The 126681-nt window shown below is 45.0% G+C and overlaps 6 protein-coding genes, 1 long non-coding RNA gene and 1 pseudogene across 11 annotated transcripts; 4 read left to right on the top strand and 4 right to left on the bottom strand.

Annotated features, from left to right (window-relative positions):
- The first annotated feature begins 24355 nt into the window (after positions 1 to 24355).
- LOC147333561 (uncharacterized) lies at positions 24356 to 34269 on the top strand. Its single transcript, XM_086285807.1, has 6 exons — positions 24356 to 24392; positions 30116 to 30157; positions 30750 to 31031; positions 31106 to 31339; positions 31435 to 31671; positions 34184 to 34269. Exons 1-6 carry the CDS (start codon positions 24356 to 24358, stop codon positions 34267 to 34269), a joined length of 918 nt encoding a protein of 305 aa, XP_086141933.1.
- A 905-nt stretch (positions 34270 to 35174) lies between these two features.
- LOC147333560 (CST complex subunit CTC1-like) lies at positions 35175 to 42796 on the top strand. Its single transcript, XM_086285806.1, has 19 exons — positions 35175 to 35258; positions 35940 to 35984; positions 36071 to 36300; positions 36421 to 36565; positions 36639 to 36841; positions 36914 to 37083; positions 37160 to 37274; positions 37420 to 37825; positions 37939 to 38028; positions 38353 to 38490; positions 39515 to 39561; positions 39724 to 39809; positions 39982 to 40117; positions 40393 to 40461; positions 40535 to 40697; positions 40900 to 40955; positions 41062 to 41218; positions 41926 to 42046; positions 42118 to 42796. Exons 1-19 carry the CDS (start codon positions 35175 to 35177, stop codon positions 42207 to 42209), a joined length of 2553 nt encoding a protein of 850 aa, XP_086141932.1. The 3' UTR covers positions 42210 to 42796.
- A 7570-nt stretch (positions 42797 to 50366) lies between these two features.
- On the bottom strand, positions 50367 to 53035 carry LOC147333559 (E3 ubiquitin-protein ligase TRIM21-like). Its single transcript, XM_086286368.1, has one exon. The coding sequence runs from the start codon at positions 52201 to 52203 to the stop codon at positions 50503 to 50505; it is 1701 nt and encodes a 566-aa protein (XP_086142494.1). The 5' UTR covers positions 52204 to 53035; the 3' UTR covers positions 50367 to 50502.
- Positions 53036 to 77048: 24013 nt separating this feature from the next.
- LOC147333558 (uncharacterized) lies at positions 77049 to 82892 on the top strand. Of its 2 annotated transcripts, XR_015128377.1 has the most exons (3): positions 77049 to 77187; positions 82235 to 82288; positions 82404 to 82892. It is a non-coding gene; the product is annotated as an uncharacterized LOC147333558 (long non-coding RNA). The 2 variants fall into 2 exon arrangements; XR_015128378.1 differs by lacking the exon at positions 82235 to 82288.
- A 10683-nt stretch (positions 82893 to 93575) lies between these two features.
- Positions 93576 to 118046, top strand: LOC147333554 (CST complex subunit CTC1-like). 4 transcript variants are annotated; one of them, XM_086286324.1, is made up of 24 exons: positions 93576 to 93876; positions 98321 to 98405; positions 98790 to 98889; positions 98965 to 99187; positions 100864 to 101093; positions 101170 to 101299; positions 101369 to 101665; positions 101746 to 101868; positions 101955 to 102184; positions 102305 to 102449; positions 102523 to 102725; positions 102798 to 102967; positions 103050 to 103164; positions 103310 to 103718; positions 103798 to 103887; positions 104203 to 104340; positions 109696 to 109742; positions 109855 to 109940; positions 110112 to 110247; positions 110523 to 110591; positions 110665 to 110827; positions 111029 to 111084; positions 111190 to 111346; positions 117424 to 118046. In XM_086286324.1, the coding sequence occupies exons 1-24, from the start codon at positions 93691 to 93693 to the stop codon at positions 117652 to 117654; spliced, it is 3819 nt and encodes a 1272-aa protein (XP_086142450.1). In that variant the 5' UTR covers positions 93576 to 93690; the 3' UTR covers positions 117655 to 118046. The 4 variants fall into 4 exon arrangements, with proteins under 4 accessions (XP_086142450.1, XP_086142448.1, XP_086142447.1 ...); XM_086286322.1 differs by lacking the exon at positions 93576 to 93876 and adding an exon at positions 98551 to 98679 and having other exon boundaries at positions 98228 to 98405; XM_086286321.1 differs by lacking the exon at positions 93576 to 93876 and adding an exon at positions 98523 to 98679 and having other exon boundaries at positions 98228 to 98405.
- On the bottom strand, positions 96848 to 98176 carry LOC147333557 (uncharacterized). The gene has a single exon (XM_086286406.1). It carries the CDS (start codon positions 98115 to 98117, stop codon positions 97443 to 97445), a length of 675 nt encoding a protein of 224 aa, XP_086142532.1. The 5' UTR covers positions 98118 to 98176; the 3' UTR covers positions 96848 to 97442.
- Positions 107694 to 108773, bottom strand: LOC147333556 (uncharacterized; annotated as a pseudogene).
- Positions 114926 to 117710, bottom strand: LOC147333555 (E3 ubiquitin-protein ligase TRIM21-like). Its single transcript, XM_086286354.1, has one exon. The coding sequence runs from the start codon at positions 116776 to 116778 to the stop codon at positions 115048 to 115050; it is 1731 nt and encodes a 576-aa protein (XP_086142480.1). The 5' UTR covers positions 116779 to 117710; the 3' UTR covers positions 114926 to 115047.
- Positions 118047 to 126681: the final 8635 nt, after the last annotated feature.

The following is a 126681-nucleotide window of genomic DNA, read 5'->3' as shown; positions in this document are numbered from 1 at the left end:
GGATACAACTTTTGTTTTTTCAATAGGAAGAGGGTCATGTGACACATCAAACATATTGGTAATGTCACAAGAAAAACAATGGTGTGCTTGGTTTCAACATAACTTTATTCTTTCATGAGTTATTTACAAGTTTCTCTTTGTTCACAGCCATTGACATGTCGAAGAGTTTAACACGTGAGGAGTGAAATCATGTTGATATCTGGTGAACGCAGTAACCGGGTCATTGCAGCAGATTTCAATGCAAGACACCCTACGAGACCACCCATCTCCCATGCTACAGTTAGCAAACTGCTTGCTAAGTTTCGTGAAACTGGTTCACTGTTGGATTTGCCAAAATGTGGACGCAAGAAAACTGTGACTAATGAAGAAACATCAGTGGCTGTCCTAGCTTCATTCAGCAAGAGCCCACAGCGTAGCACTCGCCGCATGTCACTGGAGAGTGGCATTAGTCGAACATCCCTTCGGCGGATATTAGCTACTCACAAATGGCACCCTTACAAACTCCAGCTACTGCAGCATCTCAACGAGGATGACCCAGATCGGTGCAGAGTTTGCAGAATGGGCAAAACAAAAACTGGAACAGGACCCTCAGTTCACGCAGAAGATTTTGTTCAGTGATGAGGCAAACTTTTATGTGAATGGTGTTAACAAACAAAACCACCGCTATTGGTCTGACACTAACCCACATTGGATGGATCCCTCCAAGACTGTTGGACCAACAAAAGTGATGGTTTGGTGTGGTATATGGGGCACAACGATAGTGGGTCCATTCTTCATCAATGGAAACCTCAAGGCCTCTGGATATTTGAAATTGCTACATGATGATGTGTTTCCCTCTTTGTGCACTGAAGCTGGCACGTTCCCTGAGTTTTTCCAGCAAGATGGTGCACCACCACATTATGGGTGCAGGTCCGAGCATTCCTAGATGAACAGTTTCCTGGAAAGTGGATTGGTTGTTGTGGACCAGTTGCATGGCCCCCAAGGTCTCCGAATCTGACCCCCTTAGACTTTTATCTTTGGGGTCATCTGAAGGCAATTGTCTATGGTGTGAAGATACGAGATGTGCAGCACCTGAAACTACGGATACTGGATGCCTGTGCTGGCATTTCTCCTGCGGTGTTGCTATCAGTGTGTGAAGAGTGGGAGAAGAGGGTTGCATTGACAATCCAACACAATGGGCAGCACATTGAACATGTTTTATAAATGGTCAGAAACTTGTAAATAACTCATGAAAGAATAAAGTTACGTTGAAACCAAGCACACCATTGTTTTTCTTGTGACATTACCAATAAGTGTGATGTGTCACATGGCCCTCTTCCTATTGCAAAAACAAAAGTTGTATCCAAGATGGCCGACTTCTAAATGGCCACCATGGTCACCGCCCATCTTGAGGAGTTTGCCCCTCACATATACTAATGTGCCACAAACAGGACTTTAATATCACCAACCATTCCCATGTTATTGCGGTGTATCCATAGAAATGGCCCACCCTCTACATACAAATCTGGGGACCAGGACATGTACAGCAGAGCAAGAGCAGCAAAACTGGACTATTCAAACAAGTTATCAGATCTCCTCTCTGAATACGACTCCAGAATGGTATGGGAGGGCCTGAAACACATCACCAACTACAAAGGTAATGGGACAAATACAGATAACATGGACATCTCATTAGCAGAGGAACTCCCCGCTTCAAGAGAACTGCAGACATCCCCACCATGCACACTGCCCACAGCCTCCTGTCAGCACAGCCCCCACACATTTAGCCTCCAAGAACACCAGGTTCACTGTGTGTTCAGAGCAGTGGCGTGTCTAGAAAATTTTTGTTGGGGGGGCCAGGTAGGGGCACAGATTTGGAGAAGGGTGGCAGATGTAATTGGCAGATAATGTTAAAAACAATTCTACCAACCATTAACCATAATTCAATAACCCTGTAAACCTAATAACCGAATGCGCTTTTAACTCTTATTAGAATGAGATTTTAACCACTACGGTGCAAAGTTTTTAGATACTGCGTTGATAAAGTACAAGAGATACAATCAGTGCTTTGTCAGTGTTTACTCAGCATTCAAGGACAGCAATATTTGCATAGTATTTTTACTGACATGTAGTGCACATATGTTTTGGGCAAAAACATTTTTGAATATTAAAATACGAACATTTGTAACAAACAATTGACAAATTAGCCAATGCAAAACTTTATCTGCCTGTTAAAAAAAGAAGATAATCTTCTTACAAACTGGTGTTTGATTTTGAAACAGGAAAAAAGTGGAGAAACAACTGAAAAGACTAACATTTGAATAAAACCTGAAAGCAAGTAAATACTTTCTATGCTGCCTTATGGTAAACTTTGGTAATATTGATAAAGAACAACACTGGCTGATGATGAAATACAGTCAGCTGGCACGGTGACACTGCCAGTATTAACCTGCAGGGCTGGACTGGGACAGAAAATCGGGCATTTTGACTACAGACCGACCCACCAGGTATTAAAGCCATAAAGACTTTGAATGAAAACAAACCCTGTTGTGACAGTGATGTACAGTCTTGTTGGTATATGTATGATTTCTATACATTTTACGTCAGATAAAAACTTTGGTTGTAAGATTTAGATAATTATTTAATAAAAGCTAGATATTTTAAATGAGAATAAGAAAGAAAAGTATTTCTTTGTGCCCCCCTCTCCCTGTTAATGCCCTACCTGGCCCCCTGACAACACTTTGCTAGACCCGCCCCTGCACAGTTACCAGCTGTCAGCTACATAGAAAAGGATCCTGGTGTTATTTGTCTCTCAGAAACAGTTCATAACTTCCCTTCAACTCATTCATGTCACCTAAAAGGTAAACCTGTTTCTCCATCACAGCTCTGATGGTTCAGTAAGGACATCTCCTGGTTTCATCTTCATGTTTCCCTCTCACCAGATAACCAAACCATATCATGACCAGCAGCTTTACAGCTGTGGCTCCAGCAAACATCAGCTGATACTAGAAATTAATATTAAATCAATTCTAACAACAGCTGATCAAGCTTAAACGTGCTGCTGTTGTTTAGCGCGACATCTGCTGGTTTCCTGTTTCTGGCGCAAAGTGGGCGATAAATAAACGAGAGAAAAGCCGATCAGCTGATCACTGATCAGTTTCATGATTGAAGTAGAAACAGGAGAGGCAGGGGAGAGAATGAGAGAAGAAGAGGCAGCTGTGCCGCATAACGACAGAATAAATCCAGCTTTGTGTCTTTTTCCATTCTAGCTAAAGTCCGGGACAAACTGCGTCTCTTCTCAGCTCAATACCAAACGTGTAATATTTTCTCTGATTGAGGGACCATTCCATTTTTTAAGGAGCCGTTGGCAACTCTACTAACTAACCTTATGAATAAAATAAAGTTCACTATCAGTAACATCATAGCACCCACCCAGCTGTATAAAAACTCCGTCAAACTGGCTAGAACGCAGTATGAGTTATTGCAACTGACAGTAAAAAGTCAGCAACATGAAAATAAACTCCACCTAAACTTAGTTTATATCTGACCCAGATAGACTGCAGGTCATAACTTCTTACCTGAAGTTCAGTTCACCTGACACTCGGACTGGTGGCTGCTTCGGGGCTCTCCTCCTGCCTCCCCTTCCCTCATCCACCTGCTGCCTCTGTGGAAGCTCCGTCATAGCCACCACCAAACAACTGAGTTATTTTTACACATCGACCTGCATCTGGCCAATCCACCACCTCTCATTGTTCATGCCGTTACAAAAAAATAAAAAATAAGTCAAATAAGCCCGATGGCCAGTCCAGCTATGTTAACCTGCAACCAAATCTGCAGCTCCATACAGCAATGTTACGACTTAGATTACATCTTATAACTCATAACTCTTATGTTAGCTCCCCTCAGTAGCATACTGTCTGAAATATTCCACGGCTGCAATAATTCTTTAAGTGTTATTTTTTCCTTGGTATTCTAATTACACCGAAGTTTACTAAACTCAACAAACTTGATATTACTTACCGGGACATTTATTCTGTCCTCATTTTCTTTCACCGAAAAATTGTTTCCTGCAGTGCCATCTTTCGTGCTTGGCTCTCCTACCTTTGCTAAAGTGATGCACATAGCGCAGAAGCCGATGCTGCATTCACTTACACTCGGATATCTGAGCGTCACCGTGAAAACATAATCGGACATTTGATATTTGATTGAATTTTATTGTTTTGCCTTTGGGGTGGCACCTGGGGTGGCCAGTCTGGTTGGGGGGGTGGCCTGTGCCCCCCCAGGCCACCCCGCTGGACACGCCATTGACTAAAGGCAGCTTGGAAATAGGCCTATAGTTCGCTAAAACTGTGTGATCAAGGCCAGGTTTCTTAAGCAGTGGCTGTACTACTGCATGTTTAAAATTAGCAAGAACCACACCAGAAGACAGACTGCTGTTAATAATGTCAAGGACATACTGCCGTATGCTAGAAAAACATTCTTTAAAGAATTGTGGAGGGACAGGATCCCGAGGGGAGCCTATGGGCTTAATATGGCGAACCACATCCTCTAACGTGGAGAGCGTCACAAGATCAAACTAAGTAAAAACAGCAGTGCAAGGGACAGAGGCAGAGGGTCAGAGTCAGGAGCTGTGATGAGAGCCCTGGTGGAGACAACCTTTTCAATAAAAAAGTCCAGAAAATGATTGCAAATCTCAGGAGAAACTTCCAAACAGACATTCAAAGGAGTACTAAGAACAGTGTCAATGGTCCTAAATAACACACATGGGTTATGACAGTTGGAAGAAATAATATTTGCAAAATATTCCCTTTTATCCTCTTTAACGGTGTTCTGGTAGCGATGCCAGCAATCTTTGAGAATTTGACATGCAGTTTATCCTTTTTCCATCTCCGTTCTGCTCGATGACATTCCCTCTTAACAGCACGAGTGCTCTCATTCACACAAGGCTCAGGTTTGGCCTTGGGCTGCCTGGTTTTTAAAGGAGCCACAGAGTCCAAGACGGTTTGACAGCAAGAATAAAACCAGGAATTAAGCTCTTCTGTGTCAGAGGAGACCAAGTCAGAGCGGCCACCGAGCTGATTAAAATCAGCAGAAAACTGCACAACAGTGGAGGGGTTAATAACCCGACAGCGCCGAGCAGAAGCGCGAGATTTAACTGCATTATGTTTAAAACCAACGTTGAATAACACAGCCATAGGATCTGAGAGTCCACAGTCACAAATCTCCAAGTTAGTGACAGGCAGACCGTATGACAGAACAAGATCCAGTGTTTGTCTGTGCTCATGTGTAGGGCCAGGCACGGACTGTATGACGGACTGTAAACAGTCGCTGTGCCTCCACCTCTGCCTGACGTCCATGGCGAGTTAAAAGAGCAACAATCCACAGGTAAAAGTTCAGATAGAGTCTTGGACTCACCAACACTCAGTCACGTCTCAGTCGCACACAGAAAATCCAGATCACGGGAACTGAAGAAGTCCCAAAGAATAAAAGTTTTGATTAAAAGTGATCTGGCGTTCACCAGGCCAATCCTGGCAGAAGCTGGAGCCGGAGCACCAGTTTCAGCAAGTCGAGAAAACCAACGCAGCGACCTCAGGTTTCGATCATGTTGACGGCGGAGGTTTAGCCTGGGAGGGCATGGGCAGCGAGGCCGAGGAGCATCATCAACGCCGACCACAGGCTCCAAGAAGGCATCAATAGGATCCAGGAAACGCAGAGACACAAAAAATCCTGGAAGTAATCCAATTAACACAATTCCTTAGTAATTCCTTAGATCAACCTTTAGCTTCACCAGCCCACCGCTTTGTTTACCCCGGCGACTGTGACGCCTTTGCCGGGAAGGTAGCGTGGAAACCCAGTACAGGTAACCCGAGATACAACTGGGGGCAGGGTTGCTGCCCACCAGCTCCAAAGGACACAATATTTTCAGGTTGGAGGTCCAGTAGTGTCTGGTGATGATGCCCCAGCAGAGACTTTTTTTTGTTGATCACACAAATTAGAAATAATATAAACATGAACAAGCTTGACAACGACAGATGAGCAGCCACACACACCGGCGCCATCTTGTCATCAAGTATAATGCAGATTATACAGATACAGATTTAATCTCTCAGCTGGCCCCCGTGACCTGGCCCTGGATAAGTGGAAGAAGACAGATGGATGGAAATCAAAAAAATGATTTTCATAAATTTGTTAAACACAGTTAAGAACAGAGAAATAAATAAAAAAATTTAAAAACCTTTGTGTCTGACATTTAAATTCCTCATTCATTCCTCACTACTTTTGTCTTTCCTGTTCGCTCACTGATTAGCACATACACATTATATTAGCAATGAGATTACCTTTGGGTTAACAATTGGATTAGCTCCTGGATTAGCTATCAGATTAGCTCTGATTATGTAAATAAACCACACTGTGTGATGTAAGGAGCCCTCTGATTAGTTGGACACACTGGGATTTTTCTACCCTGCTGTTTGTGCTCATAGCTTTGTCCTCCTGTGTGAAGACCCTCCAGGTGAGTTCCCACTGAAACGCTCCAGAGTAGCAGTAAAACAGCTGTATGAACATCTGCAGAGGGATGGTTTATTAAAGAGTGTCAGTCACATTCAGAGCTCAGCAGCATCGGTGAGCTGAACTTTTAGGCTGCTGTCCCTGTGAGCTGGAAATTTTTACAGATTTAGGACATTCAAGTCTGTGAAGATCTTTTCAACTTTAAAGTCAGGGCTCACAGAAGAGTCAAAGATCCAGGGAGATGGAGTTAAAACACACAGGAAACCTGGGAGTGTGGGCTGTTTATAAGAGAAACATTCACTTTGTACTGACCACAAACTGAAATGATTATGAATATTATAAACAGCTAGATGGAGCCACAGGACTGAGAGACGGGGCCTTTACTCTGACATGTGACTGATGCGACAATCGGGTCAGTGTGGAGAAACCACAGATATGTTTGTTAGTGACCTCAACAGTGGATCCTGTTGTGGATCCAACAGGAGTGTTTTAAAGACCTGTGTAAACATGTGATGAAATCAGCTATGATTCCCTTGATGTTAAATCCATCCATCCATCCATTCGCTTCCACTTATCCTTTTCAGGGTCGCGGGGGCGCTGGAGCCTATCCCAGCTGTCATAGGGCGAGAGGCGGGGTACACCCTGGACAGGTCACCAGTCTGTCGCAGGGCCAACACACAGAGACAGACAACCATTCACACTCACATTCAAACCTATGGGCAATTTGGATTAACCAATTAACCTATCCCAACAAGCTGGACGGTGGGAGGAAGCCGGAGTACCCGGAGAGAACCCACGCAAACACGGGGAGAACATGCAAACTCCACACAGAAAGACCCCGGCCTGATGGTGGAACTGAACTAGGGACCTTCTTGCTGTGCGGCAACAGTGCTAACCACCGTGCTGCCCATGTTAAATATAATCGTGTTTAATCCCTGACATCTGTCACAATCTGAAGAGGAACCAGGAGAGCCCACAGAGCCGAAACTCACAGTTAAAATAAGGACAGCTGTCCTCAGATCAGCAGGAAACCACACAAAGAAGAAGTGATGCAGAGGGGAGATGGGAGGCTAAAAATACTGCAGGGCTGATAGAGAGGAAGCTGATGAGGCTGACAAATGTTCTTAAAGACGTTTTCACACTGCAAACATCAGCTTTATGACTCTGTACATAGATCAGTGATCAGGTCCATGGTTGGACACAGTCTGAGTGTTTAAAAGAAGAAACCTAAGATGACGAGTAAACATTTATCCTTCACACTTTATCACCTTTGAGTCAAAGGCAGAGGCTGAAACCTGAATCTGTAAATATACCTGCTGCACCATTATGACACACATGTAGTCATTTATACACACTGTTAGCATCCTACAACATAGGAGAATATGACAGGACGCACAAAGATACAAGAGTTAAGAAGTGCACGACCGACCCATGGGCCACCAGCAACATGGTGAGCATAAAATCAGCCTCACAGGGGCTCTGAGAGGCAAACAGACTGGAAGAGGAAAAAAGAAAAGGACTAGTCCTCATCAAACCAGACCCCAAGACATTATTTTAATTGTTTCACTCTTGATTATATAACTTTAGTTTAGTTTTATTCTTTTCCCTGTAAAAACACAGCCTTGGTCTGATCCAATGAAAATTTAAACCCCCACTCATGTGACCATCCTTCAGCTTCAAAATCACTTCCTGTATCTTTGCAGTAATAAACTCTAAGTTCCTTCCTCTCTTCCACACACAGCACCATCATCTGCACGAGGGGAAAATCCCATCCCACTGTCTATATTATGAAACACATCACTGATCATCAGTGAAAATAATCAATAATAAAGGACTGACTCTACTCCATATTCTACTGAACACTTATTTCCTTTCTGTCTTCTGTAGAGAAACTCCTTTCTCCATGTGTACAGTTGCCCTGTGATACCTGTGATCTTCCCCACTTTAATAATAAACACTGTCCACATCATCTCATATATGCTTTATCATTATCATAAAACACTGCTACAACACTTTCTGTGTTCACTTGGGCTTTTCTCATTTCAACACTTCAAACTGCATCTATGGCACTGCAGTGTTTTATACATTAGCATTACCATGTTAAGATGTCACACAGTGGAAATTTGTATTTATACTTTATCTTGGTTTTATTCAGATGTTTAGTGCATGGTTTCATTCTGTGTGTATTGCATGTTTTTAGTGTGTTATTTGACATTTTTTTAATCCACTGTGGACTGGTAGGGCATGGGACAATTAGCTGATCACCTGCTGAGGCATGGGCGTGTCCAGAGGTGGCCTATCAGCTGTTTAAAGACCTATTGAAAGGAAGCACTGGAAGAAAGAGGTCCCAGAATAATGAACAGGCCGATAAGTTTGCAAAAGGTGCAACAAGAGGAAGTCATGTAGGTTTGACTATAAATACAGTAAAAGTGAGGTGAAAAGTATAATCAAGGTAAGGAGAAGTGGCAGGCACAATGGGACAGGGATGGGAAAGGCAGTTATCATTATAGCATGCAGAAAACAGTCAGGCAATGTAGAAGAAGCTTTAGAAGTAGAAGAGACGAAGATATAATCTCGAGAGTAAGATTTGGTCACACAGGCTTGAATAGCACACTTAAAAAGATGGGCAAACATGACACAGGGAATTGTGACTTCTGTGGACAAGAGGAGACATTTGAGCATGTAGTGTTGGAGTGTGATAAGTACAAGCGAGAAAGGGAAATATTGAAATCTGAATTGCAAGGTTATAGTGTTCACCTAATGTTCACCTAAGGGTGAGGGACATATTTCAAAGGGATGCAGGGGATGTTATTTATAGGGCAGTGTTTGGCTTTTTAAGATCGACAGGTGTGTATCCGAGGCTGTAGATTGTGTGTAGATTATTTATTTATTTATTTATTTATTTTTGTCTGTCCCATTTGGTTCTTTAGTCGTCAGAATTGTTGTCTGAAGACCAACAAGGATACCCAATGGATTTACTTTGCCAAATGGATCATCGTGGCATTGCCGTATTTAGGGATGGGTACTGGTGTCCGGTGCCATGATGGCACCGGTTCTGACATAAACGGTAGTAACCAGACCGAAAAGCAGCGCACATTTCGGTGCTTTATTTCGGTGCTTTATTTTCCTGAGCTGTGATACACTTCTAGCCAATCATTTTACGTTTCCGAGGATAGTAGGCGGGTCCAGGTACGTACGTTCTTTTATGCAGAGCTACAGATTAAAAATGCCCAAGGCAAAGCGGTCAAAAGTCTGGCTGTACTTCACAGCAAAAGATGCAAACTCAGCAGCCTGCAACAAGTGCTTTAAGCTGATACTGTGATACTGTCAAAGGAGGTAACACCTCGAATCCGATGAAACACCTGGCGACGCATAGCGTTTTTTTTTTTTAAAAGCCGAGAAATGCGCCGTATTTGATGGCAGCAGCAGCCGCTCTTCTCTGCGTGAGTAGCTTAATGTTGTTCGTGTGTAATTTACGTTGAGTAGGCTTATTACATTAATGCATGTAAGGTGAACTAGCAAACATCATCATAGCTACATGCGGCTGTCTTCTTGTTTGATGGCAGATGCTCCCTTCACCCTGGCCAAAAAGGCTAAAATGACCAAAGAAAAAGTGGAAAACAGTTAAACATGAGAGGTTTTTGGACAAAGTTTGTGTTTTTTCCATTGTTTAAGCACTGCTTCCAGCTAAGAGTGATACCATATATGCCCCATAGCTGCAGAAAAGGCTAACATTGTTATCTTTTTACAAAAAACCAGCTGAATATGAGAGGTTTTTGGACCAATTTTGTGTTCTCCATTCTTTAAGCACCGGTTCGAGCACCGTTTGAGCACCGGCACCGTTTCAAAAGTACCGATTTGGCACCGGTATCGGATAAAACCTAAACGATACCCATCCCTAGCCGTATTGGTCCATTTGATCGACCTTTGTTTTTATTATTTATTTTATTTTATTTTCAGATGTTACAGACGGGACAGACATGAGTGAGGGATAGGAAAGGGAGAAAGCAAGAGGAAGGAAAAGAAAAACAGAAGGGGAGAGGGACAGTGAGAAAGGGGGGGAGAAAGAAAAAATCTCCTGGATCACCTGTTGAGAGAAGAATAGAAAACAAGCAAAAAAAACCAAAGCAACATACTAAACACAACACCATCGCATTAATCTAGCTAAGTGTAAACAGCAGTAAATACTAAATATCCAATGTTGTTGTGCAGCACGCAGGACAGACAGCGCACAATGTGCTTCGAAGAAGCAGCCAAGAAAGGTGTAATTTAAGTCTACGAGCAGTGAACACCCGTGTGCACACCTGTGTGGATCAGCGCGCTTGTATTCAAATGGTTTCCACATGTAATGGTCTGCAAGAGGATGTAGCGAGCCATAGCCCCGTCCCCCAGGGCATGAAGCAGGCATGGAGGAGATCCACGCCCAAGACATCCAGAGGCCCCAGAGTGCGAGAGCCCAAGGAGGACCACCGGAGGGGCATCCGTGCCACCCTCATTGGAAGGGCTGAGGATCCCCAGACGAGGCGTCACCCAGTAGCCACCGAGCAGAAGCTAGAGGGGGCTGCACCGGCGTGCCCGCCGGCTCTGCCGGCAGCCAGCTGTGCCAGAGTGAACCGAGCCGCAGGCCCAGAGGCCGGAGGACCGAGGGCCCCCCGCACCCCGGAGGAGGCCTGACCGAGCAACAGGCGCCAGGCCCCGCCAGGTAGCCACCTGGAGTGAGCTGGTACATACCCGAGCGCCCAGCCCCGGACACCAAGAACCACCAATGCACCGACCCCTGAGGGCATCAGTCAGCGGCAGGGAGTGTGGTGAGGGGAGATAGGCCTTGGAGGGCCTGGGAGTTCCCAGAGAGGTGGCGTCTAAGACCCGACCTGACATATAGACACAGACAAACAGGCACACACTCAGCACTCACCCAACGTAAGGATTGACATAAATGGACATGTACACACAATCACACTCCCCAAACATACTCTATACCCCGGGTCCAGGTACCCTCGCCCCCAGAGGGGGAAACAGAACCCAGACCCAAGAGATGTTACCCTTCCCCCCGGGGTGGAGGCAAGCAGACCGTCCCAGGCTCCGCAGCAGCAGGGAGGCCAATCAGACCGCCAACATCTCCTCCCAGCCCCCCCGCCCCGATGGCTACCAGAGAACGGGGGGGTGTGAAGACCCCATACCTCCCTCCTCCCGCTCATGTGTAGTGTTGCTGCGTGTTGTTCTAAAGTGCATTTAAAACAAGGGAGAGCATGGTGCTGCTGCCAGAGAGCAGCAGGTGTTAGCACCGTCCCTCCCGAGAACCCTCAATGTCTACATGGATTTAAAATTGAGAGGTGGGCACCAGCGCTAGAGGTAGGTTTGAATACACAGACCGTCCACTGGACGCCGTTAACGTGCCCACCCTCAAGGCCCTATATATATGTGTGTGTTATGAGAGTGTAAGTAATGTGGATGTCTAAGTTGTGAGATAAAATTGAGGCACAGGTGGCCAGAAGGGGACAGAGGGGAGGGGGGGATGTCTCCCCTGCACCCTGGTGACACACCCGCACCCCAAGGCCCTACCTGTGTGGGTGAGTGTGGTGGAGCGGGGAGAGGGAGGTAGCCGGGGATGGGGAGGAAAAGGAGGGAGGGGAGGATGCCCCTCCCTAGGGCCAGCTCCCCCGCTGACCCCAGTAGGCACCCCCGTCCTCTGGTACCCACCAAGGCAAGGGAGCCCAGGTCCATCCAGACCGGGGCCTACGGTAGCACTGCCAAGCCCCACAGGACCCAGGGCAGCCCACCCTACCCCACCGCAGAGGAAACTGTACCCACCCCAACATTCAATCGTCTCCCAGACTACACAAGACAACAGACACCCAGGTTAAGTTTATTCTCCACCTCTCCTATGTCTCTCCCCCACCTGCAGAGTGGACTCCTGCAAGGATGGAACAACCTCCCCGCCGGTTGAAGAGCCCCCCAGTTAGGCCGATGCACAAGAGGCCCCCTGCGTCAGGGCTGAGCCCCCGTGCACCCACCCGCTCACAACCTCGGTGACACACCAACGAGGACCAAAGCCCCCAAGGCCCAGCCAGAGCCCCAGCACGGAGGTGAAGCACCCCCGAACCCCAAACCCCCACGCCTGCCCCGGATCCACTCAGGGGCAGCCAGGCCACCAGGCCAGTAACCTACGTCCACCAGTACAGACCATCCTCCAGCCCCGCTGCACGCAGCCACGAGGAGAACAACCTCTAAGAGCGACCAGAGCCACTAACCAGGTTATGAACACAACCCCCGGGTTAAGCCCTCCAGGGATAACGTCTCTAGGGGTCCTCCAGGCGCCCTAAGCCCGTCCCAACTCCACATCAACCACAGTAGCTAAGGCGGGACCAAACCACGGCCACCTACCCCCGCTAGGTGATGGAGCCGATCAAAGGAGCCCAGAGGGATTGATCTAATGTGGTGGCAGAGGCTATATCGAGACTAATGTGATCTATTAGAAGGTTTCTATATTGGCTAGAATTAAGATTATTTTTATTTTTCCAGTTCATGAGGACCGTTTTCTTGGCGATGCATAGGGCAGTAAAAACCATGTGGACTGTATTAGTTTCTGTAGTGACCTCATCCAACAAGCATACTAAAGGGGAGGTTGGAATGTTACATTTCAGACACTTTGATAAGTCTTCACATATCTCGTGCCAAAACTTCTGCACTGGTGGACAGAACCAAAGAGCGTGGATGTAATTGTCTGGTGTATTGCCTTGACAGTGTGAGCAGTTGTTGGAAGATGTAAAGCCCATCTTGAACATCCGATGACCTGTATAGTGCACTCTATGTAGTATTTTGTATTGTATTAATTGCAGACTGGGATTTTTAATCAATTTAACGGTTTTTAAGCATACCTGAGACCAGAAGTTTTGGTCTAAGCTGACTGATAAATCTGCTTCCCACTTTGCAATAGGAAGGGATATTGATTCATCTAATTTAGAAAGTGTTCTGTATATTTTAGATAATAATTTGGGGGATTTAAGAGTAAGGAAATGTGCCGCACTTGGTGGTGTTTGTAATTCAACTTGACTGAGGTTAAATTTCTTTTTTACTATGGATTTAATTTGTTGATATTCTAAAAATCTTTTCTTGTTGATCCCATATTGTGCAACTAGTCTGTCAAACGGAATAAATTCTGTTCCCTCTAATATATGTTCCAAGTATTTAATTCCTTTACAACTCCATTCTGGGAAATTAATCATATTATTGTTTTGTAATATGTCAGGGTTATTCCAGATAGGTGTACGTTTGCATGGGATTAATTCAATTCAATTTTATTTATATAGCGCCAAATCACAACGAAAGTCGCCTCAAGGCGCTTCATAGATACAGAGAAAAACCCAACAATCATATGACCCCCTATGAGCAGCACTTTGGCAACAGTGGGAAGGAAAAACTCCCTTTTAACAGGAAGAAACCTCCGGCAGAACCAGGCTCAGGGAGGGGCGGGGTCATCTGCTGTGATTGGTTGGGGTGAGAGAAGGAAGACAGGATAAAGACATGCTGTGGAAGAGAGACAGAGGTTAATAACAGATATGATTCAATGCAGAGAGGTCTATTAATACATAGTGAGTGAGAAAGGTGACTGGAAAGGAAAAACTCAATGCATCATGGGAATCCCCCGGCAGCCTACGTCTATTGTAGCATAACTAAGGGAGGATTCAGGGTCACCTGGTCCAGCCCTAACTATATGCTTTAGCAAAAAGGAAAGTTTGAAGCCTAATCTTGAAAGTAGAGATAGTGTCTGTCTCCCGAATCCAAACTGGAAGCTGGTTCCACAGAAGAGGGGCCTGAAAACTGAAGGCTCTGCCTCCCATTCTACTTTTAAATACTCTAGGAACAACAAGTAGGCCTGCAGAGCGAGAGCGAAGTGCTCTAATAGGGTGATATGGTACTACAAGGTCATTAAGATAAGATGGGGCCTGATTATTTAAGACCTTGTATGTGAGGAGCAGGATTTTGAATTCAATTCTGGATTTAACAGGAAGCCAATGAAGGGAAGCCAAAACAGGAGAAATCTGCTCTCTCTTTCTAGTCCCTGTCAGGACTCTTGCTGCAGCATTCTGCAGATCCATCAGGACCTGGGTGGTGTCAGACCACAGGTCCTGTTCTTTGTTTTTCAGTGTAAATGTTTAAATGCTGAGATGTTTTGCTGATTTCAGTTTAAAAACAGTTTAAATGAGGTGACAGCTGCAGGTTGTTTTTATCTCTTCCTTTCAGTTTAAGACACAGTATCTTGTTCCTGTTTTTCTCTTTGGTCACGGAGTTGAAGAGATAAAAATGTGCAAACAATGAATTTATTCACAGTAAAGAAAAGCAGAAGTCCTGTGAAGGACAGTTTGACACCTCAGCTGTGAGTGAGCTGTTTCCACATTAAAAACAGAAGTAACCATCATGATAAGATCAGCTCTGTGTCTGTGAGGACTCGTCTTTCTTGGAGGTGTGATGTTTGTCTTTATTCTGTTTGTTCCTGTTTCCATTACAGCTTATTGATGCACACACTTTAAGGTCCACCGTAGGTCCACACGTCCACCCTAGCCTGGATAGATTTGTTTTCAAAACACTGGCTTTCTTTGAGCAAAACCCCTGTCTCAGTGTGGAAGGGAGGCCAAAACGGAGAGAAAAAGATACGTTTCCAAACACATCTTTTTCTCTCCGCCAGAGGAGCCTCTGGCTTTTTAAGCTATCTGGAGCATGTACAGACTGATATTAATCTTTAATAGGGCTGTCAAAATTGAGAGCAAACCCCGTCTCAGTGTGGATGGAAGGCCAAAAGGGAGAGAAAAAGATACATTTTCCTTAGAAAATGTGTTAGTGTGGAGATGGCCTCAGCCTTACCTCATCAGCATAGAATAAACCATAATAAATAAGTAATCCTCTTATATCAGCCATAGTTCACTGTGGCGTGGGTGTGGTCTCTGGCCAGCTGCAGAGGAGGGGTGACGCAGTGAGCTCCCGGGGCGGCGCAGGGGCGGGGTGAACAGGTGTGCTGTGATCTGACAGTGATTGTGTCTCTTTATATGTTGGCAGTGACAGTCAGAGAGAGAGAGAGCGGGAGTGTCTGTGTCCCAGTAAAAAACCACAGTATTAAACAAAAGTTCTGCTGTCATCATATTCGCTCCAGCGTATGTTTCTTGGGTCCAACGTTACATTCACATTCCTGAATCCCTTCAATCCTGTTTTTGTGAGGATGACTCTGATTTTCGGTGTCCGTATCTGGTCTGTAATGTCTGAATGTTTATTGTTGCTCAAAGCCGTTAAAGCAGAAACAATCAGAGAAACTAGTCACCAGTGTTGGTCAAGTCAAAAAAGTAATCAGAAACTAATTACTGATTACTTCTCCAAAAAAGTAATCCCATTACTTTACTGATTACTTATTTTCAAAAGTAATTAATTACTTAGTTACTTAGTTACTTTTTAAAAACACGATTTACAACCTGAATAGGTGATAAAGCGACAGATCTTTCAGCCCAATTCTACTTTTTCTACATAATCCACAAGGCTGGACTGGGACAAAAAATCGGCCCGGGCATTTTGACTAGAGACCGGCCCACCAGGATAAAGATTGAAAATGTGACGTCATTCAGGGGTAAAACCGCAAAGGATTATGGGAACTTGTGGCAAGAGGTACTAGCGCACGCAGGCTTTCAATTGAACTCAGTTACACAGCGATAAAAAGAAACACAAAAAATGTCAAGAAGCTGTTGTATTATTAACTGCAATAGCCGGTCGCATGACAGCCACAGGAAGCCGACGGGTAAAGAGATCTTTTTTTTTATCGGATTACGTCGTTGAAGAGAAATTTTTTTAAGCCATGTTTCCGAAGTAAGAGCCGACGGATGGTCTGGATATACCAAATATAACATCTCAGAACACTCCAGCTCACATGTTAGTCTGATCCAAGCATTCCCACAAAGGTCAGAGTTTTGTTGTAGTTAATGCGTCATTTTTCTTAACATAATTGGTGATATAGGTTACAAGCAAGTCTGGCGCTGAACAGAAATTGTCGCGCTATGCTCCTTTGTTTATTGTGCATAAATAGTGAATTGTCCTGACACAATGTTGCGTTTCGCTTCTGTTATTATGGTACATTGACAAAAACATATACTTTTATTCACAGGGTAAAACAGTTGTTTTGTATCACTAATTGCCCAGTACGATTACAGCATACAGTATTATTGTCACTGCTACATTTCTGTGATGCTACCAGAAATTATTTCCACTGCTAATTAATTACCGTTGAGCTCAAAGGTTATATTAATAAACGGTTAACGAATGTGTATTTATGACGACAATTTGTGGGACTGGTAAACTTATGATACGTACGATGGTCTTTGTTCTACATGGTGCGTTTCAAGGTCCTGTACCCATCCGTCGGTAAACTGTACCTGGGCTTGTTGCAGTGACCTGAAGTTACTAAACTTCAGGAGTGTATGCACTCACTCCAAGAACCGTATAATTATAAATCTGAGCGTGGTGAAAGTTGGGCAGCACGCTAACGTCTTTTGTCCCTCTGTGTGCTCGTAAGGGTCTGACCCTTTCACTCCTTTGATTTTTTCCTCGTATCTTTTCTTTGACTTTTCATCAAGTCTGTCTTTGTACGGACCGGCATTGTTCTCCTTCGTTTTGTACATTCCTTTTTTGTGCGGCAAAGAAAAAACAAGAAGGTATTGGAACCGGAGAATGAACGTTTTGCGGTGCTGCAAATGCTTGCGTTTGATGCGGTACTTGGATTGTTTCCCGGCATGCAATGCACGAAAATCACGTGATTGCTAAACAAGGGGGAGGGTGCATCCGGCCTCTTCGGCTGTAATTGGTCCAGCCCAGAGTCGATCATGACCAATTGGCCAATCCAACACCTTTCATTATATATACCCTTCCTAAAAAAAAAAAATCCATCGGCCCATAAAAACAAAAAATCGCCAGTGGCCCACCGGGCAAATGCCCGGTATGCCCGATGGCCAAACCAGCTATGATAATCCATCATACAAAATGTAATCAAATGGAAACGTCTGTTTTTAAAACTTGTTTTATTAGTTTTAATCTTTTAACTTTATGCATCAAGCAAAAAATTTTAATTATATGCAACATTCTCTGACTGGAAGAAATTAGTTTAACATTTAAACCTATTTTCTGCACATTCCAGCACATAAAATAAAATATTTTTTGTGTTTACACTCAGTCTTTCAAACAGATGCAAGTAAAACACAGCAGAAAATAAATAAAGTCAAAGACTCAGCGGTCCTGTTGCTCTATTTTCACCTGTAAAGCAGGAGTGGGGTAGGCGGAGGTTTACCCTGGTGCAGGTGTGCCGCAGCGGTCAGTGGAAGAATCCACGAGTTTCTCTGTGAGTTTCCCATCACGTCGTAGCTACTCGGTGCTTGCTCTGAAGTTTAGGGGTTTTTTTCGCTGTAAAAAGAAGTTTTCTTCCCACGCACAGCGGACACTAATGTTTTTGTCACTTTTTATGGAATCAAACTCAAAGTAAGGTCAGTACTTCCACGCTTTAAACGCTGCACGCTCATACTCTCTCCCACACTCCATATATGATCCATTGTTGATCTGCACACAGCTGTTGTCACTAACGGCGCACTCGCTTACGTCACTGTCATGAGACATTCTCGCAAAAAATCACGGTTTGAGTAACGCAGTAACGCAGCGTTCCCACGGGAAAGTAACGGTAATCTAATTACCGTTTTTGCAATGGTAATCCCTTACTTTACTCGTTACTTGAAAAAAGTAACCGGATTACAGTAACGCGTTACAAGTAGCGCGTTACTGCCCATCTCTGCTAGTCACTAAGATACTCAGACAGTTCCTGCTCCAGCTCCACAATCTGAGATCCATCAGGTCAGCAGTGATGTTCAGTGGTGACATCAGCAGTGACATCATCCTGTACAGCAGGTTGGCTCATTTCCATGGAAACGACAGGTGTGTTACCTGTTAAGACATCAGGATGGAGCACTGAAGTGAGTGATCGGAGAGAGTTTGTTCATATCTACCTGAGCAGGTGGAGAAGATGGACAGCAGCAGAGCAGTGCAGACCACGTATGGACAGAAGACCACCAGGTGGAAGACAAGTCTGAGCACTGACATAGAGGGAGGGGGAGATGATGATGAACACAATGGCGTGTCCAGCGGGGTGGCCTGGGGGGCACAGGCCACCCCAGGTGCCACCCCAAAGGCAAAACAATAAAATTCAATCAAATATCAAATGTCCGATTATGTTTTCACGGTGAAGCTCAGATATCCGAGTGTAAGTGAATGCAGCATCGGCTTCTGCACTATGTGCATCAGGTTAGCAAAGGTAGGAGAGCCAAGCACGAAAGAACTGCAGGAAACTATTCTTCGGTGAAAGAAAACGAGGACAGAATAAATGTCCCGGTAAGTAATATTAAGTTTGTTGAGTTTAGTAAACTTCGGTGAAATTAGAATACCAAGGAAAAAATAACACTTAAAGAATTATTGCAGCCGTGGAATATTTCAGACAGTATGCTACTGAGGGCAGCTAACATAAGAGTTATGAGTTATAAGATATAATCTAAGTCGTAACATTGCTGTATGGAGCTGCAGATTTGGTTGCAGGTTAACATAGCTGGACTGGCCATCAGGCATACCGGGCATATGGCCAGTGACTTATTTTTTATTTTTTTTGTAACGGCATGAACAATGAGAGGTGGTGGATTGGCCAGATGCAGGTCGATGTGTAGAAATAAGTCAGTTGTTTGGTGGTGGCTATGGCGGGGCTTCCACAGAGGCCAGCAGGTGGATGAGGGAAGGGGAGGCAGGAGGAGAGACCCGAGGCAGCCGCCAGTCCGAGTGTCAGGTGAACTGAACTTCAGGTAAGAAGTTATGAGCTGCAGTCTATCTGGGTCAGATATGAACCAAGTTTAGGTGGAGTTTATTTTCGTTGTGCTGACTTTTTACTGTCAGTTGCAATAACTCGTACTGCGTTCTAGCTAGCATGATGGAGTTTTTATACAGCTGGGTGGGAAGAGGAAACCAGCAGATGTCGCGCTAAACAACAGCAGCACGTTTAATGGTCATGATGTCGGTTTGGATATGTGGTGAGAGGGAAACATGAAGATGAAACCAGGAGATGTCCTTACTGAATCATCAGAGCTGTGATGGAGAAACAGGTTTACCTTTTAGGTCACATGGATGAGTTGAAGTTATCAACTGTTTCTGAGAGACAAATAACACCAGGATCCTTTTCTAAGTAGCTGACAGCTGGTAACTGTGCAGGGGCGGGTCTAGCAAAGTGTTGCCAGGGGGCCAGGTAGGGCATTAACGGGGAGAGGGGGGCACAAAGAAATACTTTTCTTTCTTATTCTCATTTAAAATATCTAGCTTTTATTAAATAATTATCTAAATCTTACAACCAAAGTTTTTATCTGACGTAAAATGTATAGAAATCATACATATACCAACAAGACTGTACATCACTGTCACAACAGGGTTTGTTTTCATTCAAAGTCTTTATGGCTTTAATACCTGGTGGGTCGGTCTGTAGTCAAAATGCCCGATTTTCTGTCCCAGTCCAGCCCTGCAGGTTATACTGGCAGTGTCACCATGCCAGCTGACTGTATTTCATCATCAGCCAGTGCTGTTCTTTATCAATATTACCAAAGTTTACCATAAGGCAGCATAGAAAGTATTTACTTGCTTTCAGGTTTTATTCAAATGTTAGTCTTTTCATTTGTTTCCCCACTTTTTCCTGTTTCAAAATCAAACACCAGTTTGTGAGAAGATTATCTTCTTTTTTTAACAGGCAGATAAAGTTTTGCATTGGCATTGGCTAATTTGTCAATTGTTTGTTACAAATGTTCGTATTTTAATATTCAAAAATGTTTTTGCCCAAAACATATGTGCACTACATGTCAGTAAAAATACTATGCAAATACTGCTGTCCTTGAATGCTGAGTAAACACTGACAAAGCACTGATTGTATCTCTTGTACTTTATCAACGCAGTATCTAAAAACTTTGCACCGTAGTGGTTAAAATCTCATTCTAATAAGAGTTAAAAGCTCATTTGGTTATTAGGTTTACAGGGTTATTGAATTATGGTGAACGGTTGGTAGAATTGTTTTTAACATTATCTGCCAATTACATCTGCCACCCCTCTCCAAATCTGTGCCCCTACCTGGCCCCCCCAACAAAAATTTTCTAGACACGCCACTGCACACACACACACACACAGAGTAAATGTATTTGTGTTCTTGTTGGAGTCTCACTAATTGTTTTCACTTCATCAACTCACCTGCAGAAACAGTCAGTGCAGATAGCAGCAGCACACACACACCTGTAACAGGAGGACAGAGGTCATTAAAGGTCAGAGGTCACTAAGTCATTAAGTCTTCTCTTCACAGTTGAAACTGAGACTTGCTTACTACGACCACTATTCTGTTGTGAAGTGATGACGTGATGAACCCTGCTTCTGGGTCCAAAGCACTCTGTAGTTTACTGCTGAGTAGCAGTCTTATTGTAGGGTCTACCTTACAATATAAAGCATCATGAAGCAACTGTTGATGTGATTTGGTGCAATATAAATAAAATTGAATTGAACTGTATGTGTTGCTGTGGCAGGCAGTCACTCAGAGTCAAAGAGACTTTATTTATCCCCAAGGGGCAATTAAGATAGATGTAGATGTACATAGAATACACAAACATCACATTGGGGAGACAGGTCAGGCTAGGTAGCACTGGCCGGTCAACCGCACGAGCAGCAACCTGGAACCGAAACAATGGAAAATGCACAACATGAGGAAAGACGAGGAGAAAGAAAAAGTCCCCCCAGACTGAGCTCCAACAGGGAGATCAGTATGAGAACAGAAAAAAAACACCTCCAGCTCGATAGTCGACCCGAAGGTCGAGACTCACTAGAGCCGGCGAGAACAGCAACCTCCTGGCACATCGTTTTCAGATCCCTGTGGTGTTTCACTGCTTAGGTTAAACATGACATATAAGTCACTTAAATAACTCATATTTCATATAACACTTGGATACACTGTGAAAAAATTGTAATATAAAAGTATTGTACTGAGTATTTTACAGTTTTGTACTGTTTTTCTAGAATATCATTAAATTTATATAAATAGACTGATTTCACATCTCAAATGTAAAATAACATAAAATCACTGTAATGTAATAAAACATAATTTTCTTGTTTTTTAAATGTATCTGTCTGTACATATGCATATTTAGATTTAAAATACATTCACAAATGTATCATAATTTCATAAATATTTGTCTGTTATTTAAAAGATTGAGCTGTTACATTCAAATGTAATACTATGGAAAAATACATCAAATGATTCTTATAAACTTTTTTTTACATCAAATATTTAGGGCGATCGTGGAGTTGGCAGTTCGTCTTGTAATCTTGTAATCAGAAGGTTGCCAGTTCGAGCCTCGGCTCGGACCGGCAACCGGTCGTTATGTCCTTGGGCAAGACACGTCGCCTACTGGTGTTGGCCAGAGGGGCCGATGGTGCGATATGGCAGCCTTGCTTCTGTCAGTCTGCCCCAGGGCAGCTGTGGCTGCACCTGCAGCTGCCTCCACCAGTGTATGAATGTGAGAGTGACTGAATAGTGGCATTGTAAAGCGCTTTGAGGGCCCCGAAAAGCGCTCTATAAATCCAATCCATTATTATTATTTAAACCAACTGTTAACTGTATATTTCTGTACATTTAAGTATTATTATTCATATTGCCGCATTCATTGACCTTGTTTATAGATAATTTCATCGTTTAATCACTTTAAAATTTTCCTAATTTAATGTTTAAAAGCACTTGAAAAAGGCAAAATCCCATGTAAAATTAGGGAAACAAACTGTATTGTCATTACTGAAAATAACCGTATTTTTATGATAAAGTTATTTTCTGTTATTATTTTGGCGCCCAGCTGCTGGAAAATTACTGGGGTTTTTTTAGGATTTTTTTTTAACAGTGTAACTTACATACTGTACCATCGTGCTGCCCCACGGCAAGAAGGTCCTGAGTTCAATTCCACCAACAGGCTGGGGTCTCTGTGTGGAGTTTGCATGCACATAGCTGACTGGGGAGAGAGAAAGGGAACACAGAAAGCAGACATGGTAGATAAGCAAACACAAAGACAATGGAGACATACCATACCATACCATACCATACCAACTTTATTTCTAAAGCACTTTAACATAAAACCAGAGTTTCACAAAGTGCTGTACATGTTAATAGCATACGTAAAGAAAATTAAAATGAGATACGATAAAATAAATAGATACAATAAATTGAAACATGAAACATGGAATACAGCAGAGGCACAGTAACAGAAAGCGAGGGACTAGAAACTACCAAAGCACAACCAAGAGAAGCAGAACCACGAGTCACAATAAATCAAACAGTATTAATTAACCAAAGCACAAACACTGGGTCACCTGAGGACCATGACATTAACTCTGATGATGCAGCCTGTCAGTGTCATACTGTGTTGTACTCCGGTTGTTGGGTGTGTGTCTGTGATGTGAGGTTGCTGTGGCCTGCTGCTGCTGCCTGAGTTAAAGTGTTTAAACACAGTGCTGGTCATGTTCTGTGCATGAAGACAGCAGCAGCTTATTTTAAGCACAGCACAGAGCTGAGCTGATCTTATCTGCAGTCTGACTTCTGCTTTAAATGGTGTGAAAACAGCTTGTTGACATCTATACTTCCAGGTTATACTCGGCACAGATGTTCCTGTACACTATGCCGGCCACCTGGTTATGGCGTTCCATGTATGCCTTGCCTGCTAGCATCTTGCACCCTGCTGTTATGTGCTGGATTGTCTCTGGGGCATCTTTACACAGCCTGCACCTGGGGTCTTGCCTGGTGTGATAGACCCCAGCCTCTATGGATCTTGAGCTCAGAGCTTGTTCTTGTGCTGCCATGATTAGTGCCTCTGTGCTGTCTTTCAGTCCAGCTTTGTCCAGCCACTATATATATATATATATATATATATATATATATATATATATATATATATATAATAAAAATACACGTAACATATAATGTAATTGCAAGGAGGTATTTCTGTGGTCTGTTGATTACTAGATAGTGGAAAAGGGGTGGGATTAAATAAGCTTATGCTTCTTCCTGCTCCTTTTAGAACATGAAAGTTATTTGTGGGCGATCGTGGCTCAAGAGTTGGGAGTTCGCCTTGTAATCGGAAGGTTGCCGGTTCGAGCCCCGGCTCGGACAGTCTCGGTCGTTGTGTCCTTGGCAAGACACTTCACCCGTTGCCTACTGGTGGTGGCGCCAGTGTCCGGCAGCCTCGCCTCTGTCAGTGCGCCCCAGGGTGGCTGTGGCTACAATGTAGCTGCCATCACCAGTGTGTGAATGACTGGATATGTAAAGCGCTTTGGGGTCCTTAGGGACTAGTAAAGCGCTATATAAATACAGGCCATTTACCAGTTGTGGTTGCTCGTTTTCCTTTTGAGTTGTTTGTTTGTTTCGTTTTGTTGTTGTACTTTTTCTATGTTGTTGTACTTTTTCAACATGTTCAAAATAAAGATTCAATCGATCAATCAGTTGTTGGGTTTGCTCTGGTAGGGTGTTGCTGTGATTTGATGCTGTAAAAAAAACAAAACGAAGTTAATGCTGTGGGACCAACATGTTGATGATAATGAGCAGAGTCATAGTCAGCCTGTGCTCTCTGAGGTGCTGCTTTCACACACTGAGCTGTGATGGACTGAGAAGGACAGCTGGGACACTTCATGAAGGACCTTTGTGAGCCGGACACACAGCAGCACGCTGACGTGAGAACAGGAAGTGATGAAAGCGGGTATCTCTCCGTAGCTCAGAGCCCACGTGCTCAGTCTACATCCAGACACCATGAAGCCAGCAGCCACCCCTCTGCTCCTCCTCCTCGGTGAGTCCCTCACTCATTTATTTCCAGCAGAGACTCTGACAGCAGCTCACAGTCTGTATATTATAACATAATATAATATAGGTTATACAAGGTTGCACTGCCAAATATCAGCTATTCCACTAATTAGGAGTTTGTACAGCTTAAGACAGTTTGTGCTGTCAGAACAAACCGTACATTGATTTTAATTACAAGTGCATAAACAGTATATTTGTTTTGGTTTGTTACAACGATGTGTCATATTACTTTTAGAAGTAACTGTGTTACATGGCTGGCCTGATCTGAACCTGAGTGATAGTCTGTTATTGGATTACTATGTCCAGAATCAGTTTGTCCATAACAAACACCATGTCCATAAGTGCACATGGGACCAGGACACCATTCGTTTCAAATGCACAGCCATGATTTTGTAATGGTGTCATCAGATGTTCAGCTGTATGTCTTCAACATTCAAGTGAAGACAGGAGCTGAGCTGTCAACTGCTGACTAGGGCTGGGTATCGTCACTGATTTCTAGAATCGATTCAATTCCGATTCACAAGGTCCCGATTCGATTTAATTCGATTTGATTTAAATCTGGGAAATTTTGACAGTCAGAAATATAATTCAGATCAGTACATTTACATATTTTTGTATCTATAAAAAGGAAGCTGACACACGCAAGACTTTATCACAGGTGTGAGCGTCACAGCAGAGGCCTTTGTGTCAAAGCAGCTGAAGATAAAACACAGAAAAACATGAAGGTGATTTTCCTGGCCTGGGATTTTATAAAAATAATCTGCAGTACATCAAAAACGAAAGAAAACCATTAATTAATGAACATTACCTCTGACATTACAGCGGTTTTATTAGAGACACGGCGTTTTGCATTTTGAATAATTTTAAAAAGTTTAAATTTGTTCAGTATTGAACGGCAGAAATTAGGTTTTCTTTTCGGAAGAATGTAAAAGGGAAAAAAACAGCGGCCGACAGCCTGTAAGCAACAGTAGACTTGTGCGTAACAAGCAAGCGAATAATGAAGAAAGGGAGAGAGAGAGAGAGAGAGAGAGAGAGAGGGGGAGGGAGAGAGGGAGAGAGAGAGGGAGAGGGAGGGAGAGAGAGAGAGAGCTGTGCATCGCGATGGAAGCAAAACAGTAAAAGTCAGAGTGAATTCATGACGATGTTTATGTGAAGCGTTTGGATCTTCTTTTGCTGCTGGTTCGGTCAATATTGTTTGGAGAGACATCAAACTAACAGCTTTAGAATCGGCTCATAAAGGGCGTGAACACAAAGCGCCGACCCACCCACAGATCAGAATCAGCGAGCTGTCGGCTTTCAGCCCCGACCGTGAGAAAGGCGACATCTAACTGATTCTGATCCGCGGGTCGCGCTGTGTGTTTAAGTCTATGTGCAGAATCCCTGTACCTGCTCTCATTTACTGTCTTAACTGTTTGGTGGTTCTTGAAATTTTGTGAGATGTCACCTGAGATTCTGGCATTTCGGGCAAAATAAATTTATATTAAAAAATCGATTCAGGATTTTAATGAATCGATTTTACGTTATCCAAGCCAGAATCGATTTTAATCGATGAATCGATTATAAAAACCCACCCCTACTGCTGACCACTGGGTGGTGAGTTGGATCAGGTGGTGGGGGAGGATGTTGAGCAGGCCTGGTGCACCTCGCCTCTGTCAGTGCGCCCCAGGGCAGCTGTGGCTACAATGTAGCTGCCATCGCCAGTGTGTGAATGTGTGTGTGAATGTGTGGATGACTGAATGTAGTGTGAAGCGCTTTGGGGTCCTTGGGGACTAGAAAAGCGCTGTACAAATGCAGGACATTCACCTAACCAGATAGTGAGGGTGTGCTGGAAATGCCTAGCAAAGGCCACATTCCATGACATCTTCAACTCCCACCTCCAGCAGAACCACATCATCATCATTTCAAACGAGGCTGAGAACACTGAGTTTGAAAGGGCCATGTTCTGCACCTTAGCTGTTAAGTATACTTCATGGGGCTGCAGCTGGAGAGTTAGTAAAGTAAAAAGATAACAAAAGATGGCTCTTTACTGTCATTGCACATTCATACTTGGTACAATAGTACATTGAAACTGGAAACTGTCCTACGTCAGCACTACACACAACTAAACACAACACAACACAGTATCTTTAAAGTAGATTTTTGTTTAAGTGCAAGAAAGGTATGAGCAAAAAAGGAATGACTTTCAATGGAGCAACGGTGGACATTTGGTCTGACAAAGCTAGATGTGGTAGAGGGGTTGCTCTGTAGCTTTTTGGATGTTGCTGTAGGCTTTATCCAGAAACCCTCTTTTGTTCTTACTGGAGTGGCCATTCCTGTTGTGATAGTGGACCATGCTTGTTTCTTTAGCTGTGCCATTTTTGCCTCCTTTGTTTACGTTGCCTGTTGGGTTTGCCCCTGGCAAGAACCATCCACGGAGACCCTGGAGTTCTTATTATAGCCTATTACTGGGGGCGAGGTTGCTGAAGTAGTTCTACAACTCTTTGGTGGCCAGGCCCCTAAGGTGGATGAGGTTCACCCTGAGTTTCTTAAGGGCCAATTGGCTCTTTGTATGATCACGTGCACGAGGGAGATGTCTGAGACAAGTGCCGTTCCTGCAGCTCGAACCCCACTCACTCTCAGTTAGCTCCCCCGTAGCACTGCTCTTTATTGTGGTTAGATGAGTATACATAGGTTCATTAACATATGACATCTTATACAGGCATACATGTGAACAAAGAGTACCAGTATGTGTGTGTGTGTGTGTGTGTACATGTGCGTGTGTTTGTATGTCAAGTGTATGTCACTTTTGATAGTGTTATATGTTTAAAAGTAACCTAGTCAGTTTTGAAGATTAACAATTGCTAACACTGAGCAGTGCTGATTTTCTAACACTGGAAAATAACTCAAAATGTTAGAAATATTCCAGTGTTAGAAAATCAGCACTGCTCAGTGTTAGCAATTGTTAATCTTCAAAACTGACTAGGTTACTTTTAAACATATAACACTGTCAAACGTGTTAATTTAACACTCAACAGTGTTGTATTTAACACTCAGAGGTGTGGACCCATATAGACACTCTCCAGTGTTAATTTAACACTGGAGATTTTGCTGTGTACTCTTTCAAGGATGTTTGATATGAAAGGAAGGTTGGAGATTGGCCTATAATTAGCTAAGACTGCTGGGTCTAGAGATGCTTTTTGAGTAAAGGTTTAACTACAGCCAGCTTGAAGGCCTGTGGTACATAGCTGATCATTAGAGATAGGTTGATCATATTTAAGATTGAAGAATTAATTAATGGCAGGACTTCTTTGAGCAGTTTTGTAGGAATGGGGTCTAAAAGACACGTTGATGGTTTGGAGGAAGTAATTATTGAAGTTAACTCAGAAAGATCAATTGAAGAAAAAGAGTCTAACTTAACATCAATGGTACTAAGAGTAGCTGTAGATAATATTACATCTGTGGGATGATTATTGGTAATTTTTTCTCTAATGATAAAAATTTTATTTGTGAAGAAGTTCATGAAGTCATTACTAGTTAACGTTAAAGGGATGGTTGGCTCAAAAGAGCTCTGACTGTTTGTCAGCCTGGCTACAGTGCTGAAGAGAAACCTGGGGTTGTTCTTATTTTCTTCAATCAGTGATGAATAGTAAGATGTTCTGGCTTTGCGGAGGGCTTTCTTATAAAGCAGCAAACTATTTCTCCAGGCTAAATGATGATCCTCTAAATTTGTGACACGCCATTTCCTCTCCAGATTACGAGTCATCTGCTTTAGGGTACGTGTTTGAGAATTATACCACGGAGTCAGGTACTTCTGATTAGAGACCTTAGTTTTCACAGGAGCTACAGTATCCAGAGTCGTACGTAGTGAGGAGGTGAAATTATTAACAAGAAAATCGACCTCTGTTGGAGCAGCGTTCAGATAGCTGCTTTGCTCTGTGTTGGTACAGGGCATTGGAGATGATAACAGTGGGTGGATTATATTCTTAAACTTAGTTACAGCCCTTTCAGAAAGACATCTACTTTGATAAAGTCTACTCTCCACCGCTGGGTAATCAATTATTGTAAATGTAAATGTTATCAGGAAATGATCAGACAGGGGAGAGTTTTCAGGAAACACTGTTAAATGTTCAGTTTCTATGCCATATGTTAAAACAAGATCTAGAGTGTGATTAAAGTGGTGGGTGGGTTCTTTTACATTTTGAGAGAAGCCAATTGAGTCTAATAACAGATTAAATGCCATGTTGAGGCTGTCATTTTTAGCATCTACATGGATGTTAAAATCACCCACAATAATTATTTTATCTGAGCTCAGAACTAAATTAGATATAAAGTCTGAGAAATCAGACAGAAACTCTGTGTAAGGCCCAGGTGGACGATAGATGATAACAAGTAAGACTGGTTTCTGAGTTTCACAGCTGGGGTGGACGAGGCTAAGCATCATTGGAAGCTGACACAGTCTCTATGGAGATGGGTTTTTGGGGGGGTAGCAGGAGGAGAGAAGCTGCAGAGAGGCGTGTAAGACTGCAACTCTGCTTCCTGGTCCCAACTCTGGATAGTCATATTTTGGGGGGTTTAATAAATTTGTCCATATTTCTAGAAATGAGAGCTGCTCCATCCAAAGTGGGATGGATGCCGTCTCTCCTAACAAGACCAGGTTTCCTCCAGAAGGTTTGCCAATTTTCTATGAAGCCCACATCGTTTCTGGGACACCACTCAGACAGCCAGCAATTTAAGGAGAACATGCGGCTAAACATGTCACTCCTGGTCTGATTGGGGAGGGGACCAGAGAAAACTACAGAGTCCGACATTGTTTTAGCAAAGTTGCACACCGATTCAATATTGATTTTAGTGACCTCCGATTGGCGTAACCGGGTGTCATTACTGCCGACGTGAATTATGATTTTACTGAATTTACGTTTACCCTTAGCCAGCAGTTTTAAATTTCCTTCAATGTCGCCTGCTCTGGCCCCTGGAAGACAATTGACTATGGTTGCCGGTGTCTCTAGCTTCACATGTCTGAGAACAGAATCATTACCAGAGGATGACGTGTATGAAGTGAGATTAATTTCAGCTTGGTCATGTGACGTTCAGCAGAGATGGAGGAGCTCTGCTTACTAAGCTGACTAATGTTTGAAGGAAATTAAATCATGTGGTGCTGCTGTCAGGTACTTTACAGAGCACCAGACGGTATCTTCTCCTTTTTCCCTTTGAGAAACATAACTGCTCTTTATTGCTACTGGCTGCCATAAAGTAATCATGTTTAATTAAACAGAGTCATAAAGGCCACTCTAAGTGGGAGTGGGTGGAGTCAGGTGGAGCTCCTCGATCAACTCTTGAGCTGGAGCTTGTGTGAGTTCTTGTGTATAAACAAAGCTGAACTGAATAGTGCAGAATGTACTGAGGTAAATCCACAAAGAGCAGAAACCTGATAACCAGCAGAGGTCAGCTGATCACAGCCTGTGTCGTTGATATGTGTTACAGGTGTGTGTGTGTGTGTGTGGGTTTTATAATGATATGATGTGTTGCAGGTGTGTGTGTGTGTGTGTGGGTTTTATAATGATATGATGTGTTGCAGGTGTGTGTGTGTGTGTGTGTTGCAGGTGTGTGTGTGTGTGTGTGGGTTTTATAATGATATGATGTGTTGCAGGTGTGTGTGTGTGTGTGCGTGTGCGTGTGTGTGTGTGTGTGTGTGTGTGTGTGTGTGTGTTATAATGATGTGATGTGTTGCAGGTGTGTGTGTGCTGCTGCTGTCTGCACCGACTGTTTCTGCAGGTGAGTTGATGGAAGTTAAACAATCAGTGAGACTCCAAAAGAACACAAATACACTTACTGTGTGTGTGTGTGTGTGTGTGTGTGTGTGTGTGTGTGTGTGTCTGTGTGTGTGTCTGTGTGTGTGTTTGTGTGTGTGTGTGTGTTTGTCTGTATGTTTGTGTGTGTGTGTGTGTGTTTATATGTATGTGTGTGTGTGTGTGTGTTTGTGTGTGTGTTTGTCTGTATGTTTGTGTGTGTGTGTTTATATGTATGTGTGTGTGTGTGTTTATATGTATGTGTGTGTGTGTGTTTGTGTGTGTGTGTTTATATGTATGTGTGTGTGTGTTTATATGTATGTGTGTGTGTGTTTATATGTATGTGTGTGTGTGTGTGTGTGTTTGTCTGTATGTTTGTGTGTGTGTGTTTATATGTATGTGTGTGTGTGTTTATATGTATGTGTGTGTGTGTGTTTGTGTGTGTGTGTTTATATGTATGTGTGTGTTTATATGTATGTGTGTATGTGTGTGTGTGTGTGTGTGTGTATGTGTGTATGTGTGTGTGTGTTTGTGTGTTTGTGTGTGTGTGCGTGTGTGCGTGTGTGTGTGTCCTCCAGTGTCTCTGTCTGTCAGTCCAAACCTTCAGCAGGTCTTCAGAGGATCTTCTTCAGTGGATCTGAGTTGTGTTGATGATGGACAGACAGCTGAAGGATGGACAGTGAAGGGGACCAGAGGAGGACCCACTGAGGACTGTGGAGCAGCTGTTTTGGGCTTTGGGAGGCTTCTTGGTTCCTACTGTGTTGTGGATCTTTCTGCTCCCAGTGAAACCTTCTGGTGTGAGGACTCCTCTGGACAGCAGAGTGACAACGTCTCCCTCAGTGTCCAATCAGACACTACAGGTGAGATGTTCCAGCTGTGTCTCTGTCTCTGTGTGACTCTGCTCTCATTAACTCTGTTTGTCTCTGATGGTCAGATAAAGATGTCATCCTGGAGATCCCTGCACTTCCTGTGACGACAGGAAGTGATGTCATTCTGCGCTGCAGGAAAAGGAATGGTGCCACAGTCAAAGCTTATTTCTACATCAAAGGAAGTTCTGTTGGTCCTAAACCAGAGCACATCATCACTAACATCACGCAGGCTGATGAAGGTCTCTACTGTTCTACTGATCAGGGTGCAAAGTCTCCTCAGAGCTCTCTGAGGGTCAGAGGTCAGAACATTGACATCACTTCCTGTTTAAAAAATGATGTAACATTGTGACCTGATAATAAACTAACTGAACCATCTTCATCATCTCTCCTGCAGATCCTCCCAAAATCATCCATCCTCCTCCTCCTCACTGTCCTCCTCCTTCAAGCACCTCCACAAACTTTGCTCCTCCAGTAAAAACTCCTCTCACTTGTCCTCCCTCCCCTCCTCTCTCAGCATCCACCTGTCCTCCTCCTCCCTCTCTCCTGGTCCCAGTTGTAGCAGGTCTGGTCTCTGGGGTTCTCTTGGTTCTGGTTCTGTGTTTGGTTCTGTTCCTCTGCTGGAAACTTAAAGGTATGCAAGCTCTCACTTACCTGATATGAACAGTTGTAATCCGATTACTGTGTTGACCTTCTGACCCTACATAAATTAAATGACTGGGTCACCTCTGTCCAGATCAGTGGGTTTTACTCATCCAAACATGCAGTTATGGTGGGTTTGAATGTATACTCCAGTGATGCTGCTCAGTGATTCTTCAATTTCCTCTGTGACCTTTCCAAATAAAGTGTGCATTTTATTAAACATTTTATGTGTCTAACCTCTGACACATAAAGCTATGTTGTGCCACAATTTGTTCTTTTAGTTTGGAAGATGTCACTATGTAGTATAAAAAGAATAAATTAAATTAATTAATCCAACTTTATTTATATAGCACTTTTAAAAACAACAAAGTTGACCAAAGTGCTTTCCAATAATAAAACAGAGATAGCAGTTAAAAACCATACTATAAGCATACAATAAAATCAATAAACAAAATAAATATATAATTGAAAAATAAGATAAAAATAAATCAACATGAGTAGAATAAACAATAAGATATACAATGTATAAGATTAGCAAAGTAAAAAGATTAAGAATGACCAACAGCTGACTAAAAACTGACTACAAACTGACTCTGATAATACTCCTAGAAAGCCTTTGAAAAAAAGTGTGTTTTTAAAAGTGATTTAAACATTTCAAGTGTTGAGGCCAGCCTAATATGGAGGGGCAGTTTGTTCCATAGTTTGGGGGCCACAACAGCGAAAGCTCGGTCCCCTCGGTGTTTCAGTCTCCACATGGGGACAGCAAGGAGTGACTGGTCAGATGATCTGAGAGACCTTTGTGGAGTGTATTGGTGTAAAAGGTCTGACAGGTAAGAAGGAGCCAGGCCATTTAAGACTTTAAAAGCAAGCAATAAAATTTTAAAATGAATTCTAAAATGGACAGGCAACCAGTGTAAGGAGGCAAGAACAGGGGTAGTGTGCTCATGTTTGCGTGTCCCTGTCAGCAGGCGAGCAGCAGCATTCTGGACCATTTGCAAGCGTGATAGTGAAGCCTGATCAATGCCAATATATAAAGTCCATTACAATAATCAAGGCGAGTGGTCACAAATGCGTGCAACACTCTCTCCAAGTCACAAAAAGAAATAAAAGGTTTAACTTCAGAGAGCTGCCTCAACTGAAAAAAGCTTTTCCTCACCACTGTATTTACTTGTTTGTCCATTTTAAGAGCTGTGTCAAATTTTACTCCAAGGTTGGTGACAATTGATTTGACACACGATGTAAGAGGACCCAAGTCAGATGGAGGGACACCAGGTCCATTCGGCCCAAATATAATGACTTCAGTCTTCTTTTCGTTAAAGTTTAAAAAATTCAGAGCCAACCATGCTCTGATATCCTTAAGACATTCTAAAATAGGCCTGAGGGGGTTAAGGTCATTGTGTTTCATCGGTAGATAAATTTGACAATCATCTGCATAAAAATGAAATGAGACTTTATGTTTTTTAATAATATGGCCAAGGGGAAGTAAATAAATACTAAAAAGAAGGGGCCCAAGGATGGATCCTTGAGGTACACCACATGGGAGGGGGGCGGAAGATGAATGAAACTTACCAAGTGAGACAAAAACTTCTGTCAGACAGGTCTGACTTGAACCACTTCAAGGCAGTGCCTCTAATTCCAACATGATGTTCTAGACGATAAATCAAAATATTGTGATCTACTGTATCAAAAGCTGCTGTGAGATCCAAAAGCACAAGTAAGACAGACTTCCCAGAGTCAGCAGTTAGTAAGATATCATTAAAAACTCTCAAAAGTGCAGTCTCTGTGCTGTGAAGGGCTTTAAAACCAGATTGAAATACCTCAAAAATGTTTTGACTCTCTAAAAAAGTCTGCAGCTGTGAGCACACTTCTTTTTCTAAAATTAGAACCAAAGGGAAGCTTGGAAATAGGCCTGAAATTACTCAACAAAGAGGCATCCAAGCCAGGGCGTTTCAGCAGAGGCTGGACCCCTGCCTGTTTAAAAATTACAGGTACATTGCCTAAAGTCAGGCTGCTGTTTATAAGCCTTTGAATATAAGGTCCAATAGTGCCCCAAACTTCTTTAAAAAAGCGAGGGGGAAGAACATCACTGGGAGAGCCAGACTTGATTTGGGTGACAATTTTACCCAGTTTAAATAGAGACACAGGTTCAAAATGGCTAAAAATTGCTAAAGGCGTAAAAATAACAGAAGGGTCATAAGAAGGGGGTAAAATATGTGCTCTAATAGATAAAATCTTCTCCACAAAGAAATTTAAAAAAGCTTCACAAGTTTCAGCAGAAGCTTCTGTACAGTTGGATTGGGGAGGGTTAAGAACAGAGCTTAAAATACTAAATAAGACACGGGGCTTATGGCAGTTGTCATTAATAACACCTGCAAAATAGGCGGATTTCTGGTTCTTGACAATTTTCTGATATCTATGCCAGCTATCTCTTAAGATATCATAAGACACTTGTAGCTTGTCTTTTTCCCATTTGTGTTCTGCTTTTCTGCACTCTCTTCGAGCAGCCCGAGTGATGTCGTTCAGCCACGGCTCAGACTTCAATTTAGGCCGCCTGAACTTCAGAGGAGCAACAGTATCCAGAATGATTTGACAAGTAGATAAGAATTTTGCAGTCAGCACCTCAGTGTCAGCACAGACTGAGAGCTCTGAGTCAACATTAAAGGCCTTATTAAAGGAGGTAGAAAACTAGACGGCACTTGATGGTTTAAACATGCGAGAAGCAGTAGGAGGGCCACAGGTAGTGATATTACAGGGAAGAGAAGTTTCAAACAATACAGGCATATGATCAGAAAAGACGAAATCATAAATTTGAATATTATAAAAAGGTTAACCATAAGACAAAACCAGATCCAGAGTGTGTCCATATTTATGAGTGGGACCAGTGACAGACTGCAAAACATTAAAAGCATCAAGTAGGTTTAAAAAGTCCTTTGCCAAAGGTTTAGTAGGACAACACAAATGAATATTCATATCACCCAAGATTAAAACCTTGTCATACTTTGGCATTATTTCAGCCAAGAACTCAGAGAAGTCGTTAACAAAGTTCCTATTATATTTTGGTGGACGGTAGATCACCGCACAAAGAACAGGATGACTGCTACCAAGCTCAAACATATTCAGTTCAAAACTGGAGAAAGTGACAGGTGACAGCTGGCGACAGTGAAAAGTAGATTTATAAACTGTGGCCACTCCTCCACCTCGGCCCGTAGTCCTTGGTGAGTTAAAATACAAACAATTTGGCGGTAATAGTTCTGAGAAAGAGCTTAACTCACCGTCACTTAGCCAGGTTTCTGTCACACAGAGGAAATCCAGATTATGAGAGGTGAAGAAATCCTTCAATATGAACGTTTTATTTGCTAGCGACCTAGCATTAACAAGGGCAAACCTGGTAGGGTCCGTCAGACCGGTGACAGCCATCCAGGGAACCTGTTTCAGTTGCCGAAGATTCCGCGGATTCACTCCACCGCAGCGAAGATGAGGTAAGAGAAGGCGGGGATGCTGGATCTCTTCAGCCAAGCCGACAACAGGTACCAGCCAGGTGCCAATAGGTTCCAGGAAGCGACAGGAGACAAAACGCCAGTGCAAAGGTCTGAATTCAGTCAGAGTGCATTCGGAAACTAATCTGTTACTGCCAGATGAAAGAGCCAAATACGATTTTAGTTTCACGAGTGGCCCGCTGCGTTTTCCCCGACGTTTAAATCGCTTCCTCTTATGAGATGTGGTAGGGGTGTAATCCAGGTGATGCGGTACTCCAGATAGTAGCGGAGGTAGAAAAGAGTCCTGTCTATCAGCGTTAGTCCTTCCCAAATTCTCTGTGGCAAATCGAATATTTAACAGAGCTTCACGATCGTAGGTCAATAGAGAGTCAGCGTTGTTCAATAAAAGTGACAAAAACAATAGAAACACGCAGAGCAAAAGTGGATCCGACAACCGTGGACGGCGAGCCATGCACACCGGCGCCATCTTACACGTCATCAAAGTCATCCAGATAGTCAACCCATGACTACAGTGGGGCAAAAAAGTATTTAGTCAGCCACCGATTGTGCAAGTTCCCCCACTTAAAATGATGACAGAGGTCAGTAATTTGCACCAGAGGTACACGTCAACTTTGAGAGACAGAATGTGAAAAAAAAATCCATGAATTCACATGGTAGGATTTGTAAAGAATTTATCCGTAAATCAGGGTGGCAAATAAGTATTTGGTCAATAACAAAAATACAACTCAATACTTTGTAACATAACCTTTGTTGGCAATAACAGAGGAGAGGAGGGAAGAGGAAGCTGAGGGCGGGAGACAGAGTGGAGGTGAGTCACATGATGTGACATCATCATGCCCGTTTGTGTTCGTGGCAGCCACGACTAATAAAGTTTGATGGTTCCTCCTCCTGCAGTTGCATCACGCCCACTTCCTGTATCGGCCCTGCCCGGACTTCCCTCCCAGCATGCTTTGCACCTGCCTGCGCTCCAGCCTGAGGTTGACGACCTTCAGCAGGGCGGGAGGCTCGCCACCCGACAACCGCTGCCCGGGAGATGGGGCGTTACCACGGTTACTGCTGCAGAGAAACACAGATGTGTCCGATTACCTGTGGACCTGTCACCTAAGCTCGCAGCTGGCACACAGGTGAGGCTCCACCCACCACCACCTGTCCACAGTCAGAGACAGCAGAGCATAACCTTTGTCCTCCTGTCCTCCGCTGGCTCTGGCTTGTTTCCTGGTCCTGGTTCTGGTCTTGGTCCTCAGTCTGGTCCAAGGTGTGTGGAGGCAGCAGTGTGTGTGCTTGCTGTCCTGGAGGCTGATGGAGACTCTGAGCAGAGCTGGAGGACGAGGACGCAGAGACATCTACGCTGAGATGCTGGACGAGCCTCACACCTGTCCTGTGACGCAGGTAGGTCCCACTCTCACCTGTCTTCCTTACAGGTGAGTGTGGAGCATGCTCAGTGTGCTCTGTGTCCCTGCAGTACCGCGTGTCCTCGGCGGTCCGGCAGTACCTCGGTGTGTCGGAGCTCCTGGAGTCCCTGCAGACTGGCTGCTGGTCTTCGGCCCCTCTGAGCTCTCTGCTGCCCCCTGATGGCTCCAACCTGACCTCCGCCCAGATCAACGGGTTCCTGTCCTGGTCTTGCAGGACTCTGTCCTCCGAGCCTCGGGGTGGAGACGCTGTCAGGTAAGGTGACAGCAGCTCCCACATGAAGTCGTGTGATTACGTACCAATGGTTTTTGCCGGTTTGTGTGTCAGGCAGCGCCCCCTGCTGCTGGTCGGCGTGCTGGAGCTGCCGTCACAGACGTCTGAGTTCAAACACTCGATGCAGCTCAGAGACGCCGCGGGAGCTGCAGCCTGCGTGCTGACGGAGAGCAGCGAGGAGGAGGAGGGAGCGCAGAGGGCGGTCTTTAACAGCGCCTGGATCGGTACAATGCACGCACACAGACACACACACAGGGACACACAGCTTTATTCTTTAATGTGTGTGTGTGTGTGCTGCAGGTTGTCTGGTGGGTGTGGTGCAGTTCACCATGGTGACAGAGAGATTCCTCCAATCAGATTTCCCCTCCTACCAACACCTGGACCAGGACAGGTTCATCACACACAAACACTGCAGGTACACACACGCACAACCTGCAGCATGCTGACTGCTCATTGGTCCACTCTCTGTGATGTAAGAGGGCGTCTGATTGGTTCAGGGTGTGAGCTTCCTTCCTGGTTGTAAACATTATGAGTTAAATAAAGCTGGGTTCAATTCACAGGGTTTACCTGCAGTTCTCTCTGGACCACCTGCACATCCTGAGTCCATCTGTTGCCATGGAGACACACCTGAGACACAAGGGGGAGGAGCCAGGAGGGGATGTCACTGCCAGGAAGCAGACAGTAGAAGAAGAAGAAGAGACTGCTGGGAGTAAAAGGAGGAGAAGAGAAGAAGAAGAAGCCAACTCCGGCAACCCCTGGCCCTGTGTCTCCATGGTGATCAGGGTGGAGCAGAAGGAGGGTGTGTCCTGGAGGAATACAGGGGCGGAGGCAGAGGATCAGGAGGCAGGGCTGAGACTGTGCTTCTCAGTGAAAGCTGCTGTGATTGGTCCAGTGGTCAGCTGGAGGCGGGACCCAAAGAATGAGCCAATGACAGAGAAAGAAAGTGAACAAAAGCAGGAGAGAAAGGTGAGAGACGCACCTGTGTGTGTTTACCTGAGCTCACCTGGATACACAGTTACGTGTGTGTGTGTGTGTGTGTGTGTGTGTGTGTGTGTGTGTGCGTGCGTGCGTGCGTGCAGGTGGTGCTGGTGTTCTCAGGTGTGTGTACGCGGTGGTTTCCTGTCCTCCAGCCTGGATGTTTCTACAGACTCATCGCCGCTAACACTCAGGTATCAACCCAGCTTTGATGATGTCACTAAGGGGCGTGGTCAGAGGTTGGCCTCATCGGTCTCTGCTCTCTGATATTAGTACACATGAACACGTTTTTCAGCTTTAACTGTAGTTGTTCACACACTGAGGTTAATTATGGAGTTCCACAGGGTTCAATGCTTGGACCAGTTCTGTTTACATTATACATGCTTCCCTTAGGCAGCATCATCAAAACACAGCTTACATTTTTACTGCTATGCAGATGACTCCCACCATTCCTGTTTGTGGGGAGTTGATCTGACCTGAATCCTTGCAGCTGATTGGCCCATGTGTCTGTCAATCAGGATCCCAGTGTTCTGATTGGCTGTGGAGTTTCTGAGCGCAGTGGGGTGGATCTCCACGCTGAGTCGACCCTACAAGTCAGACGTGGTTGGAGATTCCACACTCTGACACGCCCACTGCTGCTGCCCACCTGCAGACAGGTAACACTCGGTTTGCTCCCCGTCTTCCTCCAGGACCCTTAAACTTTTTTTTTTAGAGATTGACAGACCATGTGACTTTCACGCATTGCATTGTGGGTACAAGTGGCAACAAAATCAAAACACTGCATTAAGCGCTAGCATTTCCAGCACTTTGGGGTCCTTCGGGACTAAGTAAAGAATACAAATACAGGCCATTTACCGTTTATTTAGCTGTTGTTAAATATTTTATCTCCTGTACAGGCCAACACAATCTGTTTGTTGTTTCAGGTTGTAGTGTTACACAACATTTTCAGATCTAATATAAATAAAATGAGTGTTTCGTAATTCATTCAATTTATTGTCTTTATTTATAACTGGCATCATTGTTTCATTCTATTATAGAATCTTACAAGAAAGAGGCAACATTGTAAAAATCCATCAGCTTTATTAGCTGCTTCCTGAAAAACAAATCAACAATGCAAAGAAAAAAAACTTTGCTAACAACAAACTGGAAAACAGTTATTCATCACTTGCTTGCTTCAATACAACCCTTGGGCACATATATGCAGACGTTTCGTGGCTGTTTCGATATCGCTCTCTCTCTTAACCAATCAGATCTGGCTGTGGTAGCAGCTTTAAACTCGGTATGACCCAGGCTGATAGAGGGGCCAGTCTGGATCACATTCCTGCATTTTGTTTCTGGTTTTCCTACAAAACACAACAAACATTAGCCCGCAAAGCCACAGTGAACAAAGCAGCATAGCAACGAATTCAATTCAAATCAATATAAGACTTATTTGTAACCTACATCATCAATCATGTTGTGATAAATTACGTAATAACTCCAACAGAAGACTTAATAATACAACACAGTTAATAATACAGCAGCTTCTTGCCATTTTTGTGTTTCTTTTTATTACTGTGTGACTGTTTTCGTGTGAAAGCCTGCGTGCGCTAGTACCGCTTGCCACTCGTTCCCACAATCCTTTGCGGTTTTACCCCAGAATGACGTCATATTTTTAATGTCTCTTCTCTGTGTTTTCAGGCCGTCCCACCCACAGTCTTGTCCGTCTCAGAGGTCTTAGACTGCAGGTAAACTGCTCGTCCCTCACTGAGTCGCCCCCTGTGGCCATCCGAGGAACTGCAGCTGCAGCCTGCTTTAAACTCTTACTGGTGTGTGTGTGTGTGTGTGTGTGTGTGTGTGTGTGTGTGTGTGTGTGTGTGTGTGTGTGTGTGTGTGTGTGTGTGTTTCAGCTCAGAGCTGGTGTGTTTTCAGGGTGTGGTGTCTGAAAGGATCAGTGTGAACAACAGGACCGCCCACTCTGGACACACACACTCAGGTACAAACACACAGGTGGTTTGTGTATCAGGCTTTTTCTGCTGTGAAGTTGTAACATGGGGGTCTATGGGGGCGACTCACTGCTGCCTCTGCTGGACACTAGAGGAACTGCAGGCATCAGTGCTTCAGGTCTGAGTCTCAGGTCTGACTGTTAGCTGAATGTGTGTGTGCAGGTGTGCGTCTCACTCTTTGTGACCAAGCTGGGAGGAGTCTGCAGGTGTACCTGGACTTAAGCCACACCCCCTACCCACCTGGCCTGTTGCCGGGTAACACTCTGCTGTTGTCTGGTTTCCAGAGGAGGCTGTCCAGGTGAGACACACATAGACAGGCTTATAAAAGTTTGGACTCTTTATTTGGACTCATTTCCAACAATGTCAGCCCCAATAAAGTTATGGATCATCTTGCATCAATAGGCTGCTGGTTTTCTTTACTGGTTTCAGGTGTTACCAGCAAAATAGTTGTTTGATCATCTGGAATGTACCCAGATTTATTTATTTAGACAGAGATCTTGACCCCCCAATGTTCAATACAAAGTCACGCCCATGGTTACGTACCTGTGCGGTTTACCTGTGTGTGTGTTTCAGGACAGGAAGTGTGTACTGCACGTACTTACCTGTCAGCTCCATAACTGTGGTCTCCCTGGGAGACACCAGGTAAGTTTACAGGTAAAGTCTGGTTCACGTGTTTGTCGTGCTGTTGTTTATTTGTTTGTTTGGTTTCTATCAGCTCGGCCCAGCCTCCTCCTCCTGCTCCCATCATGCACCTGGGTGAGTGGGCTCTGAGCAGCAAGCAGAGGTGCGCTGTGGGACAGGTCAAAGGTCACGTGGTGTGTTTCCTGTTCCTGCAACTGCAGTGGAGCTGCTCGCTGTGTGGCAGCGTGTACACACAGGTACTGCATAAAATACACACAGTGTGTACAGGATGTGTTTAGTGTCAGTTTCTCGGGTGCAGTGAAAGTACTCAGAGTGCTTCATGTGTTGTTAGCGTGTTGGTGGCGTGTTAGTGTTGGTGCAGTAAGTAAAGTGTCGTTTTGGAGGAAACTGCTCACGATTTCAGGTGTGTGTGTTTACCTGTTGCTCTCTCTCTCTCAGGGCTGCAGCAGCTCTCAGTGTCACTCGACCTCGTCAGTGTTTCAGTCCAAAGCAAAGTAAGAGCAGCTTCCTGTTGAGCTCACCTGCTGATACGTGTTAATCACCTGGATGAGTCAGGTGACAGTCACATGATCAAACCATGTGGCTCTGCTCTTCCATCAGGCTGGTGATCGATGACGGGACAGGTGAGGCTCACGTCTGGTTCTCAGCTGCTCTGGTTCCTGCTCTGCTGGGATTGGCTGATGCTCAGTGGGAGGGGCTTCAGAGAGCACTCAGGGTCAGAGGTCACATCAGAGTCTTCCCTCGTGGGCAGAGCCAGGTCAGTAGCACCTGTCAGGTGTATATGTTTACCTGTCACAGGTGAGTCACGTGCTCATCGTCGTCTTTAGACTTTATTTTGTCTTTAAAATTTAAGATGAGGCTTTAACTGTGAAAGGGCACATCCTGTTTGCATCCTGGTAACAGCTCCGTCTGCTCACACCTTACTGCTGAACTGGTTTGGGGGAGTGGCCACTTCCACCTTTAAAAGTCTGTAGGTGTGACGGACCCACGCTGGGCTCACGTGAACAGGAGGGAGGGGCCTTACAGCCGTGTGTTTCAGCGAGACTCAGGTCGTGCCCCTGACTCCACCCACTCGACCTGATGAAGCAGCAGGTGGTGTAGTTCTGAGGGTAATCAGGGCTGACTGTGAATGCCACACCTCCCACATGGAGGGTGGAGACCACAGGGGAGGGGCAGGACAGCGAGAGGCATTTAGGACTCGGGTCACACCAGGAGAACCCACAGGGCCCCTCCACCCACAGGTGGAGCTGTGTTAAAAGACCCTGCAGACTGAAACGTCCTGTGGTCAGAGGAGGTGAAACGAGAAGAAGATGCAGCTACAACCCAAAGAACAGCGTCCACACAGTGAAGCACGGTGGGGACGCTGTGGGGGGGCCACCACAGAGAGAAACAGGCGTCCTGCAGGACGTTTCCACAGGGCCGAGCCGTGAGTCTGCAGAGACATAACCTCTGTGTCTGTCTCAGGTGTGTGACGGGGACGCTGACGACTTCCTCCTCCACTTCCTGTTGTGTCTGTGCAGCAGTGATGTCATGATTCGGCCGCTCAGCCTCACCTGCAGGAAACACACCAACCAGAGACCAGAAGGTAACCCCACCCTCACACACCACCCTCACCACCCTGACTGCAACCTTCAGAGTCGTGTGTGTGTGTTTCAGAGGTGAGGAGGTTCACTCGAGGAGACAGAGAGTTCCTGACCAGACTGGCTCCTCCCCTTCAGCTCACCTGTCTGCACCTCCACCCTGACTGAGCTCCACCTGCTTCGTTCTGACTTCATCTGTTCTACGTGTTCGTACAAATAAAACTTTATAGTTCCTCCTCCTGTCACACGGTATCTCACCTTCACTGACCCTGACGCTGGTGATCAGGGTCAGAGGTCACACGAAGCTCTCTGGGTTTAACAGGTCATGTGACCCTTCTACAGGAAGTGATCCCTGTGAGTGGCGCCCACATCGGAGACGTTCTCAGATGGTGATTCATGAAACCTAATTGGTAAAACTAAACACTGAACGTGTTTCGGTTTGTTTACAGAGGTCAGACGGTGAAAGCTTCAGCCTGACCAGGAAAGAATCAGTCCTCTTTAAATCACACTTACTTTAAATGAATTCCTCCTCACCTTCATGTGTTTTGTATTATTGCATCTTATACTGAAAGAGTTCATCCATCGACACATTTGAATCCTGCAACATTTCACCGTGTCAGTTTGTCATGAATTGGACTATTTTAGGATTTCAGTTCATCTTTCCAATAAAGCTGGCAGCTCTGAAACAGCTGTTCTCTCTGAGGCTGTTTTGCATGTAAATAAAAGTGAAATAATTAAATGTTCTGTGAACAGACCGTCCAGTGGAGCTCCTCAGGGCTCTGTGCTTTCACCACTTTGTTTTCTATGCTAATGAGTGTCAGAGCACGTCAGCATCAGTCCTTCAACATGGTCACAGCCTCTGATGAAGGTGTTCAAATGTGGCTTTTAATCCAGGTTTACACTTAAACAGTCTCCATGAAACGGGCCTCTGCCCTCATTCATCCTGGAGATCACTCGTCTAAACCAACCAACATAAAGAACGTGATGTTTTCAAAGCGAACACGTACACACAGTTGTTATGGATACGATTAAATTTAGGAGCGATGATTTGTGAAATCCTACATGTGTGTTCTTTTTTTTTTTTTTTCATGGAAGTGACATCAGAAACAGCAGCATGTGACATCACGTGATGGCGGAGCTTCAGTTCATCCTTTGTCATCCTTTTTTTTTTTTTTTTTTTTTTTAATAGGACAGGGGGAAAGAATGAAAGAAAGAGGGGGAGAGGAAGAAAGAAAACCAAAGGGGAGAAGAGACGGTGAGAAGGGGGGGAAGAGAGAAAAAAAAAAAAAACTCCTGGGTCACCTGTATGGAGAGAAAGAAAAACAAAAAAAACAGGGGAGACAGCAAACAACAAAGAGCAACATAATAATAAAAAAAAAAAAAAGCACCATCACAATAAACTAGCTAGTCATAGATATCAATAGTTACTAAATAATAAACGATATTGTTCAGCACGCAAGATAGACAGCGCACAGTGTGCTTTGAGGCAGCAGCCAAGAAAGCTGTAGTCCGCATCTGTGAATACCCATGTGTACACCTGTGTGCATACCTGTGTGGATCAGCATGCTTGTATTCCAAAGGTTTCTCCATGTAATGATCTGCTAGAGAGTGTGGGGGGGCCACAGCCCTGTCCTCTATGGTATCAAGCAGGTATGGAGGAGATCAAAACTCCAGACATCCAGAGGCACCCAGAACACAAGAGACCAAGGAAGACCCACAGAGGGGCAGCCGCGCCACTGTCCCAGTAAGAGCTAAGGAGAGTCCCAGATGAGAGCTCATTCAGCAGCCGCGGAGCAGAAGCCAGGGGGAGTTGCAGTGACGCGCCCGTGAGCTCCGCCGGCAGCCAGCTGTGCCTGAGTGACCGAGCCCCAGGCCGAGAGGCCGGGGGCACCCCACCTCCAAAGTGGCCCGAGCGAGCCCCAATAAGCGGCCGCCAAGGAGTGAGCCGGTGTGTACCCGGACACCCACCCCCAGATACAAAGAACCACCAACGCACCGATACCTGAGGGAGTCCGCCACCGGCAGGGGAAGTGGTGGTGGGTGGAGATAGGCCTCCAAACCTTGGAGGGCCCGAGATGTCCCCAGAGAGGTGGCGTCTGATACCCAACCTGACATATAGACACAGACATACAGGCACACACAGACACAAACATCCATTCCCACCCTCATGCTCTCATATGTACTTCACACTCAACCGACGTGGAGACAGACATAAAGGGACGCTGTATACACGATCACACTCCCCAAGCGTACTCTACTAACCGGGTCTAGGTACCCTTGCCCCTGGAGGGGGGAACTGCACCCAGACCCAGGTGGTGTTACCCTTTTCCCTGCGGTGGGGAGAGGCAGACCGCCCCGACTCCGCAGCAGCAGGGAGGCCCCAGACCGCAGTCGGATGGCCCACTCCTCCTAGCCCCCCCGCTCCAGTAGGCCGCAGAGAATGGGGGTGAGAGAAGACTCCAAACCTCCCTCCACCCGCTCATTGTAGTGTTGATGCATGTGTGTTCTAAGGTGCAATTAAAACCCAGGAGGGCATAGAGCTACCTGCCAGAGAGCAGCAGGTAAGCGCATAGTCCCTCCTGCTAGCCCTCAATGTCTACATGTATTTAAAATTGAGAGGTGGGCAACGACGCCAGGGGTGAGGCGTACACCCTGATGGTAACTTGGACTCCGTGTATCGTGCCCACCCCCAAGATCCTATATGTATGTGTAATGAGGGTGTGAGTAATGTGAATGTCTAAGTTGTGGGATAAAATTGAGGCAGAGGCAGCCAGAAGGGGACAGAGGGGGGGGGTAGCCTCCTCTGCATCCTGGTGACATACCCCTACTCCAAGGCCCTGCATGTGTGGGTGGTTGTGGTGGAGCGGGAAGAGGGAGGCAGCTGGAGATGGGGAGGGAAGGAAGGGAGGGGCAGGTGACCCCTCCCTGGGGCCAGCTCCCCCACTGACCCCAGTAGGCACTCCCATACTCCGCGACCCGCCAGGGAAAGGGGGCCCAGGCCCATCCAGACCGGGGCCCAGCGCAGCAGCGCCCCCCGGCCCCACAGAGCCCGGGACAGTCCACCCAACCCCACCACAGAGAAAACTGCACCCACCCCACCATCCACTCGTCTTCCAGACTACATGAGACAATAGACGCCCAGGCTGAGATCTTCCTCCACCTCTCCTGTATCTCCCCCTCCTGCAGAGAGTTCCTGAGGGGAAGAAAGCTCCTGCAAGGTGTAACAATCTCCCCCACCGGTTGAAGAGCCCCACAGGCGACTCGACACGCCGGCGGCACCCTGCGCCAGGGATGGGCTCCCATGCACCCACCCGCCCACAACCCCGGCAACACACAAACCAGGACCCAAGGCCCCGAGGCCCAGCCAGGGCCCCGGCCCAGAGATGGAGCGCCCCCAGACCCTCACGCCCATCCCGGACCCACCCAGGGGCAGACAGGCTACCAGGTCAGTAACCCACGTCCATCACCACAGACCCTCCCCTAGCCCCGCTGCACGCAGCCACGAGGAAATGGTCAGAAAAGAGCCCCCAACCGGACATGACCGCTACCCCGGGTTGAGCCCCCCAAGGAAGATGCCTCCGGGGAACCCCCCGACGCCCTAAGCCTGTCCCTGCCCCCACACCAATCACAACATTGAAGGCGGGACCAAACTATGACCCCCCACCCCCACTAGGTGTTGGAGCCGATCAAAGGAGCCCAGAGCAATTGATCTGATGTGGTGGCAGAGGCTGTGTCAAGACTAATGTAATCTAATAGATAATTTCTATATTGGTTAGAATTAAGATTGTTTTTATTTTTCCAGTTCATGAGGACTGTTTTCTTGGCTATGCATAGGGCAGTGAAAACCATATGGGCTAAATTGTTTTCTGAGGTGACATTATCTAAGCTGCCCAGTAGACACACTAAGGGGGAAGTTGGAATGTTACATTTCAGACACTTTGATAAGTCTTCACATATCTCGTGCCAAAACTTCTGCACTGGTGGACAGAACCAAAGAGCGTGGATGTAATTGTCTGGTGTATTGTTTTGACAGTGTGAGCAGTTGTTGGAAGATGTAAAGCCCATCTTGAACATCCGATGACCTGTATAGTGCACTCTATGTAGTATTTTGTATTGTATTAATTGCAGACTGGGATTTTTAATCAATTTAAAAGTTTTTAAGCATACCTGAGACCAGAAGTTTTGGTCTAAACTGACTGATAAATCTGCTTCCCACTTTGCAATAGGAAGGGATATTGATTCATCTAATTTAGAGAATGTTCTATATATTTTAGATAATAATTTGGGGGATTTAAGAGTAAGGAAATGTGCCGCACTTGGTGGTATTTGTAATTCAACTTGACTGAGGTTAAATTTCTTTTTTATTATGGATTTAATTTGTTGATATTCTAAAAAAATTTTCTTGTTGATCCCATATTGTGCAACTAGTCTGTCGAATGGGATCAATTCTGTTCCCTCCAATATATGTTCTAAGTATTTAATTCCTTTACAACTCCATTCTGGGAAGTTAATCATATTATTGTTTTGTAATATGTCAGGGTTATTCCAGATAGGAGTACGTTTGCATGGGATTAGTGAAGACTCCGTTATTTTTAGATACTCCCACCATGCTGTCAGAGAGAAGCTGATGTTGATACTTTTAAAGCATTCATGTTTTTTGATGTTTGAGCTGATAAATGGTAGGTCTGAAATCTCTAGATCCTTGCATAGTGCCTGTTCAACATCTAGCCAGGGCTCATCTAGGAAGGTATGTTTTGACCATTCTGAGATGAACTGAAGCCTGTTGGCTAAGAAGTATTGGTGAAAATTAGGCAGATCTAATCCTCCTCTATCCTTGGTTCTTTGTAGCGTTTTTAAGCTGATACGCGGGGGTTTATCTTTCCAAAGGAATTTGGAAATATATGAATCCAGAGATCTGAACCAATCTTGTGATGGTTTGTTAGGGATCATCAAAAATAAGTAATTTATCTTTGGCAAGATCATCATTTTTATAGTGGCGACCCTTCCCATGAGTGATATGGGTAAAGATTTCCATCTAGTCAGATCGCCTTCTACTTTCTTTAGAAGTGGGATGTGATTTAATTTAGTTAAGTCTGAAAGCTTAGGAGAAACATTAATACCTAAATATTTAATATTTCCGGATTGCAGTGGGGCAGAGGAAGAATTATGGAAGGAGCAGTTAATGGGGAGAACTGTAGATTTTGGCCAGTTAATTGAATAATCTGAAACTCTTGAAAACCAGTTTATTAGAGTAATTACCTCAGAGAGGTTGGTTTGTGTGTTTTGCAGAAAAAGCAACACATCATCCGCATAGAGACTGATTTTATGTTCTATGTTCTTACATTTTATGCCCTTAATTGTTGTAGCCTGTCTAAATGCTGCTGCTAGAGGTTCGATAAAAATTGCAAAAAGTGAAGGGGAGAGTGGGCATCCCTGTCTGGTGCCCCTCAGGAGACAGAAGCTGGGGGATGTCTGGTCATTTGTTCTGATACGAGCTGTTGGGGAATTGTATAATATTCTTATCCAGTTTATGAAAGAGTTTCCGAAACCAAATTTGTGTAAAGTTGCGAATAAAAATTTCCAGTTAACTCTGTCAAATGCTTTTTCTGCATCTAGAGATAATATTATGGTTTCAATGTTTTTATTGTATGAGTAGTCTATTAAATTAAGTAATCTACGAGTGTTTGTTGAGGAGTGCCGACCTTTTATGAAACCAGTTTGGTCAGGATGAATTAAGAGGGGGGTTATTTTCTCTAATCTCTTTGAGAGAGCTTTGCAGATTATTTTAAGGTCTACATTTAAAAGAGAAATTGGACGATAGCTTGAGGGAAATAAAGGGTCTTTGCCTGCCTACATGTGTGTTCTAACATGCTTTAATGATGGCACGAGCTGACAATGAATAACATAAAGTTAATAGTTAATCTGCAACAAAACTTTTTCACCGCTTCAGTTTTTGGTCTTTTCCACATACGGTTGTTGTTGTCATGGAAACAGAAACCAATCGGGCCTTGGAAGGACGTCGGGAGTTCTTAACAGCAGCTCGTTGTTCATTCTGATGTTGTTTTTTAATTATATTTTATATTTAATATCATATATTGGCCTTTTTCAGCTTTATCTGAAGGGCCACGGGTCAGACTCCACCTGGGCCTGCCGCTCTCAGCCTCACTCTGAGGAAGCCCACAGTCTGTCACAGTGGAAACTACACCGGGGGACCCCATCCTTGGGGTGGACCCATTTTTGTTAGCGCGTGTTTTGGGGTTTAAAAGCCACAGAGACGCGGTGCTTAGAAAAAATGCATTTCAGCTGTGCTGATGCTCCTGACATGTTGTAACGTTGGGTTGTGTTGCGTGGTTGAGAGGAGGCGGCAAAACACCTAGCAGGCTAGTCGGAAGAACACACACCCACGCTGGTATCGGTAATCCACGGTGGTTCTTTAATACGCCTTCTTCAACAACCATATAAAAGCCCGGCTGAACGGCTGCGGCTCAACAACATAACGCCCAGCGTTCATACAACCCAAGCGTTGCAAACAAAACAAGAAGAAAACGTAAATCCGTCCCTCGTTAAGCAGAAGCGTGCAGGCACGTGTCCTCATAATCCCAGAGAGAGAGAGCAGCGGCACAAACTGATGACACCATCAACCCTCGACTTGGGTGTTTTAAAGGGACACCGCACCATAGTGGCTGTCACAACGTATAAGACTGGGGAAACCTGCATTCAGCTGGACCTGAAAAACACTATATCCAGATAAACACAATCAACTTTTGGAGAAAAATAAAAGATTCTTCATCAGACTAACAACTAAAAACATGACACTTACCTTAACAGTATGGGCTACATCAAATATATTCAAGACCGACAACAACACTTCTCACTGCTGCTAATTTTAACAAAACTAAACAAAAAGTAGAAAAAGGCAATTCACCAAGTCTTGAAAAGTAAAACTGAAAATAGAAACACAGAATAAAGTAAAACATCCATCCAGATCTTTACCACCAACAACATAAAATCTATCTTGATTAAATGGCCTAATTCTCCAATAAATGAGCAATAATAAAGTAAGAAAAAATAAGACATTCAATTTATGGACGCTCAAATTAACAGAGCGACATTAAACGCACCTCATTGCCTGCCGTAGCGTTCTTCGCAGCTGCACTTCACCTCAAAGGTCGGTTAATACATCGGATTGAACTTAACCAAAGTCCAATTAAAGGAAAATAAATGTTTCTAACAAATACAATGAAGAAGATTAAAATAATTCACTGTCAGTTACTGTCGCTGTGAGTTTGACGAGGTCAGCTGCTTCATTTGGTTCTGCCTAAAGTTCTCTCAGTGATCCAGTGTTTATATGATAAGATACGTGTTTAATGCAGAGAGTTGGAATTACAAGTTGGTAAGAAGCTTTTTAACAAAGGTTTGATTTAAGCTTTAAGTTCAAAGGTGAAAGAAATTTCACGTTTGATGAAGGAAGATCAAGGCTAACAAGGACATAGGTCAAAGGTCAAAATAAGGTGAGAAAATATAATAGATATATATAATCAATCAATAAGGTGAAAATATCAGATAAAAGGGTTTTTTTGGTTATAAGGAATAAAGAGGTCAAAGGTCAAAACAAGAGACACTGGTAGAGACCTCAAATCATTGTTACTGAAGAAGGAGGAGTTCTTTAACAGTACGACATTGATAGAGTTTGTTTGTGTGTTTGAGAGTTCAGACTGAAAGGGAGCGCACAATCGTGTGTGTGTCTGCAGCTGTTGTGTTGTTGCTGCATCGTTGCCTCAGGGGGAAAGTTGTGTGTGTGTTATGCAGACTAGCAGAGACTGCAGCTGTCAGCAGCCACACACACTTTCTATTCTTCAAATCAAATCACAGTGAAACATGTTCACTGACAGCTCAGCTTCAGCATCGTCTTCATGCTGTGACTGCAGCCGTTCAACTCTGTTTGTCTTTAACCCAAATCATCACAACATGCAAATATAATCATCAAAATGATGTGACTGGAAGGATGCAGCAGTCTGTGCTCCACCTTTCTCCTCCACACCTGCAGGTGGAGAACATGGATGCATGAATCTCTACAGAGTTCTTTGAATATTATCCGTCTCATCAGTTTTCAGTGAACAAAACTCCTCACAGAGCCAAAATAAGCAGTTTGTATCCAACATAACTCAGCTGGACTCTGATGCTCCGTATAACAGCCACACATGAGTCTGGATTCACTCAAAGCATTGAACAAACTTTATTGGAAATGAAGCTTTTGGACATTTGTTCTCTGATATTTGCTCTTCAGCTCGAGTCTCCATCAGTGGGAACATTTCCTGATTCAACTTTTCTTCTGTTCAAATCAAACTCCATGAGAATCAAAGTGTGAATCAGAGTCCTGATGATCAGATTCTATAGAAACATGGAGACTGTAGAGGATTTACACTCAATATGTTCATTTGTTCCCTTCAAGAAAAATCAATCATTCATCCAATAAAATCAGTCGTTGATCAGTTTGATTGACAGGACAGATGATCAGAGGTGCAGCGTTTTTACCTCCATCATTCAAACTGGGACAGAAGAATGGGTGGAGTTTGTGAGTGAAGGCGCAGCCAGTAAAGGAGTAGATCAGAGCTGCAGCACCTACATCATAAAAGGAGACCAGACCCTCCTCATAATCCACAAACACCCCCACCTTCTCAGGACCAGGATGGAGACAGAGGGGGACTGAAGGGTCAGCAGCAGCTTTGTACTCATTTCCATTTCTCAGCACTACAGTCCAGAAACCATCCTGAGGTCTCAGTGTGATTCGTCCCTTCCTGTTGATCGACTCTGTGGCCATTCCTAATTCCCACTCAGTCTTTCCTTTAACCTGAACCTCAAAGTAAAATCTGCCTGAAGAGAAACTCTTCTCTCCTAAAACATTAACACAGTAAGAAAATCTCTCTGAGTTTTCTGGAAGTTTCTTCTCCACATCAGTATCATACACTTGTTTTCCATCATCAGACAGGATGAGATTAGGATGAGCTGTATCAGGATCCAGAGTCACATCCACCTCATGCTGCTGCACCCTCTGCAGCTCAGCCTCTAACAGCTTCTTCTTCATGGGTTTCCAGACTGTCTCCTCCAGCTGAGCCACAGCTCTCCCCACAGTCCCCTCATATGATGGTGGATGAACTCTGACCTCTGTCCAGTCCTTGCTGGGTGGAGCTTTCAGGGAGGAGAAGCTTTGGAGGAGGTGGAGGTGGTCTTCAGAGCGTGAGAGCTGCTCCACCTCAGAGCTTCTCTCCATCAGCTCAGAGATTTCCTGTTCCAGATCTTTGATGAGACCTTGAGCCTGTTTCTCTGTAGCTTCCTGTTTGTCTTCGATCTCCTTCATGAGCTCCTTCAGGCGTCTCTCAACAGACTCCATCAGAGCCGTGAGGACCTGAACACCTTCTGCTTTCTGTCTGTCTGCAGCATCTTTACTCATCTTCACCGACTCTGTGATCTCCTGAATCTTCAGTCGTCTCTTCTGGATCATCTGCTGAATCTCAGCCTCTGTCTTCTCCAGCTCTGCCTTCTTTCCTTCATATTCTTCTCTCAGAGGAACAAACTCGTGGTTCTTGTGGTCTAAAACAGGGCAGAACACGCAGACACATGTCTGGTCGGTCTTACAGAACAGCTGCAGAAGGTTATCGTGCTTCGTGCACATCCTGCCTTCCAGGTTCTCCACAGCATCAACCAGCTGATGTCTATTCAGACGTTTCACTGTCAGATGAGGCTCCAGGTGAGTCTGGCAGTAGGAGGTCTGACACACCAGGCAGGACTTCAGGGCCTTCAGTCTGGTTCCAGTGCAGACGTCACAGGGAACTTCTCCTGGTTTGGCAGCTTGTTGCTCTGAGCTGCTGCTGCTGGCTTTCTGCTGAGCTTCACGTCTGAACTGAGCAACCATCTCAGAGATGAAGGTGTTGACCCTCAGCTGAGGTCGAGTGTAGAAAGTCTCTTTACACATGGGACACTGACAGCTCTGATTCATGTCCCAGTGCTGACTGATGCAGGTTTTGCAGAAGTTGTGTCCACATGGTGTAGAGACTGGATCAGTGAACACATCCAGACAGATGGAGCACAGAAACTGATCTTCAGATCGCAGATTGCTGGCAGCAGACATGTCTGCACTCTGAGGGAGAAAGAAGAGAAACATTTGATTCAAAATTCACTTTAAATTTCATTTTACAAAGAGAGAAACAAGCGTCAGTAGTCTGAGGAGCTTGGAGAGAAAAGCGTCTGGACTTCTTTGAGTTTCTTGAAGACGTTTCATCAGAGAAGCTTCTTCAGTTCTCAGAGTAACTGGTGGAGACCCAGCAACACACTCAGACACAAACTGGTTCATCCAAACACAAACCTAACATCGTAGTGTCTGCTGTACAGTGCAGCGTCCAGATGGACAGGATCAACGTTTGGGGATGAAGATAAATACAGTCGTTACAAAGATGTGAAATTGTTTCTCTGTTTTACAGAAGGTCCAAGATTCATCCAGATCATTTGTATACTTGAATAAATCAGTTTGTTGGATATTTTCCATCAATCACTGTGAAGTAAACTTCGACCTTGTTGGTGACTGAATACTTCTTATTGTACGTCCAGATCAACGAGCCATTAATATTAAACAGTGACTGTTCCAGTAGAGCTGACAGTGAGGAGGACGATGAATCACAAACCTCAGAAATGTGTTATTAACTGTTGATCCAGTATTTTAATGGCATTGATGAGAACATGTTTATTCAGAGGTGTCTGTATATTTGGTCCATTTGTGCGTCAGTAAAAACTGTCCTGTTTTCTCTCACAGATACTGGAACATCCTCACAAACTCAGGATGTGGAAGAAGATGAACTTTTCCAGTAACTCGCTGGGATACATCATTCAGAATCAGAATCAGAATCAGAATGGGGTTTATTGCCAGATGTTGAGGTTTACAACATTAGGAAATTGCTGCGGTGCTTCAGTGCAAACATAGTGTCATAAATAGCACTTAAATAGACATGAAAAAAATAAATAAATAAATAAAAGTAAGAATAAGAATTAAAAGTGCTGCGTAGAAAGATATATACATGAGTGCAGGTGGTGATCAGTGCCAAACATGAAATGATGCAGTGACACAGCGTAGGGTCATGTGTTAGTGGTGGGAACAGTCATATGGTTATTGTTCATGTGTCCAACAGCAGAGGGGAAGAAACTGTTCTTATGGCGAGAGGTTCTGGTGCGAATGGACCGGAGCCTCCTGCCTGAGGGGAGCAGGTCAAACAGACTGTGTCCAGGGTGAGAAGGGTCAGCTGAGATCCGAGCTGCACGCCCCAGTGTCCTGGAGGTGTACAGGTCCTGCAGAGATGGGAGTCTGCAGCCAATCACCTTCTCAGCAGAGCGCACAACACGCTGCAGTCTCTGTTTGTCCCTGATAGTGGCTCCAGCGTACCACACGGTGATGGAGGAGGTGAGGATGGACTCGATGATTGCAGTGTAGAATTGCATCATCGTCCGTGTTGGCAGGTTGAATTTCTTCAGCTGCCTCAGGAAGTACATCCTCTGCTGGGCTTTCTTGATGACGGAGGTGATGGTGGGCTCCCACTTCAGGTCCTGGGTGATGGTGGTACCCAGGAAGCGGAATGAGTCCACAGAGGTGATGGGGGTGTCAGTCAGGATGATGGGGGGGAGTGGGGCTGTGTGCTTCCTGAAGTCCACAATAATCTCCACTGTCTTCTGGGAATTCAGCACCAGGTTGTTGTGGCTGCACCAGGTCACCAGACGTTCAACCTCCCTCCTGTAGGAAGACTCATCCCCGTCCGAGATGAGCCCAATAACGGTGGTGTCATCTGCGAACTTGATTAGCTTGACAGACTGGTTGGTGTACAGGGAGAAGAGCAGAGGAGAAAGAACACAGCCCTGAGGGGAGCCGGTGCTGATGGTCCGGGAGTCCGAGACATTCTTTCCCAGCCTCACATGCTGCTTCCTGTCCGTCAGGAAGTCAGTGATCCACCGGCAGATGGGATCAGGCACATTCATCTGGGAAAGCTTGCCTCGGAGATGGTCTGGAAGGATGGTGTTGAAGGCAGAGCTGAAGTCCACAAACAGGATCCTGGCGTAGGTTCCTGGGGAGTCCAGATGCTGCAGGATGAAGTGTAGGGCCATGTTGATGGCGTCGTCTACAGACCTGTTGGCTCTATATGCAAACTGCAGGGGGTCCAGGAGGGGGGCCGTGAGGGTCTTGAGATAGGAGAGAACCAGGCGCTCAAATGACTTCATGACCACAGATGTCAGAGCCACGGGTCTGTAGTCATTTAGTCCAGTGATCCTAGGTTTCTTGGGGATAGGGATTATGGTAGAGGACTTGAAGCAGGCAGGCACATGACATGCCTGCAGTGAGGAGTTGAAAATGCCAGAAAACACTGGGGCCAGCTCGTTTGCACAGTGTCTGAGGGTGGCAGGAGACACGAAGTCTGGGCCGGGAGCTTTCCGAGCATTCAGACTCCTAAACTGCTTCCTCACATCTGCTTCATGAATATGAAGAGTTGTGGTGGGAGGAGGTGGTGTGAAATCCTCTTTTGTGTGGGGTGAGGAGGGGGGTGTTGTAGGTGAAGTGTTTGAAGGTGGTGATGGCTCTATGGAGGGGGGAGAGGTGGGGGAATGAGTGTCCAAAGTGCCTCTATTGTTGGGGTCGTTGGAGGTGTGAAGGCTGCCTGATGGCTCGTCAAAACGGCAGTAGAAGTCGTTAAGGGTGTTGGCCAAGTGCAAGTCATCAGTGGAGTGGGGGGTTTTAGGCTTGTAGTTTGTGATATTCCTAAAACCTTTCCACACAGAGGCCGAGTCATTCTCTGAGATCTGCTGCTGCATCTTCTCAGAGTGCTGATGTTTAGCAATGTCCACTTCTTTAGTGAACCTGTACTTGGCCTCTCTGTAGCAGTCCCTGTCTCCGCTTCTGAACGCCTTTCTCTTTTCCAGCCACAGCTTTTTGAGTTTAGGAGTAAACCAGGGTTTGTCATTGTTACAACTCACCCTGGTGCGTGATGGCACAATGCTGTCCTCACAGAAGTGGATGTAGGAGGTGACAGTGTCCGTAAACTCGTCCAAGCTGTTAGAAGCAGCCTTCATTGTGTCCCAGTCTGTGGTCTCCAAACACATGCGAAGCTCCTCCACAGCCTCGTTGCTCCACAGTTTTTTGGTCCTCACGACAGGTTTGGAGAGCTTCAGCCTCTGTCTGTACGCGGGGATTAGGTGGATCATGACGTGGTCAGAAAGTCCGAGTGAAGCGCGGGGCACCGCGCGATAGGCCCCGCTGATCGTGCTGTAACAGTGGTCCAATGTCCTCTCCTCTCTGGTCGGGCCTTTAATATACTGCTTATATTTTGGAAGCTCATGGCTCAGATTGGCTTTGTTAAAGTCCCCAAGAGCAATGATGAGAGAGTCCGGGTATGTCCGCTCCATGTGGAGAATCTGCTCTGCGAGTGCGCACTGAGCTGCTCGCGCATCCGCGTCTGGCGGGATGTAAACAGCGGCCAGGATGAATGAAGCAAACTCCCGCGGAGAATAAAACGGTTTGCAGTGAATAAAAAGGTATTCCAGAGAGGAAGAGCAGTGCTGAGCAATCACTGTCACATCTGTGCACCAGCCACTATTGATGTAGAAGCAGACACCTCCACCTTTGGTTTTACCGGAGAGAGCGGCCTGCCGGTCCACGCGCAGCAGATGAAAGCCCTCCAGCTTGAGCGCGCAGTCCGGGATGTCCTCGCAGAGCCACGACTCCGTAAAACATAAGACACAGGAGGAGGCAAAGTCTCTGTTCATGCTTCTCATCAGGGCCAGTTCGTCTATCTTATTCCCGAGTGAGCGTACATTGGAAAGGAAGATCCCAGGAAGGGCCGTTCGCAGTCCGCGTCTCCTCAAACGCACGAGTACGCCGGCTCGCTTACCTCTCTTTCGACGTCTCACTTTCCTGATCAGAGTCTGCAGTAAATCTGCCGCGGATGCGACAAATATTGGAAATAAATCCACAGGCGTTGTAGTCCTGCAGTTAAGGAGCTCTTCTCTGGTGTAAGAGTATCCAGAGGAGTGCCCAGACACAGAAGAAATGCACAAAATCAAAACAAAAGTAACGCACTGAAGCACCAGGGCATCCATACGCGGCGCCATCTTGGTTGGAATCAACTTGGTTGGAATTCATGTTATTCTGGATCCTCAGAAAACATTGATTTATTTTTGTGTTTCACATATTTGTTTGTCCAAATCAAAGATTGATGTTAGTAGAGAAGAAGCCACCATGATAAAGCCTGTGTGTGAAAACGAGATCAGTGGATTTGATCAGAATCCCATTTAAGGAGGAATTCTGTCCTCCAGTTTGTTTAAATAAGCTTTGGGATTAAACAGCATCATCTATGTTTGTGTCTGATGATATGTTTGATCCAGGTCAGCTTGAATATCACAGCTGATGTGTGGAACTCTGACATGTTTAAAGCCTGATTATCAGGATGATTCAAACACATCTGTCTAAATAATGAGATTCATGTTTCCACACAAAGTTATAAAGTGCAGCATCGACTGTTTTCTGAATGATTGAGGATCATCTGTGACTCTTACAGGATACACTAAGTCAGATAATCTTTGTAAAATGTGTGAATGACTTTTTGAAGTACTGACCAAAATCTGCTGGTTTACAGTATCAAAGGCTTTATATCAATAAAGAATAAATAGGTGTTTTCACGTCTGTAATCCTTATGATCAATCAGATCCAGAATCAATCTAAGAGGAACAGGAAGTGATGAATAACCAGGAAGTGTGGAGTCAGTCTGAAGTCCAGAGCACAGCCTGAGTCCACAGTCCTGAGCAGAGCCACAGTGAGACTGAAGCAGCAGCTCGATGCTCCTACAGTGGATCTGTGGTTACATGAGCAGATTTCTATGGATCCAGTGTGACTGTGATGAGTCCTGATGAAGTGAACAGAGTGAAGATTTGTGTAGAAGCAGGAAGTGTGATCAGCTGCACTCACCACTGTTGCTGAGAGGAACCTGATGGACTCCAGTGAATCTTCTTTTAGAGACAAACAGGACTCGACTGCAGCTCTGCTGCTGCTCTCTCACACTTTCACTTCTGCAAAATGACGTTGGGCTTCTTGTTTTTCAGGTGTTGCTCCGCCTCTTCCTGCCTCTCCCTTTACAGGAATCAGCCGGTCTGTACTCAGTGACTGTGTGCAGCGGGTGGGAGGAGTGAGGAGTGGTGTGTGGGTTCACACAGTAATGACGGCCTCAGGTGATCAGGAGAAACTCACCTGGATTTCCTCTTTCCACAGCAGACTGAGAGCTTCAGGTGGACCCTGAAGGAGGTCTCAGACACAGGTGGTAAAAGTACACACAGTGTGTACTGAAGTAGAAGTACTACTGTTAAAAATACTCCAAGTACTGTTTCAACTTCTTTACTCAAGTAAAAGTAAAAAGTAGTGGCTGTGAAATGAGAGTAAAAAGAGCTGATTGAAGAACATTTCTAACACGTGTTTATACAAAGCTAACTGAACCATGTGCTGCATCAACGTGATAATAAAATAATATTATTCACTTTGTTTCTAATAAATATTCCCAGCTTGAATCAGACAAGTTGAACATGAGCAGAGAAAAAGAAGCAAATCCAAATATTCCTGTGTTCAGTTTTCTCCATTTACAGGCCGACTGTGCCTCTAAACAGGAACATGAGCAGGAAGAGGCTGAAGTGGATTCAGCAGGTGGAGGATGCCTAACATCAGCTGGAAAGATTTACTGTGACGTTTGTTTGCTGTTTTCGCCTCGTGCACGAGAACATCACCAAATAAACTCCAGACAGTTTTTAATATTTCACTGTTCAAGAGCAAAAAGACTGACGGACTGTGTTTAAGGCCACCTCACAAATGTCACACATGAAATATTCAGTGTTTATTTGCTGGTTTGTTGGCAGCAGCTCCTTAAAGTCTGTCACACATCTGTTTGACCATCTCCAGTTAATCTGAGACACCAGTTAATCTGCAACAGCAGCATCAGGCGGCTCAGCTGATCTCTGGTGTGTAGCTGCTGTGCTGTGGTCCCATTCCTCAGTGAAAGCAACAGCAGAACAAAAACTCTCTCGATCCACATGTTTGAAAAGAAAGCTTTTAAACAGATGAACACACTCAGTAAAGGACAAAGAAATAAGTAAGAAAAAATTAGAGTAAAGAGTAAAAGCAGGAGCAACTGAAACAGGCTGCATGCTAGCTGACGCATGCTAGCTGACGCATGAGCACTAGAACTGTTCAACTTCATTGTTATGATTTTAGCACCGAGTTACATGAAATCCTGCATCAAAAAGAACAACACAGCGATCACAGACATGTTTCTGCCAACAAACCAACATTAACCCAGAAAAGCCTCTAAAACAACCTGCTGTGGTTTGGAGTAGAGATTCCTGAATTTACCAGGTGCACCTGAAGGCAGCACAATTTAAACCGTAAATAATGATGTAGGTGCGCAAATCCTTTTCAAGCGTAACACCATCAAATGAGCCGGCTTATGTTTGTTGCACATCTACACCAAGTTTTACGCTAACGTTTCTTCGTTGCTGATTTTTGTTCCACAAACCAAAAGAACAAAGATTCAACCTTTAATATATTTTCATGTGTGTTTCAAGCACTGTGACATATCACACACACACATGCTGAGTGTGTCACTGATAAAGCTGTGACACAGCAGCTCACTCAGTCCAGTCCAGGTAACAGACTCACCTGTTAGCAGCAGCTCTGCCCTCACAGAGCTCAGCTGCTTATTTCAGTCAGCAGGAAACATTAATATTATGGACTACAGCCGTCTGTCAGGGCCGTTCAAGGACACAACGTCACACACAGGTTTAAACTGTTAGACTCATGAATACCCACAACGTTCGATGCACATTTATCTTTAACAGGAGCAAACGGCCTGATCAGATAATATAAGAACTCATAAAAGAAGATCTAGTTCATGCATTTATTACTTCCAGGCTGGACGACCATAATTCATTATTATCAGGACGTCCTAAAAACTCGCTGAAAAGCCTTCAGCTGATCCAGAGAGAGTTTGTTTCACACTGGTTCCTGTTCTACCCGCTCTACTGTGGCGTCAGCTCCCAGTCTGCAGTCAGGAGACCTTCTAGCTTTGACATCATGCTTTAAACTCTGAAAGATTTCATTCTGTTTCCTCCAGAGAACTCCCCAAACCAGCACAACAAGAAGAACCACCGAAACCAGACCTGCTACAACCAGCACGAGGGTGGAGGAGGAGGGAGGAGCGGAGGAGTCTGTTACAGGCCAAACAAGAGCAGGAGAGTTCACAGGATTAGAGGAGGTGCAGGTGTGGAGATGAGGAGGAGGATCTGCAGGAGACATGGTGAAGATGGTTCAGTCAGCTTATTTTTACTTCAGGTGAGTTCAGGTCTTTATACAGGATGTGATGTCATTGTCCGACCTCTGACCCTCAGAAAGCCCTGAGGAGATTCTCCAAACACATCAGTAGCACAGGAGTAGAGACCTTCATCAGACTGCTGGACGTTTGTGATGATGAACTCTGATTTATTTCCAACATGACTTCCATTAAAGAAGAAATGAGCTGTGATGATGTCACCATTGCTCTGTCTGCAGCGCAGTGACATCACCTCCTGCTGGCACAGGATCTGGAGGGATCTCCAGGATCAGAGCTTTATTGGATCAGCAGACACAAACAGAGTGATGCATAAATCTGTGACTGGCATCAAATGTGTTTGTGTTCTTGTTGGAGCCTCACTGATGGTTTGACTTCATCAACTCACCTGCAGACAGCAGCAGCACACACACCTGCAACAGGAGGTCAGAGGTCAGTGAGAGTCAGAGGACACTGATGGTCAGAGGTCAGTGAGAGTCAGAGGACACTGAGGGTCAGAGGTCAGTGAGAGTCAGAGGACACTGAGGGTCAGAGGACACTGAGGGTCAGAGGTCAGTGAGAGTCAGAGGACACTGAGGGTCAGAGGTCAGTGAGAGTCAGAGGACACTGAGGGTCAGAGGACACTGAGGGTCAGAGGTCAGTGAAGGTCAGAGGTCACTGAGGGTCAGAGGACACTGAGGGTCAGAGGTCACAGAGTGACACAGCCTGAGTGTATCATCACCATCATAGTTTATTTATATAGCACTTTAAAAACACACAAGGCTGACCAAAGTGCTGAACAATAGAAACATAATAGATACAATAAGAATAATAAATAGGATAAAATTACAAACATAGCAAAAACAATAAAATGTAAGTAAATACAAGTCAGTTAACCACTGAGTCAAAAACAAGCAAATAAAAATGTGTTTCTCTGGATTTAAAAGCAGCACTGATGTCGACTGCCTCGTGTGAAGAGGAAGATTATTCCAGAGGAGCCACGATGGAGAACGCTCCGTCTCCTCAGTTTCAGCCCTGATTTGGGGACTGAGAGCAACGGCCGCTCAGCTGACCGGAGCGAACGAAGAACACGGTGAAGAACAGTTCCTGTTCTGTCAGTGACATACAGGAAAGACAGACGATGTCAGAGGAAACATGGACTGGTTTAGGAGGAAGTAGCACCAGTTTAGTGTGATGGTTTAGTCAGAGTGGGAGCTAAAAGTGACCCTATAGACAGAGCTCAGAGGAGTGTGATGGTCCCCAGTTCCAGAAACGGTGGCAGAGCCGAGATTAATAACAACTAAGAGGATATTTGCACAAATGGAAGAACGCAGTCTTACATATTTGTTTAATATGTGCGTTGAAGGACATGTCCTGGTCAAAAATGACTCCAAGGTTCCTCACAGCGTTACTGGAGGCCAAGGTAATGCCATCCAGAGTAAGAATCTGCTTAGATACCATATTTCTAAGATTTTCAGGGCCGAGTACAATAACCTCAGTTTGATCTGAAGTAAGAAGCAGAAAGTTAGCGGCCATCCAGGTCTTTATGTCTTTAAGACATTCCTGCAGTTTAACTCATTGATTGTATGAAATCTCCCAGAATAGATGGTTGGAGTGTTTTCTAATCATATTGTGTTGGGGAAACATGCACATGTAAAAAGTTCCAGCACATCGAGCTCTGTGACCAACACTTGTGCGTTAAGAAGAACACTTGTATAACAATATGGTGTGAAATGAAAACTCTGACGTTCAACACAGCATTGTTTCAGTCATCAACACATTCCTGCACTTTAGCTGATGTGTATCATGTGGCTTGATGGAAACCTTTTGAACACAAGCTCACACACACAGGTGTACACAGACACACACTGTGTCGTCCTGGGCTGCTGACACTAAACACATCGTGCATTATCAGTCCAGTGTGCTGCTCAGTAGGATTCAGTGTTTATTAGTTACTGTTACTGGTGCACATGATGCTGCTGCTGTGGTTTGCTGTGGTTTACCAACAACACGGCACCGAGCTACCCTAAGGAACTGCTTAAATCGTACGTTCCTGCCTGATCATCTACTCAGTTACTCTTGGTGCAGCCTGGATCTCGGCTGAAGTCTAGAGGTGACCGGGCGTTTGCCCTGGCTGCACCAGAGTTGTGGAATAACCTTCTGATCGTGATTCTTTTAAATCACGGTTAAAAACCTGTTTGTTTAATCTCGCCTTTCCTGCTCGTTCATGCTCGCACCTTAGACTTACTCTATTTTCCCTTATACATATTTTTAATGCCTTGTGCTTTCATTATGTTTTATATTACCCCTGTGTATTAGTGCCATTGACCTGTGAGTATATTTGATACTTTGCTGAGGCCTTCTCTGTGTCTTATGTTAAGCACTTTGGTGTACCGCTGGTTTTTAAATGTGCTCTATAAATAAAGTTGTTGTTGTTTCCTTGGTGTGCTGGTTTCTTTTTGCTTCTTTTTGCTTCTTTTTGTTTCTTTTTGTTTCTTTTTGCTTCTTTTTGTTTCTTTTTGTTTCTTTTTGCTTCTTTTTGTTTCTTTTTGTTTCTTTTTGCTTCTTTTTGTTTCTTTTTGCTTCTTTTTGTTTCTTTTTGCTTCTTTTTGTTTCTTTTTGTTTCTTTTTGCTTCTTTTTGTTTCTTTTTGCTTCTTTTTGTTTCTTTTTGCTTCTTTTTGTTTCTTTTTGCTTCTTTTTGCCTGTTTTTCTGCAGGATGGGATCAAACAGATTTTAGTCTTTTCTCTCTGTCCCTCTTCTCCTCTATGTTTCTCTCCTTATCTTTACTTTGTCTTTCTTCTGTCTCGGCCCAGTCCTGTCTGTTCTGAGTGTAATAACTCAAAAGTAAAACAAATCTATTACATTTAGCATAGCAAAGCCATAATGATCCCTTTGGGAAATAACTGTGGGGGCGTTTTTCTTGGCTTTCAGATTGTTCTGATTATTCTGATGGTTACAGGTCAGGACAGGCAAAAGAAAAATGGTGTCAGCTGCATGTCAGTGAAACTGTACACTTACCTCCTACTGATGACATCAATGAGATATGATACCAACCACTGCACCTGCGACACCTACAGCCTGCTCTAATGGCTCTAACAGCACATCATGATCACAGCATTGAACACATCATACATTTGGGCAGGTTTGTAGAAATGAGAGCTGCTCAGTCCAAACTGGCTGAAAGCCTCCTGTCCTGTTGGAGTCTGTGCTGTGATTGGTTCTCATGTAGTGCTCTTCTACACCACCTGAACTCTCACTTTACTCAATATTTACTGGCTGTATGAAACTCGCCTCACACAAACACTTCTTTCTGTGCTTTTTCTATCAAAGTGCTTTCTGTCTAACGCACACACATCCACAGTCCAATGCATCTAACTTTGTGTTCGCGTCCCGCCCGAGGATGTTTAGCATGCAGCCTGGAGCCGCCAGGAGTCAAACTACCAACCTCCAGGGTCTTAACAGGTGCCCGCTCGACCTCCTGAGCTGTGAGAGTGAAAGGATGAAGGTGGGACTCAGGAGCAGGAGCAGGGAGGCAGCTGCAGCCTTCATGCTGTCTGCACTGACTGAGAGACGCCTCCAGCTTCCCTTTGATCTCATCGGGTGTGTGCTCTCTGTGTGAGTATGTTGCTGTGTTACTCTGATGAGTTGCTGAGGCTGTGATGATTAAATGAGCTGTTATCATCATGAAGAATCCCCTCCACCCTCTGCACCACCTACTGGACAGTCTAACAGGTAACTTTGCTGCCTGACACTCTACAGCGCACGCATCGCCTGCATCCACCAGTGAGACAAACGTCTAAATCTAAACTCTCGTACAGAACTTAAACCCTTTGCTTTACTATTGAATTGTTCTTGTCAAGTTCAGATTGTGGTGCGTATTAAAGAGTCTCCTTTACTGTCTGAAACTGTCCAAAGCTTCCTGATCAACACTTCCTGCTGCACTTTCAGATCCTCTCTCTGCTCACAGGCGAATCAAACCACTGACCTTTGACCTCTGACTCCTCAGCGTGTTTGCTCTGCAGCTTGTAAACGATGACATAATGAAACATGTCGTTACAATAATGTCAGATGTTGGTGTCGCTGACGTTAAAGTCACAGTTGTAGATCACGAGAGCAGAAGTGTCGTGTTCAGGTGTGACGCAGCTGCTGTCATTAGATTTAAATAGAAGCGAGCGTCCAGCCAATGAGATCAGTCCTGCTCTGTGTGCTCTCTCCTGGTTGGTCTGTGGATGTTGTCATTACAGGTTATTTCAGTGCGGTTGGGGGTGTAGCGTCCTGATGGTGTTCCTCCTTCAGCTCGGCTCTGTCGGGGTCGTAGGTCCAGTGTTTGAGTTTCTGTAACTTCTTCATGTTTTTGGTGAAATGTTCCTGGTTCCTGTTACCATGACGTCTCAGTGTTGTGTCTCTGGGCTTCTTGTAGGTGACGTCTGGTTCTTTTGTCCTCCTGGTCCTCTGTGAGTTTTGTCCTTTGGTGTCCCTGTTATGAAGTCAGTCAGGTGTCTCTGTTTGGGCACCTGTGTGAGGTTAGTCTCTGTGTTATTGTGAGTCTCTGGTCTCGTGCACTTTGTGTTTGTGTTGATTCTCTCCTGCTGTGTGTTTATTGTCTCCTGTTGTTCATTTCATGCTTCACACTCGTGCTGTATGATCTCTCACACAGCATGAGTGTGCTCTGTGTTTCTGTTACACGTCCCTAGTTTCTTCATTTAGTGCATGTTGTTGTATTGAGACTAGTTTGAGTTTATCAGGCAGTCGCATTCATGTTTCCACACTTTCATTCATTCATTCACCTCAAAAATGAATTGGAGATTACTGATGGATGAGTGAACAGATCAGAGACTCTGTAGAGTTTAACGTTTTTAACCTTTCGAGTCATCGAGAGGCTCCATCAGCTCAGTGGTGAGGTTGTTGTCAAAGCCCTCAAAGCCCTTTTAACCAATAGAGCTCATCCAGGTCTTTAACAGAAGCTGCAGGTTAACTCTACAGATCCAACAGCAGCATGATAAAGAACGATACATTCGTTCAGACTACAATAAACACATTCAGTTACAGAGTCACAGGTAAGGGTCTCATACTGTGATGTAGTGCAGGAACTTTTATATTTACAGTAAAGTAGAAATGAAGCTGGTTAAAGACAAAGTCAGACTGACATTGTGTGAGAGAGGAGTGCAGACTGCATTAATAACTAACATGTACACTATAAACACAACTGCATGAAGGTGAAATACAAACCATGTTTGGGCTCTTGTGGCTCACAGGTGAGTTCAGGCTGAAGACTCGTCATCCAGACTGATGGAGAGCAGCAGGAAGCACTTCCTGAAGTAGCACTAAAGCTTGTGAATGAATTGTTTCACAGCACGTGCAGTCCCATTAAGAGATTAAAGACAAATAAAAGACTTTAAACGAGCCTCACATGTACAGGTAGGGAGTGGAGTGAAATTAAAATGGGCTAATGTGCTCAGACTTGTTGCAGTTAAAGACGTGCTGCAGCACAAGCTGCAGACTCATAATGGATGCATCAGTAACCCCACAATAAAGTGCGTTACAACAATCCAGCCTAGATGCAACAAAGGCGGGTTACTGTCTCAAAAAGCTGTTTGGATCAAACAGGAACTTTTCTCTCCATCATGCTTGTAAAATGACGCCTAGACGGCAGAGTGTATCCTGGTTGGAAAGTGGTCAGCATTTCTTTGAATCCCTCACCCTCAACCACAGCAAGTGGTCTCATGTCTTTTAAAATCACAGCTAAGACGCTCTCAGTAAGTACAGCCACCTCCTGGGGGGTGCATGGTGTACTTCTTCTCTGACAGTAGTCCTCCAGACTTTTCTGTTTGTTCCTGAAATCATAAATCACACATAGCACACAGATGAATTCGAATAATTACAAAATAATTATATGGAAAGCATAATATCAAAATAATTAGATAAGGATCTGGTTGATATATATAGATATATATAAACCATGTATGTGCCTTACTGTTATGCCATGTGCTATCATAGCATAACAGTAAGAGATTAATGATAATCACCAATGTTGAACATATGATATGGCTGCAAAAAATAACTGCAAAAAATAGCGTTTAAACAGCCATAGCTGATGGCACCTTTACTGGTGCACTGCTTTCTAGCCATTAGATGGCATAACTTTGACCTATAAGATCAAGCTGGAGAAGCATTATGTATAAAAACAGCGTTCAAATAGGATGAAAGACATTAAACTTGACAAATCAAGAGTTCGTTGTCATTTTGCTTTTGCAAGCACTTTAACAATGTTGTAATAGTGTCCACGACGGCTACGTTTAGCAGGTGGTGCATTATCCTTGTTAACATTTCTCCTGCGGCCAATTCGCTGTCTCACATTTTCGTCTTTCGCCGATTCTGATAATCAGCCTGCGCGCATTCAGACTCATTTTGCCAGCATGGGCCACAAATAAAAAAAACAACAACTAAACAGCAGCTGCTATATGTTACTGCTAAGCAGCTTAAATTAGTTTTGCATTTATGGAGGTTGGGTGTTTATCTCTGTCTATGAGTGAGTGTATGTCTGGGGGGGGGGGGTCTGGATGAATTAACGGGTAAAAACTAGCGTTAGTAAAAAAGTTGAAAACTTACGGTGGTTTGTCCTTTGCAGAAGCTGCTCCTGGATGTCGTCGTTTGAGGTGCTGGTGCATAGCCGTCGTGCTTTTATGATAGGCCATTTCCACCTCACAAAGCCGGCAAACGACTGAATCACTTCCTTTTCGGTTAAAATATCCCCATACTGTAGAGCTGCGTGTTCGGGTGCAGTGGTTTAAGTCGACTGCGACTGCCTCACTCATGTTACCGCTACTCGCTGCCGCCATGTCTGTTTTTGAAAGTGACGACGCATCGAGGGAAATTGTTTTATGTCGACGTATTTTACGCGTCGACGTAATCGATTACGTCGACGCGTTGTCCCAGCCCCAATTAGGAGTACTCGATCCCTCCTCTGTGATGTCCATCACAGCGACTAGAATAAAACAAAAATGCTATATTTGTTCCTTTAAAAAAGATGTGTCAGAAAGAACAACAATAAATCACAAATGTGCAGCGTTGAAACTGGCCCCACGTGGCTGAGAGGAGTCGACCGTCCAAACAGATGATTGACGGCTCACGGCACCAATGTAACCCCCCTCAGTCTCCATGTCCGGTGCTGTATGAGTAAAACTCGCTGGACTTCAGATGGGTAGAGCTCAGGCGTGGTTTATTCCCCTTTAGTGGGTCTCTGCAATAACATGGGACATGAATAACCATGGGTTTCCAGCAACAGGACTCCGCCCAAACACAGCAAAAGCTTCATTGCTACTCACGGATAAACAAATGATCGTATAGTGGAACTCTTAGTTTTCTTAAAATAAATAAAAAAAACAAATATTGATTGAAAAATAAAATGGCAACAAAACTTATTGCGGAAAATAAAATAAAAATATTACTTCATTGTGGTTTAGGTAAAAAAAGAGAAATTAATTCTCTTAAATGCACATTCATGTAAATATAAATAAACTTCCAGACCAAATCCAAAATTTCCTTTCATGTACAATAGTAAATGAAACGATGCTGCCATCTACTGGGCAAAACTTAATAAGCAGTATTTCTTAAACAGAATTAGCCTGCAGCTCAACCAAATACATGTTTCAAATACACATACCTGCAATAACATGGGACATGAATAACCATGGGTTTCCAGCAACAGGATCCCGCCCAAACTATCAAGAGAAGTTTCACAGTATTAGACACGACAGCCTCCTCTAGCTGTTAGCCGCTAGCTCAGCGTGTCCATTTTTCCTACCGCCTAACCAATTAATTGCAAAACAAGGTCATAAAACTGAATCTACTCAGATGCTACTGGAGGGGCAGTTCATGCTGTTAATGCACTGTCATGTTAACCTCAATGAGGATCTTCAAATATGTTTTAAACTCATGTTGAGTCAGGGCGGACTGAGGAAGAACTTACCACAGCAAAAGCTTCATTGCTACTAACGGATAAGCTTAGGAAAGACCCGTTTACCAGTAGCAGACTTCCGCTGCGGATTTTCAAAATAAAAGTTTCAAAATAAACCCATGGTTGAGATCCCAAGTTTAACAGGAATTTAACAACAACAAAACCATATCCATTCTTTTACATCGTTACAAAAGCATACAGTACTTAATTGAGATGGAACATTTTAACAACAAAAGTATAGATAACCCCTCCCCCCTCCCAAAATGGTTTGTTCCAGCTGGCCTCTCCCCTGCTCTGGCTCTGGCGCAGAGGCTGAGACCTGAGACGCAGCGGAGCGGAGACATAAGTGTCTGGTTTAAAACAGGACATATTAGCTGCATTTAACCTTCAGTTACTCTTTATATAGTTGGTAGGAGTCAGACCATGTTTCTGTTTACCTGAAAAACATTACACCAGGTAACCTGCTGGTAGTGATGGCCAAATGAAGCTTTCCGAAGCACTGAAGCTTGTATTGAAAAACGGTTCATTACTCGAAGCTTTTCAACACAGTCCTCTCCGGTGACATCTGGTGGCGAATATTTTGAAGAGCAGCTTGAATCTGCAAAATAAAACGGACTGCTCAATCATCACTGCTCACTCAAGAGTGGAGTTCTCTCTGATATTGGGCCACCGTTCCGTTGCTTTGAACATGTAATTGGTTTTGTTTACTCGATTGGGGGGCTGAAAAAAATGTAATGCGTATCTGCGTAATACATTTTGATCAATAAACTTTCCCTATTTAAACATGCACTATGGTGTGGCCTTTCTTTGCTCATAACTCCTTGATGTTGGTAAATACAATAAGTGAGCAATATATATAATATACATATGAGCATGCACAGCACATTATGCAGTATGCCCCTGCTGTGGAGTCCTGCCTCCATCTACTTGTCATTTAATCACTGGACAGCTGGACAGGTTCATACAAAATATTAGATTAGGCCAATTGTCCTATACATATTTTTGACCTAGGGGTGGGATTGATTGTGAACTGGAAAGGGAAAATGCTTAGGAAGCTGAGTACGGCTGCATCGTCACTGATTTGTAGAATCATTTTGATTCGATACAGGATCCGATTCAATTTGATTGGAATCTGGAAAGTTTTGCCTCAGTCAGAAATATTACAAGTCTGATCATTTAACAGTATATATCCATAATTTCGTATCTATTAAAAGAAAGCTGACACATGTGAGACTTAATTAGAGATGTAAACAGAGAGTTATGAAATTTAGCATGGATTGTAATCAGAAAAGCGATAATCAAAACCCACCCCTAATCAAGAACTTGCAAAGTAAAAACATGATCTATGTCAGGTAGCCCTTTTGTTATTTACAGTTAAAAAGAGGATTAGTGTTACTGTGCGCTGGCTGAGTCTGTTTCTTTTCTTAGAAATAGTTTCTCCTGCCCTGGAGAAAATCCACTTGCATGGAACAGAAGAGGCTGTGGAGTGCAGGAACTACACTGCAAGCTGGCAGATATGCAGGTATTCCTGGGTCCTGCAGACTATCACCTAACAACAATAAACAAAATGATTTTCTAAACTGTAGCAATGTAATGTACGTATAGTGTCAAATACATTTTTGTAGTCTTCATCAGCTTTAATTCACATGGAAGTGTTCCTAAAGTCATATGCTGTAATGATATTTACATTATGAAAACATGATTTTGGACATTTCAAGTTTTTCACTTCGGCAGATAAAATGAATTGAGCAAAATCAACTCAAAATATTCCCACACGCCAGAACGTCCTCTCTTCCTCGCTGGCTCCATATCTGTCAGTGGAATGATCACCTCTTCGCTATCTGTCACCATCAACACACTCCACGAATCCCGTGGATGATTCACTTCCTTATATCCGTTTGAATCAGGTACCGAAGCAGTTACGTGCGTAATGAAGCTTCGGACGTCACTGGTCACGTGACTTTTGCCAAATGAAGCAAGCCTCGACACAGTGCTTCTGAACCAGTGTGTTGTTTTTTTCGACACACGCTCCGGAGCGCCAGCTTCAAGCGGGCCATCACTACCTGCTGGGTTAAAAACGTGTTTCCCGACTATGTTTGCTGCCCTACAATCCGTCCTGCTCTGTAGTAAAATCAGCCATATTTGACCGTCCTGTTGCTCCCATTGAAATTTATACAGCCTATTTAAAATCTAAAACTTAACATGCTGCTGCTGTTACCACTGTCCTGTTTGAAGTGTAATCAGAGAAACTGGTTATTTTGTCATATGTGCATTAACCTTATAACTCCTGTTGTGTGCGTGTGTGTTTGTGTACAGAGAGACAGCCAGGTTCATAATGGATATGAGGAAGTTTTTTCAAAAACAGGAGCCACATTCAGGTAAAAGTGTTGGATCAGTGTTTCAGTATTTATATCCTTTATTAGATGTACATGTGTAGTAGTAGTAGTATTATTTATTGTCATTGTCAAGAACAATGAAATTGCGTTTGGGGCTTCCATACAACCCCAAAAAAAGAAGAAAATAATAAATACCCCTTAAAACCCAAGTGTACATATTTAACCCAGTGTGACTCCAATGCAATAAGACAATCCTTAGCAATAATGTTCGTAGAAATTCAGACAAAGACCTGAGAAACATGACAAAATACAACAATGCAACCCATTCAATATTATTGTACTGTGAGATATGATATCAGATATGATAGTTATCTATTTAAGAAAGAGGGGGGGGGGGGGGGCAGGAGGGGGAAGAGAATAAAGATATGATGCACCAATGCAGACCAGTTCATTGCTATTAAGAAGTTGGATATGGTTATTGTCCGTGAGAGGGGGGCAGAGAGTTCAGGAGCCTCACAGCCTGTGGATACAGGCTGTTGGCCAGTCTGGATGTTCTGGCCTGTATAGACCTGTACCTTCTCCCTGAGGGCAGCAGATGGAAAAGGTGGCGCGCAGGGTGATGTTGGTCCCGCAGGATACTGTGCACCCTCCTCAGACAGCGAGTGGGGAAGATATTACTGATCTCTGGCAGACTTGTTCCAATAATTCTGCCAGCTTCTTTCACCACCCGCTGGAGTGCTTGCTGATCGGCCTTGGTGCAGCTGGGGAACCACACTAGAAATCCATACGTCAGAACGCTGCTGATGGCACAGTTGTAGAAGTTCAACATCAGAGATCTGGGAATGTGTGCGCTCTGCAGTCTCCTCAGGTAGTAGAGGCGCTGTTGGGCCTTCCGTACAACTGAGGTGATATGGTTGCCCCAGGACAGGTCCTCGGTCACAGTTACCCCCAAGAATTTAAAACTGCTCACCCTCTCCACCGCCTCACTGCCAATGAAGAGAGGCAGATGATTGTTATGACCCCTCTTCCGGAAATCTACAATGATCTCCTTGGTCTTTTTGGTGTTTAAGACCAAGTTATTGTCGTGGCACCATGACTCTAGTTGTTGCACCTCTGTCCTATAGTTTGTCTCATCATTGTTGGATATAAGTCCGAGCACTGTAGTGTCATCTGCAAACTTAACAATGAGATTGGACGCGCAGGAGGAAATACAGTCATGGGTGAAGAGAGTGTATAGCAGAGGGCTCAGAACACACCCCTGAGGGGCACCGGTGTTGACCACAAGGGTGGAAGAGGTGTTCTTACCCACTCTGACACTCTGTCTACGGTTAGTGAGGAAGTCCACAATCCAGTTGCACAGAGAGGAGTTAAGTCCCAGTTGGTGGAGTTTGGGACGGAGTTTGTATGGCCGGATGGTATTAAAAGCCGAGCTGTAGTCTACAAAGAGGAGCCGTGCATAGGTGTTCCTGTGTTCCAGGTGCTCCAGTAATGTGTGCAGCACTGTGGCGATCGCATCCTCGGTTGACCGGTTCTCCCTGTATGCAAACTGCTGCGAGTCCAGGGATGGTGGAAAAGCAGCTCTGATGTGTTTAATGACCAGTCTCTCCAGGCATTTGGCGGGAATGGGGGTGAGTGCCACAGGTCTGAAATCGTTCAGACATGTGACATTTGACTGTTTTGGGATGGGAACGATGGTTGCTGCTTTGAAACAGGATGGTACCAGTGAACAGGACAACGAGGTGTTATATATAGAGGTGAAGACGTCCGCCAGGTCCGCAGCACAGTCTTTTAGCACCCGGCCCAGCACTCCATCTGGCCCGGCCGCCTTCCTGCTTTGGTTATTTGCCTTTTGGTTGAAAGTAAACTGAGAGAGGACTTTTTTTATTAGTGATCTTAATAATACTTTTTTTAATCTAATTGAATACAACCTATTTGTGTTTGATTGTCAGTCCAAAGAGGGAGAGAGGAAAGAGGAGAACATGAGGAGAAAGTACAAGGTCAGGAAGAACCAGGTAAGAAAACAGACAGGAAACAGTGACAGGCACAACAGAAACTGTTAAACTGGCAAAGAAAAAACCCCAACTAAGTTTACTCATACAATCTGGAAGTTGTGTTCTCCCTATATTAAAGCTGCTATACCGAGTCTGCTAAACAAACTGGGCTGTCAGCCCTGGCACTGCATTACCATGTTGAGCTTCAGTCAGAGGAAGTCACGGTTGCCAAAAACGTTTTGAAGCTCAAGAGTGAGGCTGGTGCCATCCCAGATATGTTAACATTGTGCAATCTTCTGGATAATCAGATCTTCCCCACACTGAAAACTGTTATTCAGGTTGCCCTAACAAACCCAGTTAGCAGCTGTAGCTGAGTAGCTGCGTGAGTCAGCTCCATACCTGGCTGAGAAGGACCATGGGTCAAAGCAGACTCCAGCACCTGGCTGTGATGTCAGTTGAGAAAGAGATGCTTGAGAGACTTGACCACCAAAATGTGACAGACAGATTTACCAACCTCAAGCTGAGGCGACATAGGATAAAAGAAAAGAAAAGATCTGCAGGGCCATAGAAGTATCTGCAGTAAACATCTTTTCATACCATAGGCCAAGGTGTCTCAGGTTTTCTAACGTATTAATAATATTTTGCACATTTCAAGGACTCGGAGTCTTTTTTCATATATCTGTATTGTATTATACAAACACATTAAAAGTGAATCTCTGTCCAAAAAATGCCCTCAGTTTACTTTTTACTCACTGTGAGCATCACTCATTATTCTCCCGCAGTAATTAAGGTTAGGATATTTATTTAAATTCCAATCCATTCTTCTTTAGCAGCATTTAAATAACCTTTATCAGATTTGATGGTTTTGTTACAGACTTTAAAATAGTGTTTTGCTTTTCTTTCACAAATGTGGGGATTCAATTGTGTTAAAATGTACAAAGCAGTGATGTCATGTTTTGTGACGAGGACTCAGGCACAGAGAGACTTGGTGCATTTAAGAATCTTACGATTTAATAAAGAAATTTGCAGACTTGCACAGAGATGGTAAAATTATTATGACTGAAAATGGAGATGAAGACAACAGACGATGAGGAACAGAGGGAACTCAGGACAACTGGAGACATTTAAGGATGCAGGGACTGACAGAGACGGGGAGGACGTCTCATTGTGATGAGTAAAGTTTATCTTGCCTGGATGGGCAGCTCTCTGGGTGCTCAGCACCCCCAAAGCTCTGATCCTAGAATCGCCCCTGGTGGGAACTAGTGCGTTAGCGCAGTTAGCTCGTTAACGTGTTGACGCCGTCCAGCCGTATGGAGGACCACAAGAGCCACGCGCACCGAAATAAAGAAATTCTGTACTTAATTAATGAATTGTAGAATAAAATCTGTATTTGTAAATTCATTTTTGAATTCCAATTTAATAAACTGGTTTTTAAAACGCTTTTTAAGTCTTCATTTCAAAAAAAATTTTCGAATTGCCCTTTAATAAACTGCACACACTCTAACAACATAACAATATAATACTATAACAACATAAAGACAGAAGAAGCAGAAGGATAGAAATAAAGTCAGGAATGGGGCAATGGCAATATTTTCTATATACAAGGGGAAAAACTGTACAGCGTTTGTAGTTCTCTTATAGTATTGCACATTTTTCACGGACCTGTTACAGAAGTCTGTTGTGAGTATGTTGCACATTAGTCAGTGAATCGATCGTACATTCAAAATGAGGTGAAGTAGTGCAGTGTTTATTTTAAGTGTTCTGTGTTTTTGTTTGCCATCAGTCTGACTGTGGCATATTCAGTGTTGTGTTATCAGGGGTTCTTCCAAAAGTGCAGTATTCATTCCTTGGTTCTGTCCGTGTTGAGGATGAGGTGAAGAAGCTTCTGTGATGAAAAGAAACTCAAAGAAGTCCAGACGCTTTTCTCTCCATCCAGACAGATGGAGCACAGAAACTGATCTTCAGATCGCAGATTGCTGGCAGCAGACATGTCTGCACTCTGAGGGAGAAAGAAGAGAAACATTTGATTCAAAATTCACTTTAAATTTCATTTTTACAAAGAGAGAAACAAGCGTCAGTAGTCTGAGGAGCTTGTGTTCACTGATCCAGTCTCTACACCATGTGGACACAACTTCTGCAAAACCTGCATCAGTCAGCACTGGGACATGAGTCAGAGCTGTCAGTGTCCCATGTGTAAAGAGACTTTCTACACTCGACCTCAGCTGAGGGTCAACACCTTCATCTCTGAGATGGTTGCTCAGTTCAGACGTGAAGCTCAGCAGAAAGCCAGCAGCAGCAGCTCAGAGCAACAAGCTGCCAAACCAGGAGAAGTTCCCTGTGGACTTTTTGGTCGACTCCTTTGCTGTCTTTTACTTACTTACTTAATTAATTAAGAACTAATTTGTGCTGTGTGTGTGTGTGTGTGTGTGTGTGTGTGTGTGTGTGTGTGTGTGTGTGTGTGTGTGTGTGTGCGTGCTGTCATTCACTTGCAGGTGTTTGTACCATTAAGCTGTAATAACAAGAACAATAAATAAGAGATTAGGAACAATATTGAATCTATATATATATAATATAATAAATAATATATATAATTATATATAACAATAAAAAATGCTATGATTCACATAAATAAAAATAAAATGTATGATGGATGAAACCTTATCAAGGCTCTCAGCGCCTCCTTTGTTCTTGTTGTAGTCCTGGATCATCAGAGGCTTCCTGTCCTCTGTGGTGCTGACAGCGGCGTCTTTGTGTAGGACGACAAGATGTCAGGATGACATTTCTATTCTTCTTGGGAACTTATGACACAAGAGTGTGTGTGTCAGTGAAAGCACATTTGGATGAGAGTCCTTCCTCTGGTTGATACCAGCTGAGGGGGAAGTTCAGGCTTGTTCTTCCTCACTGTCCCTACCATGGTGAGCTTTCTTTTCAGCAGCTCCTGACCACCTGTCTCCTGAAGCACCGTGCACTTGTGGATTACCAGCTTCTGCAGTCTTTTCCTCAACACTAACCCTCATATAGTGTGAATGATGTTGTGAAGCTGGTTAGGGTTTAGAATGTACGTGGTTAATGATGTGCTTTTGAACACACCATGTGTGAAATAGTCCCATGTGACCCCGTGGGGAGCTGTTTATCTTGTGCCTTGTTTCTCTCCTGTTCCCACCTGTGTTTTTCCCTCTGAAGAACTGGTAACCAGTGTGAAACGTCAGGGATGCTCGATCAGACCAGTGAGAGCAAACAAACCCAGCCCTCCCAGCTTATGGTTTAATCTTTATTGGGGGAGAAAACTTTTTAAGCCCTAATTTTGACAGGGAGTAGAGTCTTTGAAGCCTTTTCTGGATCCTCAGAGGGGATGAAGGAGGCAGAGGAGGAAGCAGAGATCGGTCTGTGTTTCATTGTAAGATAGAGACCTGGACCATTCTGGGAATGACAGCCGACTTTGGCCCATCGGTGGAGGATCTCATGAAGAGAGACGGCAGGGAGAAGGACAGTGTTTCATCGATAACAGCTCCAACACCTACAGTGTATATAATATATACATCAAAGTATATTTGCTATACTTAATGTATATAACATCATGTTCTTCTGTCCCCTTCACAGTGCAGGAGCGTGTCAGGATAGATTTCACTGCGTGTTGTATTTGTATAACTGTGCATGTGACAAATAAAGAAACTTGACTCTAATCAGCACAAACGAGGCTCTGACACATGGATTGTTTTTATAGTTTATTTAAAAGGATTAACTCCAAAATGTGAAAACAAGACCATTAACAGGCAAGACAGAGCTGACAATGTTACTGATGTCTGTCTGTAAATAAAGGGTGAGTGGAAACTAAAACTGGGGTTGGGAAACTTGCTGTGATCACTAACAGCTGCACGAGTTCTGGAGTCACCAATAAAACAAAAAGTATAAAAAAGGTTTAGCAAGCTCAGCATTACATAGATAAGGGATTAGGTGGGGAACACTTTCAATGCAAACCCAGGATGAGAGCACGAGGTGAGGCAGAGGAGGAGCAGGGAAGTGATGAAGGAGGACCAAAAGGATTCTTCTGTATCTTTGGGTTTGCAGCAATAAGCAGGTGGATTTTTAATGTTTCTAACTGTTTGCACAGTTTCCGTGCTGTTATTCTTTAGCTTTGGGGCCGTTTTATAATAGTTTTGTCTGAGGTGTTTAAGCTTCTATTTGTTCATCCACAATATTGTTTAGCTGATTCTATACGAGCTCGTTCCAGTTCTTTCAGTCAGTCTGTTGCTTCTCTCCCGATCATTTTCCCTGTTCCTCATAAATCCCAAGGGTGGGGCCCGTGGGTCCATGTTAGAGTCTGGACACATTTCCACCCTGAAAAGAAGAAATGACATTCAGTTACCTTTGTGTGCAGCAGAAATGCCTCCTGGGTGCACTGGAGATAGAAAAGCACATCCCTCACTTATTTTAAAGCTAATGCATTCAACAGCATTTCTATAAAATCAGACCTGATTTTTATTCCATCATATTAAGCCCATCTCTCAGCATAAACATTACTGTCATGGGTTACTTTGATAACTCCAAACTACAGGAGGTCAGAGGTCGTTAGAAGCTCCCTGGCTGTGCAGAGGCAGGAGGCGAGCTGTAGGAAACCCTTTGACGGCTGATGAGGAATTGTAAATGCTTTTTGTTGGAAGACGGCAGCTCGTGAAAGGCAAATGTGCAATGCTTTTGTGCTGCACGACCATCGTTGAACATCTATAATCCAGTTTTAAGATCCCTTTTTGTCAGGTGTGACTGCACTTAAAGAGGCCTGGAGGCCTTTTCAGAGGCGTCTCTCTTCGTGCATGAGAGACAAAGGTGCCACTCTGCCTGCTGGCTTTGTTATCTTCACACCTCGGCTCATATGATTAGGTAGAGGATGATTAGGGGTCCATGACCCTCTTGGGGACTCTCCCATATGGCTAAATGTGGGACTCTCCATCAGCAGCTCCTTACACTATGCTGAGCTGGATGACTGAGAACCGACATACTTCCAGGTGAATGTAACGCTACGGAGAAACTACAGCGAGAGTAAACCTGCTAACTTTGGTGTTTTTTCAAGTATCGGGTAATTTTATATGTGACTTTTTCTATCAGGTGAACAAAGTGTGCATGCATATTCACGCTAAAGGTAAATGCAGAGAAAGCGCAGAGTCTCTGCTTTCAGAAACAATTGGATTAGTTTCAATTGAGCGAACGGTTCAAAAGTTACAGTGATTTAAAAACGTTGCAGAAACCTGTTGGATTGTGAGTTTCAGGCATTAAATGCAATTCTACATCCGGACACTAGAGGGCGCAGAGCGCGATGGTGGTACCGAGCAGTGTTTTGGGGCGCAGAAGAAGAATTTCACAGAAAGAACTTCCTGTTGTGAAGCTAACGCCAGCACAGCATGTGTGTCGTTTGTGTTCACGGTTTACAGAAGATTATTGTGTTTTCGTCTACTTGTTACCCAGGCTGACAGCAGCTTCACTGCCTCAGGTTAGTAAACATTACAATGAATGTGCACGGCGCACCTCACAGTACAGGCTGTTGTTCGGTCATTCGCACATCAGGATGCGGGTCATTGTGTATACACTGTGGCTTTAGGCTGCAGGTTGATGGATGCTAATGCTAGCTGACTTGGCTAATGCAGAATACAGTGGAGCCCCGACTTACGAAAAGTTCAAGTTACGAAGGCACTGAACGGCAATACTTCTGCCCGTGTTACGGCAAAATGCCCGCGTAACGAAATCCGCTGGCTCTGATTGGCTGAGCCTTCAATGCCCACAGTGCCTTCCAAATCATGTGACAACCCCTTGGCTTCCGTACTTGCTGTCACTACCCGATCCGTACCGGAAACCCGATCGGTACCCCGCATGCGCAAATCTTACGTCACTTCCTCTCTTTGCCAACATTGCGACATTCAATATATTTGAATGATACGGTTAGCGCCCAGTTAGTTCCTAGCATTTCTCAGCAGCTCTGCCTCCTTTTCGACTACCAGGACATTTAAACAATGAATAATCCGTATCCGCAACAAATTTTTGCTTTTCTCCTCAACAGAAGGCGTTCCCCGATTGAACAACAGCGCCGTAAAATAAGAAGAATGGCGCCTAATGACAGAGTTAATAATACAGACTTTATAATATGTCACGTGAAGATTCAGCAGCCAGATGAAGTGTTTACTGGCAATTGACAGTGATAGCAGACATTATCATCACTTTTCCAACAATCCTCTCCACACAGACAAGCATAAACACACTCGATTATCACTAAATCAAATTTAACACACGTTTGTAATGACGCTAATTCAGTTTACAATAGGGTTCATTCGCTCAGTCAGCAGGTGGCGGTATCCTCGTACACTGGGGAGTACACTGCCATTAAAGGAACAGAAGAAGAAGAAAACCCCTGCACATGCGCGGTACGGATCGGGTAGAACCGATTTGTACGGTCTGACTTTGCACATGCGCAGTAAGGATCGGGAGTCCCGATCCGTCACTATCTTTTAATTTTTTTATTTTTGTCTACATTATATTAAATGTTTCATTAGCGGAAACATGTTAAGAGATACTTGTTATTCTTAACATCTTAACAGATACTCTGACCTGTAACTATCGTAAAATGCTTCGACCGGAAGTAGACACCTTTCGCGCATGCGGGGTACCGATCGGGTTTCCGGTACGGATCGGGTAGTGACACCTGCGCTTCGCTGTTCCACTTGAACCACGCAGCTAGCAAAATGAAGCGTAAAGTAGGGCTGGGTATCGTCACTGATTTCTAGAATCGATTCAATTCCGATTCACAAGGTCCCGAATCGATTCGATTTAGTTCGATTCGATTTAAATCTGGGAAATTTTGACAGTCAGAAATATAATTCAGATCAGTACATTTACATATTTTTGTATCAATAAAAAGGAAGCTGACACACGCAAGACTTTATCACAGGTGTGAGCGTCACAGCAGATGCCTTTGTGTCAAAGTAGCTGAGGATAAAACACAGAAAAACATGAAGGTGATTTTCCTGGCCTGGGATTTTATAAAAATATTCTGCAGTACGTCAAAAACGAAAGAAAACCATTAATCAACATATGAACATTACCTCTGACGTTACAGCGGTTTTATTACAGACACAGCGTTTTGCATTTTGAATAATTTTAAAAAGTTTAAATTTGTTCAGTATTGAACGGCAGAAATGAGGTTTTCTTTTCGGAAGAATGTAAAAGGGAAAAAAACAGCGGCCGACAGCGCTGTAAGCAACAGTAGACTTGTGCGTAACAAGCAAGCGAATAATGAAGAAAGGGAAACTGTTCCTGAAGTATAGAGAGAGAGAGAGAGAGCTAGCTGCGCATCGCGATGGAAGCAAAACAGTAAAAGTGAATTCATGACGATGTTTATGTGAAGCGTTTGGATCTTCTTTTGCTGCTGGTTCGATCAATATTGTTTGGAGAGAGATCAAACTAACAGCTTTAGAATCTGCTCATAAAGGGCGTGAACACAAAGCGCCGACCCGCCGACAGATCAGAATCAGCGAGCTGTCGGCTTTCAGCCCCGACCGTGAGAAAGGCGCCATCTAACTGATTCTGATCCGCGGGTCGCGCTGTGTGTTTAAGTCTATGTGCAGAGTCCCTGTTCCTGCTCTCATTTACTGTTTGGTGGTTCTTGAAATTTTGTGAGATGTCACCTGAGATTCTGGCATTTCGGGCAAAATAAATTTATATTAAAAATCGATTCAGGATTTTAATGAATCGATTTTACGTTATCCAAGCCAGAATCAATTTTAATCGATGAATCGATTATAAAAACCCAGCCCTAGCGTAAAGTACTGTCGATGAAAACAAAGAGAGAAATTATTGATAAATATGAGCGAGGTGGGAAACTTAGTGCTATTGCACGCGAGTATGGCCGAAATCCTTCGACCATAGGAACAATTCTAAAACAAAAAGAAGTCATCAAAGCAGGTAAACCTTCAAAGGGCACCACCATCATGTCCAAAAGGAGGACCCCCATACACGACGAGATGGAAAGGCTTCTCCTTGTTTGGATTAAAGACAAGGGAGAGACTGGCAATACCCCCACAGAGACTGTCATTTGCGAGAAGGCGTCCTCAATTTATAATGATTTAGTAAGTAAGGCAGCTTCCGATGAGCAGCCAACGGCATCGACGTCCTCGCAGGAGGCACCCCTAACCTCCCCAGAGTTCAGGGCATCGCATGGGTGGTTTTATCGGTTCAAGAAGAGGACTGGCAACCACTCCGTTGTGCGTCACGGCGAGGCAGCAAGTTCCAATCACAAGGCTGCCGAAGAATTTGTTAAAAAATTTGAACTTATAAATCAAGAAGGCTACATCCCCCAGCAGGTATTCAACTGTGACGAGACTGGCCTCTTCTGGAAAAAGATGCCGCGGCGTACGTACATCACCGCAGAGGAAATAAAGATGCCAGGCCACAAGCCCATGAAGGACCGTCTCCACCCTCGCCCTGTGTGCTAATGCCAGTGGGACTGTAAGGTCAAGCCACTCCTAGTGTACCACTCAGAAAATCCGCGTGCCTTCAAGAAACACAAAAACTTTAAAGGAGAGGCTCGAGGTTATGTGGAGGTCCAACCCCAAGGCCTGGGTGACCCGACAGTTCTTTGTCGAATGGGTCAACTTGGTCTTTGGCCCTGCTGTCAAGAAGTTCCTCGAGGAGAACGAGCTCCCCATGAAGTGCCCTCTGATCATCGATAACGCCCACCCCTCTGGCCTCGAGGACGATATCCTGGAGGAGTTCTCGTTCATCAAGGTTCTCTTCCTCCCTCCCAACACGACCCCTCTCCTCCAGCCCATGGACCAGCAAGTGACCTCTAATTTAAAGAGACTGTACACGAAACACATGTTCAAACGGTGTTCGGACATAACAGAGAGTACGCAGCTCAGCCTCAGGGAGTTTTGGAAAAATCCTTTCGACATCGCTGCATGCCTCAAGTTGATTTCTTTGGCATGGCGGGAGGTGAGTCGTCGAACGCTAAATTCTGCTTGGAGGAAGCTATGGTCTGATGCTGTTGCCCCTCGAGATTTTGAAGGCTTTGAGGGGGAACCTCAACCTGAAGTCAAGGTTGAGGAGATCGTAAATCTCGGCACCGCCCTGGGACTGCAGGTTGACGAGGAGGACCTTGTGCATGAACATCGAGAGGAGCTGTCAACGGCAGAGCTGCAAGAGTTGGAGGCGATGCTGCACTCATCAGTACAGCAACAATTCAGCGAGGAGGAGGCCGTCATACCATCGGCCGATATCAAGGACAATCACCCTGAAAAGAACTTTACCGCTCATGCTATAGAGCATTTTGTTGACATCTCCCACTTCAGATCCATTTTGAAAAGTAGACAGAGACAGACGTCGTTGGATAGATTTTTCACAAAGAGGCCAGCAACAAGTCAACCTTCAGGTGAAAGTGTGCCTACATGCAGCATATGTATGCATGCATACAGCTGACACATATATACACTTATTCCTCTAATTTTGAGTTATTGGTAATGTTTTTACCCAAATGCGATACTTCTTAAAATACAAGCAGACATTACAAAGAAAGCTGAAGTGTTACTAATTGTGTAAAAATGTCTGAATTGTTTTTTGTTGCCTTTCTTTTTTACTTGTAGTGTTTTAGATGTCAGGGCTGTTGGTGGATTAAAACTTTTTGTTAATAAAAATAATGTTCTCTCTGGTCTTTAATGTGCACTTCAGTGTCTGTTGCACTACCTCCTGATGTTTAAAGCCTGATTAATCTTTGAATTAAAAAATCAACAACTTTACACCTTAATGTTATGCCAGTTTCCCCCGTGGTGGTGCTGTATGTATGCATGCATACGTATGCTTTCTTCAGCCTCCACCACCTCTGCCACCAAGAACTCCGTCTCCAGCCAGCATCTTCTCACTCAAAAGGCGCGATGGCTGCTTCGATTTACGAAAAACCGTCGGGAACAGATTAATTTCGTAAGCCGGGGTTCCACTGCAGTGTGTTGCTGTGACATTTGTGAGGTTCCCTCAGACACACTCTGCCAGTCTTGTTGCTGTTAACAACAAAATATTAAAAAATCCACCATCTGTTCCACCGTCACCAGTTAATCTGGAACACCGGGTGATTTAACGCTACTCTGTGTTCATACTTGGAAGTATTAGCATGTTATTGACTTGGATACTATATTGTTTTAAGCCTTTGTGAATGTTTGTTCATTTTAAAGTGAAAACGCCATCTGCTTTTGGCACAAAACTATCGAATTTGCAGCTTCGGTTAAGTGGGATGGTTTGTCAGACATCACTGTAACATCATCCTACAGTAGGACCGTTTGTCAAACAGTGGTTACATGATGTCTGGAGACTTTCTGGTTCAGTTTTGTTTGTTTAGCAACTTCTGCTCATTTACGTAACTGCTGTTTTAGTCATGGCTTGTTTTCTTTGCGTTTGCTGGTTGTAGAAATGGTTTCTATGAAGCGTTTCTTTTAGCTGAACGAACTGCTCGTGTGCGTGCATGTTTTATACATGTGCTAAAGTTAAATGTCTTTGTGCAGAACATTGTGTGCTTTGGAGAAACAGCAGAGGATCAACAAAGGTTCAGTTTTAAAGTAGGTACTGCTCTGTGTCCAGTGTAGCGACATAGCTAGCTTTGCATCATACCGAGACACGCTACTGGTGCTATAAAGTGATGTGCAGAGTTTGTCTCTCTCTTTGTATTTGCAGTCCAAACAACATGGAGAAAAACATTGTGTACTGCCTGCTGTGCAACAAGCCCCAGCTGTTCATTTGGAATCACCTGAGCGGAGTGTGCCTGAAACACGGCACAGCACAGGAGAGGGAGCAAGAAGCTTCCAGAGCTAAAGCCTCCCAGAAGCTGTTTTCCAGGGAAGGTCGACTCTGGAGCTTCTCGGAGCTGCAGGAGTTTTGCAAGGACGCAACATCTTGCACCAAACTCTGCAGTCGTCTTCAGAGTCGTGGCTTTATCATCACAGACACTCCCCAAACCTGCCCAACACAGAGGTCTGATGAGCTTGTTGCCACTCTGGCCAGTCCAGCTGTGGCTCCGGTTGACTCGATCCATCCCTGATGGAGTCTCCCATAAATCCTTTGGCTGGACATTTGACTTGTCTTTATTTTTCCTTTGTTTGATGCTTTGCTTGGCTTTTGTTGTGTCTGACCTTTTCTGATTAAAAGGAAATTGAGCTCACAGGACACCATGTTGCCTCAGCTGATGCAGTCCTCTTTGCAATAATGTTTATTTCCAAAGGAATATCTAGAAATTGAGAACAGTAAAATTCACAGAATGAATTAGAAGATAACTCTTATGTAGTTAAACTAAAATCCTCTGTGGGGGTTAGTATATAAACTCTTAACACCTAGTTAGCATGAATAAGTGTTGAATGATCAACTCCAGACAGATTTGGTATTCAACACTAAGTCAGAGTTAACGTTCCAACTCTCCAATAAGAGTTAAATTAACTTATAAAGACACTTTAAAAGAGCTGAAATCAAATCTGACAGTCTTCATTTGGACATGTTGGATTTGCTGTGTGGTAAGGCACCTGGGCCAGATGGCTTTCTGACTTTACAAAACCTTCCCAGAAGAAAGAATATTTCCACTTTTTAACATGTATGTAGAGGCATATCACACGGAGGCTCTCCACCCACTGTGAGACAGGCAGTGAGTACTGAGAAACCTGCTAAACCTGCAGAACACTCATCATTTAGAGTCTGACGGGGGTTGACACTAAAATACTTTAAATGTTTAGCATGAAGATCAGAGTCTTGGATCCCACATTTGATTCACTTTGTACCAAAGCATCAAGGGTTTCACAATATAAGAAGGGTTCTCATATAATTCATGAGAGATGTGATGCTAACGATGCAGCTTTATTATCACTGGACGCTCGTCAGGCCTCGGACAGAATAGACTGGTCAGATTTATTTAACCTTCTCCCAAGATATGGATTTGGAAATCATTTTCTCAGATGGGTTCAACTTTTGTAACAAACAATAGTTTCTAAACCCGTCACATTGGAGCGTTCCACTCATCAGGGGTGCCCGTTATCTCCAATGCTATTCATTCTGACTATGGAACCTCTGGTGATGACACTTACAATGAGAGCTGTACTATTTGGTTTCCAGTTAGGAGATCGAGAGCAGAGATTGGCCCTAGGCCCTAGACTGGCTGTCTGTTAGCCAAGTTGCAAAATTAATGCTACAAATGGAGCTATTTAGACGATTTTCTGGCTATAAATGATTCAAAATCCTCCTCCGTCCTATTCCTGAACAAGGATGAAAGGTTATGCAGAGTTTTTATATTGAGTCACGTCCTCTGCCTCCTCCAAAAGAATCCTTTCAGAAGTTAAACGATATCTTTAATTGGTTAATTTGGAATAACAAAGGTCCTAGATGAAGACTTGGCTTGTTGTACCTGCCATATGAAAGAGGGGGTTACAATTCTCTGATCTTAAACTGTATCACTGGTCTGCACAGGTGCGCTCAGCCACGCTCTATTTTTCCACTGAGACACCTGCAGCCTGGATAAAAAGTGAACAAAAAACGGTGACAAACCTTCAGTTTGATCTGCATCTATGCTCTGCAAGCTCAAAAAATAAAAAAATAAAATTATATATATATATATATATATATATATATATATATATATATAATTTTATTTTATTTTAAAGTTTCCACTTGACAGAAATGTGTTTTTGTTGGAGATTCCCGAGGTTCGCACGGTGTCATCCTCCTGAAAAGGAAACACCTTGTGGCGTCAGGTGAGCTGCAAAAGGTGCTGTCAGTCACATGACCCTGAGCCTCAGCAGGAAGTCTGACCCCTTCATAATAAAAGCATGTTCTTCACCTGCACTAATCAGGCTGAGAACACGCTGGGCTGGAGTCACGTGATCGACTTGTAGTTCAAACACAGCTGTTTCCTTTCCCGAGTTCTTATCACATCTCCTAAACACATTTCCTCCACCTCAGAACGTTTCTATCAAGGAAAAGTGCTTAGGAAAGGAGGTAGGAGACCACTGAGTGTATGTGAACGTGAAGGGCTTTTATTGTGAAATGCAGGGTAGGGAAAAGTTGTTCCGCATGTAACAGAGTTAATAATACATATGAAAAACATGCACTTACCTGTTCTTAATTATCATTTTAAGTGTGAATTTTATCATTTTTTTTAAATTGTATTTTATTTTGAAAACCCAGATACCGGATCTCACCCTAACGTTTAGAAGCTGCTAAGGCTTCCGCTCCTCACAGCGCGCGCTTGCACTGTGAGGGTAAGTCCGGTAATGAAAGGCTCTGGCATTTTTATGGTTTCTGGTGTGAATGTTGTTACATAAGTTATATATGTCGATGTATATAGGTTCATATTGATATTAGAAAGTTTCTGTGTAACTGAAACAAAGGCGGGTTGCTGTTAAATAGTGTTTCTGCCGTATTTATGCTCTTTGGCAGTTAGTCTTTGTCAGCCCCCTAGTGGTTGCTGCGCATAGCAGGAAATGTGTTTGGATTTACCGTTTTTCTGTGCTTTTTGTGATGTTGCTTTACATTGTAGGAGCTACAATTGCCAGTACCACCAGAAGACACCTGTTGAATGTGTTTTATGTCTTCTGCAGGTATGTGAGCTTGTTAACAGCCATTTTGTCTGTAAAGCACAAGCAAGTGAAGATGTAATGCGCTATTGTTAATTTGTCCACTAGAGGGAAATGTTTAGTCGGTGGTATTTATGTTTATCCTGTTATTTTGTTTTATACGATTGTGGAATGTATTTTATTAGTCATAAGATTTCTTTTGTATACAAGCTCAGTATGACAGACTGTAAAATGGGAGAAATTATTATTTTCCACCTTTTCTTTATTAAAAAGTTAATTGTAAGTCTGTTCACACAGCGCGCGCTTGCACTGTGAGGGAGCTACAATTGCCAGTACCACCAGAAGACACCTGTTGAATGTGTTTTATGTCTTCTGCAGAAGTAAACTGTGAAAAGCCAACCCTTCTGAGCGTCTGTGATTCTTGAAGAGCTGGAAGTGTTACACTGGTGCCGTGACCATTCGGATCTTCAGATCAGCTTGATGCTCATCGCCGTGGCTGCTGTTCTGCTCCCCTGCTGTTCACAAGTTGAATGTGGGTTGTTGTAACCAAGTGAGTTTAGACAAAAGAAAAACCCAAACAAGCGAAACCCCCCCCCCCCCCCCCCCCCCAAAAAAAAAAAAACAAACAAAAAGGTGAGGGGTGTGACTGAAATAAGACAAGGGTGAAAGTGTCTGTGTTTTGATATACAACGTGTGGTTATACACTCAAATTATTTGGACATTATTATTATAAATTTTTTTTTTTTCCCTCGTTTTGCTACTGTTATACTGTTATTTTTCTTATTTTTATCTCTGGGTTTGTTTGTTTTTCTCTCCCTAACGGAGTGCACATGCAGTTATTATCTTAAGTGTGTGATTTGACGATGGATAAATTTGTCACTCCAGTACTACCTAAGGGTAGAGGTGCCGGACTAGTTCATGCAGTTGACGCCAGTAATGTCACACAGTTTGGTCCTGTGAGCAGTGACACTGGGCTAGGCCAAAGCCCGAGTTTTATTCCCATCGGTAGGGGTGTGGGTGATATGCCCCAGGTTTCCACTCCAATTAGAGACAGTGATACTGTACACAGTTTTACTGACATGGTTGAGCAAATAGGAGCCCAGATTGGTGAATCCATTGTTACTAAACTGTTGTCAGCTGGCGTTGTGAACCTGATTGGTGACTCTAAGACTCAAACTGAGCAATGTAACAGTACCGCTCGAGATGTACCACATGTAACTGTCCATGTTAAGCCCAATAGGGAGCTTCAAATTTTTAGGGGTGATGGCACAGACAGATGTTCTGTTCAGGACTGGATTGACATGGCAACAACCTACCTGTGGAAGCAAGAGGTCCCCATTCATGGCCAGGCTGACGAAATTATTAGCCACTTAATGGGGAAGGCCAGAGATGTGGTCAGAGTGGCTCTTCGTAGTGACCCAGGTCTTGATGTCAAACAGAAACCTGATCTGGTCTTTGGTGTCCTTCGCCATTACTTCAGTGATTCTTCATCGTGCCTCCCTCTTGCTGACTTTTATGCAACGCTCCCTACCAGGGGTGAAAACCCGGTAGATTATTGGATAAGACTGAACAAGGCTGCTGAACTAGCCATAGAGGGGCTACGCAGACAGGGGCAGACAGCGACCCCTTTAACTCATGAAGTAGCATGTATGTTTGTGAAACATTGTCCTGACCCCGAGTTGTCTTATGTCTTCAAGTGCAAGCCTGTCCATGAGTGGACTGCTCGAGACGTACAACAAAGGATTGATGATTATCAAAGGGAGGTGAGTGCTAATGGTAGAGCCAGCGGCGCTGCACAGTTGAAGGGCTATAATTCTACGATCACCACCGTACACCCGAACGCCTCACCTGCAGCTGCTGTGCCGGAGGGACGCTCCCGAAGCTTCTCGCCCCCATCCTCAGGTTTTCAGGGGTTAGTGGACTCGTTCCCCTCCACCACTGCAACACGAGATCCCCTCGTCGGAAGTCTGAGTTTCTCCCCTTCGACTGCGGTGAGTCAAAATCTTCAACAGTCAGAGGAAAGGCTCATGGGTCAGATGGTGGATATGTTTCAGGCCATGATGGAGAGAATGCAGCACCACAACACTCAGACACCAAGGAGAGGGGCGTTTAATCAGTTCTCGCGAAATAGACGGAGGAGGGAGGATGCCTGCAAAGTCTGCAGTGATCCAAGACATACCACAGTATCACACTGCCTATCTGACAAACTGTGCTTTTCATGCTTTGCTCCTGGCCATGTTCGGTTGTCTTGCCCGGCTAGTACGTCTACCCAGGTCCAGCCGGAGGGAAACTAACCGACCTGTATTCGGTGGGAGGCAGTGCAGGTCTTACAGGAAACTCCCAAACTGCTGATACCTGTGATGCGGAGTCAGTGTATGAGGAGGCAAGACAAAAATGCAAAGATTCTGAAGTTATCTTCCAAAACGTTCACAAAGTCGGCAATAGTGACAGTCTTTTCTACACTCCCGTCACTTTCGGTGGGCTTTTGAAAATGGGTGGTATGCTGGACAGTGGATCCATGGCCTGCAGCATGAATGAAGCAGCCGAGGTGACTCTGCGTGAGTCTGGACTGATATCTGATCAAGATGTTATCAAAGTGGATGTGACCCTTATTGGGTGTGGAGGACTACGTGTGAAGCCTAAGTATGCCCTCAATGTGGAGATGGAGGTGTATGGCTGCAGAATGATAGTTCCCATCCTGGTGGTTCAAGGGCAGCTTGATGACCTGATACTGGGGACGAACGTCATTAAGCACATATTACACCAGTCTAAACGTTGTGAGCCCTACTGGAACACGGTCTTCAGTAATTGCTCTAAGACCAACCTTGAGACTGAAAACTTTCTGTCTATGCTTTCTGGTTTGACCCCATGGAAAGATTCGGACGTCCCGGACAAAGTGGGCACGGTTAGGTGTAACTCAGCTGTGTCCCTTGAACCGGGTCGCGAATATCTGGTATGGGGAAAACTACCAAAGAACATCAATGTCTCCCCTGGCAGTACAGTGATGACAGAGCCCTCGTCATCCCGCTCAGCACCCAGAGGGATTTTGGTTGCTAGATTGGTTACTCCCTTGTGGGGTGATAGATGGGTCCCATTGAAACTGATCAATATGTCTGAGCAGCCTGTACATCTGCGACGTAACGCCAAACTAGCAGATGTGTACTCCTGTGTGGCGCTCGAGGACTTTGATGCTTCAGCGCTCCAGGAGACAACTCTGGCTAGCAGCCATCAGTCGGCCATGTCGCCACAAGTCACGCCCACCTCCATGACGGAGAAACTCAAACTTGTTGGGCTTGGTGATGTTGACATAGAGTCCTGTGAGACATCGGGACAGTGTAAAGAGAGGATGGCTGACCTGGTTTTGCAGTACGAGGATGTCTTTTCCCGCCATCATCTCGACTGTGGGGAAGCCAAAAACTTTGTGCATCGCATCCGCCTCTCAGATAACAGACCTTTCAGACTTCCCTACAGGCGTGTGCCCCCAAGCCAGTACCAGAAGCTGAGACAAGTGTTGACTGAGATGGAGGAGAGGGATATCATCAGGAAATCGACCAGTGAGTATGCATCACCATTGGTGCTCGTGTGGAAGAAGAATGGCGATCTACGCATTTGCAACGATTTCCGGTGGCTCAACAAGAGAACCCTGAAGGATGCCCATCCGCTTCCACATCAAGCAGATTGTCTGGCTGCTTTGGGGGGAAACAGCCTGTTCAGTACCATGGACTTGACATCTGGCTTCTACAACATGACGCTGCATGAAGATGATAAGAAATATTCTGCCTTCACCACGCCCATGGGTCTATATGAGTATAATCGGCTGCCGCAGGGTCTGTGCAACAGCCCTGCAAGCTTCATGCGCATGATGACCAGCATCTTTGGTGACCAGAATTATTTGAGCCTGTTGTGTTACCTGGACGATCTCCTGGTGTTTGCTCCAGATGAGGACACTGCCTTGCAGCGCCTGGAAATGGTGTTTGAGAGGCTGCGCGGGCATAACTTGAAGCTGGCCCCCAGAAAGTGCTTCTTCCTGAGGAAATCCGTGAAGTTCCTCGGTCACATCATCGATCAAAATGGGGTATCAACAGACCCATCCAAAGTCGAAGTTATCGCAAGCATGAGGAGCGTGGACCTCATGGACACTGATGGAGTGACTCCTTCCCAACGAAAGGTCAGATCATTTTTGGGGATGATTAATTACTACCAACACTTTGTCCCCATGTACTCTGCTGTTGCCAGACCTCTGTTTGAGCTCCTGAGAGGTGCTGTGAAGAAGGGCAAGGGAACAACTAAGGTGAGGCGGCCATGCAGGAAGTTGAGTGCTTCGGATTGGACATCCAGAGAAGAGGAGGCTTTTGAGAAGCTCAAGAGCTTGATGTTAAATACAGTCGTTTTGGCTCACCCAGACTTCTCTCGCCCCTTCTTGCTTTCGACAGACGCATCACTGGATGGCATTGGAGCAGTGTTGGCTCAAATCCAGGACGGTGGAACCAAGCCCAGACCGATTGCTTTTGCCAGCAAATCCCTGTCTCAGTCTCAAAGAAACTATCCAGCACACAGGTTGGAGTTTCTGGCGTTAAAGTGGTCGGTCTGCGACAAGTTCAGTCATTGGCTCAAAGGTCACAAGTTCACCGTCTGGACTGATAACAACCCCTTGACCCACATTTTAACCAAGCCAAAGCTGGACTGTTGTGAGCAACGCTGGGTGGCTAAACTTGCAAGCTATGACTTTGACATTAAATATGTCCCAGGCCGTCAGAACATTGTGGCAGATGCCCTGAGCCGATTGCCTTTTGTGAAGGATAATGTAAGTGACAGACTGCTGGCTGAGAGATATGCAGACTTCCTTAATGAGGCAAAAGATGTTTCACATGCATCAATCCAGGGGGCGTTTCGGTGGTCCACCGACTGCAAGGTGAATGGTGGATCCGGTGGTGGAGCTTCCATCATGTCCCAAGGCACGCAGAGTCTGCATCCCTTGGTTCTGGCTGAAGATGCTGTCACAGCTGTTTTGCAGTCACATGTCGAGTGGGATGTCGGCCCGAGAGGGAGAGCAATAGAGGCTTTACATCACCTGCCACAGATGGTGTCCCCCGGTCTGGAGGCCTTACCTGCCCATTCAGAGAGAGAACTTAGGGACGCACAGCTGCAGGATGCAGTGCTTTCCCGCGTCGTCTTCTACGTTGAGAGACACAGGAGACCCTCGAGGAGAGAGCGGGTAGGGGACCTAATCCTTGTTAAAAGATACCTGAGCCACTGGGAGAAGCTGGTCCTCAACAACGGCGTGTTGTACAGAGTTTCCAGAGACCAGATATCAGGTAACAGACGACTGCAGTTCGTGGTTCCTGACTCGTTGAAGGCTGAGGTCCTCTGAGGAATCCATGATGATGCCGGTCACCAGGGCCAGTTCAGGAGTTTAGACCTGGCTAGAAAGAGATTTTTCTGGTTGAACCTTGGGCGTGATGTGAGAGACCATGTACGGGGATGCCAGCGCTGCGTAGTCAGTAAAACTATCGAACCGGAGGGACGTGCTCCTTTGGTCAGCGTGTCCTCGTCCAGACCGTTGGAGTTGGTCTGCATCGACTTTTGGTCGGCTGAGGCCTCACACAACAAGTCCGTCGACGTCTTGGTCATCACAGACCACTTCACTGGCTGGGCGCAGGCCTTCCCATGCAAGGACCAGTCGGCCAAACAGGTTGCAAGGCTTCTCTGGGACAGGTACTTCTGTGTGTTCGGGTTTCCGGAAAGGATACACAGCGACCAGGGTGCTAATTTTGAGAGCCAATTGATAAGTGAGCTCCTCAGAGTCTCTGGTGTGAAGAAGACACACACGACACCTTACCACCCGATGGGGAACGGCAGTGTGGAGCGCTTCAACCGGACTCTGGGTGGAATGATTCGTGCCCTACCACCAGACTCGAAAGTGGACTGGCCACGTCGGCTACAGACTCTGACGTTCATGTACAACTGCACCGCACATGAGACAACTGGATTCGCACCCTTTTACCTAATGTTTGGTCGCACGCCCCGGTTGCCTGTTGACATTCTGTTCCGCTCTGTCCTGAGCGATCCTGCTGTTACCTGTTATGACAGGTATGTGGTTTCCCTCAGGGAAGATGTGAAGGAAGCAATGGTCATTGCACGCACCCGAGCTACGCAGGAGAAGCGTCGTCACTCGCAACTCTATAACAGGAGAGTGAAGGGTTCCAGGATTGAGGTTGGTGACAGAGTCCTGGTTGCTAACAAGAAAGAGAGGGGAAAGAAGAAGGTTGCTGATCGGTGGGAGTCAACGGTCTACACCGTGATCGATGTGAACCATGATACTCACACTTTCAAGATCCGTGATTCTGTTTCCGGACGAGAGAGAGTGGTCCACCGGAATCTGCTGTTGGTGGCGAATTTCCTGCCCCTGGAGGATGATGCTGGAACCTCGGATCACGTCTCCTCTACGTGGGATGTAAACACGGCGCCTGAAGATGATGATGGGGCTGCGTCTGGGGAGGGGGATTTGAATGCCCCTGCTGTGAGCTGTGTTGGTGCTCATGGTAACCGCTCACCCAATGCCATGGGTGGGACAGCTGACCTGGAGGTTATCTCTGAACCTCTGGACCCTGGAGAGAGGACAGTTGCATGGGTGTCGCAGTTGACGGAGTCCAGCCAGTCTCAGGGAGATGTTACTGATGTTTCAAGCGTGGATTCAGTCTTGCCAGCCGCATCGGCCTTGTCTGTTGAAGTGAACTTTGACCAAACCGGTTCTAGCATGGCGTCCCAGGAGGTCAATATTGCTACGAGCTGTGGGGAGGGTGTACAAGTATGCTCTACTACACCTGACGTAGTGGTGGATGTAGTTGCTCCTGCCATTGCTGCTCAGTCCCCAATGGTTGACTATAGCCAAACCGGGAATGGTTCCCAGATCAGAACCAGACTTGGGCGACTTGTCAAACCTGTGAATAGACTGATCCAGACAATGTCAAATCAAGTCGTGGTTCGTGACAGGTTTGATGTGAAGTCAGTTTGTAAGTCCTTGATCCCGTCCTTCTCTAACTAAATGTTCTGTTTATATGCCTACCTGAATGATGGGATTTGTACTTGCTGTTATGTACTCTACATTTTTTTTTTTCTTTCTGTTGAGCCATGGTACACACCTTGTGAGGGGTTATTAGTAGGGTGTATTTCGGGCACCCTGCTGCCAGTTGCTGGGTTGGGAGTTTGGCGCTGCTCCCACCCCACTTCATCCTTAGGGATACGTTTAGTTGGTGTTTGTGATTTTTGACCTCTGGTTGGTTGGTGCATACTAGTGTGGGTACCTGGGGCTCAAATTTGATAAAATTCAGTGGGGGTGAGTGTAACAGAGTTAATAATACATATGAAAAACATGCACTTACCTGTTCTTAATTATCATTTTAAGTGTGAATTTTATCATTTTTTTTTAATTGTATTTTATTTTGAAAACCCAGATACCGGATCTCACCCTAACGTTTAGAAGCTGCTAAGGCTTCCGCTCCTCACAGCGCGCGCTTGCACTGTGAGGGTAAGTCCGGTAATGAAAGGCTCTGGCATTTTTATGGTTTCTGGTGTGAATGTTGTTACATAAGTTATATATGTCGATGTATATAGGTTCATATTGATATTAGAAAGTTTCTGTGTAACTGAAACAAAGGCGGGTTGCTGTTAAATAGTGTTTCTGCCGTATTTATGCTCTTTGGCAGTTAGTCTTTGTCAGCCCCCTAGTGGTTGCTGCGCATAGCAGGAAATGTGTTTGGATTTACCGTTTTTCTGTGCTTTTTGTGATGTTGCTTTACATTGTAGGAGCTACAATTGCCAGTACCACCAGAAGACACCTGTTGAATGTGTTTTATGTCTTCTGCAGGTATGTGAGCTTGTTAACAGCCATTTTGTCTGTAAAGCACAAGCAAGTGAAGATGTAATGCGCTATTGTTAATTTGTCCACTAGAGGGAAATGTTTAGTCGGTGGTATTTATGTTTATCCTGTTATTTTGTTTTATACGATTGTGGAATGTATTTTATTAGTCATAAGATTTCTTTTGTATACAAGCTCAGTATGACAGACTGTAAAATGGGAGAAATTATTATTTTCCACCTTTTCTTTATTAAAAAGTTAATTGTAAGTCTGTTCACACAGCGCGCGCTTGCACTGTGAGGGAGCTACAATTGCCAGTACCACCAGAAGACACCTGTTGAATGTGTTTTATGTCTTCTGCAGAAGTAAACTGTGAAAAGCCAACCCTTCTGAGCGTCTGTGATTCTTGAAGAGCTGGAAGTGTTACACGCACATGCGCGGTAGAGATCCTGCGTGAGCAGAGACTAGTCAGTTTAATAAGTTTGATGATTTGTTTAAAATACAGAACAAAAGTAAACAAAGTAGGACGGTAGGGCATCATGGCGGCTTTATGAACGGTAAGAGGCGGGAACACGGGGGCGACGGTCAGAGGGAGGACATCAACAGGAGGAGGACCGGAAGCTGTTTGAAAGCCGTGAGCGGGAGTTTGTCAGCAGGGGGAGAAACCGGCACCCGGAGCGAAGACATGGACCCCCTGCAGGAGCTCCTGGACCGGGTCAAGCCCAGCACCGAGGCGGTGAGTCCCAGACTGACCCTGTTTGCCCGAACTGAGCGATAAATAACAGTCTACGTACACGCACAGCCCTGCGTACGTAGACTGCGTCATGACGTAGGCAGAGTTCAGTTCAGTTCATTTTTATTTCAAACATTTCAAACATGTGCCTTCACAATCATTACAAAATATCATTCCAGTATTTGTTTGAAAAGGAGTAGGCTGAAGTATTTACTTATTTGTCCCTACCCCTTCAAGTTTTACCTCTCATTCATTTAATTTTTTTTTGTCTTAAATTAAACAAACAACATATGAAACATATGAAGTAAAACAAAACATAACATACATAAATCAAAAACAAGAAATTAGCAAGCCCCACCACAGTATAGTTTCTTTCATATGAAAAATACAGAATGTGTATATTTGCAGATACACAAGTTATGGAAAAACAACAAACCAAAACAAACAAACAAACAAAAAAAAGAACCACAACACCATTACCAGCAACATTACCGTCCTGGGTTAACCCTGTTTTCTTCATTCTTATACTTATTTAAAATTAGGTTTTTATATTTTACTTTAAACTGTTTTATGTTTTGACTGTCTTTTATTTCTTCTGTTTGACTGTTCCATAATTTAACTCCTGCAATTGACATAGTTCTTAAAGTTGTTCTAGCACTTTGTATTTTTAAATTCCACTTCCCTCTTAAGTTATACCCACCTTCTCTTTCTATGAACAATTTACAGATTTCTTTGGGAAGCAATTTATTTCTGACTTTATACATTATTTGCGCTGTTTTAAGCTTCACCAAGTCTTGGAATTTAATAGCTTGCATTTTGACAAAGAGTGCATTTGTATGGTCCCTGTACCCCACATTATTTATTAATCTAATGGCCCTTTTCTGTATTATAGTTATTGTTTGTGTGTTACTTTTGTATGTGTTTCCCCAGACCTCTACACAGTAGCTCATATATGGCAGTAGTAAAGCACAGTATAAAATGTGCAGTGCTTTCTGATCCAACATATGCTTTGCTTTTCCCAGGACGGCAATGCCCCGTGCCAATTTCCCCCAAACATAAGTAATGTGTGGCTTCCAACAGAGCTTGTGGTCAATGATCACCCCAAGAAATTTTATTTCATTGACTCTTTCTAAATATACATTGTCAACACATATTTCTACTTCGATGTTTTTCTTTTGGTTTCCAAACAACATGAATTTGGTTTTATCGAGATTCAATGATAATTTATTTATATCAAACCACTTCTTTAATATCGTTAATTCCTGTGTGATCATCTCCAAAACCTGTGGCAATTCCTCTCCTGAACACAGTATGTTTGTGTCATCTGCAAATATTACAAACTTTAAAATCTCCGATACTCTGCAGATATCATTTAAGTACATAATAAACATTTTTGGACCCAGTACTGAACCTTGAGGTACTCCACAAGCTATATCCATCAAATTAGATTTATATTCATTTATTTGTACATATTGTTGCCTATTCCCTACATAGCTTTTTAACCATTCCAGAACCACTCCCCTAAACCCGTACTTTTCCAGTTTTTTTAATAGAATTTCATGATTAACAGTATCAAACGCCTTCTTTAGATCTAAGAAAACTCCGAGCGCATACCTCTTATTATCCATACATTCCGTTATCTTTTCCATTAAATCTATCAGTGCCAAAGCTGTTGATCTGTTGTTTCTGAACCCATACTGACTATCTGTCATTAATTCATATTTTTCCACAAAACTGTCAAATCTTTTTATGAAGAGTTGTTCCAGTATCTTAGAGAACTGGGAGAGTATTGACACTGGTCTATAGTTTGTAAAATGATGTCTTTCACCGGTTTTGTAAATGGGAATAACTTTAGCAACTTTCATTTTTTGTGGAAAAACTCCTTTTTGAAACGACAAGTTGAATATATATTTTAATGGTTTTACGATACCATCAATAACTGTCTTTACTGTTACCATATCAATATCATTCCAGTCTGTACTGGTTTTGTTCTTAAGTCCTCTAACCATGTCATAAATCTCTTTCTCTTCCACTGCTCTTAAAAACATTGAGCTACTATTCCTTTCAATATTTTCACCAGTGTCCCTTTCTATTCCATCAACCTTTATTTCTTCTGCCAGTTTTGGCCCTATGTTTACGAAGAATTCATTAAAGCCATTTACTATCTCCTCCATGTTATTAATACTTCTTGTCCCTTCTATAAAGTACCCAGGGTAATCATTATTCCTTGATTCATTTTTGATTATTCTGTTTAATACATTCCATATATCTCTTGTGTTATCTTTATTGTGTTCTAACCTTTTAATGTAATACTCTCTTTTACAGGATCTCATTATATTAGTTAATTTATTTTTGTAAGTTTTATACTTCATTTCAGTTTCTATTGTTCTCTTTTTTATGAATTCTCGATATAAGGTATTCTTTTTTTTGCTGGCATTTTGTAGTCCTTTTGTCATCCATGGTCTTCCTGCATAGTTGTGTTTCCTATTGATTTCAATTACTGGGCAGTTTTTATCAAGTAATGTGTTAAATGTTCTTAAAAATCCTTCGTAAGCTTTATTAACTTCTGTTTGTTCATATACAATATTCCAATCTTGCTTTAAAAGTTCATTTCTAAGACAATTTAAGGTCTTCTCTGTTCTTATTCTTTTGTAAATAATCTTATGTCCATCGTTGTTCACTTTATAATGGCAATTATAAGATGCAAAGACTGGTAAATGGTCACTTATATCATTGATTAACAGCCCACTTTTTATCTTTCCTTCTATTATATTTGTAAATATATTATCTAATAGAGTTGCACAATGAGATGTTATTCTGGTCGGTCTTGTTATCAGTGGAAATAAACCGATGCTGTACATGGAATCAATAAATTCTTCTGTACTCTTATTATGATTTGGATTCAATAAGTCAATATTAAAGTCCCCACAGATAAACATTCTCTTCTGATTTATATTTGTAAATAAGTCCTCCATATTATCCTTAAATATCTCAATCTTAGATCCTGGTGTTCTATATATACAACTGACAATTAGGTTTTTCCTTTTTTCTATACTTATTTCCACTGATAAACATTCCATCACTCCATCAATAACAGTCGTCATTCTTCCCATTCTTTTGTACTTTAGGTTTTTATCAATGTAAAGTGCCACCCCACCTCCTTTCTTGTTGATCCTGTCTACATGAAGGAATTCATATCCATTTATTTTAAAGTCTTCTTCTTTTCCAGGAGTTATCCAGGTCTCCGATATGGCTATCACATTGAATGGCTGTTCAAACTGTTATGTAGTCTTTGATGGATTGAAAGTTTGCATATAAGCTTCGACTATTAAAGTGAACCATTGTTATACCCTGTTCTACCTTGAATTCCTTTTTAAGTTGCTCATTTGTATAATAATTGCATTCATTTGTCTTATTGTTAAAGAAATTACAATCAGGATCTATGTTGCTGTCATACATCAATGTCTTATTTTCAATATCTATATGAGTTGTTAGTTGAAAATTGTCAGACATCTGCGTTGGTTGTGCACTTGGACGGTCCCATCATATTTAGCACTGCTTTGCATTTATCAGTTATATTTTTCTAGTTCCGTCATCTCTTTGATGACTAGAACCTTAGCCTGCTCTGGTGTTCCATTTAACTTAATGAATATTTTACAGTCTGACGTCCAAGTTGACTGTATTTTCTTCTGTTTTCTTAATATTCTTGCTTGTCTTGCAATGTCTGCATTTTTCTTGATTAGGTGTTCATTTAAATAAACATTTGTACCTTTTAGCTTTCTTCCTTGCTTGAGCAGTTCTTTTTTCTGTTTTCTATTAACAAAATGAATGATAATGGCAGGAAGAGGATGGCATCCCTCAATATTTTTACTGTCCATTTCTATACCTTTGCTTTTAAAGAAGGCCATTACCTGCTCTTCCAAAGAGCGTAGCTCTTGCTCGGGTGGCTCCCCTCTCTCTGATGCTGCTACCCGTGCGTATGTCTGATGCTTGGTTTCCAGTCCTGTCACTATCACATCATTTACTCTTGAATATTGTTCCAGATCTGACACCCGTCCTTCCAGCATAGCAATCTTCTTGTCCTTTTCCTCGCTCTGCCTTCTTAGTTCTTTAATATCATCCATTAAATTGAGTATCAGATTTTGTTGTTTTGAAATTGTTGTTATTTCTTCAGACATAAAGTTTAGGGATTTCTTTATGTCCTCCAGTTCCTCCTCATTAACGTTGCTCCTCTTAGGCGGCATCTTAACGGCGTTAAGGCCCGCTGGTTGCGAAGCACCCTTGAGGGTTGCCGAAACCCGGCCTGTCCTGGCAATTAAGAGCAGCAGCCGATCGCTGTTTCGAGCTAATTCTATAGCAGAAATCCACACAGAAAAGAGAATATAAGGATGTGAGCCTGTTCTACATTTATTATTGTGACCTCCGACCTGCTGCTTTGTTTCTTTAGGAGTCCCTGTGGTTAAAGAACATCTTCACCTCCATCTCTGAACACCTGAGTCCTGTGGTGTGTAGCTCCGCCCCCTCGCAGACAGGTGAGTTCCTGTTTGTTTGAAACAGCTGGCTGATAAATCAGCTGTACTTTAAATCCTTAATGACGATGTCCATGTCTTTTATGAAACCAAATACTATTTAAACCATTATTTAAACAGTGAAAGCAGGGCTCACCTGCCCTCACAGGTGTCATCAGAGCAGTCCAGTGTGTAGATGTGAGTGTGGTTCAAAGGTCAGAGCCATGAAGGTGACCGACTGTCAGTGAGGAACAGGGAGGACTAAGAGTGTGAGGATGAAGAGCAGCTGCTTCCTCAGGTGGTCCCACCTGTTGACACACCAGCTCTGGTGTCCACTTCAGGTGTTCTCAGTGGGCGGGGCTTCAGTTGTTTATGTTTGTGTTTACCCTTTAAACTTTGTTTTCCCAGGTAACCACGGTGACCTCAGCCTCTTCGATCTGAGCATGTGTGCGGTGCAGACGATCCAGCAGCAGATGTGTGTGGCCCACAGCTTACCTGTCAGCTACAGGTAACGCCCGCTGACATCATCGCTGTCGCAGGTCACGTGACCTGGCCTTACCGCTGTCCTCCCGTCTGTCCGCAGGCTGCTGTCCGTCTCCCAGCTCGTCTCCCAGCAGCACCTGGCCTGCGTCAGCAACCTGTCCTGGAGCACCAATCAGCAGAGAGCCTGGGCCAGGGAGGCGGAGCTCGCCGTGCCGGGTCAGAGGGCGCTGTCGAGGGTCAACCTGCTGCTGATTGGCTGTCTGAGAGAAGGCCCTGACGGAGAGTACAGGCTGACGGACGCCAGCGGCAGCGTCATGTGTGAGGTGAGTCAGAGGGGGAGGAGCCTAACCTTAACCCATCGTCCATCAGCTGGTTAGTTCTCAGGAGCTTCTTCACAGCAGCGTCACTAAACCGGATCTGGTCAGAACTGATGGTAACGAGGTCACAACAAACTGCAGGTGTTCATGTGCAACGTGAATGAAATCGAATTCCTCTTTAATTCAGCTCATTCTCTGTGCAGGGACACAAGTGCTGATAGAGTCTGGTCATCACACGCTTCTCTGCTGATGTTTACATCAGCATGAAACAAGCAAACAAGCTCAACAGCTGACTTTCATTTCTGTAACTCAGAAACATCAGGACTTGTTAAATGTGAGCTGTGTTTATATGGATTCACTTAGCTGATCGATAAGTAAGGATGTAAAGACAGAGTCTGTCAGCAAGTGAGTAACTGTGCTGGCACAGACGTGATGACAGCAGAGCTTTATAAAGATGTGGAGCCTCCTCCTCACATAAAGTATACAGATAGCATCACCTGCAGTAACCTGACAGATTACAGTCAGACAGCTGCAGCAGGCTCAGTGTGGTCCTAGCATCACCGCACGGATTAATGACTCACAGGTAGGGCTGCTCGATTATGGCAAAAATGATCATCACGATTATTTTCACTGACATTGAGATCTCGATTATTTGACGATATTTATTTAACAATAACAATGTGTTGAATAATGACTTTAAAGTTTGTCAAAAAATAATATAAAATAGTGCAAATACTGATAACAGTGCAAATGTTTGCAATATAAAAATGAATGAAAAATGTAAACATCTGTGTTTAGTGAACTTTGCAGTGTTGCTCTGTGGTGCAGCTACACTGTAGCAACGTTTACACACTGTGTCCACTTGATCCACGTCTGACTGAACCCATAATGTTTCCACACCACTGAAGTTTTTTACCTCTCTTTTCAACCAACGGCAGTCACTCTCCTCTCCAAATAACTTCTGCTGAGCTTTCCGAGCTTCCCTCGGTCCTCTTAATCAGCGGTCCCCAACCCCCCGGGCCTCGGACCGGTACCGGTCCGTGAGTCGTTTGGTACCTCTTTTTGTTGTGACATGTGTTCGAAATGCAGAGAGGTGCGCTCGATTTACCACATGGAGCAGCGCGAGAGTAAAGCACGAGGGAGGGGCTAATAATCGGCTCAGTAATTTTTAATGATCGTTGAAAGCCCAGATCGTAATCGTGATTAAAATTCGATTAATTGAGCAGCCCTACTCACAGTACTTGAAATGTGCAATTCTCTTGTGTTCTTATTTCTATTTATTCTATTCTTCCCTTTTCTATACTCTGTATTTGTATATGTGTATATTTCTGCTCACCTTCTGTAACTTCTGTCAGTGCTGGGCTGCTGGAAACCGAATTTCCTGGAGGAACGCAGCCGAGGGATCAATAAAGTTTCATCTAATCAGATCAGATTAGATTAGATCTGATCTAATCTAATCTAATCTAATCTAATCTAATCTGATCTAATCTGATCTAATCTAATCTGATCTAATCTGATCTGATCTGATCTAATCTAATCTAATCTGATCTACTGCAGCTATTAAACAAACGGCATCACTGCAGATCAGAGCTGATGAAGCTGTCATCATCAGTACAGGCTTCCAGCATCCACCCAGGACACACTCCGCCACTCTCTCACCCGCGTCTCTCTCTCTCATCCAGTGCCTGTCTCTCTCGCCCCTGTGGCTCCATCGTCCCGTTTTCCTCCCTCACTGGAACTACATCCCCCACAATGCATCGGGCCAGGAAGAGGCCGCAGGCTTCTTGGAGCTGATTGGCTCCCCTGTCCTGTTGTGTCCTGGTGCTGAGCAGGGATTGGCTGCTGCTCCTGGAAGGGTGGAGCTAAGCGGAGCGGTGGGAGTCGGAGAGGCCGGCAGGCTGCTGAGGCACAGGTGGGTCACATGACCTCTGAACTGCAGCGGAGTTTCTGAGCAGTGTGTGTGACAGATGTGTGTGTGTGTGCTCCAGGGTCAAAGGTCAGCGGCTGAGCGTGTTCGGAGAGGTGGGCTCAGTCTGCCCTCTGCTGGCCGTGGCAGGAACGACCTTCTTTTGCTTCACGCTGACGGATGAGTCGCGCTCGCTGCCCGTGCTCGTACAGGTACCAGCTCTCTGAGGATGATGATGGTGAGGAGGGACGATGAAGCTCAGTGTGTGTGTGTGTGTGCAGGACAGCAGCCGGCTCAGCTGGATCCAGCGTGTGTGTGTCGGGCAGAGCGTGTGTGTGACAGCTCTACGTGTGTGTGCGCTACGAGGCTGGAGAGGAAACAACATCCTGTGTGTGACGAAGCGCTCCGAGCTGCACGCCGACTACACGCACACACAGGAACACACACAGGAACACACACACTCTGAGTCCCTGCTGTCACAGCCTGCTGAGGACGACTGTGAGGAGGCGGAGCATGAGGAGGTGGAGCTGGACCAATCAGCTGTGAGGATAAAGCAATCCAAAGTCATCAGCTACCAGGTGAGAGTGCTGTGAGCTCTGATTGGCTACCACAGGTTTGTACCTGTGTGCTGATTACTAAGCCTCCTCTGCTGTGATAGGGCACGGTGACTGAGGTTGTGAGTGAGGGGGCGGGGCTCTACGTGCTGGATGGGAAGGTGGGTCTGTGCGTGGCCTATCAGCCGGCGGCGAAGAGGAAGCTGAGGGCGGGAGACAGAGTGGAGGTGAGTCACATGATGTGACATCATCATGCCCGTTTGTGTTCGTGGCAGCCACGACTAATAAAGTTTGATGGTTCCTCCTCCTGCAGTTGCATCACGCCCACTTCCTGTATCGGCCCTGCCCGGACTTCCCTCCCAGCATGCTTTGCACCTGCCTGCGCTCCAGCCTGAGGTTGACGACCTTCAGCAGGGCGGGAGGCTCGCCACCCGACAACCGCTGCCCGGGAGATGGGGCGTTACCACGGTTACTGCTGCAGAGAAACACAGATGTGTCCGATTACCTGTGGACCTGTCACCTAAGCTCGCAGCTGGCACACAGGTGAGGCTCCACCCACCACCACCTGTCCACAGTCAGAGACAGCAGAGCATAACCTTTGTCCTCCTGTCCTCCGCTGGCTCTGGCTTGTTTCCTGGTCCTGGTTCTGGTCTTGGTCCTCAGTCTGGTCCAAGGTGTGTGGAGGCAGCAGTGTGTGTGCTTGCTGTCCTGGAGGCTGATGGAGACTCTGAGCAGAGCTGGAGGACGAGGACGCAGAGACATCTACGCTGAGATGCTGGACGAGCCTCACACCTGTCCTGTGACGCAGGTAGGTCCCACTCTCACCTGTCTTCCTTACAGGTGAGTGTGGAGCATGCTCAGTGTGCTCTGTGTCCCTGCAGTACCGCGTGTCCTCGGCGGTCCGGCAGTACCTCGGTGTGTCGGAGCTCCTGGAGTCCCTGCAGACTGGCTGCTGGTCTTCGGCCCCTCTGAGCTCTCTGCTGCCCCCTGATGGCTCCAACCTGACCTCCGCCCAGATCAACGGGTTCCTGTCCTGGTCTTGCAGGACTCTGTCCTCCGAGCCTCGGGGTGGAGACGCTGTGAGGTAAGGTGACAGCAGCTCCCACATGAAGTCATGTGATTACGTACCAATGGTTTTTGCCGGTTTGTGTGTCAGGCAGCGCCCCCTGCTGCTGGTCGGCGTGCTGGAGCTGCCGTCACAGACGTCTGAGTTCAAACACTCGATGCAGCTCAGAGACGCCGCGGGAGCTGCAGCCTGCGTGCTGACGGAGAGCAGCGAGGAGGAGGAGGGAGCGCAGAGGGCGGTCTTTAACAGCGCCTGGATCGGTACAATGCACGCACACAGACACACACACAGGGACACACAGCTTTATTCTTTAATGTGTGTGTGTGTGTGTGTGTGCTGCAGGTTGTCTGGTGGGTGTGGTGCAGTTCACCATGGTGACAGAGAGATTCCTCCAATCAGATTTCCCCTCCTACCAACACCTGGACCAGGACAGGTTCATCACACACAAACACTGCAGGTACACACACACACAACCTGCAGCATGCTGACTGCTCATTGGTCCACTCTCTGTGATGTAAGAGGGCGTCTGATTGGTTCAGGGTGTGAGCTTCCTTCTTGGTTGTAAACATTATGAGTTAAATAAAGCTGGGTTCAATTCACAGGGTTTACCTGCAGTTCTCTCTGGACCACCTGCACATCCTGAGTCCATCTGTTGCCATGGAGACACACCTGAGACACAAGGGGAAGGAGCCAGGAGGGGATGTCACTGCCAGGAAGCAGACAGTAGAAGAAGAAGAAGAGACTGCTGGGAGTAAGAGGAGGAGAAGAGGAGAAGAAGAAGAAGCCAACTCCGGCAACCCCTGGCCCTGTGTCTCCATGGTGATCAGGGTGGAGCAGAAGGAGGGTGTGTCCTGGAGGAATACAGGGGCGGAGGCAGAGGATCAGGAGGCAGGGCTGAGACTGTGCTTCTCAGTGAAAGCTGCTGTGATTGGTCCAGTGGTCAGCTGGAGGCGGGACCCAAAGAATGAGCCAATGACAGAGAAAGAAAGTGAACAAAAGCAGGAGAGAAAGGTGAGAGACGCACCTGTGTGTGTTTACCTGAGCTCACCTGGATACACAGTTACATGTGTGTGTGTCTGTGTGCGTGCAGGTGGTGCTGGTGTTCTCAGGTGTGTGTACGCGGTGGTTTCCTGTCCTCCAGCCTGGATGTTTCTACAGACTCATCGCCGCTAACACTCAGGTAGCAACCCAGCTTTGATGATGTCACTAAGGGGCGTGGCCAGAGGTCGGTCTCTGCTCTCTGATATTAGTACACATGAACACGTTTTTCAGCTTTAACTGTAGTTGTTCACACACTGAGGTTAATTATGGAGTTCCACAGGGTTCAGTGCTTGGACCAGTTCTGTTTACATTATACATGCTTCCCTTAGGCAGCATCATCAAAACACAGCTTACCTTTTTACTGCTATGCAGATGACTCCCACCATTCCTGTTTGTGGGGAGTTGATCTGACCTGAATCCTTGCAGCTGATTGGCCCATGTGTCTGTCAATCAGGATCCCAGTGTTCTGATTGGCTGTGGAGTTTCTGAGCGCAGTGGGGTGGATCTCCACGCTGAGTCAACCCTACAAGTCAGACGTGGTTGGAGATTCCACACTCTGACACGCCCACTGCTGCTGCCCACCTGCAGACAGGTAACACTCGGTTTGCTCCCCGTCTTCCTCCAGGACCCTTAAACTTTTTTTATAGAGATTGACAGACCATGTCACTTTCACGCATTGCATTGTGGGTACAAGTGGCAACAAAATCAAAACACTGCATTAAGCGCTAGCATTTCCAGCACTTTGGGGTCCTTCGGGACTAAGTAAAGAATACAAATACAGGCCATTTACCGTTTATTTAGCTGTTGTTAAATATTTTATCTCCTGTACAGGCCAACACAATCTGTTTGTCGTTTCAGGTTGTAGTGTTACACTGTGGAGGTATGTGATAACGACAGGAGAGGTCTCTGTGTCTCACTCCAACAACTTTTTTATTTGACTCTCAGAACTTCACATATATTGAGCGCCAAAATCTCCACCCCAACACTTCCGTTCAACTTGGGTGTGAGTGGAGCCACCTGGTGGTCCGCCACACATACCCCCCCTTGAACACACAGTTAGGTCCCTATTCAGTCCAGGACCCTGGGTCTAAGCAAACGACCCGAACGACTGAACCTGGGAGGGAGAGAACATGCAGAGGAAGGTCCATCCTGTGAACGAGGCTGGTGAAGGCGAGCAGGAAAGGCAGGAGGAGGCTCAAACGCCGGTGGTCCGGGGGTAGTCCTGGGGGGAAAACCAGAGTCTGTCAACCCCATCGAAGGAGGGCGGCCACGGCGAGGGGCCTGGGCCGGCACCACATTACTGTCCGGAAGAACATGTGCAGGTTTAAGTCTGTCAACACACACAGTCTCCCTTCGACCCCCAAAATCCAAAACAAAATGTTTCTGGCCCGGTTCAATAACCCTGAATGGGCCGTCATACAGCGGCCGCAGCGGTGTCCTGTGGGCATCGTGCCTGACAAAAACAAACTTAGCAGTCTCTAGAGTCTTTGGAACAAAGGTTTCAGGCACGCAATGGTGCACCGGACCAGGAACCCGAAGCGAGTGCAAAAGTGGGTTGAGAGATAGCACCGATGGATCGAAGCAGGGAGGAGGATTTTCGGGCAAGAATTCTCCAGGCACGGGGAGGGGCTGACCAAACACTAGCTCAGCTGGGGAAGCGCCGAGATCCTCCTTAACCGCAGAGCGCAGCCCAAGCAAAACCCACGGGAGGCGGTCAACCCAATTGCCATCCTTTAAGGAGGCGCGAAAAGCAGCCTTAAGCGACCGGTGAAACCGTTCACACATCCCATTAGCTTGCGGGTTGTATGCGGTTGTGCGGTGGACTTTAGCCCCCAGTCCATCAGCCATGGCCGACCAAAGCTCGGATATGAACTGGGGGCCTCTGTCTGACGTAATGTCCGCGGGTGGGCCGAAACGCGAGACCCAGCTTGACAAAAATGCCTTGGCCACCACTGCTGCGGTAGTGGACGCCAGGGGAACCGCCTCCGGCCACCTGGTGGTCCGGTCAACAACAGTCAAAAGGTGCGTAAAACCTTGTGACTGCGGCAGAGGACCCACCAGATCGACATGCACATGATCGAAACGTTTGCCGGGTATGAAGAACGGCTCCAGGGGCGCCTTGGTGTGTTTATGAACCTTCGCTCGCTGGCAGGGAATGCACGCCGACGCCCATTCCTTAACAGATTTGCGAAGGCCTGGCCAAACAAATTTAGAGCTGACCAGTTTAACAGAGGCCCGGACCCCTGGATGACAGAGAGAGCATGTACCGAGTCAAAAACTTGATGACGCCAGGAAGCGGGAACCACTGGGCGAGGGCGGCCGGTGGAAACGTCACAGACGAGGAGGGGACCACCGTCCTGCACGGGTCTGTCCTCTAGTATGAGGCCCGTCTGGGTGGATTTAAGCGCGAGGATGTCCGGGTCACCGCTCTGATCGGCAGCCATGGCGGAGTAGTCTATGCCGAGAAAGACGGGAGAAACCAGCGCACGGGACAAACAGTCAGCCACATGATTGGATTTACCAGCCACGTGCCGAATGTCTGTGGTAAACTCAGAAATGGCTCCCAACTGGCGCTGCTGGCGTGCACTCCATGGATCAGAAACCTTGGACATGGCAAACGTCAAGGGTTTGTGGTCCACGTATGCGGTAAAGTGACGACCCTCGAGAAAAAAACGGAAATGACGAGTCGCCAGGTGGAGCGCCAGTAGCTCCCTGTCAAAAACGCTGTAATTGCGTTCGCTGTCACGTAGCGTACGGCTGAAAAAGGCGAGGGGCTGCCAGACACCCGAGATTCGTTGTTCCAGCACCGCACCCACCGCTATGTCGGACGCATCGGTGGTCAACGCAATCGGCGCTGAGGGGGATGGGTGGGCCAGAAGGGCAGCATTAGCTAACGCTGACTTAGCATCAGAAAACGCTTGGATGCTTTCCGGAAACCAGTCAACGGAGTCATTAGCTTTTTTACCTTTTAACGCCCCATAAAGGGGCTTCAGCAGATGTGCCGCTCTGGGGAGAAAACGGTTGTAAAAATTCACCATCCCCAAAAATTCCTGCAGTGCCTTAACATTCGTGGGACGCGGAAAATCCGAAACAGCTCGGACTTTGTCAGGCAACGGAACCGCGCCCTCGGCGGAAATACGGTGCCCAAGAAAATCAAGAACGGGCAACCCAAACTGGTATTTAGACGGATTAATAATCAGTCCATGCTCCGCCAAACGCTGAAAAACCTGCCGCAGATGGAACATGTGCTGCTCCTTCGAGCTGCTGGCCACCAGTATATCATCAAGATATACAAAAACAAAGGGCAAGCCCGCGCAAGACCGAGTCCATCAACCGCTGGAAGGTTTGGGCGGCACCTTTCAGGCCAAACGGCATGCGCAGAAACTCGAAAAGGCCGAAAGGTGTAATTACGGCGGTTTTGGGGACATCCTCCGCGCGCACGGGAACCTGGTGATATCCCCGTACCAAATCGATCTTCGAAAAAACCGAGGTCCCCGCAAGATGGGCGGAAAAATCTTGGATGTGGGGAATGGGATAACGATCGTTCTCTGTGACATTATTAAGACGGCGGAAATCCCCACAAGGTCGCCACCGACCATCAGATTTAGGCACCATGTGTAACGGAGAAGCCCAGGCACTGTTCGAACGTTGCACGATGCCCAGACGCTCCATGGTGGCAAATTCTTCCCGAGCGACAGCCAGTTTGGCAGGGTCGAGGCGGCCCTACTGTAGTTATGTAATGCTCCACCCCATGCTTCGTCACAGTGCTCGAGAAAGTGGGGACAGAGAGTGAGGGAAACTCAGAAAGCAAACACTGAAAAACATCACCCGAATCTACTGAGTTAGCATGCACCACGGGCTGAGCACCCCGAGTCAAACAGGGTAATGAGGAAAATGACACAGCATCAATTAAACGTCTGTTAGCAACATCAACCAGCAGTCCGTGAGCACAAAGAAAATCAGCGCCTATTATAGGCACAGAGCTAGCAGCAACAACAAAGTTCCACTGAAAGTCACGGTCGTGAAAGCAAACAGTCACCAACCTTTCACCGAAGGTTTTGATGGGAGAGCCATTAGCCGCTGTTAGCAATGGCCCGCAGCCCTCAGCTAGCCTGTCCGAGCCAGCCGGGGGAAGAAGGCTCTTCTGTGAGCCGGAGTCCACCAGGAAACGCCTCCCCGAGCGTGAGTCCTCTAAGAAAAGCAGCCTTTCCTTGTTGCCAGCGGTCGCGGCTGCTACAGAGCGCTGACATGCCCGTTTCCCTGGGTCTGGAAACTGCAAGGCGGGAGACAGCGCCGTGCCTTCGCTCCAAAACGCTGGTGATAAAAACAAAGCCCTTTTCCGCGGTGCCGCCGTGCAGCGATTCCGGCCACTGTGGACGAGTCGGAGGGCCCCTGGAGCATCGGTGAGGGGGCGGGGGAAAACGCTGGTGAGTCCTGAACAATCGCCTGGACGCCGAAAGTCCTGGTAGCCAGGAGGATGCGATCCGCCTCTTCCGCAAGGGAGCGGTAATCCTTCGTGGCCAATAGCGGGGAGTTGGCAAGGCCAGCGCGCACTGGAGCCGGCAGCTGTCGGAGAAAGAGGTGGGTGAAGAGAAATCCTCCGTCATCCGCGCCCAGCAAGGACAGCATGCTCTCCATGAGCTCGAGAGCGGTGCCATCGCCCAGGCCCGCGAGGGAAAGGAGTTTCTCGGCCCGCTCAGCATCAGAGAGGGAGTAACGCCGCAGCAGCAGCGCCTTGAGGGCGGCGTACTTGCCTTGGGCTGGGGGGTCCCGGAGGAGAGTCATCACGCGGCGGGTTGACAGCGGGTCAAGTGAGGCCACCACATGGTGGTATTTAGTATCGTCGGCTGAAACTCCACGAAGAGCAAACTGAGCTTCTACGTGCACGAACCATGAAGGAGGATCGTGAAGCCAAAAATCCAGCAATTTAAGCGCCACAGCAAACGCAGCCATCGGCGGAGGTGAAAGTCCGGCGGCAGCCGATGCTTCCAGGCCGGAGCTGGCTTCGTCGTCGAGCCTTAGCATGTTCGCTACAGGGGTCACCAATGTGGAGGTATGTGATAACGACAGGAGAGGTCTCTGTGTCTCACTCCAACAACTTTTTTATTTGACTCTCAGAACTTCACATATATTGAGCGCCAAAATCTCCACCCCAACACTTCCGTTCAACTTGGATGTGAGTGGAGCCACCTGGTGGTCCGCCACAACACAACATTTTCAGATCTAATAGAAAAACAATGAGTGTTTCGTAATTCATTCAATTTATTGTCTTTATTTCTAACTGGCATCATTGTTTCATTCTATTATAGAATCTTACAAGAAAGAGGCAACATTGTAAAAATCCATCATTATTAGCTGCTTCCTGAAAAACAAATCAACAATGCAAAGAAAAAAAACTTTGCTAACAACAAACTGGAAAACAGTCATTCATCACTTGCTTGCTTCAGTACAACCCTTGGGCACATATATGCGGACGTTTCGTGGCTGTTTCGATATCGCTCTCTCTCTTAACCAATCAGATCTGGCTGTGGTAGCAGCTTTAAACTCGGTATGACCCAGGCTGATAGAGGGGCCAGTCTGGATCACATTCCTGCATTTTGTTTCTGGTTTTCCTACAAAACACAACAAACATTAGCCCGCAAAGCCACAGTGAACAAAGCAGCATAGCAACGAATTCAATTCAAATCAATATAAGACTTATTTGTAACCTACATCAACAATCATGTTGTGATAAATTACGTAATAACTCCAACAGAAGACTTAATAATACAACACAGTTAATAATACAGCAGCTTCTTGCCATTTTTGTGTTTGTTTTTATTGTTGTAACTGTTTACGTGTGAAAGCCTGCGTGCGCTAGTACCTCTTGCCACTCGTTCCCACAATCCTTTGCGGTTTTACCCCAGAATGACGTCATATTTTTAATGTCTCTTCTCTGTGTTTTCAGGCCGTCCCACCCACAGTCTTGTCCGTCTCAGAGGTCTTAGACTGCAGGTAAACTGCTCGTCCCTCACTGAGTCGCCCCCTGTGGCCATCCGAGGAACTGCAGCTGCAGCCTGCTTTAAACTCTTACTGGTGTGTGTGTGTGTGTGTGTGTGTGTTTCAGCTCAGAGCTGGTGTGTTTTCAGGGTGTGGTGTCTGAAAGGATCAGTGTGAACAACAGGACCGCCCACTCTGGACACACACACTCAGGTACAAACACACAGGTGGTTTGTGAATCAGGCTTTTCTGCTGTGAAGTTTTAACATGGGGGTCTATGGGGGCGACTCACTGCTGCCTCTGCTGGACACTAGAGAAACTGCAGGCATCAGTGCTTCAGGTCTGAGTCTCAGTTCTGACTGTTAGCTCAATGTGTGTGTGCAGGTGTGCGTCTCACTCTTTGTGACCAAGCTGGGAGGAGTCTGCAGGTGTACCTGGACTTAAGCCACACCCCCTACCCACCTGGCCTGTTGCCGGGTAACACTCTGCTGTTGTCTGGTTTCCAGAGGAGGCTGTCCAGGTGAGACACACATAGACAGGCTTATAAAAGTTTGGACTCTTTATTTGGACTCATTTCCAACAATGTCAGCCCCAATAAAGTTCTGGATCATCTTGCATCAATAGGCTGCTGGTTTTCTTTACTGGTTTCAGGTGTTACCAGCAAAATAGTTGTTTGATCATCTGGGATGTACCCAGATTTATTTATTTAGACAGAGATCTTGACCCCCCAATGTTCAATACAAAGTCACGCCCATGGTTACGTACCTGTGCGGTTTACCTGTGTGTGTGTTTCAGGACAGGAAGTGTGTACTGCACGTACTTACCTGTCAGCTCCATAACTGTGGTCTCCCTGGGAGACACCAGGTAAGTTTACAGGTAAAGTCTGGTTCACGTGTTTGTCGTGCTGTTGTTTATTTGTTTGTTTGGTTTCTATCAGCTCGGCCCAGCCTCCTCCTCCTGCTCCCATCATGCACCTGGGTGAGTGGGCTCTGAGCAGCAAGCAGAGGTGCGCTGTGGGACAGGTCAAAGGTCACGTGGTGTGTTTCCTGTTCCTGCAACTGCAGTGGAGCTGCTCGCTGTGTGGCAGCGTGTACACACAGGTACTGCATAAAATACACACAGTGTGTACAGGATGTGTTTAGTGTCAGTTTGCGGGTGCAGTGAAAGTACTCAGAGTGCTTCATGTGTTGTTAGCGTGTTGGTGGTGTGTTAGTGTTGGTGCAGTAAGTAAAGTGTCGTTTTGGAGGAAACTGCTCACGATTTCAGGTGTGTGTGTTTACCTGTTGCTCTCTCTCTCTCAGGGCTGCAGCAGCTCTCAGTGTCACTCGACCTCGTCAGTGTTTCAGTCCAAAGCAAAGTAAGAGCAGCTTCCTGTTGAGCTCACCGCTGATACGTGTTAATCACCTGGATGAGTCAGGTGACAGTCACATGATCAAACCATGTGGCTCTGCTCTTCGATCAGGCTGGTGATCGATGACGGGACAGGTGAGGCTCACGTCTGCTTCTCAGCTGCTCTGGTTCCTGCTCTGCTGGGATTGGCTGATGCTCAGTGGGAGGGGCTTCAGAGAGCTCTCAGGGTCAGAGGTCACATCAGAGTCTTCCCTCGTGGGCAGAGCCAGGTCAGTTTACCTGTCACAGGTGAGTCACGTGCTCATCGTCGTCTTTAAACTTTATTTTGTCTTTAAAATTTAAGCTGAGGCTTTAACTGTGAAAGGACACATCCTGTTTGCATCCTGGTAACAGCTCCGTCTGCTCACACCTTACTGCTGAACTGGTTTGGGGGCTGACTGTGAATGCCACACCTCCCACATGGAGGGTGGAGACCACAGGGGAGGGGCAGGACAGCGAGAGGCAGGACTCGGGTCACACCAGGAGAACCCACAGGGCCCCTCCACCCACCCTCCTCCTCTCACACGGTATCTCACCTTCACTGACCCTGACGCTGGTGATCAGGGTCAGAGGTCACACGAAGCTCTCTGGGTTTAACAGGTCATGTGACCCTTCTACAGGAAGTGATCCCTGTGAGTGGCGCCCACATCGGAGACGTTCTCAGATGGTGATTCATGAAACCTAATTGGTAAAACTAAACACTGAACGTGTTTCGGTTTGTTTACAGAGGTCAGACGGTGAAAGCTTCAGCCTGACCAGGAAAGAATCAGTCCTCTTTAAATCACACTTACTTTAAATGAATTCCTCCTCACCTTCATGTGTTTTGTATTATTGCATCTTATACTGAAAGAGTTCATCCATCGACACATTTGAATCCTGCAACATTTCACCGTGTCAGTTTGTCATGAATTGGACTATTTTAGGATTTCAGTTCATCTTTCCAATAAAGCTGGCAGCTCTGAAACAGCTGTTCTCTCTGAGGCTGTTTTGCATGTAAATAAAAGTGAAATAATTAAATGTTCTGTGAACAGACCGTCCAGTGGAGCTCCTCAGGGCTCTGTGCTTTCACCACTTTGTTTTCTATGCTAATGAGTGTCAGAGCACGTCAGCATCAGTCCTTCAACATGGTCACAGCCTCTGATGAAGGTGTTCAAATGTGGCTTTTAATCCAGGTTTACACTTAAACAGTCTCCATGAAACGGGCCTCTGCCCTCATTCACCCTGGAGATCACTCGTCTAAACCAACCAACATAAAGAACGTGATGTTTTCAAAGCGAACACGTACACACAGTTGTTATGGATACGATTAAATGTAGGAGCGATGATTTGTGAAATCCTACATGTGTGTTCTAACATGCTTTAATGATGGCACGAGCTGACAATGAATAACATAAAGTTAATAGTTAATCTGCAACAAAACTTTTTCACCGCTTCAGTTTTTGGTCTTTTCCACATACGGTTGTTGTTGTCATGGAAACAGAAACCAATCGGGCCTTGGATGGACGTCGGGAGTTCTTAACAGCAGCTCGTTGTTCATTCTGATGTTTTTTAATTATATTTTATATTTAATATCATATATTGGCCTTTTTCAGCTTTATCTGAAGGGCCACAGGTCAGACTCCAGCTGGGCCTGCCGCTCTCAGCCTCACTCTGAGGAAGCCCACAGTCTCTCACAGTGGAAACTACACCGGGGGACCCCATCCTTGGGGTGGACCCATTTTTGTTGTAGCGTGTTTTGGGGTTTAAAAGCCACAGAGACGCGGTGCTTAGAAAAAATGCATTTCAGCTGTGCTGATGCTCCTGACACGTTGGAACGTTGGGTTGTGTTGCGTGGTTGAGAGGAGGCGGCAAAACACCTAGCAGGCTAGTCGGAAGAACACACACCCACGCTGGTATCGGTAATCCACGGTGGTTCTTTAATACGCCTTCTTCAACAACCATATAAAAGCCCGGCTGAACGGCTGCGGCTCAACAACATAACGCCCAGCGTTCATACAACCCAAGCGTTGCAAACAAAACAAGAAGAAAACATAAATCCGTCCCTCGTTAAGCAGAAGCGTGCAGGCACGTGTCCTCATAATCCCAGAGAGAGAGAGCAGCGGCACAAACTGATGACACCATCAACCCTCGACTTGGGTGTCTTAAAGGGACACCACACCATAGTGGCTGTTACAACGTATAAGACTGGGGAAACCTGCATTCAGCTGGACCTGAAAAACACTATGTCCAGATAAACACAATCAACTTTTGGAGAAAAATAAAAGATTCTTCATCAGACTAACAACTAAAAACATGACACTTACCTTAACAGTATGGGCTACATCAAATATATTCAAGACCGACAACAACACTTCTCACTGCTGCTAATTTTAACAAAACTAAACAAAAAGTAGAAAAAGGCAATTCACCAAGTCTTGAAAAGTAAAACTGAAAAATAGAAACACAGAATAAAATAAAACATCCATCCAGATCTTTACCACCAACAACATAAAATCTATCTTGATTAAATGGCCTAATTCTCCAATAAATTAGCAATAATAAAGTAAGAAAAAATAAGACATTCAATTTATGGACGCTCAAATTAACAGAGCGACATTAAACGCACCTCATTGCCTGCCGTAGCGTTCTTCGCAGCTGCACTTCACCTCAAAGGTCGGTTAATACATCGGATTGAACTTAACCAAAGTCCAATTAAAGGAAAATAAATGTTTCTAACAAATACAATGAAGAAGATTAAAATAATTCACTGTCAGTTACTGTCGCTGTGAGTTTGACGAGGTCAGCTGCTTCATTTGGTTCTGCCTAAAGTTCTCTCAGTGATCCAGTGTTTATATGATAAGATACGTGTTTAATGCAGAGAGTTGGAATTACAAGTTGGTAAGAAGCTTTTTAACAAAGGTTTGATTTAAGCTTTAAGTTCAAAGGTGAAAGAAATTTCACGTTTGATGAAGGAAGATCAAGGCTAACAAGGACATAGGTCAAAGGTCAAAATAAGGTGAGAAAATATAATAGATATATATAATCAATCAATAAGGTGAAAATATCAGATAAAAGGGTTTTTTTGGTTATAAGGAATAAAGAGGTCAAAGGTCAAAACAAGAGACACTGGTAGAGACCTCAAATCATTGTTACTGAAGAAGGAGGAGTTCTTTAACAGTACGACATTGATAGAGTTTGTTTGTGTGTTTGAGAGTTCAGACTGAAAGGGAGCGCACAATCGTGTGTGTGTCTGCAGCTGTTGTGTTGTTGCTGCATCGTTGCCTCAGGGGGAAAGTTGTGTGTGTGTTATGCAGACTAGCAGAGACTGCAGCTGTCAGCAGCCACACACACTTTCTATTCTTCAAATCAAATCACAGTGAAACATGTTCACTGACAGCTCAGCTTCAGCATCGTCTTCATGCTGTGACTGCAGCCGTTCAACTCTGTTTGTCTTTAACCCAAATCATCACAACATGCAAATATAATCATCAAAATGATGTGACTGGAAGGATGCAGCAGTCTGTGCTCCACCTTTCTCCTCCACACCTGCAGGTGGAGAACATGGATGCATGAATCTCTACAGAGTTCTTTGAATATTATCCGTCTCATCAGTTTTCAGTGAACAAAACTCCTCACAGAGCCAAAATAAGCAGTTTGTATCCAACATAACTCAGCTGGACTCTGATGCTCCGTATAACAGCCACACATGAGTCTGGATTCACTCAAAGCATTGAACAAACTTTATTGGAAATGAAGCTTTTGGACATTTGTTCTCTGATATTTGCTCTTCAGCTCGAGTCTCCATCAGTGGGAACATTTCCTGATTCAACTTTTCTTCTGTTCAAATCAAACTCCATGAGAATCAAAGTGTGAATCAGAGTCCTGATGATCAGATTCTATAGAAACATGGAGACTGTAGAGGATTTACACTCAATATGTTCATTTGTTCCCTTCAATCAGAATCAGAATAGAAATCAAGCGATTCTTCCAATGAAAGGGATCGATTAATGTTATTGACAGGACAGATGATCAGAGGTGCAGAGTTTTTACCTCCATCATTGCTACAGGGACAGAAGTATGGGTGGAGTTTGTGAGTGAAGGAGCAGCCAGTAAAGGAGTAGATCAGAGCTGCAGCACCTACATCATAAAAGGAGACCAGACCCTCCTCATAATCCACAAACACCCCCACCTTCTCAGGACCAGGATGGAGACAGAGGGGGACTGAAGGACCAGCAGCAGCTTTGTACTCATTTCCATTTCTCAGCATCACAGTCCAGAAACCATACTGAGGTCTCAGTGTGATTTGTCCCTTCCTGTTGATCGACTCTGTGGCCACTCCTAAATCCCACGCAGTCTTTCCTTTAACCTGAACCTCAAAGTAAAATCTGCCTGAAGAGAAACTCTGCTCTCCTAAAACAATAGCACACTTAGAAAATCTCTCTGGGTTGTCTGGAAGATTCTTCTTCACATCACCACAGTACACTTGTTTTCCATCATCAGACAGGATGAGTTTAGGATGAGCTGTATCAGGATCCAGAGTCACATCCACCTCATGCTGCTGCACCCTCTGCAGCTCTGCAGCCTCAAACAGCTTCTTCTTCATGGGTTTCCAGACTGTCTCCTCCAGCTGAGCCACAGCTCTCCCCACAGTCCCCTCATATGATGGTGGATGAACTCTGACCTCTGTCCAGTCCTTGCTGGGTGGAGCAGCTTTCAGGGAGGAGAAGCTTTGGAGGAGGTGGAGGTGGTCTTCAGAGCGTGAGAGCTGCTCCACCTCAGAGCTTCTCTCCATCAGCTCAGAGATTTCCTGTTCCAGATCTTTGATGAGACCTTCAGCCTGTTTCTCTGTAGCTTCCTGTTTGTCTTCGATCTCCTTCATGAGCTCCTTCAGGCGTCTCTCAACAGACTCCATCAGAGCCGTGAGGACCTGAACACCTTCTGCTTTCTGTCTGTCTGCAGCATCTTTACTCATCTTCACCGACTCTGTGATCTCCTGAATCTTCAGTCGTCTCTTCTGGATCATCTGCTGAATCTCAGCCTCTGTCTTCTCCAGCTCTGCCTTCTTTCCTTCATATTCTTCTCTCAGAGGAACAAACTCGTGGTTCTTGTGGTCTAAAACAGGGCAGAGCACGCAGACACATATCTGGTCGGTCTTACAGAACAGCTCCAGGAGTTTATCGTGCTTCGTGCACATCCTGCCTTCCAGGTTCTCCACAGCATCAACCAGCTGATGTCTATTCAGACCTTTCAGTGTCAGATGAGGCTCCAGGTGAGTCTGACAGTAGGAGGTCTGACACACCAGGCAGGACTTCAGGGCCTTCAGTCTGGTTCCAGTGCAGACGTCACAGGGAACTTCTCCTGGTTTGGCAGCTTGTTGCTCTGAGCTGCTGCTGCTGGCTTTCTGCTGAGCTTCACGTCTGAACTGAGCAACCATCTCAGAGATGAAGGTGTTGACCCTCAGCTGAGGTCGAGTGTAGAAAGTCTCTTTACACATGGGACACTGACAGATGACATTCATGTCCCAGTGCTGACTGATGCAGGTTTTGCAGAAGTTGTGTCCACATGGTGTAGAGACTGGATCAGTGAACACATCCAGACAGATGGAGCACAGAAACTGATCTTCAGATCGCAGATTGCTGGCAGCAGACATGTCTGCACTCTGAGGGAGAAAGAAGAGAAACATTTGATTCAAAATTCACTTTAAATTTCATTTTACAAAGAGAGAAACAAGCGTCAGTAGTCTGAGGAGCTTGGAGAGAAAAGCGTCTGGACTTCTTTGAGTTTCTTGAAGACGTTTCATCAGAGAAGCTTCTTCAGTTCTCAGAGTAACTGGTGGAGACCCAGCAACACACTCAGACACAAACTGGTTCATCCAAACACAAACCTAACATCGTAGTGTCTGCTGTACAGTGCAGCGTCCAGATGGACAGGATCAACGTTTGGGGATGAAGATAAATACAGTCGTTACAAAGATGTGAAATTGTTTCTCTGTTTTACAGAAGGTCCAAGATTCATCCAGATCATTTGTATACTTGAATAAATCAGTTTGTTGGATATTTTCCATCAATCACTGTGAAGTAAACTTCGACCTTGTTGGTGACTGAATACTTCTTATTGTACGTCCAGATCAACGAGCCATTAATATTAAACAGTGACTGTTCCAGTAGAGCTGACAGTGAGGAGGACGATGAATCACAAACCTCAGAAATGTGTTATTAACTGTTGATCCAGTATTTTAATGGCATTGATGAGAACATGTTTATTCAGAGGTGTCTGTATATTTGGTCCATTTGTGCGTCAGTAAAAACTGTCCTGTTTTCTCTCACAGATACTGGAACATCCTCACAAACTCAGGATGTGGAAGAAGATGAACTTTTCCAGTCACTCGCTGGGATACATCATTCATGTTATTCTGGATCCTCAGAAAACATTGATTTATTTTTGTGTTTCACATATTTGTTTGTCCAAATCAAAGATTGATGTTAGTAGAGAAGAAGCCACCATGATAAAGCCTGTGTGTGAAAACGAGATCAGTGGATTTGATCAAAATCCCATTTAAGGAGGAATTCTGTCCTCCAGTTTGTTTAAATAAGCTTTGGGATTAAACAGCATCATCTATGTTTGTGTCTGATGACATGTTTGATCCAGGTCAGCGTGAATATCACAGCTGATGTGTGGAACTCTGACATGTTTAAAGCCTGATTATCAGGATGATTCAAACACATCTGTCTAAATAATGAGATTCATGTTTCCACACAAAGTTATAAAGTGCAGCATCGACTGTTTTCTGAATGATTGAGGATCATCTGTGACTCTTACAGGATACACTAAGTCAGATAATCTTTGTAAAATGTGTGAATGACTTTTTGAAGTACTGACCAAAATCTGCTGGTTTACAGTATCAAAGGCTTTATATCAATAAAGAATAAATAGGTGTTTTCACGTCTGTAATCCTTATGATCAATCAGATCCAGAATCAATCTAATAGGAACAGTAAGTGATGAATAAATCACCCCAATAACATCCAAGATGGCGCCACGGTAGGCAGCCTGTTTCCTCAGCTCCCAGCTTTTTCCTTTCCTTTCTGTTTTTTCTTGTGCTTTAAGCTTTTTTTACCCGACACTCTTGGTCGTGTTTTATTTCTTGTGCAACGTGGACCCACAACTTTTCGTGAGAGTAGTAGTATGTTTTTTCTCCATACAGGTGACCCAGGAGTTTTGTTTTTTTTGTTTGTTTGTTTTTTTTTCTCTCTTCCCCCCCTTCTCACCGTCTCTTCTCCCCTTTGGTTTTCTTTCTCTCCCTCTCTTTCTTTCATTCTTTCCCCCTGTCCTATCCCACAGTCATGTCTGTCCCGTTTGCAACTGAAAATAAAATAAATTCATAATTATAATAAAGGTCAATCAAATGGACCAATATGGCAAGGCCATGATGATCCACTTGGTAAAATAAATCCGCTTGGCATCTTTCTTTGCCTCAAGACAACAATTCTGATGGCTATAGATCCAAACGGGACAAAAAAAAAAAAAAAAAAAGAGAGTAGTAGTATGTCTTCTACTCTTTTTGGGACTTTTTACCACCACTTCTGGAGAATCTGTAAGCCAAGCCATTGTTTACAATAGGGAGCAGCTGCTAGCACTGAGCAACAGGAAAGTACTCCCGGAGGAGCGACCCAAGATTCCGAAGGAATTACGACGTTGGAGGAGGGGACGCAGGGCTGGAGTGAAGTAGCAGGAAAGAAGGAGACTGTACAAACCAAGCATTCCATCCATTCTCATGGGTAATGTAAGATCGTTACCCAACAAGATGGAAGAGCTAATTGCGCTAACCAGACTGCAGTGGGATTACAAGCAGAGCAGCCTCCTCCTGTTCACTGAGACATGGCTCACGGACCACACACCAGACTCTGTCATAACTCTGGATGGCTTTCAACTGGTTAGAGCGCACCGGAATGCAATGGAGAGTGGTAAGAGCAGAGGTGGGGGACTAGCAATGTATGTCAGTGAGAGATGGTGTAACCCGGGACACATCACTGTGAAGGAACAGAGCTGTACCAAAGACATTGAACTGTTGGCAGTTAGCGTCCGGCCATACCACCTGGCCAGGGAATTTTCACACGCTATTGTGCTGACTGTTTACATCCCACCCTCGGCCGACGCTACAGCAGCCTGTGATTACATTCACTCCACTGTCTCTCAGCTACAGATGGCACATCCGCAGTCCCTCATTATTATTTCTGGGGACTTCAATCATGCCTCACTATCTGTCACTCTCCCAAACTTCTCCCAGTACGTTGACTGCCATACAAGGGACAGCAAAACCCTGGATCTATTGTTTGCCAACACAAAGCAGGCTTACAGTGCATCACCCCTCCCCCCGCTTGGCCACTCAGACCACAACCTGGTCCTTCTCCACCCCACCTACACTCCTATGGTGAAGAGGAACCCCCCCACGAAGAAGGTGATAAGGGTGTGGTCTGAGGAATGCACTGAGGCCTTAAGAGACTGTTTTGAATGCACAGACTGGCAGGAACTCTGCAAGCCTCACGGTGAGGACATCGACGCCCTCACCCACTGCATCACGGACTACATTAATTTCTGTGTTGAGAACACTGTGCCTACCAAGAAGATACAGTGTTTCTCAAACAATAAACCGTGGGTCACCCCAGAACTGAAGGCCCTGCTGAACAAGAAGAAGAGTGCTTTCTGGTCGGGAGACAAGGAGGAACTTAAGAAAGTCCAAAAGGATCTTAAATACAAGATCCGAGAAGGCAAGGAGCACTTCAGTAGGAAGATGGGAAAACCAACTCCAACAGAAAAACGTCAGAGAAGTCTGGAGGAACATGAAACAAATCTCTGGACATTTCCAGGACAATGGAGGAGCCACAGTGTCTGCTGGCCGGGGGTGGGCTAACGACTTGAATCTGTTTTTTAACAGATTTGACAATGGCCCACTGATCACCTCTCCCACCCCCCAGGTTCCATTAACCCCCCTCCAGTTGCCGCCCCCCCCCTCCGGGTGCAATGCCATTGTCACCTGAGCTCTCCTCTCACCACAACCCTGCTTCACCCCTATCCACACATCTATCCACAACGAAGCGAGCCCCACCCCCCACTCCAGCCCAGCCTCACATCTCCTTCACAGCTGATCAGGTGAGAAATCAGCTCAAGAGGACGAAGGCAGCAGGTCCGGATGGAATCTGCTCCAGACTGCTCAGGGACTGTGCAGACCAGCTCTGTCAGGTGGTCCTGTACATCTTCAACCTGAGCCTGAGCCTGGAGAGGGTTCCTGAACTGTGGAAGACTTCCTGTGTGGTTAAGGTGCCAAAAATCGCACACCCCAGGGAGCCCAACCACTTCAGGCCTGTTGCCTTGACTTCTCATCTGATGAAGACCATGGAAAGGCTCATCCTGCACCACCTTCAGCCACTGGTGGGCTCAGTGTTGGACCCCCTGCAGTTTGCCTACCCTTCTGGAATTGGGGTGGATGACGCTGTCATCTACCTGGTACACCGATCCCTCTCTCACTTAGAGCAGGCGGGGAGCACTGTGAGGATCATGTTTTTTGACTTCTCCAGTGCTTTCAACACCATCCAACCCGCACTACTGAGAGGGAAGCTGGAGGGAGCCGGAGTAGGCAAACAGCTGACTGCATGGACCATCAACTACCTTACCAACAGACCACAGTATGTGAGGCTCCATGACTGTGTGTCTGAGGTGGTAATCTGCAGCACGGGGGCACCACAGGGCACGGTTCTCTCACCTTTCCTGTTCAGCCTTTACACTTCAGACTTCTGTTATAATTCGGACGATTGCCATCTACAGAAGTTCTCAGATGATACAGCCATCATTGGATGCGTATCAGACGGGAATGATCAGGAATACAAGGGGGTCATCAGTGACTTTGTTGGCTGGTGTGAGACCAACGTACTCCAAATCAACGCCGGCAAGACAAAGAAGATGATCATAGACTTCAGGAGGAAGTCACCCCCTACAACACCGGTGAACATCCAAGGGAAAGACATTGAGATAGTGGACTGTTATAAGTACCTGGGTGTTCACCTCAACAAGAAACTGGACTGGACTACAAATACAGACGTCCTGTATAAGGGCCAGAGTCGACTCCACCTGCTGAGGAGACTGAGGTCCTTCGGAGTCTGCAGGACTCTGTTATTCTATGACACTATCTTAAACAAGAAGTGTGGAGTCAGTCTGAAGTCCAGAGCACAGCCTGAGTCCACCGTCCTGAGCAGAGCCACAGTGAGACTGAAGCAGCAGCTCGATGCTCCTACAGTGGATCTGTGGTTACATGAGCAGATTTCTATGGATCCAGTGTGACTGTGATGAGTCCTGATGAAGTGAACAGAGTGAAGATTTGTGTAGAAGCAGGAAGTGTGATCAGCTGCACTCACCACTGTTGCTGAGAGGAACCTGATGGACTCCAGTGAATCTTCTTTTAGAGACAAACAGGACTCGACTGCAGCTCTGCTGCTGCTCTCTCACACTGTCACTTCTGCAAAATGACGTTGGGCTTCTTGTTTTTCAGGTGTTGCTCCGCCTCTTCCTGCCTCTCCCTTTACAGGAATCAGCCGGTCTGTACTCAGTGACTGTGTGCAGCGGGTGGGAGGAGTGAGGAGTGGTGTGTGGGTAAAGTTCAAACAGTAATGACAGCCCATTTTAACTTTGGAGAAGCTCACTTGCGATTGTTCAACATGTTGTGTAGCGCTTTCGATTCCGATCTTGCAGCCTGCTTGAAAAAGAGAAAATTGCCAAACAAAAAATCTCAGTGCACTGTTAAAAATCAAAAAATATGAAGGCCTAGTTTTAGGACTTGTCTAAGCATACTCTTAGAATAATTGATCAAAACTGGCAGGTTCAAAGTGGTACCAAAACAAAATGCATCAGTAAATCTCCAAAACTTTCATCCACCAGTCACACCTCACACAACAGCAATATTCTATTACATAATGAGTTTTTGTTTTCCCCCATGTACCCAGATGTGTGTCATGATAAGACCTCCCCCACACATCAGAAACAAGAAACTCAATAATCTATTAGTCTCCACTCATCTGACCCCCCTGCAGCATTCTGTTCACCCCTGCAATGATTCAATCATCCTTCCCCAAAAATAATACTAGTTCACTAGTCTGTGTATCACTTCTCAACCTACTAAGTGAACCGGACAAGATGATGTTAACAGAAATGCTTAAAATACTGTTTGATCTTCATGAGCTTCATTGCATGTGTGTTTGTGTTAGTAGGATTAATGCATTTTTCTGTTTGTGTAATTTTGTGTACCTCTCCTCGTTGCAGTGGTCCAGACACTTTTCAATTCTCCACGCAAGGCAGTCGTTTTTTCTTCCCAGTTTCCTAAACCCAAATTTCATTCCCACACTAAAACAGCCTTCCTCCATGTCCTCCCTGCTCCTTCCACTGTGGTCTCATCTCATCTCCCTCCTTGCAGCAGTCCAGTGAGAGTCAGTTGTCTTTCAGCTTTGTCCTGTGTCTTTAACACTCTCATCTTGCCATTTTTGCGCCGAAAGTGGCAAATGTCCAACTCAGGCAGTCTTTTCAAAGTCCATTCACACACAGTGAAGTTGCAGCTCGTTGGAAATGCACATCCACCCATCCAGTCATGATGATGCCATTTTTATCCTTGCTGTCGCTGTCTTGCACAGCTGCTGCTGCTGCTGCTGGACCTTTTCTTCACTACTCAGGATGCTGCTGTGAGCTCTTGAGATCCATCTCGTTGTTCTGGAACTGCATTTCTTGTCTTCAGGGAGAGATTTTGGAGCTTGTGTTCTCAGGGTGACAAACACATGGAAGTTAAGCTGTAAAACAATTCAGCCAAAACTTGGCTTGAGTGTTTCTAATGATGTTAACCTATAATGGTGTTAACCTATAATTTTCTTCCGTCTGCTGCACGTGGAAAATTGATGCAGGTCTGCTCTTCACCTGCAAGTGACACACTGAGACATTTTGATCATTGTTCTCACTGCTTAAAACAACACATCTCCCCTCTCTGGTTCTGAACGCCCCTTTCTTAAAATCCAGAAAGTGAGACAATGCTGGTGGCCTGCAGTACCACCCTCACCCTCTAGTCGGAAACAACTGTTACACACATTTCTACACTCCTCTCTTTTTTTCTTTTTTTTCTTGTTTTGTTCCCCATTTTCAACATTTTGAACCCCAAAATCCAAAACATCCATTCAAAATCCAGAACATCCAGACTCAACAACTCCTTCTTCCCACTGCTATCAGACTCTTGAACAGCTGACCTGTTTTAACAGTGATGTTTGCACATCAGGTCATCTTTCATATCAAGCTCACAGCTCCTTTGCACATACATCTACCTCACACTTACATTTAGTCTCCACTCATTTATTCATAGTATTTGTATCTTATCTTGTTCTATTTGTATTTATTAACGTGCATCTGTGTGTGGACAGCACAGAGATCCACATCTGAAACCATCAACAGTCACATGTAGATCTGCTTCATCTTCAGCTCTGTGTTTCGTTTTTGTCTGATCTTCTCTGAAGCTTCCTGACAGTCAGCAGCTTTGACCTTTGACCCACATGAAGCTAACATGTGACACAGAGTCAGGACGCTCCGTGGAGATCCATCAGCACAGCAGAAACACGCTCGGGGTCATCATCTTTAGAAACTTCCTGTGGATCCTACAGTCTAAGATCCAGAGCTGTCACTAGGATGGTTCAGTCATTTCACATCAGCTACAATTAGAACTCAGAGCTGAGCAAATATAATCAATCACATGCTGTAGAAACATAGAAGTTTCTATCCTTCAGAAAACATCTGACAAAAAGATCTAAAAGTGTGTGAAGAGCAACACTTGTTGTTCTCTAAATGTTTGGCCACAGCTGTAGAAAACACTGTGAGTGTTGGTCAGTAATTACATTTAATTTAATTTCTCTTTGTGCAGGTGAACACTGTCCAATCTTCTGTCTAAATGACTGCTTTGTCTTTAAAAAGGTGAAGAGCCTGAGGCCGGTGACCTTTCCCCGAGTACATCCTCACAGCGGCTCACAGGACCAGGCCTCACTCCTGTCCTGCCAGAGAAGCTTCAGACATCTGATCAGTGGAGTATTAGTAACACAGAAAACTAAAGAGGACGTGTTACTTTTATCTTTATTTATTTTATACATTTGTCATTGTTAGACATGAGGTTCACTGAAATCATTAGTTTTGTCAGATTTCTCTCCCTCTTCCATGTGACTGTGTCAGCTCGTCAGCATCTGTTTGGGACGAGAATGCACCAGGAAGTAATGAAAAGTACCATTAAAAGCAGGAGAGGTTCTTATATTACAGAAGAAGAGATTATTGTAAAAAACTATCTCAATGCCATCAATGATTTAGGAACCTGAGAGAGGACTTGGTAAAATAAGACGTTCTTATAACTTCACCCTGTGACGGGCCAAGCTGCGACTCTCAGAGATGGTGATGTAGGTACAGAGCATGTGAGAGTGCGGTCCAGGAAATGTCTCTTCTAAAACTAGATGAAGGCACAAGGGGATCAATGTCAAGGCATTGAGATTCGACATCTTCATCCTTCAGTGGAGACTCCAGAACACCTGGGTGGGTATCATGACAGACAACAGAGAAGAAATCCACGTTGAGACTTGGGAGGAAGGAGTGCTGGGCACAGAAGAGATGAAGAGTATCTGAGATGATGAGAAATCCATCTTCCTCCAAGCTGAGTAGTACATCATAGTAAATGTGTCACACCTGTCCAAACCTCCCTCCACAGACGCTCAATTCTACATTTGAAAAATACAGAAACGTTGTCAAAGGTCAGTCGCAGACTGACAAAGAACAGCCAACAGCAATTCAGCTGGAGCCAGTCATGATGAAATAATAATGTCAGTTTGATCTGAAGAGCTTCAGCACCTCTGGTTGTGCTTTTCCCACTAAGAAAGCTTCCACATCCTCTCACAGTGAACATCACCTCAGCAGGCTCTGGACCATATCAGATTTTGAAATAAGTATTCAAACAACAGGACACACAAAAACTATTCAGATACCAGACTGACACACTTACAGCACTGAACAAATCCTGATGAGTCCATGTTTAAAAATCACGAGACTAACTTCAGAATAGATTTAACGGAGCTTTGCTCACATGAAGGCAAAGGGAGCAAATCCAAATCTTCTGATCCAGCCAGAAAAAACTCAAGTGCAGTGCTGTTGTTGCATTAATGTTTGGGAAGCAACCATCCTCTCCTCAGACACAAGAGACCCTTTAAGACCAGCCTCGCAAAAGCAGTCACACTGAATGAGAAAGGAGTGGACAAGAGCTTTAAAAGGATGGCTGGAGGTCCACAGTGTTGAATTTGGTGGGTGGGTTGCACACACACACACACACACACACACACACACACACACACACACACACACACACACACACACACACACACACACACACACACACAGACACACTCACACACACACACACACTCTTTGAATATTTGGCCATGTTTAATGTAGCAGATTCCCAGATAATAAATATGACACAACCCCAAAATGAATTATTAATATTTACTTTAGTATATCGACGTACCAACTACAGAAATGAAAAATACTTTATCACCTGGAAGAACTGAGTCACAGCCACAGCTTTACTTCTGTGTGGAGAACAAAGCGTCTTCATCAGAAGGTGGCAGCAGAGGTCTCTAATCTGAATCTCCTCTTTAACTGATGGTCTCTCTTTGAAGTCTAAACCTGATGTTGAAAGAACAGTTTACACTGAACTGTCACAGTTAGTCTGAGGAATAAAATCTGCATACCTACTGACTACTTGTGGGATAAAGCAACAGAAATGAAGACTGGAAATAAAACGAGACGTTTCAGTCACACAGCAGAGTACTCAGCTGTTAGTTAATGTGATGACCTTGAGCTGTGTTTGTTCAATAGGAGTTGGTAGCAGATGCAGAGGTGGTTCTTTAACTGATACGGTGGCTTTGAAAACATTCTCATATCCCAGCACACAGAGTAAATCATGTATTATTATGTGAAGTGGCGATAAAACCGAATTAAAAATTGAAAAGTGCTGTAGTTGTGTTTAACTCCTGCATCTCGGTCACTTCTAATGACACATAAATCAATGTTCAGAAGTCCTTGCTGTGTGTGAGGAAGTGACAGCAGAGATGAAGCTCTTCTTCTCTTCGTGTCTTTGATCAACTACTTTTGTTTTGATTGTCATGATCACCGTCGCTCTCACTGTGTGCGAGGAAATCTGGATCCTGTTCTTATATGAATGATGCTAATCTCCATCTGTCGTTATCATAATCTGTGATCATCCCAGCACTGAAACAAGCTAACAGTTCACCTGTAACTCAGTTTGTAATCCACATGTCTGAACTACAGATGAACGTGATCGGCTCAGACGCTACTTGTCTGCATTTTTATTCTCTCCTTTGTTCTGCAGCTTAAGGACTGAAGCAGTGTGTGCATTACACCAGAGATTTGGATTTTCTTCTGCTTTTAATAAGCCTGAACTAACAGAATGCTTTCTACTCTATTTTGCTTGTAACTGTAGGTTTTTATATGAAATAAAACCATTCAAGCACAAA

This window comes from Aulonocara sp. 'chitande type north' Nkhata Bay, linkage group LG3 (assembly GCF_057382095.1).
Source record: "Aulonocara sp. 'chitande type north' Nkhata Bay isolate Kocher_YH1m ecotype deep benthic linkage group LG3, A_spYH_male_GT1.1, whole genome shotgun sequence".
NCBI classification, from domain to species: Eukaryota; Metazoa; Chordata; class Actinopteri; order Cichliformes; family Cichlidae; genus Aulonocara; species Aulonocara sp. 'chitande type north' Nkhata Bay.
This window is presented reverse-complemented; position numbering and strand designations above follow the sequence as displayed.

Coding starts and splice junctions, on each gene's coding strand:
- LOC147333561 (XM_086285807.1), top strand. CDS start 24,356: ATGAAGCCAGCAGCCACCCCTCTGCTCCTCCTCCTCG. Junction 30,158..30,749: donor TGCACCGACTGTTTCTGCAG/GTGAGTTGATGG, acceptor TGTGTCCTCCAG/TGTCTCTGTCTGTCAGTCCA. Junction 31,340..31,434: donor GAGCTCTCTGAGGGTCAGAG/GTCAGAACATTG, acceptor TCTCTCCTGCAG/ATCCTCCCAAAATCATCCAT.
- LOC147333555 (XM_086286354.1), bottom strand. CDS start 116,778: ATGTTTCTCTTCTTTCTCCCTCAGAGTGCAGACATGTCTGCTGCCAGC.
- LOC147333559 (XM_086286368.1), bottom strand. CDS start 52,203: ATGTTTCTCTTCTTTCTCCCTCAGAGTGCAGACATGTCTGCTGCCAGC.
- LOC147333557 (XM_086286406.1), bottom strand. CDS start 98,117: ATGCCGCCTAAGAGGAGCAACGTTAATGAGGAGGAACTGGAGGACATA.
- LOC147333560 (XM_086285806.1), top strand. CDS start 35,175: ATGCTGGATCTCTTCAGCCAAGCCGACAACAGGTACCAGCCAGGTGCC. Junction 35,985..36,070: donor GGGCGGGAGACAGAGTGGAG/GTGAGTCACATG, acceptor CTCCTCCTGCAG/TTGCATCACGCCCACTTCCT. Junction 40,956..41,061: donor GTGTTTCAGTCCAAAGCAAA/GTAAGAGCAGCT, acceptor CTCTTCCATCAG/GCTGGTGATCGATGACGGGA.
- LOC147333554 (XM_086286324.1), top strand. CDS start 93,691: ATGAACGGTAAGAGGCGGGAACACGGGGGCGACGGTCAGAGGGAGGAC. Junction 101,300..101,368: donor CGCTGCCCGTGCTCGTACAG/GTACCAGCTCTC, acceptor GTGTGTGTGCAG/GACAGCAGCCGGCTCAGCTG. Junction 110,592..110,664: donor GTCTCCCTGGGAGACACCAG/GTAAGTTTACAG, acceptor GGTTTCTATCAG/CTCGGCCCAGCCTCCTCCTC.